At 42.7% G+C, this 144,179-nt stretch overlaps 1 protein-coding gene across 4 annotated transcripts; it reads right to left on the bottom strand.

Annotated features, from left to right (window-relative positions):
* Positions 1-54,422: 54,422 nt before the first annotated feature.
* Positions 54,423-138,211, bottom strand: KIT (KIT proto-oncogene, receptor tyrosine kinase; the record flags this gene model as incomplete). Of its 4 annotated transcripts, none has more annotated exons than XM_082837718.1 (21): positions 54,423-54,551; positions 55,669-55,774; positions 56,114-56,213; positions 56,328-56,439; positions 59,906-60,028; positions 61,104-61,231; positions 61,762-61,853; positions 63,693-63,843; positions 65,072-65,182; positions 65,694-65,798; positions 66,076-66,202; positions 66,297-66,403; positions 67,587-67,780; positions 69,427-69,541; positions 82,259-82,374; positions 84,877-85,066; positions 88,975-89,146; positions 95,701-95,837; positions 96,903-97,184; positions 100,857-101,126; positions 138,145-138,211. In XM_082837718.1, 21 exons carry the CDS (start codon positions 138,209-138,211, stop codon positions 54,423-54,425), a joined length of 2,934 nt encoding a protein of 977 aa, XP_082693844.1. The 4 variants fall into 4 exon arrangements, with proteins under 4 accessions (XP_082693844.1, XP_082693846.1, XP_082693845.1 ...); XM_082837720.1 differs by having other exon boundaries at positions 67,599-67,780; XM_082837719.1 differs by having other exon boundaries at positions 88,975-89,143.
* Positions 138,212-144,179: the final 5,968 nt, after the last annotated feature.

Below are 144,179 nucleotides of genomic sequence, written 5' to 3'. Positions count from 1 at the left end.
TGTTGCTGCGCACGGGCTTTCTCTAGTTGCTGTGAGCAGGGGCTACTCTTTGTTGCGGTGCATAGGCTTCTCATTGCAGTGGCTTCTCTTGTTGTGGAGCATGGGCTCTAGGTGCACGGGCTCAGTAGTTGTGGCTTGCGGGTTTAGTTGCTCCGTGGCATGTCGGATCTTCCTGGACCTGGGCTCGAACCTGTATCCCCTGCATTGGCAGGCGGATTCTTAACCACTTCACCACCAGGGAAGTCTCGGGTTCCCAAAATCTTATTATGTAAAATGACTCTAGGTAACATACAAATGGACATTTGATTAGTCAGCTTAGATGAAATTTGGATGTGGTAACCAATGACCTGTAAGAAAAACCTCAGTGGCTTAGAATAATAAACATTTATTTCTCACTCACATACATGTAAGTTGCCAGCTGGTTTCAGATATGCCTCATGTTTTCTTTATTTCAGGACCGGGTTAAAGCACAGATCCTGAGTCTTGAGGCAGGAAGAAAGAATCATGCAAGTCCAGAAAATGCCTCATAAATTGTCTGCTCGGGAGCACCATATATCACTAGGCAAAGCCAGTCACATGGCTAAGGCTGACCTCAATAGGGCTGGAAATACATAGAATCTTTCCCAGCAGAGTGGGGCTCTGGAGGGTGCAGTACTGAACATTTTGAACAAATAATTTTAATCGTAATATATATGTCATAAAAACATAATTAGATCTATGATTTCACAGATAATTTTTTAAAATATTTAAGTGAAAGCATGAATCAATTTAAAGGTGATTTTAAGTAAACAATTGTACATTTGCTCTAAAACTATGACAAAAATTATGACAGTGATATGCAAATGACTAGAGTCTGAAAAACAATACACTAAAATTTCAGGTGTTTTTTCTTTTCCTGATTTAGTAAAGAGCGTACGTTAAACACCACTGACTCATTTGTTGATTGAGAAACAAGCCATGACTCAGGATCCTTATTGTGCACCCTGGAGATTGTCTACCTATACTTTAGAGAGATACAAATGGAGGCCAAAGAGGATTTTATGGACTGAATTGTGTCCCTCCAAAATTTATATGTTGAAGCCCTAACCCCGCCCCCCTCCATGTAACTGTATTTGGAGAGAGGGCTATTAGGGACATAATTAAGGTTAAATGAGGTCATAAGGGTGGGGCCCTAATCCGATAGGGCTAGTGCCCATTTAAGGAGAGGAAGAGACCTCAGAGCTCTCTCTCCCTGAGCATAGAGAAGAGGACACAGCAAGAAAGTGGCTGTCTACAAGCCAGGAAGAGAGGCCTCACCAGAAACTCAATTTTCTGATACCTTGATCTTGGTTTTCTAGTCCCCAGAAATGTGAGAACACAGATTTCTGTTGTTGAAACCACCCAGTCTGTGGTATTTCACTGTGGCAAACCAAGCTGGCTAAAACAGAGTAATATTAAATAAGCATTTATACCAATTAAGTACCAATTAAGTCCAAAAGTATTATACTAAAGCCTATGGAGGATACAGAGGTAAATCATATGTGTGCCCTATCCTGAATGGAAATTAAAGCAGGTACATAAATCATGATGATGCAAGTAGAAAGACCAGTACAGGGAAAATTCAATTGGAGTTCTGAGTGAGAACAAGTGGGATTATGGAAAGCATCATGGCAGGGATGCCATTTTATGTTTGGATAGAGTATGGATACATGAAGTAAAGGAAAGGTCATTCCAAGTGGAGGGAGTAGAAGATACAGAGGCACAGAGGTGGAGAAGCTTGGGTCACGATGTGGAGTCATAGAGGAAAACATTAGAAGGCTAGTTGGGACCTCCTAATGAAGGGTATGAGAGACGTTAAATACCATAACAGAATGCATGATTTTTATTCTGTAGGTACTTTGAGAACACCCCTCCCCCCCCCCCCAGTTTAAGCTGGAGAGTGACTGTGATCAGATGTGGAGTTTATAAAAGGATTTTTAGGCTGTGACAAGAATGTATTGGATGAGGGAGAGATGTTTGGTACAGGAAAGAGACAAGAAAAGAGGGTGGGAAGGAGGGAGAAAAGGAGGAGTCTAGACAGGAAGCGTCACAGTTTCCAGGTGAAAGGTGAAGAGTGCCTGGCCTAGGGAAGTGAGTATGGAGAATAGATGGAGACAAGACATAAACCAGATTGATGTGAGGGGCAGTGAAAAAGAGAAACAAGAAATGATGCTGGAATACAGGAATGCCACAGCAAGACACACACCTTGGAACAGTGATTCTCAGGCTCTCTTGAATTAGGACCCATTTGGAAAACATCCCAACCCTCCCCAAAGGAAAAAACACACACACGGGCACACACACATGCACCATTTTACCTTCAGTTTCAAGTGGTTAATAGATCCTCTAAAGTCTATCTGTGGATTCCAGGTTAAGAAACCCTAGAAACTGGTTGACTGCTTGGTTTCCTGTTATCAGATTATTTTCCTATGATTCTCTTTCTCTCCTACAATTTGAATAGACCCCATAGTGTTCTGGAAATGGAAGAATCTGATTAATCAAGGTTTTGCTCCTTCTATCCTCTTATTTATATATTGATATTTCTCTATAGTTGTATCCAGTCAGTGCACAAAGTGGTCCATAGGACACAGCCAGTGATCTTTCAGGAAGATGACAAAAGAGGCCACAGGCATTGGCCAGCAATCCAGAAGATCACTGTTCATCACCGTGGGAGCGAGGGTCAACAGAGTAGAGGAAGAAGCAGCAGCTGGTAAGGAGAAGGCAGGTAAGGCCCTCAGGTGAGAACAGCTCGTGTATTTGGCAAGCGTTGGAAAACAAAAAGAGGACGAAGAGGAAGTGAAGTGACAACATAAGATAAGCCAGCATCTTCCAGCCAATTAGCCCCTAGAAGGCTGAGTACTGGTGCCCTCTCATCCCCACCACACGTTCCCACATCAACCAGAGAGGTGACCTGTCAGCTCCCACAGCCTCCAGTTGATACGGTGTCTTCAGGGGTCATTAATCCTGATGTAAGAACCTACAGTCATCCTTTGCTGCCAGTTGTCTTCAACTCTGGCTTAACATTAGAATCATACAAAGATCTCAGAAGAAAAAATAAGATGTTAAGCCTCCACCCCCAACTTATTGAAATAAAACTTCTGCAGGTGGGCTCCGGGCATCTGTGTTTTTTCCGCTCATCCCAGGTGAGTCTGATGCGCACAGTCAGGATGAGAAAACCGAGCTAAACTCGCTCTGTTGGTTGAAGACCCTGCCCTGTTTTCTACGGAAGCACCCACAAAACTTCTAGATTTCGGTGAACTTGGAGTGTTCTTTCTTTTCTATTTTTTTTAAGTTAAGGGAAATAAATATTTTTTTGCATAGATTACATATACACCTATGTATTTGGAAGAAAATACACCAAAATGTTAAGAATTTTCATTTCAGGGTAGCAAGATTATAATGCTGGGGTAGTAGAACTACAATGCTGTACACCTGAAACTTAGATAACAGAAAAAGATTTTTAAATTATAGGTAATTTTTACCTTTTTATTTGTATGTTACATTTTCTATAGGGATGTTTTACTGAATGTTACCTTTTTTTTTTATAGGGACCATGTATTTCTAAGCAAAAGTTAACTAAGGAAATATTTGACATGAAAGTGCAAGGAACCCCAGAATCTAATATGTTCTAAGGAGAGGCCCTGCTAGAAAGAAATTTTTGAGCCAAATCAGGTAGAGTTCAGGTGAAGTTGGGGAAAACAGAGAAGGAAATAAGAGGAGAGAGGGAGAAAATTTAAGAAAGGGCGTGATAACAGAAGACCCTAGCAGTCCAGAACAGGAGGCGAGGGTGGACGTGAAAGCAGGAAGACAGAGTTTCAAAGACCAACTCTTGAAAATAAGGGGTCTCTCAAGAGCAAAAATTCCTCCTAAATTGATGGGGTTTTTTTTTTACATCTTTATTGGAGTATAATTGCTTTACAATGGTGTGTTAGTTTCTGCTCCATAACAAAGCGAATCAGCCATACATATACACATGTTCCCATATCTCTTCCCTCTTGCATCTCCCTCCCTCCCACTCTCCCTATCCCACCCCTCCAGGTGGTCACAAAGCACCGAGCTGATCTCTCTGTGCTATGCGGCTGCTTCCCACTAGCTATCTACCTTACGTTTGGTAGTGTCTATATGTCCATGCCTCTCTCTCGCTTTGTCACAGCTTACCCTTCCCCCTCCCCATATCCTCAAGTCCATTCTCTAGTAGGTCTGTGTCTTTATTCCTGTCTTACCCCTAGGTTCTTCATGACCTTTTTTTCCCCTTAACTTCCATATATATGTGTTAGCATACGGTATTTGTCTTTCTCTTTCTGACTTACTTCACTCTGTATGAGAGACTCTAGGTCCATCCATCTCATTACAAATAGCTCAATTTCATTTCTTTTTATGGCTGAGTAATATTCCATTGTATATATGTGCCACATCTTCTTTATCCATTCATCCGATGTTGGACACTTAGGTTGTTTCCATGTCCTGGCTATTGTAAATAGAGCTGAAATGAACATTGTGGTACATGACTCTTTTTGAATTATGGTTTTCTCAGGGTGTATGCCCACTAGTGGGATTGCTGGGTCATAAGGTAGTTCTATTTGTAGTTTTTTATTTGAACCAGATGTCAGTGGATAGTTTGACAACCACAAGATATGTTTGGAATCCTAAGTTGAACACTGAACATGGAAAATGAATTAATCTAAATCCTCAAAGAGAATAGCCCATTCATCTCAATGCGTCCCTCAGTCAAAAGCAACCTGATAGTAAATAAAGTTCGGTACTGGTGAAAGAATTTGTTAAAGCAAAACTGGAGAGAATAGTTGAAGTGAGGAGAGGCGTACAGGGGGAAAATAGAAGATGAATGATGGGCAGGGAAGAGAGATTTGTTTTTTGAAGTCTGATGGCCATTATTTTACTCTTTAATTATCCCATAGGTGTCTGGCATATGTCTGCTTTGAGTAAAAATTTTCCAATCGAAAATACAGAAGCAACAAGAAAAGTGAACGCTGACAGCTTTATCCTTTGAAGTTTAAATCTAAGCCGTCAGCAAGCCACAATCATCGCCCTGACCAATGGCTGATTCCTTTTCCTAAGCCTTGTCCTTTTGACATGAGTGGCACAAACATGACTTTTAACCCAGTTAGAGCAGCTCTCTAGATGCCATTTTCTGTCCTTACACAGAGGGAACATTTGCTGAAAGCTGACACTTCACCTCCCGGAAGGCAGAACAACGTTTGTGGTCCTTGGGCACCCTGGTCCCTCGAGACTCTCTCCCTTGTCACAGAGTTGTCAGGAACTGTCCTCTGCTGACGTTTAGGCTGCCAACCTTTCCAGATCAGCAAAGACCAGAGTAAATTGGCACTAAGGAGCTCTCCTTGGCTCTCCTAGCTACCTGAGAGAAAAAAAAGTGCCTGGTGCCCAATTAAAAGTCCGTCCATAGAGGACCTTTCTCTTGCCCTGCCCTCCTAGAAACCCACCCTTTCGGTCAGTGCTGGAGGTTACCAACCCCCTCTCAATGTTCAATCCTGTCCTGAACACTCCCCACATGAATGGCAGGTGGAAATGGTACTTTTTTTAAGATGGTAATTTGTAGAAAGAGCTTTGGGGGAAAACCAGATTATTTCTAACATTATTTTCTTTTTATAACCTAGTCTAACACGGCGTCACCTCATTGCCACTTATCATTACAGAAATCAGATGTGATTACATTCTGTTTATGGTCTTCTGTGGACATGTTGGACATCCCAGGCTGCAGGACTGGAAAGGGCATTGACCTTACATAGGCTGCTTAAACCTTTTTCATTTTCTCAACCATCTGATGATCCTGTCTCTCTTTAAACATCTTCATTAACGGCAAGCTTATTATATTCCAAAACGCTCTGGTTCTGGACAGCTGTGGTGTTGGAAAATCTCTCCTTTCCCATGCCTCCAAATCTGGGTGCCCTTGTCTAGATTTCTTCCATCACCTCGGTGACTGCATCCTGACATTTACCTCTTTGCCTTGTAATTGTTCATTAGCTTCTGGGGTTCCACCCCTGTTTTCCCCGAGATGAGAAGACGAGCGCCATGTCCCTCTGCAACACTGAATCCTTAGCTTAGAGCACAGAACACTTCCTTACAAGGTAATTAGGAACTGTCTGTCAAATGACTAAATAAATAAATGGTGTGCATGGGTCAGCATCCTTGCGCTTACCAGATAAGACTGGAGGAGAGTATTAACGACAGCTGTTTAAATAATATGCAGCAAATGTGTGAGCAGCCGTTAAGTGCCTTCTGCCTCTGGTGTCTTCATTTTCCCGTCTATACAGGAGAGGATTAAACTTCACTGTTCCCCACCAGGGGCACTACTAATCCTCCCCAGGGGGTGTATGGAAATATGTGGGGGGCATTTTGGTTGTCACAAGGTTTTACACATGAATACTACTGGCCCGGGCCAGGGATTCAAAATGTCCTGTAATATCTGGGACAATCTAGCATAATAAAGAACTGCTCACTTCCACTCAACTTCAATAGCACCACATTGAGAACCGCTGTGGATGCAACACAGAATGTGAATCAGGGACTCAGATTCTAATCCTGCCTCTGCCACCAAACTAGGTATATGAGCTTGTGTGCACTGATTCACCTCACTGTGCGTCAGTTTCCTCATCTATCACGTGAGCGTGAAAGAAAAAAAAGCCTGATGTTTTTACCTCCCTGGGTAAAATCAAATAATGATGGTGAACACCCTGCAAAAATGTCAGAGTACCATACACATATGAGGCCTCACCGCTGCCACACGAGGAGTCTAGCAACTGAGCCAGTATTTCTAGAAGTAGGAGGGATTCTCCGTAGAGTGCTGCCCAGGAGTGACATCTGTTAGGCCCCTGACTGTGTACCCTGACCTCATGACCATCTCAACAGCACTGCTGTGATGGGAAGGAGGGGAGGAAGAGGCAGAAGAGGGGCCACACTGACCAGAGAAAGTATGCACGCGGAAGGGGGCATACCCCTCCTCTGGCTGAAGCTCCCTGCTTCTGGACTTCCGCTGGCTGACTCCTGGGCAATCATAAACGCCTGAAATCAGATCACACTCCTCTCCTGGTCTGAACCCTCCCATTGCACCGAGGATACCGTTTGCCATGGCTCATAGGCAAAGAGACCTTCCTATCTGACCTTATCTCAGACTATCCCCTCCCTCCCCACACTGGCTTTGGCGTGGTTTTTTTCAACTTTGTTTTGTTTATGATTAGACCAAGCTAGTTCTTACCTTAGAACCTTTACTCATTTCCTCTGCCTAGTGCTCTCAACTCTGGAGTTTTGCATGGCTTGTCTTCTCTCCTGGTACTCTGGTCTTGACTCAGTTTTTCCTCCTCTGGGGAAATTATCTTAAAGAGTCTCTTCCAGCTCCATGTCCTGATCAGAAGCATCACTGCCCATTTTCTTCTTAGCATTTGTCTTGCTACCTGAAGCTATTTATATTTATTATTCACTCATTTATTTTCTGTCTCCCTTCAGCAGAATGTAATTTCCATAAGAGCAGAGACCTTATCTGCTTGTTCACACTCTAACCACAATGCTTAGGGCAATGTCAGGCACAGAGTAAATACTTAACATATATTTGCTGAATAAAGGGATGGCTGTGTGGAAGGATGGACAGATGGATGGGTGGGTGGGTGGGTGGGTGGATGTATGGGTGGGTGGGTGGGTGGATGGATGCGTGGGTGGGTGGAAGGGTGTGTGGATGGATGGGTGGATGTGTGGATGGATGGGTGTGTGGGTGGAAGGGTGTGTGGATGGATGTGCGGATGGGTAGATGCGTGGATGCGTGGATGGATGGGTGGGTGGGTGGAAGGGTGTGTGGATGGATGGGTGGGTGGGTGGATGGGTGAGTGGATGGATGGGTGGGTGGGAGGAAGTGTGGGTGGGTAGATAGATACATGTGTTCTTCCAGATTTAGCTCAGGCATCACCTCCTCCAGAAAGTTGTTCCTAATTCCCCCAGGCCCATAATTCTCCATGTTCACACACCAGTCACAGAGTTGACTAGCTCACACAAAATTATCTGTTTATCCATCTGTCTCCCCACCAGGCTATGAGCCCCTCAAGGGCAGGGATCATGTCTCCTTCATGTTTGTATGTTCAGTGCCTTGGGCACTGCCTTGTCCATAATCATTGAACTGAATGGAACAGAACTAAACAATGGCCATGGGCAACACACATTCTCTTCTTGGCAATACGCAGTGAGGGAGTGGAACAGGTGGTCTGCTTACTTCGTAGTGAACACACCCCGCAGCCCAAAAGTCTTTGGCAGGAAGTAGCATACGTGGCCGGCTGACTCCAAGTTGTCCCAGTGACAGGGGAAAGTGAGAATAAGATTTCAGATATTCCTACTATCTGTTATAAACTTTCAGGATTTCCCTTTTTATTTTGCTTAATTGATACGTTCCTAGAGAAATACATATAAATTAAGATTTTGCCCTTTTAGGTGGAATTATTTAAAATTCAAATTCAGAATTAATGCTGAAAATTTTAATCTTTCAGATTAAAAGATTGAAAAAGATTTTCAATATTAATTTTGTGCCAGGTATATAGTAGGTATTGTGAAATCTGTTACCTCATAGCAGCCTAAGACATAAGTACTGAATATGCCCAGAGGATGAGACTGAGGTTCAGAGCGGTTAAGTAACTTGTGCCAGTCTCATAGCTGATAAGTAGCTGGATCTGGCTTCGGATCCATAACTCCTACATGTAAGTGCTCTGTATCTCCCATAGCACCACTGGAACGCAGTAGGAAATCACTCCTAATTTACTTGCTTTGTTGGTTAGAATTCTTGTATTTGGACTTTCTTAAAGAAATTAAGGAATCCCCCAGAATTCCCCACCTCACTGCAGCTGTCCATCTCCACAACTCAGCTCCTTTAACTGCTAGCAGGGGGTTAGCACCATGAACTATACTGACTACGTCTAACATATGAGTATTCCTACTTGAATGACAGATCGTTTGTGTAGCAGGTCCCTTTGTGATAAAAATGAGGTACTTGGGAAGATCGAAAGCAATTTGAGTTTAAGTCATGTTGGCTTTGTGAGCCAGGGGGAATCAGCAAATGGACGAACATGTGCCTTCCTTAAAAATTGTATCAAAAATGTCATCACTGGGCAAAAATCAAACCTCCACATAATGGGATATTTTGGTTTCAAATCCCTAGAACAACGATCACATCGTCTGCAACTTCTGGCCGTACATTATTAATAGATTTTCAGAGAAAGGGTCTTAGTAAATGCAGGTTTTATGGATTTGACTTCAAGCACAAATACTTTAGAGATGTCGCGTTTCTTCACTGGATGGGTTTTGGCAAGTGAGAGGTGCAGTGGTAGCTGGGACTCAGGAGATTAGCTCTGTTATATTTTAGAATTCAGAATTTTTTTGAACGCTTGTATAAATACAATAATGTGGACTTTAGATCTAAGTGTCATATTTTCTTTAAGCTGACTCTGCACCCTTCCTGTCATTTCTCCTCGGCAGCCCTGTTCAGAATTCCAGCGGCATTCAGGGTGGGAAGGCAGCGTGGTGATGTAGTGAGATGAGTGCTGGGGTCACATAGCTTGTCACCTGGGCACACCTCATTATATCAAAAGTGTTGAAGTGTTGTGTCCAAATCTTGCCTCCACCCTTTATTAGCTGTGTGACCTAAGGCAAGTTGCTCAACCTCTCCGAGCCTCAGTTTTCTTAACAGTAAAATGGAGATAATAGTGCCTACTTCAAAATAATATTGCAAGGATAAATGAGATGATACATGTGAAAATGGCTGGAATGGTCTGAGACCTGGGGGGCACCCCTTACTTTGCCAGTTATGGGATAGAAAGTACTGGTACATGGACAATGCAACCTTGTATTTGTCAAACCTTTTGACAAATTAGGTTCATGGGTTCCTGCTGGACTCGTCCAAGGCCAGTCTTCGGAATGTATGTGTATGTGTCCACATCTGCATGCTGTGTGGGAGAAAAAAAGATTAACTTGTGATACCTGGAGAAATGGTTAAGAGCATGAGTTCTGTAGACAGACTACATTGGTTCAACTCCTTGCTCTGCCTTGTACCTGCTGTGTAGCCTTGGGCAAGTTCCCTAACCTCTCTGTGCTACAGTTTCCTTATCTGTAGAAGGGGAGAAATAACTTAGGGTTGTTGTGAAGAGTCATTGAGTTAATTCGTATAAAGTACTTAGTAGCAGCTATTTTTATTTAACCTTATATTTGTGATTGAGCTGGAAAAAGAGCTCTCTTTGGCTCTTAATCACCCAAGTCAACAGCTATGTTCTCCATTTTTAGGATCAGCAAGACATGGCAGAGGAGAAAACTGGGGCAATGAAAGTGACAGATTCCAGGGAGGCTTGTGCTCAAGGAGGTCCCAGGGCAATGATATGTGATGGGCACAGGTGGTGGGATAGAAGCCAAGTGCCTGCAGAAGTACCACAAGAGTTGGGGAGGAAGCAATGGTATAGGGCAGCATCCAGGACCCGTGGGTTGGGGTCACTCTCTGCCTCCCGCTGATGACTCAGGATTTGAGACTTGGGGTTTGGGAATATGACAGGTTTCTAGGGTCACCCACATGGAGACATAGTTAGGCAGAGTGGAAGAAGCTTGTAGCTCCTCCTTGATGTCTGTAGAAGTGTTTAGGTCTCTTCCTAAAGCATTGTGTTCAGGATACTGGCTAGTGGGGAAGGGAGAGGGCTCCAGGGGGTACATTTCCCCAGGAGCTGGAGGAATGAAGCCACTGGGGCTCTTGGTGGTGACCTGGGTTAAAGGCCCCCAGGACAATTAGCAGGTGACAGCCAGGGTTAAGACAAAGGAGAAGGGTGATTACATAAAGCTACCCCCACAAAGCTCAAATCTGTGTTTATAGATTTACTGCAACTTAGACCATTAAACGTGTGGAGTTCTGGGAACTGGGGGCTTATTGTCAAGCTAAATTTATTAAAGATGATAACATGGAATGGAAACACGGAATGTGCCGTGTTTCATTGCCTGGACTCAGGAACCAGACTTCTGCTACTTCCTCACTGTGTAGTTTTGGGGAAAATTACTTCTCTTTTGACCCAGTTTCCTCATTGTTATGGGCTGAATTGTGTTCCCCCAAATTCATATGTTGAAGCTCAGGAACCAGACTTCTGTTACTTCCTCACTGTGTAGTTTTGGGGAAAATTACTTCTCTTCTGACCCAGTTTCCTCATTGTTATGGGCTGAATTGTGTTCCCCCAAATTCATATGTTGAAGCTCTAACCATAGTACCTCCAAATTTGACTATATTTGGAGGCAGGGCCTTTACATAGATGATTCAATTAAAATGAGGCCATTAGAATAAGCCCTAATCCAATCTGACTGGTGCCCTTATAATATCAGGAAATTAAGTCACAGACACCAGGGATGTGTAGGCACAGAGGGAAGACCATGTGAAAAGGCAGCAAGTGGGTAGCCACCTGTAAGCCAAACAGAGGCCTACGAGGAAACTAACTCTTTCAACACCTTGATCTTGGGCTTCTAGTCTCCAGAATTGTGAGAAAATTCATTTCTGTTGTTTAAGGTACCCAGTCTGTGTTGTTTTGTCATGGCAGTCCTAGGAAATTAATATACTTGTCTATAAAATGAAAGTTTAAAATAGTACCAACCTTGTGGGTTTGTTGTGAAGTTTAAATGAGATATTCCATGTAAGGCACTTGTTATCTTGCCAGGGACATCGTTAACACTCAATAAACGTTAGCATCACAGAAGGTGCATCTGCAAGTTCTGTTATATTGTGGGGGTTGGATGGGATGGGGAGAGTTTCTCCAAAAATGCATAGGTGATGACTTAAGTGACACCTATCATGTACTAAGTGGTTATTATGTTTAGGGTCCTGTTTAGGATGAAATTTGACTGCAAGCAACAGAAAAATAATACAATACTTAGATGAAACGTATTTCTCTCTCCCCTGCCAACTTCTGGAGGCAAAAATCCAAGGCAGTTATGGTGCTCTGTTATGTTAGGGACTTGAGCTCTTTCTATTTCGTTTAATTGTCATGTGTGGATTTCATTCACTAAGTCTCCTCATTGTTTAAGATGGCTTCAGGAGCTCCCACCATTGCATCCCAATTTTATACAAGACGAAGGATGAAAGAATAAAGTACAAACCTGTGACTTCCCTGGTGGCGCAGTGGTTAAGTTTCCACCTGCCAATGCAGGGGACATGGGTTTGAGCCCTGGTCCGGCAAGAGCCCACGTGCCGCAGAGCAACTAAGCCTTTGCACCACAACTACTGAGCCTGCGTGCCACAACTACTGAAGCCCGTGCACCGGAACCTGTGCTCTGCAACAAAAGAAGCCACTGCAATGAGAAGCCCACGCACTGCAATGAAGAGTAGCCCCTGCTCACCACAACTAGAGAAAGCCCGCACGCAGCAACAGACCCAACACAGCCAAAAATAAATTTAAAAAGAAGTGCAAACCCTCAAGTTAAAGGCACTTCAAGGAAATTACCCACACCTCTTCCACTTGCATTTCTTTGGCCAGGACTTAGTCCCATGGCCACACTTAGCTGCCATGGAGACTGGGAAATATAATCTTTATTCATTCCAGACTGCCAAGAAGCCAGCTGAAAATCCAAGATTCTATTATGGAGGATAAAAAGAAGAAGAGACATTCAGTAACAACAATTGATCTCTGTCACAATGGAATGTGTGTGTACTTATGAAACAGCCATCATTATTATGTTACCTTTTTCGGATGAGGAAACTGAGGCTTGGTTTCTTCTTCAAGGACCATAACAGCTAGGAAGTGGCCAGGGTTTGATCTGACCCCCAATATTTTTCTGCTACAATCTGTCCTCCTAACAAATAAGAGCGACTGCTTCTCACACAATCAAGGGTCCTCAAGGTGATGACAACAAGCTCCCAAAGCCCCACTGCCATCAGGTGGGAGATTATCAAGTTAGACGGCCGTCACTTGTCAGACATGAAGAAGAATTTTCCACGTCTTACCACAATGATGCGTGGAAATGGGTCTTGAAGAAAAGTCTAACATCATCTTGCCCTTCCTGGGAGATGCTCAGAGATGGGCAAGAGAAAACTGCCTGGGATCTGGGGGGCCCTCTCCCCTGAAAGTTAGACTGCTAGTGAATCTGTGATTAGAAAGAAAGGGGCATATATACATGAAGAAAATAATAATAATAATGATTGCTGGATCTGGTTAGCGTAAAGGTTTCCAGGGAAAAATAAGTCTGACAGAAAAGCTGAAGGGGTAAATGTTAAATTGGAATAGGAAAAGAAAAGCTTTCACCAAAATGTCAGGGGAAAAAGAAATGCTGGGAAGTGAAGTCATTAACAAATGAGCGCTGGGTAAAGTTGGCGACAGTTCTTCAAGGGGAGAGTTCCTGGGCTACTTTTCTTGAAATGCTCATTTCTCTTGCTTTTTCTTCAGTTCATTTATAGGTGTCCATTACAGAACATCTACTCTCTTACAGGCAAATAGACTAACTGGAAAACATGAAAGAAATCTCACTCTGATGAATTAGGACAAAGCTGCAGCTCCAGGCAGCCCAGGAGACTCTACGGGGTGTTGGGAGTGAGAGTCTCAGAAAAAGGAAATTCTTGCCAACTCCAAAGCCATCAATGAGGGCAAAAAACCAACAGTGACGCATTGGACTAAGGGAGGATGCGTGGGGTGGAGGGTGACTGAATCCAGACACTGTCAAGGTACATGGACAAGAAAGAACAACCAGAATCTTGCCGGAAAGCTAAGATCTTTGTTGGACTTTTGTTTTAAGGTTTATTTTATTTTATTTTATTGAGGTATAGTTGATTTACAATGTTGTGTTAATTTCTGCTGTACAGCAAAGTTACACATTTATGTATTCTTTTCATATCCTTTTCCATTATGGTATTGACTATAGTTCCCAGTGCTATACAGTAGGACTTTTTGTTTATCCATTCTACATATAATAGTTTGCATCTACTAATCCCAACCTCCCAATCCTTCCCTGCCCCATCCCCCTTTCCCCTTGGCAACCACAAGTCTGTTCTCTATGTTTGTTGAGTCTGTTTCTGTTTCATAGATACGTTCATTTGCATTGTATTTTAGATTCCACATATAAGTGATATCATATGGTATTTGTTTTCTCTAAGGGGTTCTTCAAAAAGGCCCTGACTAGCATATTCTTTCATTGGCTCAGAGGAGAGAAAACAATGCTAGGACTCATGGAACAATGTCCCTCACATGCCAGGAATCCTTCAAACGGTGGCTGGGTGGCCCCGATGTGGTCTGAGGGATAGAGGGCAGCCAGTACCCCACACGGATCTGTCTCTGGCCCTGCCCTAGTGTCTGATACCTTCTTGTGCTAACTCCCCTTTGGGGTAAAGTGTTGTTCATTCAAAGCGCCTGTTGAAAGGCAACGATTCCCCAGGAGGCTAAGCCATCAGCCCTGCAGGGCATTTAGCAGGCCACTGTTTCTAAGATTAGAGGGCTACAAAGGCCTGAAGTTGGGTGAGTTGACCTGATTGGAGCATTAGTGAGGAGTAGGGAAAAAGGAGGGGCAAGGGAAGGGTCCTTACAGGGAGACGCATTGGGCCCTTGAGATGGGAGGGACTGGAAGAGGGTGAGATCAGTTATAAATGGGAATATGTGGGGTTCCTGAAGGTTTCCTATTTCTCCCCACAAGTTCTACCAGGGTTAGACCTGTTCCCATCTAAGGGCTCTTATTCTTCCTCAAGCCCACTTATGAATTCACCTTGAGGGAGTCCCTGGAGAGGAGATGCCTCGCTTTCTTTTAATTATTAAAAGAATAAAATAACAGCACAATCATTAAGCATTCGTTCTTAATTTGGGAGGGAAGTGATCGATCATTCAACTCCTCTGGGAATCTAACGAAAGTTATGCTTTCACTTCTCAAAAAATGCATTTTATGTACAGCCACACAAAATATTACATATTTTCACTTGATTTATGGACACTGTGGGAGCCCATCTCTGGATCCCATAAGAAGTATAGTCCCCTGGTTAAAATGCTCTGATTTATTTTTTAATAACTCTAACAGAGATCTCATTTTTGCACATTTCTTCTAAGTCTTCCATATGCATGCATAATTGTTAGCATGCAATCATAATCTACATACAATTTATGTGTTCTACTTTATAAAATCTAACATTATCTTGTAAACAATTTTCTGTGTTGCTGTATAGCTTTCATAATTATAAATTGAGTGAATGCATAATATTATATTGAATTGTGCAGCATACTTTTCTTAACTGTTCCTCAATGATTAGGTGTTTAAATGGCTTCTAATTTTGTAGTAGAGATAACGCTGCTTTGAATATCTTTATACATTTATCTTGCTTCTGTTGAATGTTTCCGTAAGACCAAATCAAAGATTAAAAGCATTTATACAGCTCTTGAAATATGATGTCACATTGGTTTCCAAAGGGGTTATAATTTTTGCTACTGCAAACAACATAGACGTGTCCCAGTTTCACTATACCTTTTCCTATAATGGATATTGTTGGGAAAATTTTTATTCTAATTTAATGTTTGTCATACCATCAAGGGGACAGCCTGATGTTAGGTTACCGAGGGGTGAAGTGGAGAATGAGAAGAATGGGTTGAGAGACTGGGAAAAATCTGAGTCTATAATGGGAATGGGTAAAACTTCTCTATTTTTAAAAAGAGCTGGATCCAGGCAGGAGACGTGCCTTAAGGAGAACATCTACTCACTTAGGAAACAGTGTATCCCCGTCGCCTGCTTGTTCAATGCCTTCTCAAGCCTTCATTGTAAATTCCACCAGTCAGAATGGAAACTGGGAGCTGAGGTTCGGGCAGGACCAGCAGAATTACCCTGGATCACTTTATAAGGCTACTATGATATAGTCCATGTTAATGGTCTATCCTCAAGGGTATGCTGTTCTCAAAAAATTGCCTTGTGCTAGATAGCAATACTGTCCAATAGAAACATGCAAGCCACGGGTGGACTTTTCAATTTTCTAGTAGCCACATTAAAAAAAAGAAACAGGTGAAATTAACTTGACTAATATATTTTCTTTAACCCATCATATCCAAAATACTATCATTTCAACATGTAGTCGATGCAATGATTAAGTGGATATTTTACATTCTTTTTTTTCATACTAAATCTTCGAAATCTGATGTATATCGTTTTTTTTTTTTTTTTTTTTCTTCTGTACGCGGGCCTCTCACTGCTGTGGCCTCTCCCGTTGCGGAGCACAGGCTCCGGACACGCAGGCTCAGAGGCCATGGCTCACGGGCCCAGCCGCTCCACGGCACGTGGGATGTTCCCGGACCGGGGCACGAACCCATGTCCCCTGCATCGGCAGGCGGACTCTCAACCACCGCGCCACCAGGGAAGCCCTGATGCATACCTTATACTTACAGCACATCCCAGTTCCAACCAGCCACGTGTCCAGTCCTCACCACTGCACTTGATGCTGGCCTGAGTGCGGCTGTGAGTGTCAGCCCATCATGGGCATGTGAGTTGCACCTTTTAATGTTCTGAGCTACTGGGAAATCAGAACCACGCTCTTTATTAGGAAGGAACACCTCATTAACAGTATAAAATATCCTGGATCAGAAAGTGGAGTGGTTGTAGGGGAGACCCCAGGAAACACTGGCCATAGGCTGTGATACTGCAAAATATAGAGACTCAGGTCCCACTTCAGACACTGAAACAGGATCTTTGGGGGGAGTCTGGAAGTCTGTCCTTCTAAAGCAGATTTTTAACTGCAGATTTTAACACGATAATACATGGTGCCTGTTATTAATAGGAGGAAATAGAGTCCCAGAGAGAGTGAGTGACTCACACGTATTCTCACAGTTGAGGGTCAGCCAGCCCTTGAACCTCAGTGCAAACCACCAGGCTCCTTTCCACGCCAACAGCCCACCCCTGCCCCGCCCCCTCTTCTGCCAGCACAGATCCTGCCAACAAAATACCTGCTGGCGTGTGTGACAGGCATCAGTGGTTTTCAGAACAGTCAAAATAACTTTCTGGGAAGGTAAAATATGTTTACCCAATTCACCCAAATAAGAGGGGGAAGAATGAATTTCTTCCTCTAATCTGGCTTTGTCTCCGGTTGAAATTGCTCTCTTGTCAAACAGTAATAAGCAAATCACGTCATGAGATTAGTGGGCCAAAAATGACACTCATGGCCTGTCTCAAACAAAATCTGTAGCCCTAGCCCCTCTTCTTGTTTTCACTGTAGAAATACGCAGTTGTATGCTTAGATCATAAGGTTTGAAATAAATGCCTCAGAGAAGTTTCAGTAACGACCTAGCCAAATTGCCTCTTTGGCTAGGGCCATGTGGGAAAATGCTCTTCAGACCCAAGTGTGATAATGAAACAAGAATGGCCACAACAGCAGGTCTGTAAACATCCTGAGGACAATGGGGGACAAACAGCTGGGCTGAGACCAAATCAGTTCAGGCTAGTGTACTCATGCTTTTGATCCAAGTGCAAGACGAACGGATACAGGGGAGGCGGCAGCTGCAACACAGCTGGACTCGGGATACATGTGATGGCGTGACTCGTAAATCATGCTTGAAAAATTCATCCTACTGAGCTTGGACATGAACATGGCCACATGGGCCCCCAATCAGCTTACACACTGCAGCCAAGAGGGAGACAGAAATGCAACCAGGCTGATGAGAAGCATTGGCCCTCACTTTGGGTTGGACATGGCTGTCTTTCAGGGAAGGAACTGCCCAGGAAATGTACTATGTTTGGAAATGACCCTAAATTTAGAGTAATTTGAATGATGGACTGGTTTGGGTGGAGAGAGAGCTTGACTGAGAGATGCTTAAATGCATTCCCGAAGCATGTAAGGCATTTATGGGGGTCTCTATCCCAGGGTCTGAAGTGAAAGGTGATTCTGAGCTCATCTATTGGTCCAGCACTTGGGGTCTGCAAAGAGCCTCACATTAACTTTCACTTCACAAATGAGGAAATGAGGCTCAGGGAGATTAAGTAAATACTGGGTGTTGTGTTGAGGGGGGTGGTATGCACACTGTTATATATTCACCCCATGAATATACACACTGTATTATACACACAGTTGACCCTTGAACAACACAGGTTTGAACTATGCAAGTCCGCTTGTATGTGTTTTCTTTCAATAAATGTATTGGATATTTTTTTGGAGATTTGTGAGAATTAGAACAACCTCACAGATGAACTGCATAGCCCAGAAATATCAGAAAACTTTAAGAGGGCTTCCCTGGTGGCGCAGTGGTCGAGAGTCCGCTGCCGATGCAGGGGACGTGGGTTCATGCCCCGGTCCGGGAGGATCCCGCATGCCGCGGAGCGGCTGCGCCCGTGAGCCATGGCCGCTGAGCCTGCGCGTCCAGAGCCTGTGCTCCGCAATAGGAGAGGCCACAGCAGTGAGAGGCCCGCGTACCGCAAAAAAAAAAAAAAAAAACTTTAAGAAAAAATTATGTCATGAATGCATAAAATATATGTAGATATTAATCTATCCTTATGTAGGCATAAGGTGAGTGATATTTAATATAAAATGAATAACATTTTAGTTTCCTTACTGTTTTATAACTTTCCTTTCAAAGAATTACATTATCCTACATATACCTCTCTCTAGTAACTGAAGAAATTGCATATCAGCCTATCATCACAGGTAAGTAGTTTTTTAAAAAAAAATGTAACAATGTTTTCAATGCTATATTATGAATATGACTGTGATGCTGTATGCCATAAAAATTTTATAGTGATTCATTCATTAGTATATAGGCTAGGCTACCATGAAGCAACCACATCGATTACATTAGGCTACCATGAAGCAATCATATTGCTGCTTCTTCGTTATCAGTGCGTGAATGTTATACCTGTAAATATATATGAATTTCTTTCTCATGTTATCTTTTTATTTTGATGAGTAGTGTTAATAGTACATACGGCATCGACAGTGTTCTGTAGCATATATGACTGTATTGATGTAGGTACTGACAGACAGATGATTCATCTTGTAAACGGTTATCAAAAAGACAGTACAGCACTGAAAATGTATTTTCTCTTCCTTATGGTTCCCTTTATAACGTTTTGCTTTCTCTGGCTTACGTTAAGAGTAGGGTATACAATACGTATAACATACAAAATACGTGTTAACCGACTGTCTATGTTTTCGGGTAAGGCTTCCTGTCAACTGAAGGCTATTAGTAGTTAAGTTTGAGGGGGGTCAAGAGCTATACACAGACTTTTCAACTGCTTGGGGGGGGGGGTTGGCGCCCTAACCTCCGCATTGTTCAAGGGTCAACTCTATTTATGCCTCCTACAGTATAGGACTATGTGCATACATGCTTATGTATAGTAGTATAGCATTCATTCAACAAATATTTATCGAACAATTACTACATCCTAGGACCTGTGTAACTGCTGTCTCAACAAGGGTAAGAGATACAGGTATGGCCGCAGCTCTCATGGAACTTGCGATCTAGCCGGGAAGAAACCATGACATAAATAATCGCAACCTAAATATATAATTAGAGTCTGGAGTAAATGCTCCAAATCAAAAGCACAGGGGTCCTGAGACTGTATCAGTATAAGAAGAGGGGTCTGGCCCCGCCTGAGGGAGGGGCCTTTGAGCTGAGATGTCAGGATGAGCAGGTGTTAACTACAGTCTCTACGCTGTGTCTGCTGAGGATGTAGAGATAAAAACCACTGGCTCTGGGGTTTCACCATGGATGAGGCAGGAGATTCTCCGCAAAGTTCCAGTTTCGCAAAGCAAAATCGTAATTCTTAGCCCAACTCAAAAGGTAGGGCTTCGTGGAAAACGAGGTTAAAGCCCAATCAATTTACTAAACACTAAGAATGGGACGTACAATAAAAATGGAAATCTGCGTGCAGACGAGGCGTCCAGCGTGTTTGCTGCCCTTAGAGGTTGCAAAAAGATACCAGCAAGAAGCTCATTGCTTAGTTCTGGTGCCCAGAGCTCTCCTAGTTTTGATGTGGTCTGTTCTCTTCTCTCCTTCCCTTCGTTTCTCTGCTTGTCTCCTCTTCCCTCTACCTTCTTGTTCACTTTGATAGATTCACGTCAGCCAGTCTATTCATCTTGACTATAAATAGCCATTTTTTCCATATTAAATGCTTCTCAGGCGTTTCTAGGTTCCAAAATTTCAAAATGTGTATACAACATGGCAAAATTTTTATTTTATCACAAAAGCAAGTTTTATTTATATTTACACATGTGTGTGTGCGCGCGCGTGCACACACACAGTAGATTAAAAAGGTTGCCTAGGTAGAGGCTAGAATCAAATAGTTTCTTAGTGTTCAACGCTTCGGGCCACACAAATTCTAGTTAGCTCAGCCTGTTTCTAGATGGCTATCTAATTAACCTTGAGGGTCTTTTTAAACAACTAGTAAAATCAATATACTATCACAGCTATTTTCTCAAAAATAACAAGTTCGAATTCTTGTTGTAATCTTCCTAAATTAAGGAGAGACTTCCTGCCCCTGGTTGCTCAAATTCAGCAGTTTCCAGAAAACAAGGGATGTCAACAATCTGGCAGAAGCAGAAGGAAACAAACCAAACAAAACAGCCAGTGGAACCCAAGTGAAGTTTCAACACAGTGGTTGCCTTGGAACCCATTTAGAGGTTAACTTGCTCTTATTTCCCCAGCATTTCCTTGCTTAAGGACACTTGTACTCCAATTCCAGCAAAAACTCCAATAAAATCGAGATAAGATGCCCTGGAGGGTTGAAGGCAGGACTGTGGTGTGAGCAGGGTCACATCACATCATGGGAACTAATGAGATGGGATTTTACAGAGTTTGAGTGTTAGCTGTTTTTCACTTGCCAACAGTGGGATGTTTGTTCTAGTTGTTAAATAATTAAATAGGCAGTTTGTATTCATTTAACATACAGATTCTAGCCAATTCCTGCTGACAGCTACCAAAATAACCCCACATTCCCTAGCTCCGAATTGCTCAGAAAACTGTGTCCTGACCGCAGAGGCATCACCGCAGAGCGAAACTCGCCTCCGAGTCTCCAAACACCCTTTTTCATCACTTCAAACAATAAATCAATTCACAGCCTGTGATCCAAAAACAATAGCCCAGGTTTATTGGATGAGGATCCTTCTCTGAGGCTCTTCCCACTACCAGCGCTGAGCTGTCATGAAACTATGCTTGGCTGGGGACAGATGAAAAAGTCGCCAAGTTTTCCTCATTTGTGTGTGTCCAGTAAAGAAAGTGAATTTTGACCTAATGATTTAAAAAAGGAAAAAAAGGATGATAACTTGAAGCAGAAAGTAAGGAGTTTGGGAGAAGCAGACCGATTGGAGAGTCAGGAAAGGAAAATATTTAAATGCCACATTGGGTAGTCTGGGGAGCTTTGGAACAATCTATGGTAAAGTAAGGGCTGGTCCCCTGAGGGGGTAACGGGAGAGGGAAAAAAACTGAGCCGCCAAAGACAGCATCCTCTTCATTGGTGGAGGATGATGGTAAGAAACATACTGGGAATATTTATATATTATTAAGGCTTTACCCTATCACATGTGCAGAAACTGTTATCAAAGGAGATACAGACCAGAGCCCTCTTGAGGTTTCCTGGAGCTCATACATAGCGTTTGGGGTATTTAGGCAGTACGAATTAAAGAGAGGTCTTTAGTAGGGGAAGGATGCTATTTGCCTTGTCCTATTTGGCTACCCATCAGCCAGCAGCATGGCAATGTGTGGTACCACCGCACTGTACCATCTTCCTCCTGATGCCCTCACTAAAGTGGGCATCAAAGGACCACTCTGGGGGAAGAAGCAACCAAAGGTATGAAGCAGGAAGGAAGATTCTTTTCCTTCTCAGTCACCTCCTCCCTGACTCTTGAATGGTCTCTCTACTGTGCAATTTGCCTTTGAGTGATTCTCTCGACTGGCGGACACTATGAAGGCCTCTGTGTGGTCAATATTAAAACCAAGCATTGATGAGTCAACATGGCTCCACTCTGGAACTGTTCAATTTCAGCAGCGCCGCAGAGATTGGAACTCGGGTAAAGAAAACCGTTCACACAGGTAAGAAGGAAGCAGCCTGTTAGGGTGGCATCCACATTTCATCTGGACTGTCTGAAGCAGGAGGTCTCTCTCCCTATTATCTGTGCATTTTCAACCATCTGAACTCAGTTTCCTCATCTGTGAAGTGGGTCTGCCCCACTTGTCCTTGTCACTGCATTGTTCTGGGGGTAGAAATGGAAGAGCTCTGCCCTCTGTTATTCATCGTTAGTCCTGTCCCGTTAATCAAGCTTGAGGCAACACAGAGTTCATTCTACCTCTTCCAGAGATGCAGAACTATGGACACAAGCTCAGAAGTCGATTATTTTTTTTAAGTTGTCACTCTGCCCCTCATTTTCCATTTGTATTATAAAAGGAAGAAAGTTTTTAGTAAGATCTCCAAGGTTTCTTCCAACCTTAAAAAAGAAAAAATACCAGCAGTCCATCAAAACATATCAGTCATGGAGTCTTGACCTCCTTTGGAATGAGAGACAATGTCTAAGTAAACTTCAGCCTAATCTCTATAACTCAGCCACAGAAACAGGTATTCTGGGCTTGGATGTCTCAGGAGCTGGGGAAGAGATTTTGGCGTATTTCTGAAGCATAATCAAATGGGTGTAGATAACAGAGAAGAGTGTCATCCCTGCTCATTATTTGGGGCCATATTCCTAGGAGGCTAATTCAACTATTCAACAGCCAAGAGACATTTTTGATCACAGTCTCAAGTCTCCCATCAGACACCTGCTCCTGACATATCACCTAAGGTACTGTAATCCTTTCAATTCCCTGGATCATGAATCAAGTGACTGCTGTCGGAAGCAGTCAAGTTGCTGACGGTAGATTTTCTGGAAGGGTCCCTCACCTCTCTCTGCACCTGATTTCTCCTCTTCATCCCTTCTTGCCCCAGGCCCCGGGACCCTCTACAATCTTTATCATCCCTTTTCTCCCCTCCTCCTTTCCCTCTGCTCCATTGCTTTCCTTCCTCAGCAGCTCTGATGGCAGATACTATCTTCCATATTTCTAAGTTTCCACTGGGATCGACATAGTCAGCTTCGCTCACACTGCCCTCCACCCTTCCTTCCCTGTGCCGTTTCAATTCCTTCCCATGGAGGACAAGGGGACTGTATCCAAACTGGGACTGAATATAATCCACAAGGAACCTAATGACCCAAGTCCCACGTCCACAGTGCACTATAGTCCAGTGCAATACTCGGCAGATCACAGGACCAAAGATCAAGCCCTTATTAAGATGGAAGATTGTGGCTCCCTGTGGAGAATTAGCCTCTGTCAATTGAATCCCTGGACATCCATAATACAGAACGGGATAACGGGCAAAGAAAAAAAGAAGATGACAAGTTGGACGTTATGGGAAAGAAGGCAGAGAAAGAAACCAAGTTAATCTAGATACTGAGGGAGAGGGCTTCCCTGGTGGCGCAGTGGTTGAGAGTCCACCTGCCGATACAGGGGACGTGGGTTCGTGCCCCGGTCCGGGAGGATCCCACGTGCCGCGGAGCGGCTGGGCCCGTGAGCCATGGCCGCTGAGCCTGCGCGTCCGGAGCCTGTGCTCCTCTGCGGGAGAGGCCACAACAGTGAGAGGCCCGCGTACCGCAAAAAATAATAATAATAAATAAATACATAAATACTGAGGGAGAGACAAAAAGCTAAATGAGATGGAGAAGCATTTTGTGGGAAGAGGGGCTGTTAGTGACTGGGAATGCAAAGTAACATGTGGTGCAAGAGACTCAGGGGAGAAAAAACGGGAGATGAGTAGTGTCGCTCAGTTATAAGTTGGATCCTCATAACCTCTTTTTAAAGAGATACAATTTAGAGCCTGGTTTCCTTCTTGATTACCTTTGGCTGTTTGATCCATAAATCCTTGAATAAAAGTCTCTGTATAAACTGAGCCACGTGGGTCAAGGAGGCATACAGGTTACACACCGAAGTTCAGATAAGTATAGGGACTTCTGAGTTGTCTTTGGATTAAGGTCAGACCACTGAAGTTTAGAAACAAGGATACTTACAGGAATTTCCCTTACAGTACTCTCTCATCAGACAGATTTTTCAAAGGGCAGTCATTTCAGCAGAATTGGAAAGAGATAAATGACAGCCCCATGCATTTGATATTTGATACATTCTTCCTCCACTGAGAATCGAATGCTTTAGTTCCAGACTTACCTGAAGCCATCAGGAGACTCTCAAAGATGTAAAACTCCTGTGCTATGCTGAAAGGAAGTAGGTTTTAGAGTTAGAAGAATTGTCTCTTTCTGTAGTTCAAATGCCATTCAGAAATCCAATTAATGTTTGGTTTTTAAAGCAGAATCTGTAATTGTGTTCAATACTGCCAGCTGTTCAGTTTGATAATAAAATGGGCTATTCTAAAGATGGCTTATAGTCATTAGGGAAAGTCTCACTCTGTAGGATAAACTTTCTCTTTGGAATAATAATATTTTATGTTTTTATAATGTCTTTCATCCAAGAATTTCAAAGCATTTTAAAAGTTTGGGGTGATGGGAAATGTAATGCTTCATAAGTTAAGCTACATATGTCAATACTTTGCCTGGGGACAGAAATTAATTATTCCATGGAAGTAATGCTGGTACCTAATTTTATTCCATTTACACTTTAAAGGCATCATTATTATTAAGTATGATAGCTATTATTTATTGAAAGCAGAATGCTTATTCAGTTAGGCATTGTGTTGTTTTACATGTAGTATCTCATTTAATCTTCATATGGATCTAATTCTTAATCTAATGTCATTCTAATGTGATTCTTTGAGAAAAGTACTACGTTTATCCTTCTTTCACAGTTCATGTAAATTAGGTTCAGAGAGGTTAAGTAACTTGTTCATTGTCATAAAGCTAGTAAAAATGATAGTGTCCTTTACTGAGTGAGGATCAGTTAGTAAACGTTCTGGTAGTCAGTTTCCTTTCCAAATGTCATTTGCATGGCATTTTATGATCACGAAGAGATGGTTTTCTTAATCCTGGAACAGTGTGGTTGCAATCTTTGCCGATCCTTGAATGTGTCAATGGTTTTGTTGTCCCTCGACACCTAGTAAGTAGAGAAAACTCAAGGGTGATTTAAAAAATGTAGTAAATGACACCCCTTCTCAACTGTCAGCCAGGTCTCTAGAATTACAATAACAGCACACACCATAACCAAAAATTCCAGGATTTAAAGATACAGGGCCATCAACTTTCCCCTGGATTGTTGCAACGTCCTCCCCGTAATCGGTCTCCCTGCTTCTACACTTGTCCTCTACAATCTAATTTTGATTGAGCATTTAGAATGATCGCCTTAATGTGCAAAACCAAGTCAACTTCCCTGCTTCAAATCCCCCAATGGTTTCTCATCACATTCAGAATAAAACCCATGGCTAACTGCTCTCTGTGATCCAGCAAAACCTACCAATAATCTGATCTCATCTTAACATCTCTCTTTTCCGGGCTCGCTCCATTCCAAACCGACTCACTCAGCCTTCTTCAGATCTTCAAGCTCACCAAGTTTGTCCTGCCTAAGGGTCTTTACACATGCTGCCACCTCCTGCTGAAATCCCTTACCCCTCCTCTTCTTCCAATTCCTTCCCCCTGTTTCTCAGGGCTCAAATGTTATAGTTGGTCTTCAGTGATACACACATCCCTCCTCACCACCATACACACAGACACACACCACATCTAAATTACATCCTTGCTACACTTTCTCCTAATACCCTGTGTTTTCCCTTCACACCTCATTCATATGGATCATTTTCTATTTTTTTGAGTACTTCTTTGTCTCATGAGTGTCTCCTCAACTGGACTGTAATCTCCACAAGGGAAAATTCCTTATGTCTTTGATCACCATTGTATTCTTAGTGCCTGAGACCTTGTCTGAACACGTTAGGTACCGATGAAATATTTGATTAGTTGAGCGACTCTTAAGTCTGATTCCTTCTCAACCACCTCATTGTTATGTGACCTTTGGAAATATATTCAACCTCTTCTCTAAGTCTCAATCTTTTCATCCGTGAATGGACTTCATAATAACCATGTTACAGGATCTGTAGGGAGAAGATATATGATAATGTATACAAAATGCTTCATAGATCGTTAAACCGTATTATAAAATTTCAAACATTAGATCCAGCATCATCTCTTTGAAGCAAATGGCATTCCCTCCAGTCTACCAAGCTAAACTTGCAGAAGAAGCAAATGTGGACAACACGTGGGCAATTTTTACAAGGCTGTAACTGGGCTCCAGGGCACTCAGAGGTTCAGTAAGGAGAGAAATTGACCCAGCTCATGCCCCAAGGAATAAACTGGTCCCCTGACTGAGCCTACAGGCTCATGTTGCTGATTCAGTCTTCATAAACTCAACCACCTCCTGTCTGACCTTTTGTCCTCTTTCCTAACTGACTTCTCCTCCAAAGCACAAAGCCAAAGGGAAACCCGCAGGGGCATGTGTATCGACAGAGCAAATGCCCTTGGAGGATCAGAGTGGCTGGTGATTTCTTTAAGGGACTGCAAAATGGAAAAGTTCTGCAGGTACATGACACATATGGTTTTCATCCGTCCTTAAGGTAGACATCACTCTCTTAAATGCTTAGCGAAGGAAGGGCTGTGTCCGCTGTAACCTAAAACTTTTCTCAGGGGCTTTGATGAAAGTCTTCTTCCTTTTTGTTGATCTAGATTTGAAAAAGCAGTAGTATTTGTGACTATGTTAGGGAAAATGTCAGGATGGCTAGAGGTCATCTTCTGTGGGAAGGATCAGAGTAGGTAGACGTCACCTGTGGAGACCAAAGTATAGGATATATGTTTTCCTTTGACTTCCTTCTTCTCAGCAGAGAGCAGACTGGTGACCTGGGCATCAGCATCCTTGGAACCTTCGAGAAGTTCTCTAATACCTTCCAGTATTTTGAGACGAACAGAGTGCCTCAGAACAGGCTAGATCCAGAGTTCTCCATTCCCCATGGTTTGGCTTCTGAAACAGGTGAGAAAATAATCCACAGTACAAGTGGTGTTCCAAATAGCTATTTGGGGTTCTTTTCTGGTATTGAAGGGGGGAAAGCTCGTGAAGAGCCCCAGGGTCTGCTGGGCACTGGGAATCAACTCTTTCTTTTCTACCACCCCGAAACCTCATTCCAGGACCTCTCCTGACCCAGGCTCCCATCGTCTCTTGCCTGGGCCACTGCAATGGACTCCTAAGTGGGCTCCCTGCCTCTGGTCTGGCCTCTGCTCCACGCCACCCCCATCCCTTCTCAACACTTCACACAGAGCAATCTTTCTGAAACTTACCCAATCACACGGCTCTCCTGCTTCAAGCACCTCTACTGTTCCCCATTGCACTAGAGACAAAATCCACGCCATCACATGGCCTAAGAGGCCTGGCTACCTCGCCAGCATTGTCTCTTGTTAATTCTTCCCTCCAATCACCCCCCACCTCTGCCTGTCTCTATTCCAAGCCATGATTCCCTGCCCGCAGGTCCAAAACTGGCTCTCTTTCAAGAGTCTGGGGCTTCTCAGATGCTACCGTCAATGAATTATAAAGTCCATCTTCTCACTGCTGTTTATTCCATATGTTTTCCCTGAGCCCCTACGCTGCGCCTAACACCGTGCTTGCTAATGAATAAGGCAAAATTCCTGCCTTGAGGAGATTGCAGGCCAGCAGGGCAGACAGGTGGGTAAACAAAGAATAGTTCAAATGGGATAGAGGGAAATAGGTACAAAATGACAGGAACCCAGAGGGAGGGGCCACTGAGGGGTCAAGGAAGAGTCAAGGAAAACTTCACAAGGAAACTATAAGAAGAAGAATACAAATCATAATAACATGCATTTATTGAACATTTCTTTAGCTCTGTGCTAAGCGCTTTAGGAACATTATCAAATTTGTAAAACAATCCAATGAGAAGGGTGCTATTAGGAGGCAGGGGAGCATCACTGTTTAAGCACATGAGCCATACCTTGGCTCAAACGGTCTCTTTCGTGTATCAGGTTTATGGCCTTTGGCGAGTTATTTAATGCCCAAAGCATTCCATCGTCTTGAAGATGAAGATGATAATTTTAAAATAAATCAGTGTTGCTTGTGTGTATTAAGAGAGAAAAATACATGTAAATAGCATGGTGCCTGGCACTAAGCGAGGGTCCATTAAAAGTTGGCTACTACTAATATCCTTCTTCTTGGTTTACAGAGAGTTTAAGTAATTTCCCAAGGTCACACAGCTAGTAAACACCGGAGCCAGGGTACAAACCCAGTATCGTCAGACTCTAGAGCCCAGGCTCTAATCCAGGATGTTTCTCGTGAGCCTGAACAATGAGTAGAACTTTGGGCTGAGTATTTGAAAGTATTTCTCAAACTAGGAGCCGTAAAGAAAAAAGAAAAGGTGGTGTTGACACGGCACCAGCTTGGGAACAAATACTTGGAACTGAAATCTGCCAAACGGTGTGTCCTGCCTAGAGAAGCATGTGCTGAGGCTGATCCAGCTCAGGTGGGCCCACACCTGCTGGGCAAGCAGCCCGCAGTTTACACTGGGCCCAAGGCCAGCTGTGCGGGGCTTGGGCGGCCTCCAGGAACGCAGGACCAACTCTCTCTCTCCCTCCCTCCCTCCCTCCCTTTACCCAGGCTGCTGCTGCTAGGATCTACCTTAGTTCAAAACAGCTCCCTCCTTAAATACCAGGCTGTGCCCTTCCCTGCTACTCTGGCTGTAATAAGAGCTGGAGGGATGCACCAGTGAAACAGCAGAGCCAGGCATCCATTCCGCAGACTTTAATTGCTCCAAAGGAGCGGTGATGGTGTGTCTGTGTGAAAGACCCTAATTATCTGTGAACCCAATGAAACAAATTTCAGAGGGCCCACAAAGACCTATTACCCAAATGTGTAATCTGTGATTACAAATCATGCATTGGGCAATCAATAGACATTTTAAGCCATTTTTTGAAAGTTATGCCCTTCCGTGGGAGAGGGTTTTCCTGAGGACTTTTATATTTGTTTATAAACTGAAATATACACAAAAATTGATCACGGGTATAAGTTACCCATTTTTTTTTGAGCTGTATTTAGTTTATTTTTTATTTTTATTTTTTTTTACATCTTTATTGGAGTATAATTGCTTTACAATGGTATGTTAGTTTCTGCTTTATAGCAAAGTGAATCAGTTATACATATACATATGTTCCCATATCTCTTCCCTCTTGCATCTCCCTCCCTCCCACCCTCCCTATCCCACCCCTCCAGGAGGTCACAAAGCACCGAGCTGATCTCCCTGTGCTATGCGGCTGCTTCCCACTAGCTATCTACCTTACGTTTGGTAGTGTCTATATGTCCATGCCTCTCTCTCGCTTTGTCACAGCTTACCCTTCCCCCTCCCCATATCCTCAAGTCCATTCTCTAGTAGGTCTGTGTCTTTATTCCTGTCTTACCCCTAGGTTCTTCATGACATTTTTTCCCCTTAAATTCCATATATATGTGTTGGCAAGATGTGGCACATATATACAATGGAATATTACTCAGCCATAAAAAGAAACGAAATTGAGCTATTTGTAATGAGGTGGATAGACCTAGAGTCTGTCATACAGAGTGAAGTAAGTCAGAAAGAGAAAGACAAGTTACCCATTTTTATGGAACTCGCACATCAAGATGGAATATCTCAGCTCTGATGAGTTTATTGAAATAGATTATGATGTTGAGAACAGTCCCTGAATCATACTGAAAGCAATGGATTTGGGGCCTTGAAAGTTGAAATTGAGTCTGCACTAATAAAATGCTGTTCGTAATCCAAGAACTAGCTGCTTTCAGTGTGTCCCAGAACATGCAGTCCAGACAAAATGATCCTGGCTCTTGGGCTAGTAATACCCCTGTGAGGCGGTTTCATTCACATATTCATTCATTAGCCCAACAAATCGCTCCCACTGTATTGTGGATTGTGGCCCCACTCCATGCCAGACCCTACACCAGGTAAGGAGGATTAGATGGACGAGGTCCTGCTCCCATGGAGCTTATATTTGGGAGTCGGAAAGAAATAAGTAAATGGATAAGATAATTTCAGAGAATGGTGGTGGCTATTAAGAAACTAAAAAGGTGATGAGACAGTGACTACCCAGTAGGAGGCTGGAGAGGGCCTAATTTAGATGGAATAGAAGGCCTCTTTGAGAACGTGATTTTTTTAGCTGAAGACTAAGCGATGAGAAGGATCCGGTAACATAAAGATCAGCTGCGAGCTTGCCATGTGTGAGGAGCAGAGGCCAATGTGGCTGGGGCATAGTGAGCAAAGTGGCAGCAGACAGTAGTGGAGGGGCAGGCAGGGACAAGCTCATCTGGGATTTGTCATGGTAGGGAGTTTGTATTTCATTTTTAATGCAGTGGGAAACTGTAGGAGTGTTCAAGTAAAGGGATGACATGGAAATATACATTTAAAAAGAACATTCTGGGGCTTCCCTGGTGGCGCAGTGGTTGAGAGTCCGCCTGCCGGTGCAGGGGACACGGGTTCGTGCCCTGGTCCGGGAGGATCCCACATGCTGCGGAGCGGCTGGGCCCGTGAGCCATGGCCACTGAGCCTGCGCGTCCGGAGCCTGTGCTCCGCAACGGGAGAGGCCACGGCATCGGGAGGCCCGTGTACCGCAAAAAAAAAAAAAAGAACATTCTGGCTGCTGAGTGGATAATGGATTCTAGGAGAGCAAGAGTAGACAGGGAGACGGCTGAGAGACAATTGCAATCATCCAGATGAGAAGAAAAGCATAGGCTTGGATTACAGTGAGAACAGGGGAGATGGTGAGAAGTGGCTGGATTTGGAATTTGTTTTGGCATCAGAGCCAACAAGACTTATTTTATACGGAAAGTGAGGAAGGTGACAAATGGAGGCTAACTCTTGAGATTTTTTTTTTTTTTTTTTTTTTTGCAGTACGCGGGCCTCTCACTGTTGTGGCCTCTCCCGTTGCGGAGCACAGGCTCCGGACGCGCAGGCTCAGCAGCCATGTCTCACGGGCCCAGCCGCTCCGCGGCACGTGGGATCTTCCCGGACCGGGACACGAACCCGTGTCCCCTGCATCGGCAAGCGGCCTCTCAACCACTGCGCCACCAGGGAAGCCCACTCCTGAGATATTGATGTGAGCAATTGGGTGGGTGATGGACGGAGTCACTGAAATAGGGGAAGATAGAGGAGGAGGAAGTTTCGGGGATGCAGCTTCAGGAATCAACAGTTCTGTTTTGGAAATGCGTTGTAGTGCCAGTTGGACTTCTAAATGAACATGACAAGTTGCACTAAAGGACTTAGAGCCCAGACGAGAGGTCAAGGCTGGAGCTTTAGCATATTGAAAATTGTCCCCATTTTAAGAAAACTGAGACTTAGGAAGGTTAAGGGATTTACCTAAGGCCATGTGGCTCATACGTGTAACCTGTAAAGGCCCCTAGAATGTGGTCTCCTTCTGCCCCATCAGCCACATCCATGACTCCCTGGCCTGTGCTGTCTAACCTCTGGCCACACGGACTTTCACTCCATTTCTCAGAGGTATACAGCTCTTTCCTGCCTTGCAGCCTTATACACAATCTATCTTCTGCCTGGATGTTCTTCTGGTTTTCCATCTACATCTACCACAAGGTCACTTCTCAGGAAAGCTTTTTCTGACCCCCTGAGATAGATCATGTATTCCTAAAACATGCATGCATGGCTCCTTTTATGTGTTACATGTCATAATCAAATTTGAATATGTGTAATTATTTGATTAATTTCTGCTCATGTACTCCAATACAGGCTTCATGAATGGTCTCTTACTACTGTATATCCAGAAACCTGGGTAATCAAGAAATATAAGTTGAAATTGATCATTGATAAATAATGGTAATCAATAAATATGTGTGAAAGAATAAATAATTAAAAAAATTAATTGATGACTAGATAGATGGATGGTTTTATTATCTGGATAATGTTGGGGGAGTTATTTAGCTTATCTTCATCTTCTACCAGATGTATAAAATTAAAATGAAAAACAACAAGGAGCTACGGTATAGCACAGGGAACTATACTCAATACCTGGTAATAACCTATAATGGAAAAGAATCTGAAAAAGAATATATATATATATACATATACATATATATATAAAACTGAATTGCTTTGCTGTACACCTGAAACTAGAAAACATGGTTAAAAAAAAATTAAGACAAAAACATCTTCTTTAACCTTTTGGGGATATTAAAAGGCTAAAGATAAAGTGCTTTGCTAGTTTAAAAATAAGAGCTATATAAATACAGGGTATTTTTAAATCCAGAGGAAATACCAAGACATCAATTACTTAATAGCCACTCTACTTTACCAAACCTTTTCTTAGAGTTGCAAACAAATCCATTTCTACAGATTCCCATTTCCTTTGCCTCTACTCCTTTGTTCATTCACTTTTAGGAAGGAGAAATACTTTTAGAAAATGTACCAACTAAGAGCGGCCAGGAACGTCCCAAGTAATCCTCTAATAACTGCAGAATTAATCTCCAGCCAGAGGTTAGAAAAGCTGACTGCATTTTCCTCTCCTGTTACTTTTTTCACTGATGTCCAAATGACCTGGGACCCAATAAAGTTTTCATAGGGCATCTGTGGGCCATGAGAAATAAAGTGCCATTTATTTAATAAATGAAATGAATAGAAATAAAGAGCCAGTTGGAACCAGTCCAGCTACCCTGCCGGAAAGACCACGTGCAGCGGGAGAGGTCCTGAGAGTATGTGGAGAGTGAGAGAACGGCCCAGCCATCCCAGCATCTCATCAGAACCCAATCTTCCTGCCGTCCCTACCAAGTTACCAGAAATGTGAGAGAACAAAGTCTGGCGATTTCAGTCATCAACCCCCCCAGGACTACGGGCACAACTGACACTATATGTGAAGCAGAAAGACTGCCAAGTCAACCCCCAGAATCACGAGAAATTAAAAATTATTGTTGCTTTTACCCTCCAATTTATGTAGTGATTTGTTAAGCATCAATAAACAGCAGAAATAGAAATTGCTACCGGCAATGGGATGCTCCATAACAAAAGCCTAAAATATGTGGCTTTGAAACCAAACGGCAGGTAGGTACCAGAAGAGCCTTGAGAATCCTTTTAGAAAAGGCTGGATGGACACCAAGAACAATTTTTACTGGAGCCTAGAGAAAAGGTGACCTGTGTTAAGCAGTTGCAGAAAGTTTGGCAAAACTCTCACCCGCTGTCACAGGGAAGACAGAAGGGGTATGTAATTAGTTAGTAGTTGGTCAAGGAAATTTCCAGGCAGAATGTTAAAAAAGTGTCAACTTGTTTCATCAAGCTGCCAATGGTAACGTAAGAAGAGAGGGTTTAAAGAAGGAACTGTGCAGTTTTCAAGCAGAATTTAGAGGAAATACAGAGATCCCAAAATAGCTTTTCCAATCTGAAAAAGGTTCTGAGAAATTAAGAAATGTTCTCCAGGAAAGATCAAATCCAAGGCACTGACTCAGATCAAACGCGGGGTAAGACTTTTTTGTTAAGACTCTGAGGAAGATATAAGGTAGTCCCTCCTAGATCCTCCCAGCTGCCGAAAAAAGGACTTCTATTCTTCAAGCACTGGGAAACAAAGGCAGGTTTTTGAGTGTGTAAATGGTGAGAAGAAAGAGAGGCTTCATAGCAATTCCTCTGGCAGTGGAATGTGGGATGGAAAATCCTGAGACGTGAGGAGACCAAATAAGAAATAGCCACCTTCGTGCTGGAGATTCCTTCTCAAGAACAGTTGCATGCTGTTTATAACTCTAAAAGAATACAGAAGCTTCGGCACCTATTGTAGTGCCTAACACATAGTAGACATGCAAGAGATATTTATCAAATTGATGAATATATGAATTATTCAAAAATATTACACAATATTAACTGCGAAGGATAAATGGGGCTAGATTAGCGCTCACAAAGACCCAGCTTCAAATCAGCTCATTGGATTAAGGTGATCCAACCCTAATCTAACTGCCTGCAGGAGCAAAAACAAACCTTCAAAATTTATAAAGCAGAATCTGACACAACTAAAAGAGGAAATGGAAAGGTTCACAAAGACAGTGGGAGACTTTAACACATCTTCCCAGTTATTGATAAAATAAGCAGACAGAAATATTAATACAGATATAAAAGATTTGAACAACACTAATAAAATTGACCTAATTTATAAATATAACAGATATAAGTATATAAGTGGATAATGGATCTAAGTTGACCATTTGTATATATATATACATACTCATATAAGCATACACGTATGTACACTATACCCAATCGTAGAATACATGTATTTTTAAAATGCACATGGAATATTTATTTAATGTATCCAAATACTGAGCGACAAAGCAAAGTTCAAAAATTTCAAAGGACTGAAATCATATAGAGTATGCTCTCTGACCACTGAAGAATTAAGCTAGAGATCAATAACAAAAATACCCCCAAATGTTTGGAAATTAAGTGACTTGATTAGAAAAAAAGAGCAAATTAAAACTCAAGAGAGTAGAAGAAAGGTAATAATAAAGACAAGAGCAGAAATTAATGAAAGAAAAACAATATATAATACAAAAGATTAAAAGTTGAATCTTTGAAAAGACTAAAAACTTTATAAACTTCTTGATAACTGATTAAGAAAACAAGAGACGATGCTCAAACAACCAATATCAAGAATGAAAAAGTGATTGTCACTTATCTTACAGACACTGAAAATATAATAAAAGGATATTACGATCAATTTTTTGCCAATAAATTAAAAAATTTAGATAAATGACAACTAGAAAAACAAAACCTACCCAAACTGATTCTGGAATAAATAGAAAAATCTAAACAATTCTGTACCTGTTAAAGTCATTGACTCTGTAGTTAAAACCTTCCAGATGGCTTCACCAGTGAATACTTCCAAATATTTAAGATATTTAAGTAAGAAACAGCATCAATCTTATACAAAATCTTCCTGAGGATAGAAAAAAAGGGAGCATTTCCCAACTTGTTTTATTAGACCAACAAAACTTTGATAGTAAATCCTAATAAGCACATTGTAATGTAGGTCAGAGTGTTTCATAAACATAGATACAAAATCCCAAGATGATTATTAGCAAATTGAATATAAGAAAGAAAATACATCAGGACCAAGCTGGGTTCATTCCAAGAACTCAAAGTTGATTTAATATTTGAAGATCAATAGATGCAATTTACTACATTAATAGAACAAAGGAAGAAATAATATAAATTATCTGAATAGAAGCAGAAAAAGCATTTCACAAAATTGAACACTAATGCAAAATAAAAACCTCTTGCAAACTACAAATAGAAGTACACTTCCTTGATTCGGTGAAGGGTAGCTACAAAAATCCTACAGAAACTGTACCTTGAAATCAAGAGCAAGATAAGAATGCCCGCTTTATTACTTCAATTCAACATTATACTGAAGGTCCTAGCCAATATCATGTAATAAATGCAATAATGTAATAAAAAGGAATAAAACGTAAAAGAATTGAAAGACAAGAAATAGAACTGTCAGTTTTTACAGATGATGTGATTTGTATCCATACCCAAGAAATCTTCATATAAATTATAAATAAGTTAGTTTAGTAAGATTGCTAAATATAATTATTTATATTTTTATATACCAGTCATAGTTAGCAAATAAAATTTTTTTCAAATATCATTTACAAAAGCATCAAAACAATCAAATACCTAGGACTAAATATAATAAAATCTGTTCAAGATCTACATTCTGAAAATTATAAAATTTTCCTGAGAGAAATTTAAGAAATCCTAAATAAATTGAAGCATATGCCAATTTTCATGAACCAGAAGATCAATTTTATAAAGATGTAAATCTCCTCAAACTGATCTACAAGTTTAATGCAATGCCAATCTAAATTCCCATAGGTCATTTCCTTAAAAATTGATAAGCCAATTCTAAATTTTATATGAAAATACAAAAGGTCAAGAATAGCCCCTTGAAATATTGGGAAGAAGATCAAATTTAGAAAACTTAGATTATCAGACATCCAGACTTACTCTGGTAATAAAGACTATGTAACGTTTGCACAAGGATATACAAATAAACTGAAGGAACATAATTGAGAGCACAGAAGTAATCTATACATATATGGATAATTTATTGACAATAAAAGTGGCAAAATAGAGCAGAGGGGAAGGCATTCTCTTTTCAGTAAAAGGAGCCAAGACAATGAGATATCCATACAGAAGAAAATCCTGCTTGACTCTTACACCACACACAAAAATCAGTTCCAGGTGGATTCCAGTTTTAATGTAAAAGGTAAAGCTTCTAGAAGATAAAATATGAAAATATTGTCATGGTCTTGAAAGAAGAAACTATTTCTTAAACAGAACACCAAGAGTAATAACCATAAAGGAAAAAATTACTATATTAGACTACGTTGAATCTCTGATTCATCAAAAGATATCATTAAGGGAGTGAGTGAAGAGGCCAGCCACCGAATAGAAGAAATTTGCAATATAGAAAACCAACAAACGACTTAGTCGAGACTATGCATAGACCTCCTACCAATCAATAAGAAAATCTCAGAAAAAACAGTAGAACAATACACAAAAGACTTAGACAGGAAGCTTACAAAAGTCGATGACCAAATGGCCTAAGGAAAGGTCCTCAGTAGGGAAGATGCATATTGAATCCACAACGAGGTTGTGTTATTAATGCACCAGATTGGCCAAGTCTTTAAACTATAGTCAGTAAATTCTAAGTGTTGGGTGAGATGTGGAGCAATGGGAACTCTCACACACTGCTGGTGTGAGTGAAAATTAATATGACCCCTTTGCAAAAATGTTTGGCAATATCTACTAAAGCTGAACGTATTCAAAGACTATGAAGCAGAAATTGCACTCCTGGGAATGTGCCCAACAGAGGTACATGCTTAGTTTCAACAAACTATATATTCAAACCTGTTCATGGCAGTACTATTACTAATAGCCCCAAACTATCAACTCAATTTGTCAATCAATTGTAAAATGGATGTACTGTGTTGTATTTTAAAATGGAATATTATACAGCAACATGGATGGACTTAGAGAATATCATACTAAGTGGTCTGACAGAGAAAGACAAATATCATATGATATCCCTTATATGTGAAATCTAAAATAATGATACAAATTAACTTATTTACAAAGCAGAAATAGAGTCATAGATGTAGAAAACAAATTTATGGTTACCAGGGGGGGAAAGGGAGGGAAGAGGGATAAATTGGGAGATTGGGATTGTATATGTCAATGTATACTACTATATATAAAATAGGTAACTAATAAGGACCTACTGTATAGCACAGGGAACTCTTCTCTGTAATGTCCTATATGGGAAAAGAATCTAAAAAAGAATGGATATATGTATATGTATAATTGACTCACTTTGCTGTACAGGAGAAACTAACACAACATCATAAATCAATTCTACTCCAATAAAAATTAAACAAAAAGTAAAATGGAATATTATACAGCAGTGAAAATGAAAGAACTACAACTATATCAATGATGTGGATGAATCTTACAAACATAATGTTGAGCCAAACAAGACAAATGGGTCAAAACATATATACGACTCCCTTTGTAAACATACAAAAATAGGCAAAACTAATCTATGATATGTGAAGTCAGGTTAGCAATTACCTTTTGGGAAGGGGGAGAGAGGAAGGAGTGACTGAAAGGAGACCCAGGATGGGGTTTGGGGTGCTGCTAATGTTCTACTATGATCTAGGTGTTGACTATATGGGTGCAATCACTTTGTGATCTCCAACTGAGCAGTCCATCGATTATTTGTGCACTTTTGTGTATGTATATTATGCTTCAACAAAAATGTTTCTTCAAAAGTTGCTTTGCCAACACGGGACAGATGGCTCTCCTCTGCCTTCAGATGTGCATCTTGAGACAAGCATGACATCACTCAGTAGCAATCCAGCCTGGAATGCGACCATGAATCTAACCTTGGGGAAATGTCACTCAGACCCCAAATGAGGAACAATCTACTAAAAAGGGGGAGGAAGGATTATATTATTAAAAAATATCAGTGTCATGCAAGACAAAGAAGGCTGAGGAAATGTTCCAGATCAAAGGAAACCAAGGAGACACAATGGCTAAATGCAATCCCTGATCCTACACAAAAGGAGTCCAATTATGAAAGGTATGAGGTCAACTGAGAGAGAGAGAGAAAGGGAGGGAGGGAGGGAGAGAGAGAGAGAAGAGCCAATAGATGGCAAATGGGGCAAGTATTAACAACAGGTAAATCCAGGTCAAGTATATTAATTGTGTTTTATATACCATTCTTTTTTACTATATACTATTCTCTTTTTTGGGGGGGCTGTGCTGCCTGGCGTGTGGGATCTTAGTTCCCTGACCAGGGATCAAAACCGTGACCCCTACAGTGGAGGTGTCGAATGCTAACCACTGGACTGCCAGGGAATTCCCTATATGCTATTCTTATGCTTGCATATTTTCTCCAAATTCAAAGTCGTTTCCAAATAAAAACTTTTCAAAATGCATTGGCTTATTGGACAACTTCACTGCACTGATGCTAGTTGACATGGTTTCTGAGTTTACAAGTATTATGAATAAATCAACGACTGAACATCCTGCACAGCCCATTCTATTCCATTTATGTTACTGAGAAATACGCCAATCCCAGCCATACAGCTAAAGTTAATGAAAAAATTGTCCCCAGTAACCCTGTCAGACTCCTGCCAGGAGAATTAGCAACGATTCGCGAGTCATTTTTAATATCGCTTAAGTCTGAGAAAATGTAATGTCTGGGACACTTGAGTAGCTTTTCACACCATTTATTAATTCAATTATTGAGCAGCTGTATGTATGTGCCAAGCCCAGTTTTAGGCACGAAGTGTAGTGCTGAAAAGTAGAGAGAATATATGCTACCTGAAGTCCAAAAGGGAACCTAAGAATGTAACAATATAAGAACAATAAAATGCAACCAGTATTTAATTTACGAATGCTTATCAACTGAATTCCAGCACAATGCAAAACGTTCCAAGTGACAATTAAATACAAAGACAGTAGTGTTCTAAAAGTTTTGTTTCCCTAACTCTTACGGATCCAGAATTACTGTGCTAAGGAAGCATGTGTGTTGTCATTGTTGCTTTCCACCAGTATGTTCAGAACTACCCCATCACCATAGCTTCCCATGGAGTCCATACCAAAGAGAACGGAAAGAATAGGAGCAATCATTTATTGAGCAACTATTATGGACCAGGTGGTTAAAACAGTATCCCGTGTTGTGAGATAAATTGTGTTCCCACCAAAAGATATGTTGAATTACTAACCCCTGAACTGTGAATGTGATTTTATTTGGAAAATAGGATCTTTGCAAACATAATCAAGCCAAGGTAAAGTCATACTGGATTAGGGTGGCCCCAACCCAGTGACTGGTGTTTTTTTTTTTTTTTTCTTTCCTGGATCTATACCCAGGAGTGGAATTGCTGTGTTATATGGTAGTTCAATTTTTATTTATTTATTTTTCTATTTTATTATTATTATTTTTTATTAAACATCTTTATTGGAGTATAATTGCTTTACAATGGTGTGTTCGTTTCTGCTTTATAACTAAGTGAATCAGTTATACATATACATATGTTCCCACATCTCTTCCCTCTTGCGTCTCCCTCCCTCCCACCCTCCCTATCCCACCCCTCTAGGTGGTCACAAAGCACCGAGCTGATCTCCCTGTGCTATGCGTCTGCTTCCCACTAGCTATCTATTTTATGTTTGGTAGCGTATATATGTCCATGCCACTCTCTCACTTTGTCCCAGCTTACCCTTCCCCCTCCCCGTATCCTCAAGTCCATTCTCTGGTAGGTCTGTGTGACTGGCGTTTTTATAGGAGAAAGGAGAGGGAGATTGAACACAGAGACACAGAGACATACAGAAAGGGGAGAAGAGAATGCCATTTGATGTCAGAGGCAGAGATCAGAGTGACGCAGCTGCAGGCCAAAGAATGCCAGGGCTTGCTGGCAACCACTGAAGCTAGGAAGAGGCAAGGGAGAATTCTTCCTTGAGCCTTCAGAGGGAGCCTGGCCTTGCCTACACCTTAATTTTTAACTTCAAACCTCTAGAACTGTGAGAGAATAATTTCTGTTATTTTAAGCCACCCGTTTGGTGGTACTTTGCTAATGCAGCCCCAGGAAACGAATACAACCCTGCTTTATAATTGAGGACACTGGAGCTCAAAGATCTTATGCAAGTTGCTCAGGATCATACAACTAGTAATTAGCAGAAACAAAAGTCCAAGCAAAGCTGTCTGGCTCCCAAGCCCATCCTGCCAATTGCTATCTCCAACCTTGCCTACTCTCCTGAATCATACCTGTAATATAATCATACCTGTAATGTCTACTTTATATTGTCATTTGCATGAAGATAGGCATCTCTTCCATGCCATGCTCTGGGACAATGTCTTGGAGATTAGTCTTTTCCTGCCTTCAGACTTGCACTGAAACTTACGCCACAGGACCTTTCGGTTCTCCAGCCAGCTAAGTGTAGATCTTGGCATTTCTCAGCCTCCATAATCATGTGACTTAATTCTAGAATAGAATAGAATAGATAGACATCCTACAACCTATTGGTTCTGCTTCTCTGAAGCTTGCTTCAGTGACTGCAGGGACTCTCTCTGGAAGGCAGCCAAAGTGGCATTGGCTGCTGTCCAGTGGAAGTGTCCAGTGACAGGGATGGTAGCACAAGCACTAGAAATGTCAGTGTCCAGCTGCTGTCCCTTGCTCTTGTCACTTTTCCACATATGTCCTTGACAATCCTGTGGGCTACCTAAGTTCCTTTCAATAAATTCCTTTTCTGATAAAATCGTCCAATCCGTCTCTGCTACTTACTGTTACTTACAAAGGGACTTGTAAATGTGTCTGATAAAACCGGGTCGTTTCCTGCTTATTCAGTTTCATCACATATCACCTCTCCACTAGGTCCCTACACGTCATCCCTCCGGGTCTTTTTCTCCAAACTCTTCCCACCTTGAGTCTTTGGTGCTCGCCTTTCCCCGGGGTGTACGTGGAGGCTCCTTCACGTTATTAAAGATTCAGCTCAACGGATCCCTTTCAGGGAGAACTTTCTGATTGTACGATTTAAAGCGAACACTTCCCCACCAAGATGCGTTTACTAATTACTCTATTTTATTTTCTATATTGCACTTGTAACTACCTACAAGTTTATTAGTCATGCTTTTACTCGTTCATGGTCTACCTCACCCATTCGAATTTATCCCAGCAGAGCAGGGACCCCCTCTCCCTTCTGTCCTGTCAGTGCTGCCTCCTTAGAGCCGGGAATGGTGTTAGGCACATGACCAACGTGCAGGAATCGTTTGCAGAATAGAGAAAAGGGAGGCCCCTCAAGGGAGATGCCCAGGCCAGACTTCTCGGTGAGAAGGGAATCACTCTTCAAGCTTGAGCATTAATTTCTGAGTGCAGTAAACTCGTGAATTTTGTCTTTCTGTGGAGCCAGGCTTTGTCCCCCTCAGGGTGTCAGCAGGGGTGGTTCTATCCATGTCGACTGCTGCCATTTAAACCCTGAAAACTGCTAGAGTGTTTGACAGTAAAACGTTAGCAGGCCAAAAGCCGTGATCACCCCAAGCTACAAATGTCATCAAGAGAGCCCTGGCTGTGTTGGCAAGAAAGGGCACCCAGGGCTACTTTTCCCTGAGAAGCAACAATAACAACAACAAAAAAGATTTATTTCTTTGCTCTGGTCTGCCTTCATTCTATTCTGATGCCGCTTGCTAGAGGAAGAGGGACGGACGAAGAGCAGAGGAGGGTCTGGTTTTCCATGCTTTGGAGAATGTTTGTAGGGCCAGCTGGGCTGGGATGGGTAGGGGCAGGAAGACCAGGGATACAGGGAGAGGGGTGGTGGGGAGAAAGGGAGGATGAAAAGAGCAGATATCAGAGGGCTGAAGGGAGTTGAAGGGAAGGAGAGGAGGGAGCAGAGAGAAAAATCAGACAGAGGGAAAGAAAAGAGGATGGAGCAAGGGAAAAAGAGAAGGAAGGGAGGTGAAGGAGGAAAGAAAAGGAAAGGGAGAGCTGGGGAAGAGGATGAGGCTGGGAAAGGGAAGCAAATTCAGGGAACTGTAGATCCTGGGCCAGGTATTTTTGTATTTTTTGTTTGTTTTTTTGGTACGCGGGCCTCTCCCGTTGCGGAGCACAGGCTCCGGATGCGCAGGCCCAGCGGCCATGGCTCACGGGCCCAGCCGTTCCGCGGCATGTGGGATCTTCCCGGACCGGGGCACGAACCCGTGTCCCCTGCATCGGCAGGCGGACTCTCAACCACTGCACCACCAGGGATGCCCACGCTTTGTTTATCCCTGTATGCCTGGCACCCAGTCCTGAGCCTCCTACGGGGAAGGTCCTCGGAAAATGTTTGTTGGATAATTGGGAGTCAATGATTGATTAATTAATATCACCTGCTGTGACTTTGAAGCTCGTGCCTCCGGTTCTAGAATGGCAGGCTTCACTTGGCTAGTAGGGAAACGCCAAAGCAGCAGCTAAGGTAGCCAAGAGAGAAAGCTGACAGTTGCCTGTCTGAGACGGGATGCATCTACTTCAAACCTGCGCAGCCCAAGGTAAGATTGGGGATGAGGGTGAGGCAAGCAAGGGAGAGCGATCGGATCGCCAAAGCCAGGCTAGGAGGCACTTTGCCAAAACTTATGTTTCCCAGGAAGCCGTGCACATCCCAGAGGGTTCAGTCCTGACATTGTGTGTCTGGGTTCTGAAGCCATGGCTGGGGCTGCACCTGTTATTTGCTCACATCTCAGAGAGGGCCTGGGTGGGACAACACACAAAAGCAATGTCATTGCCCATTCTTAGCAGATTCTGCTGCATTCACAGAATCACAGACCCCAGAGATCAACCAAGCCAGTGGCTTTTACAACCTTTTTCTTGCTTTGGGTAGCAGACACCTTTCTTCTAACCAGATATACGGACCAGATAAATGTCAGGTAGTTCTGGTTAAACCAAGGGTGGGAACTCAAAGTCCCCCCCACTCCCATCCTCCTGTTTACTGAGTATTTTGGAAATCGCTGATACAGTGTGACCATCTCATTTCAAAGATGGTGAGTCCAACCCCACCCCCTGCCCCCCCCACACACACAGAGTTTAAACGACCCAGCAGAAGGCACCTGGGCACTGAGCAGCCTTTGGTGGGATTGGGATTCGACAGATCTGAAGAAGTTTCCTCCATTATGTCCTGCTTCTTTTGTAATCAATACAAGTCCACTAAAAACAATGATGGGGACGGTGCCTTGTACTATCGAGCATGTGGCTGGCAGGGCACACTCTGGAGCCCACAGCTGATGTGCTGCTACTGGTTGAGACCAGCCGACAGACGGGTTAGACAAATAGTGAAGCCCTGAGTTATATTCTGTGCACTCGCAAAACACTTGACAGGTCAAAAAACTCTATTTTCAGATGTGGCAGTATAATTCGTTAGAAGGTTAATTTGTGTGACAGGCAGAAGCTGCTGGAAGAAAACATCCTCTCCCTTTTGGAGCCTTCCTTTTTTAAAGCCTAGATTCATAGAAGGCATTATGCTAGGTTTTTCCTGAAAGGGTGGGGAGGCAAGCGGGGACCTGCCAGGGAGGCTGGGGACGTATGTGGGGAGACTGTCTGAGACCCACAGGGTGGAGGAAATGGAAAGCCAGGCCCTCCAGGTGCTCCAGGAAGACCATGAATTGAGTACTGTCCTGCCAACACTTAACCTGGATTATCTCATTTAATTCTACAAACAGCCAGTGAGCTAGGCGCTGTTCTTATTTCTATATAATAAATGAGGCAACCGAGGCTCAGAGAAATTACATGACTCACCTGAAGTCTTAGAGCTAATAAATGGCAGAGCTGGGATTAACATTCAGGTCTTCTCAACTCCAAACGCCAAACATTAATCACAATAATGTTCTTTTTACAATTTCCTTAATCTAAGGCGGAAGCTGATGGAATATCCCAAAGTGTAATTCGGCAATGGTACAATATAGTCTCGTCCATGCACATAACATTCTTATGTTCATGGATAGAACTTGCATTTCCTAGGGGAGGAGAGATGAACTGATTATTCTTTAGACAATTGTGCATAAGCACTGTTTCCATCAACTAGGATTTTGATGGATTCAGAATGTCAGGGAGTTGGAGGTTATACGGCCTGAAAGTACCTGGCATGCAGTTGTTTTCATCGTCGGTTAAAAGCGGGCTAAAGCTTTACTAATCAGCCCAGACAGGGGTAAGGATTGACATCCTTGGGGGTAGGGGACTTAGAATCATTGGAGAACGGTTCAAAGAGAAAGTGATAGCCCATTGTTGTCTGAGCAGTGAATATCTAATGTAACCCTGGTGTGGTCTGGCTTTATTTATTTTTTTGCGGTGCGCGGGCATCTCACTGTTGTGGCCTCTCCCGTTGCGGAGCACAGGCTCCGGACGCGCAGGCGCAGCGGCCATGGCTCACGGGCCCAGCCGCTCCGCGGCATGTGGGATCTTCCCGGACCGGGGCACGAACCTGTGTCCCCTGAATCGGCAGGCGGACTCACAACCACTGCGCCACCAGGGAAGCTCCAGTCTGGCTTTATTTTAATCATAGGCAAATGAACTGTAGATGCATATGTGTAATTGGAAAATAACTCCTTCTCTTCCAATTTCCTTTAGACATCTGAGAAAAGCTAATAATCTTCCTTTTAAAATTCACTGAATAAAAATCAATCCAGGCACACTAATATACCTTCTACTTTCTCAGCCCTTTTTTACTTACTGAAGGATATTATACTTTCAGATTTAATTAACCTTTAATGAGCACATGCACCTTACCTGGCACTGCTCTAGGCCTTCACATGTGGATTACCTTTATCTAATAAACGGACTAAAATCTATTATCACATACTTCCCCCTGACTCTGCTTTTAACCCAAACAAACAAATGCATTCCAACCTCTACATTTGTTAGAAGTGGACCCCAAATATAAGGTCTTAAACTTCCAGTAGCTAATGTGATGTTTCTTACCTGAAAATGCCAGGCTTTTGGTATGTCCATGCAATGCGAAATTATAAGTTTCATTTACATGTAGTGATCTGGAGTGATAATCATGATACAGTGGAAATTAAAAATGTAAGTTTCAGAATATATAATCCCATTCCTTTAAAGAACAAGAAATATATATACAGAGAGAGAGAGATGAGAGACAGATAGATGATAGAAGTAGAGATATATTTGTATGAAATAGAAAGTTATGAAGGAACCATATCAAAGTTAACATTGATTACCTAAGAGAGAGTAACAGTTAATTTGAAAACAACAGCCTTTGTGCTGCAGAAGACTGGAAAACTTGCAGACAAGGAAGGTGTACTTCCTCCAGTATCTTTCTGTTGAGTCAAAAGAGGAGTCTCTGTTTAATGTCTGGGAAATGCTCCCCAAGTGCCCTTGGACAGGAAATCTTCCAGCAGGAGGAGACATCGTCGGCCAGTCCAGAGTTGGGACGGGATTTTTAAGCTGCTAGACTGCAGGGAACTTTCAGGGGTTTCCCAAATGTGGTCTGTGATGGACTAGAGAGTCTGGGGGCTTGCTGTGGGAAAGGGAGGGTAAGAGCCTGCCAGGCGGGCCCCTGGGACCCCATTGCCACTGAATGTTTTGCTTACTGGGATTTCCATTTAACTGGGGATTCAGCAGTGACCCCAGCAAAAGAAATTGTAAATTTCTGAGTCCATTGAGAAGGACTTTGGAGTCAAATAAAATTTGTTTACACTCCCTGAGTCTTAGTTTCCTCACTTGTGTAATGCAGATGAAGTCCTACCTCCTAGGGCTGTTGCGAGGATAAGATGAAATAATGCAAGTTAAGTGCCTAGTGCTTGATAAACGGTTATGTGAAAGGAAAAAGGCTCACCTGAGTGGTAAATAGAGGCATGGGTAGGGCAAGTGATGGGCTTGGAATACCTTCCATGGTACAATTATCTTCAACTTTTCCTGTCACCTTTAGACATTATTCATTTCAGAGACCTGGGTTTACCTGGACCTGTGGTTGTCACCCACACATGCTGTGTGCACCTGGGGACTTCCGCCTTCACTGTCTGTTTAAAAAAGCCATCTCGTTTTGCAAGGTCAGATATCTAAGTCCTGGTCATCCTGGGAGGAAGGAAGGGCCATAGAGACCCACAAAGTCCAGTAAGTAAGTATCATGGTGGAGAAGACCCCTTCTTGTATGTGATGCCAGGAAAAAATGTGAAGGTTTTACTGAGTGAGGCTAACCCAGGTAGTCTGACTTGATTATAATAGGACAATAGAGGCAGTGTGACACAGTGGTTCAGAACCTAAACTCTGATGCTAGACTCCCTGGATTCAAATCCTGCTTTGGCAATTTACTAGCTAATGAGCTTGGTCAAGCTACTTGATCTCTCTATGCCTTTGTTTCCCCATCTATAAAATATTACACATGGTCGTTGTGAGGATCAGATTAGTTAATGTATGTAAAGCGCTTAGAACATAATTAGAGCTATATAAGGATGCTGTATGGGTTAGCACATATACTGCACTCCCCATACCAATGGCTAGGCAGACATAACTAATCAACAGCAGCATTCTTTTTCACTCAACCTGTTTGAGGTCCCTGTATCCTTCCCAACAGTCGCTCCAAGTAGTTGTTGATTGATTAGCTCACCCAATGAAAACTGTTTTCACATCCAACGGGAATATTTGGATATAAGCAGTGGAGAAAGTCAGTTTACCCATACCAGTTTTCTAGACCACACACTCCCCAAGGATAAAGCGTACCCTGATTAGCGGCAAATGATGCCATTTAAGGGCGGTTTGGCCTTTAGGCCCAGGAGCCTGTTGTGTCAACACAAGTGTTTTCAGCTGCCCTAGAATACATTCTGAGACAAGCAACCACGACAAGAGTGCTTGCCTGTCCTCATTCTTCATTACCTATAGAACAAGAGCAGCTGCTAAGCCACAGACCACAAAGAAAAAGTCAGTCTCACAAAATACACCAGGGTTCTGCTGATGTGCCTGAAAAAGCATGCACAGTTCAAAGCCAACCACGGACGGAGACATCTAGACGAGCCACTTGAGAACATTTATTTCAATTAGGAGCCTTTACCCTGAGGACCCAGCCCTTGTGAGGTTAAACCCCTCCGTCGAACCCACATCATAAAAGCTGCATTTAACCAACAAAAGTGGAATCAACAGTGAAGGAGACATATGGGCGACAGCTTAATTTATAAGCAACAATAACAACTGTTGAAGCAAAGGCAAGGTGGTATGTTCACCTACACTCTCACTGATCTGCAATTCTTGATTTGCCCTTTCTCCAACGCCTCTCTGCACTTCAGACCCCAGCCCCTTCTGCAAACCCAACATTTTGTTTTTCTCACAAGGCTCGAATGAACAAGACTGTTCTTTGAAATATAAAGGCAAAAATGTTCTTGAAGGATATGAGGAAGGTCCCATGGTACATAGGGAGGGGGCAGATCATGAACCTGGGAAATCAACAGATGATCCTGGAGCCTCACGTTAACTTCGACTTCAACCACCATTCTCACCATTTAGAGGAGCTGGTAATAGGGAGCAAAATGGTTGATTTGCTTTCTCTACATTTTCTTGTATTTTTGAAGGTGAACTGAAATGGCTAAAACATCATCCAGAACCCAGAGAAAGACCATAAGGAGCTTGCCTATACACCAACTAGTTTATAGTGATTCGGATTCAGAGATCAAACAAACTAGAGCTTGCCTCTCAACTCCGCTGCTCATGCTGTGAGGTTTAGGGCGAGGCAGTTTTCTCACCTTGAGACGGAGATAAATCACACCTACCTCCTAGTGTTATTCTGAAGCTTAAATAAGGTAAAATGTGTAAAACATCTGTTGGAGGACAGGGAGAACAAAAAATGCCCATCGAAATGAGAAATTATCTTGAGACCGAAAATGAGGCAGGCAGATCGATTTCATCAACGTATCAGTTTATCATAGGGTAGCTTACTCACAGGGTGGACTGGGCAGACAATGATCTAGAATATCTGCAGCTGCACTCCACACTGCCGAGGGGCCACTGGGATACTTTTATAGATAACCTAGGGTATGGGGGTACGTGCTTGGAAACAGGGAGTGCATTCCTAAGACAAGATTTATGAATGGGTAACTAGTCTCACGGGCGCCGGGAATACATCAACAAAGGATTTCATCATGGTTTGGAGACTACCAGAGCATAGAGGCCACCTGGTTGTAATGATTAGTAAACGATATCTATTAACTACAAAGCCCTTAACAAAAAAGAAGTGATTTACCGCACAGCATAATCCTGGGTAGGGACAGTGGAAGAACAGGAGGAACTGTGTGGGCCCAAGATGGCATCAGTGATGCTAACAGTCATACCACATCCGATATAGGTCCAGGTAAAGAGTAGGCGTTCAACAGCTGGTAGCCATCATCATTATCTTCATCACCATTGTCATCATCATCACTGATAATATCCAAACAAGGCAACCTATCAATTGTCACTGTTATTTATATGACCGAAACATCTAATCTAGAAAGATCCCAGAGACATAAATGACTGCGTGCGTGTGCTGTGAGCGCCAAAAATGTGCTGTCATCTTACAAGGCAAGAATTATTGAAAATTAATTCATTTAAATTATTTGAATACTCATTAACTGCAAACAAGCATGAGATAAAATTTTGGGATAATGTTCTAAAACTGTATCATGGGGATGGTTGCACAGCTCTATAAATTTAATAAAATCACTGAATCGTACACTTACAATGAGTGGATTTCAATGTTAATTATACCTCAATAAAGGTGCTAAAAAAAAAGTCTCCCTAGGCAGGCGCTGAAGGGGGATTCAGATGACAGGAAGAACAGAAATTACCTTGCATGCAGCATAGAAAGACAAAAAGAAGGAAAATATGAAAGATTAAGAGACATGGAGGGCAGAGTGAGGGGCTCTAAGATGCAATGAATTGGAATCCTAGATGGAGAACTGAAACAGGATGGGCAGAGGCAATTTTAAAAGGGCTAACGATTTGCCAGCATCAGTGAAAAACACCAATCCATAGATTCAGAGTCCAAAGAATCTTGAATAAGATAAATAGAAAGAAATTCGAGCTTAGATATATAATAGTGAAACCAAAGACGGAATGTGAGAAGCAGTAAAGAAAAAAAGATAACTATCTTCAAAAGAACAATAGACTGACCTGGCTTCTCAACAACAACTATGGAAACCAGAAGAAAGCATGGAAATAAGCATGCTGAAGTTGCCAACCTTGAGTTTTATATCCAGTGAATATATCTTTCAAGAATGACGGTGAAGTAACTTAGACAGCAAAAACAAGATTTCCCACCTACAGACCTTCACTAAAATAAAGTTCCTCCTCTGTGTTTTCCAATCACTTTAACTCTTCATTTCTTCCACATGCTGGACCTTGAATATTCCCAAAATCTAGACAAGGGTTATTAGATTTAGCAAACAAAATACAGGACACCCAGTTAAATTTGAGTTTCAGATAAACAACAAATACATCTTTAGCATCTATGTGTCGCCAATATTGTATGGGACATTTAACTGGGTGTCCTCTGTTTTATCTGGCAACACTAGTATATACAAGGGGAGAAATGTTAGAGACAGAATTGGAATCGTCTGTTTGTAAGTGATGGCCACATCCCAGGGATGAGATGAAACAGACTAGGGCTTGATGGGAGATGTCAGATGAAAAGACATGAAGGGCCAGACTCTGTGCAACTCTGACCTTTGAAGGGGTGATGGAGGAACACAGAGAGGAAGAGAACCAGTGAGGGCAGGCCAGGGGGCAAGTTCCAAGGAGAAGCATAAAACTTCATTCATTCAACAAGTACTGAGTGTCCGCTACAGACCAGGTACTGTTCTAGGCACTGTTCTAAATAATCAAATAATTGAAAAGAGTGCTCTGAAATCGGCACAATGAAACGTAGTGATCATTTAAGGGTTACGGGTAAGTCTCTCCTTAGGCTAACTCCAATTGCGGAGTACAGGCTTCCTGGAGAAAGCTGAGACTTCTAAGGCATCTCCATGGGAAAGAGTGCTGTGTTACATGAGTGATGTCTGCACGGACATGGATAGGGAGATGCCAGCATGGGAAGACCAGGTACTTGCCACCACAGAGGTGCAGAGACTTCACATACCACTAAGCAAACTTGGGCAAGTCTTTACCTCCTGCAAACTCGTGAGCAATTTAACCTCTGGAGTGTCTAATTTTAACAGGTGAATGATAACCAGAGAAACTAGTGACCCACCACATATAGGTATTTTATGTTAATTAATTTTAACACTGACTATAGTATCGGTGGGGAGCAGATAACACAAAAAAATCAAAATAATTACAGTACCAGGCAGAATAGATTGATAAGAGCAATACAAATGATGGGTACCAAATGTCATGGGGATTCAAAGGCAACTTCCAATTGAGTTTATTTCCCTGGTCTTGAAGGGTGGGGGGGCTTGTTGGGAGAGAAGAGACAACATAAAGTCAGAATGGATGGAAGCAGAAGAGTGGGGCATATTTATGAGTTGAGGGTCACATGAGAGAAGCATGGAGAGAAGGCTGGAGCAAGAATAGAGAGCCTTGAATTCCTGGCTAAAAAGTTGGGATTTTAATAAAACACAGAAATCTCTATAGCAAAGTCAGTTTTCACCAGCAAACTAGTATGGTACTGTTTGCATTTTAGAGAAAGACAACAGGTAGAAGCACATTTTTGACCGTAGAGTTCTATGCGGGGTAACCGGGAGCATCTTCTTCCTTCCTAATGAGCCTCATCAGCCATGACAAAGGTCACCATTTTTAATTTTAATTTTTATTTTTTTTGCGGTACGCGGGCCTCTCACTGTTGTGGCCTCTCCCGCTGCAGAGCACAGACTCCGGACGCGCAGGCTCAGCGGCCATGGCTCACGGGCCCAGCCGCTCCGCGGCATGTGGGATCCTCCCGGACCGGGGCACGAACCCGTGTCCCCTACGTCGGCAGGCGGACTCTCAACCACTGCGCCACCAGGGAAGCCCAAAAGTCACCATTTTTGAATGCTATTTATGTAATAGGCATATGAACAAGGTGGTCTGACAGCTTCATTTTAGTACATTGAGGCAGTTACCACGGTCTTGGAAAATGAGATTTCAGGAGTTCATCTGCCCAATGTCACAGAGCAATAAGGGGTCGAGACAAGGCTGGCACCTTTGAACCCAGTGAGAGACTGGACACCAAGCATCTACTTTGTGATTAAAAGCTGGGCCAGTGAAGGTAACAGCTACGTGAATAATATAAGGGCCAGGGATTGCTTCTAACTCTTGATTACACACACATGAGAAAGTCTAAATGACAATGAAACCATTTCTTTGTTTTGTGGTCAATTAGCATCCATTCCTGTCAGTAATAATATAATGGAAAAACGCTTGACTGAGTTGTGGGTCTGTTTTTCATTGATTATTGATGTTTCTGGCCACACCATTCCCTCCTGATTTTAAAAGGATTCTTCTTCATTGCAGTTCACCGTTCACCCCTTTTCCCTCTCCTTCCAGGAGTTACTTCTGCAGATGTAGATGCCATGTCAAAAAAGAAAATAAAACTGATGGTGTTTTGTGTGCTTAACTCATTTTTAATAGGATTTTGTGGTTCGGGGTGATTCTTTGTTTTACGCTGGAGTAACACTCAGGCTCTATGCAGGTTCCAATGGTCTGGACAGTCCCCGCTGATCACAAAGGTTGCTCCAGCCAAAGGACAGTACCGAATTAAAAGGCACGAGTCACCTCCCTCCAAGCAAGTGATAGAACTTCACTTTGTTCCAGAAGCAAGTGAGAATGAAGATGAAAGGGTGGAACATGAACAAGTCAGAAGGGATGTGAAAAATCCAAGCCAACAAGAATACAAACCACATTCTTGGGATTCCTCATGTCAACCTTGTGAATTACTTTACTGTTCATATTAATTTTTAGACAATCTCTTTTAGGAAGAAACATGCCAGTTATATTAGATTGAACCACATAAAATTGCTGCTAACCAGGATGGTCATTTCACATGAGTCAACCTAATAATCATCACAGCACTGTGCAGTCATCTCAATATGTTCTACATTTATTTCTCAATTTAAATGGAGACCTTGGGCTGTAGAGATAAAATGAGAAAATACAGCACATACAAATTCTTAACAGATGTCTGTTGAATCTTTAAGTATATAAATCCTAGCAATCTGGTAGTCTCGCATGTATCTTACGCACACTAGGTACAAACCATTCTAATGTCAGGGTGAATGCACTTTAACACTTTCCAGTTTAATTTCCCTGAGTCTGAAATAATTAAAAATTCCACTTGATTTATATATTTACACTTTTATTAGAATTCTTCAGAACTGTGAACAATTGGACAACATATCAGAGAAAAAACATATAGAACATCAACATCCTTTAAACTTGCACCGCTTACATATTTACACATAAAGTTACTTACTGTATATATAAAAAATATTTTCAAGGACTCATGGGCTTGGGAATATTCAAAAGACATTATTGCTACATTTCAATATTTACCAAAAAAAGCCACAAAATAATTTCAAACATTAAGCCACTGCCAAAGAAACATGGGATGTAAAAAAAAAAGAAAAAAATTATAAAAATATAAACTTTCAAGAATATCCAAGACAAAACTCTCAGTGAAGTGCCCCTGAAGTACCTAGACATCTACAATTAATAACCATTTTTCTTACTATAATCAAAGTCAATAGACACACAAAGGAAATTTTCAAAGTATGGCAAACAGCGACAACTTCTTATGTGACAACAAAACGCCCCAACCTGTTACCTTTGGAAAGGTGCGAGAGCATAGAACTCCAGTGCAAATGGTTACTTCCAGATAAATGGCCACAGTTCTCTAAATGAAAGCTAAGAGACCTAGGAGGAGAAAACCGTGAGGGCAGCATACCTGAATCTCACGAGACAACACACAAACCTTGCCATGTACCCATGGATCTCTTCCAGTTGGGTAGGAAAAAAAAAGGTAAACTCTAACAGTAATATCCAGGCTACAGCCTAAAGTGTAAAATTTAAATGTTTCAGTGGGAAAGTAGCATTAATAAGGTCTAAGGAACAGGTAGAGTATGTTGAGTATAAATAACAGAGTGCCTTAAGTGCAGGTGGATTGCAAATCAACAGGTCCTTAAGCACTGCACTTCCTATATGCCTCTATGTAAGCTTTGGTAAGCTTCTCTACACAGCTAGGTGGAGTGAAACAAGAGCTGTGCTGAAGAAAGCCAAGCGACTTCTTGGGTACTGAAGGACCCTCTTGGGCTCAAGGCAAGACTACTCCCAAAATATCTGCCTACAAGCATACACACGCGCGCACGCACACATACACACTTATATAGATACTGGCCCAGTGTCTAGGACATGTCTGTGATGGAGGTTGAATCTAAAGTTTATTTCCGGCTACAGAAGAATCCAACTGAGACAGTACTGTTTTGTCACTTCTGCCGGAGTCATGCAGTAAATCGGTCACTTTTTCAAACGGCATCAAATCCACTGAACACAATGCCATTCTGAAGCTGGTCAGCTTGTTCTGGACAATCTCTAGAGCAAGTTCATCGGCTACAAAGGAGATCTCTGTTAAGACTGTGCTTGGCAATTATGTATTTTCTTTAAAAAAGAAAAAAAAAAAAGCACTAACCGGTTTCCTTCAAACTTGTCTGGCTCTTCAGCTATCCCTACACACAGCAGACTCAAGCCAGAATCGTATCCAGAAACTACATCGTGTGGGTTTCCCCCCTCCAATATGTGAATCTGTACAATTTACAGATGAGTATATACAAAATGCAGGCTGGGGAGGCCTTCTCTCCAATTCAGCTCCCTAATTGTGAACTCTATTTAGAAAACAGGTCAGGACCACAAAGGCTCACACCCAGCAGTCTTTATTCGTGCCTGGAAAGCATTTTTCCACGGCCTACGTCTCACTCCCAGCATGAAATACGAGATTTCTTGAGCCCAGATACTCACAGGCTTCTGCCCGTTGAATAACATTCTATTTTCCACATCAAGGGATGAGCTTTCGGTTTCTAATCCTGCTGCATCATCGTATCATTACGGATGGTTATGAGGAATGAAGGTGACTACTGCCATGTATTCAAATAAACTATCAACTATCAACAGAAATTGGAGAAGCCCTGGGAAGGACTCAGGGTGTCTATAGCCCATCCCACCCACCCTTTCTCCAAGTCTGAAGTTATTCCGTTAACGGGGGCTAGCTTGCTATGGGGAACATATGCAGCTCAATGGTAGCTGATGACAGAAATCATCGGCCACTAAAGTATGCTCATAAAGACAGGAGTACAGTGGGGTGTCCATTACCCTGGAGTAGGATTCGAGTCAAAGGAAAACAAAATAACCATTATGAAAACCAAAAGAATGGAGGCCGTTCTTGTCGGGGAGCCCCCCCGCCGACCCCCAGATGCGCATTCTGCTTCAGACGTCTTCGTGGACAAGCAGAGGCTGCGTGGAGGATGTGCTGCTGCCCACCGAGTTGATCCGCACGGAACGGTCCACCGAGGGGGTCTCCCGATGGGGGCTGCAGTTCGCCAAGTTGGAATAAATCTGAGGAAAACAAGTCCGCAGTTAATACACCAGTCCCCATAACGAGCGCAGCAACAAAGGGGCACGTCTGCAGCCTCAGAATCACAACTTATGAAGACTCCTAAAGCCAGAAGGTTTACAAGACCTTACAGCCAAGAACCAAATCACATTGACCAAAGACAAGCTTTGTTCTATCCCTCATTTTCCCCAAGGTCTGACTACCTAAGAAGTGATGGTGCAAAATGTGCTTTTCTGCTGGGACACATCTGGGAAACAGAATGATCTAACTTTTATAAAAGGTGTATAAATCTCTACAGCCAACTCCAATCCAAAGGCTGATGTCAGTCACTAAGAAATCGGTGGTCCTTCCGGGGGTCTTCCATTGAGAACCGGGCTCTTGGGTGTGAAATGCTGTTTAATTCAAAATGTGCTTTGACACCCGGAAAAGCAAGCTTCAACCCAAAAGTATCAGTGGTATATGCTGAAGAAAAGACAGTTTTAAACACACAAACCAGAAAAAAAGCAGGTTAAAAAAAATCTGAGTCAAAGTAAGGATCACTCATTCTTCCTTAAAAGCCAAACAAATGATGGATTTGAGTTTTGATTTCCCCCCTCCTCAAATCACTGGGAGGGATCTCCCAACTTCAAACAACGTCTTCATTCTCTATGGCTTGTGGCCATGACAGCTATCTGCCACATTCTGGCTATGCTTTCTTGAGCAGAAGGTTTATTTTACTGCAGCAACAAGCTGTCTTTTCTCTGATTTTATTCTAGTGCAAATCACCCCAACCCTCCAAAGGCTGAATAGCCTGACACGTGAGGCAGAGCGCATGCCGACCCCATGACCAGCACTTGGGGTGGAAGAGGAAATGTGGCAAATCCTCATGGAAACATCTATGTCCACACTTCTGAGTGCCAAGCCCTCTACTCTTTCACCTCCTTATTTCATAGCCCTTGGCCCAGAATGGAGGGGTTGGGTAAAAAGAAACTGTTTCCATTGCTTTACTTTCCTACCCAAAGCCCAATTTACAGCCCAAGCCAAAGAGAGAAGGGGTGGGTAGCTTAGTCCTTACCCCCAGAGCCTGAGAAGGACACGCTTGGAACCAAGAGAGCAGAGGTCCTTTGAGTGTGTACTCACAGGATTGGTGCTCTCTGAAATCTGCTTTTCAATCAGCTGCACAATCTGCTTAAATGTTGGCCTTTTCAGGGGATCAGCATCCCAGCAAGTCTTCATGATGTCATACCTGCAAAATGAGGGCCATTTATCACTCCTCAATGCCCTTAACTGGTCCTCAGGTGTATGCCATGCAGCAATTTCAAAAATAATTCCAGGGCTACGCAACTGGACATAACTGAATGACATGGGCATATGTCTATGAGATGCTGCCAAAACTTTCTGTATATTTGGTGACAAGAATTATGAAAATCAGCTACAGAAATGACCTTTGACCAAGATGTCATAAAAAAGGAACCAAGCGACATTTTAAACTGTGCTAGTGAAAACCCTCAACATCTGAGCTTGTCTTTAAAAAGGAAAATAAAAGGGGAAACATTATCTGAAGGAAGAATGTCCGGGCCCTTACATTTCCGCAGGTGCGTGCTCAGGGCTGAGCATTCGGAAACCTTCCTTGATCATCTTGTAGAATTTAGAATCGACTGGCATTCCAGGGTAGGGACTGCTTCCTGAGGCACAAACAGTTTGCAATCAGTGTAACAATACGTAAGCAGGACGCTGACAACACCTTAAAGAAGATGCTCTAAGTCTGATCAAGGAGGCTTTGGCAAGGCTCGTTTTACCTAAAGAGAACAGCTCCCACAGAAAAATCCCATAGGACCAGACATCACTTTCAAACGTGTACACACAGTTGAAAATGCTCTCTGGTGCCATCCACTTCACAGGTAGCCGAGCCTGCAATGGAAGCATAACAGTCAACAATGTTAATTATGAAGCTCAAAAAAAAAAAAAAAAAAAAAGGAACAGAATATATTCCTATAAATGTTGCTTCTGCTGAGAGGTGGAGGTGAGAACTTGACGGGCATCTCACGAAGGCCTTCCACCCACATAACCTCAGATGACCCCGACTGCCTCTGAAATAGGTGGATCACAAGTACAGCTGACCCTTGAACAACAAGGGTTTGAACTGCATGGGGCCACTTACACATGAATATGTTTCAATAATAAATTCTACAGGTCTGCGGTGAGTCGAATCCAAGAATGCAGAGGAACCGTGGATACGGAGGGCTGGCTCTAATTTATACTGAGATTCGTCCCTGCATTGTTCAACTGTATACTATCCCCATTTTCAAGATGGGGACACTGAGTCTGTACAGTGTGGTGGATAGGAGCACAGACAGTCAGACACAGATACATGGGTTCTAACCCTGGCTCCACCACTGGCCTTGTGTAACACAGAGGTTAGTTACCACTGAACGTTATTTACCCTTTTCCCTTGATAGAAACATGGCCTCCCACGGTAAGGACTGCATGGCCCAGCTCCCTCCCAGCTGCGTGCAGCCATGTGGCTCAGTTTTGGCCACTGAGGTATATAAGTGTTGTGTGACAGCTTCAGGAGAACTTCCTTAAAATGAAGCTGGCATGTGCCCTGTGGCCTTTTCCTTCTTGTCTCTTTTGGATGTGTTGGCTGGCTCTCTCATGGCCATATCATGGACCATGAAGATAAGGGCTACACCAAGGATGGTAAAAAAAAAAAAAAAAAAAAGAAACAAAGGTGGAGGAATTCGCTCCCCCTAGTACATCATGGAACCTCCATACCAGGCCCGGCCTGCTACTCCTATATTTGTTTTACTTTTTTGGGGGTGTTCTGTCATATGCAACCAAAACTATCCCTTACTAATACAGTGGGAAAGTCACTTATGCATCTATAATTAAGCCTCAGGATATTCTTCTGTAAAGCAAAAATAATACTTCAAATTCCATGAGTTGTCTTGGGGGTTAAATGAGATAATATGGGTACCAGTGCTTAGCTGGGTACTGCTGACTCACTAGTGTCTGAAAACTTGCCCTGTACAAGCAAGCACGTGATAGAGAGTAGTGGATATGCTGACTATGACTATTCCAAGGTGGTGAGTGGCAGATTTGGGGTTGAAATTCAATGGCTGAACTTCATATCCTGAACTCCTCCTGCTAACCTCGAGCCAAACTTTCCGTGACTAGTCCTCTTAGAGACACTTCTGAATTCCTGGATCTTAATTTACCATAAAAAGCTAAATCAATCCTTCGCTTAATCCATTTAGGATTGAAAACTGGGAAGACAATTTTTTCTGGTCTTAAAGTTATTTTAGTCAGTAGGAAAAAAAAAATGCTTTCCAGTATCCCCTCCCAGATTTTATGCTAAAACTCTTATAGAGGCCCTTAACCTGAGATTTACAATGTGTCTTGAATTCAGGAGCTTGTGAACTTGGAAGGGAAAAAATTACATTCTTGTGTTGACTAACTAAAGTTGAGCATTTCTTTAAATTATAAATGCAGGCAATAAAGCACCAGGTCTTAGCAGTGCCTGTGACTTTGTCACCAACAGTAACATAGATACCTTCACATTACAGTTTTATATTCATCACTTAGACATTACAGTAGTTGTTAGACCCACAGTTAGAACATGTTATTCTGTGTAACAAAGAAGCACGTGTAATGAATATCACAGAGGTACTTTTTAATATTTTAATAACTTCATTTCCATTTAATGGCTTTTCTCAGTATCCTATGTATTTTATGCATTTAAAACAGTGTTCTGACAAGGGATCCACAGGTGTCACCAGACTATGATAGGGGCCACAGCACAAAAACGACCAAGAACGTGTGTGAAGAACTTTCAGAGAAACTGACACAACGAGGAGGTCTCAAATGACTATGATGTAAATTTGGGGCCAATAACATGTTGTGTGAGTTTCCCTGCTTTTAATTTTGTCCCATTAGGTCTCCTTACCCAGTAGCCTGGTGAAGGGTGATATCTGTGACTGGTTAGTAGAACTGGCTTAGCTGGAGTCCACAATCTGAAGCCTGGTGGGACCTAACCACCTGACCCATCCTTGTTAATTCCAACTAAGGTCACGAGCCAAGAATGGGCTATTAAGAAGCTGCAGCATAACCACTGTCATGATTACTTAGATTCTAAGTAAGACATCTAGCCATAATAATAAGTGCCTCATATAAGTATCAGCCACAGTGTGCCTGGCACTATTCTAAACACCCTACTATGTATATTAACTCATTTAATCCTCACAACAACTTCATGAGGCAGGTGACAGTATTATTACCAAAAGGAGAAAAACCAAGGTTCAGAGGTGCTGGGGTAATCCTTGCCAAATATCACACAGCCACTAAATGATAGAACCAGGTTCGAACTCAGCAAGACTGGGTCCAGAACCCAGTAGCCTTCTGTCAATACTCAAAGGCCTGGATAGAGAACCACCTTTCATTCTTCCTTCCAATAGTGTACCAGGACGGAGAGGACTTGGTGTTATTAACACTCCTAGCCTTAGCGAGTTACTAGAAACGCATGCTATCATCAGGAAGTAAATCCAGGAACACTGCTGCAAAGAAACAAGTCTAGTACAGCCCACCCACAGAGATGCCATAGTGATGGAGAAGGAAATATTACATCATCATAAGGCACACAAGAGCTACCTCCAGGAATAGCTCTGGACCATAGGTATGGGCCTGGGAAACTAGATACAGAAGAATATATGTTCAAGACTATTGGCTTCCCATACTAATGGGATATTCCTCTAGAAATCATAGGCTCTGGTTTCAGCCTCTACTGACCCGTGTCATCTCAGACAAATATCACTAAAATACACTGTTTTTAGTTTCTCCAACTTTTAAGATGTGAAGACTTGCATTCTAATGCCAAGGGTTTGTCCTGACGATACAATGAAAATTGGCAATGAAAGCACTTTGAAATAAAATCACCATGTTCCGTAAGCCAATTATTCCTTATGAATGTCTTTAATAAGCCCTTGATTATAAGATTCAACATTCTATATACCTAACTCTGAACATTATCTTAGACTTAACATTATCTTTTTCACATAGCATGTCAATCTCAAAATAAAATTCTCCTGCTGTGACCTTCAGGTCCACATTTGTTTCACTTGAACAAAATCAAGTTCATTGCTATTCTCAGGCTATAATGAAAATTAAGGCTATTTCTGTTTCCTTCACATGCTCCATAATTACACAATTAGAATTAGGAATTCTATTATCGGAATTTTGCTAAAGTACACTTAATTTGACTGCTAAAATGCATGGTACCGCAAAGGTAGGATTTGCATTATGAAAATCCTAAAAAGCAATACTTAAGAAAACTTGAAACAAAAATCCTTCACTGGACTGTCAAGAGAGAGTGGGTACTCACATTTCCTTTGACCACATAATTAGAATCATTCTTGATGTCTCTGGCTAGACCAAAATCACAAATCTTTGTGATTCGACCATGAGTAAGGAGGATATTTCTGGCTGCCAGGTCTCTATGAATACACTATTAGGAGAGTGGGAGACAAAAGAAAACCATTTACATTTATTTTAAACTTTTAAAGAGTGAAAGCTATGTTTAATACTAGAATGCTGCTCATGTCATACAGTGCCAATACTTTTGCTTTACGTTTAAACTATTCAGTGCACCAAAAATAAATATCTAGATTACACTTTGAATGATGTTCAAATTTGTGTTTCACATTGTTAGGGACCTTAATTACTATAATCACTTTCAAAACCAACTTGAATAAATGCTTCTTTTTTTCCTTAGGACTACTTTCATTCATAGGAAAATACATTATAAATAGTCCCATCATTTTTTTAAACGGAAAACTCATTTTGCATGCTTCTCTTTGAATGCCCTTTTAAAGAGTTTCTAAAATGTCTACAACTTCAATCTGATACCTCCTAAGGACAAAGGGAAGAGGCTCTTTATTTCAGCCATCCTATATCCTCTTTGAGTTTGGTAATTGTTTGGAAATGTCACCAATGATAACTTAAGGGTAGGTTCTGTAACCTCATTCTATTCTGCTTGTCCCATTTCCTAAGGAATTCCTCTCACCCTTCCGGAGACCATGTTCCTTGTTTTGGTTCCATCATTCTCTTCCCACCCCCAACCTTCTGATCAAATGTTTATCACTCTCTCTTGATTCCTTACTCCCCTGCACTTTGTAAACCATACATGCAATATTTGAGGTCTAACTTCAAAAAGACCCAAGTATATGCTTCACCGAGCACTGCAACTACATGAGGTACCCCCTCCTTTGGCTGATCAAATAATTCTCTCTTTATTTTCTAAGAGCAGCTCCTATATCCTAAAAGCCAAGTTTTAAATGAATTCATTGCATATAAAAAATATATTCATAGAAAGCTTATTTAGACAAGCTTGCACTTTAAAGCTTACAAATGAGAACATGAATTCCGAAGAGACAGCAGTTAGAACATGAAGAAACTGTATTTCCTCTGCTTTTGGTTACCACATTTCAAATGACACTCTGCCTTCTAACTATGGCTCTAAAATGCCCCTTGGGGGCCATGGGGGCAAGGAGAGGACTCTTCTGAGAATCACCCTCACTTACATTCTTCGAGGCGAGGAATGCCATGCCCTTTGCCACCTGGTAAGAAAAGCTCAGCAAGTCCTCCAGGTCTAGGGCCAACTCATCATCTTCCATGATGGCAGGAGTCACGTCTCTTTCTATGTATGAACCTGGTAGGAGGAGAAGGGATTTTCCTAGCAATTAAAACCTTCAAGTAAGGACAGTAAAAGACAGTGACAACAATACCTCCAAGGGCTGGTGATCAAGGAACTGATGTGAACTTGCAGGCAAATCACCTCCCCAATGTTAAGGACAGGTAGGTACCGAATCACAAAGCTAATATTCCCAATCCTGGGCTAAGTTACAAAATCTTCAGGGAACAAGAACAGTGGATGAATACAAAAGTCTCATATTTTTTATATGCAAAACATGTATTTGATATATTTTGATATGCATGTTATCATATATGCAGTAAAATGCTCAGATACAATAACACACGCTCTGACCCCAAATATCCACTTGCAACCCTTAACTGCCACTGACCACTGGCATTGCCACTGGATCCTGTGGCAATGGATCCTAGGCCATTGGATCCTATCCTAAAGGAGAACCGGTCACTACAGGAATGGTGTTCGATTCCACAGTGGTATGAGAAACCCTCTGTCAATGAAGTTGTTTTTATTGCTTGATAGGTACCCACCTATTCTCGAAGATCTCCTTTTGTCTGCCTTGGTTGGTACAACGTAAGAAACTCCGGGTTTCATGTCCATGTACTCATTGGTACTATCACCACTGGGAGAGATGAAACATGCATCAAATCATGATTAAATAAAATGGGAAATGGGGGAGCACACCATCCCTTTTTGAACATAAGAGGCTGCTTTTATTTAAAGAAAGCATTGCCAAGTTTCAATAAGGAAAATCTTGTTCAGTAAGATACGAGTTTTTATTATTCAACATTCGGGTCCAATCCCCGGGAATTAGATGGCCGTTTTTGTGTTCAATTGTAGATGGAACTCAGGTCAGAAATTTCCCATCTCTTGACGCCAGGGATTTAATGAGAAGCAGAGAACCAAAACCATTATCCCACATTACTTCAAACTCTCTAAATTAGCCTCAAGAGAGACAAGATGAAAGAGACAAAGAACCAGAGCTTCTGAGATGTGTTATTAGTGGGGGAAGACAGAGATCACTAACATATAGCAACTGATGGAAGAAGGGTTAAAAAAACCAAGTTTGGTTCAGATAAACACCAATAATTTGGATGATTTTCTGAACCATCTGGACCTCTTGAATCTGCAACATTTGGCTGGAGAGTCTTCAAGATTTCTAGTACTTCCTGCTTCTGATTAGCATAGAAACACCATGACAACAATCTCCTTCAGAGTGTGCTGGTGGTTCCAATCCCATATGGGATCCCGAAGCACAGAAAACACTACACAGGACTGAACAATTTAGGCCATTACTTCAGAAAGTTAAAAAATATACAAGGGGCCAAGGTTTTAGAAAGAAAAGATGCACATCTTTATAAAGAAGATGTGCACTAGAGAAACTAACAAAAGATGGTTTGGTTTATACTGTATTTTACTTCCGCTTGTCACTACTCAAAGTTTACAGGATTGAAAAAAAAAATTCAAAAGCTTCACCTAGGATTTAAAACTTTAGCCAGAGGTATAGAAAAACACTTTAGGAGGTAACCGCCTATCAACAATATTTACCAAGGTCTCCTTGAGGGCCTGGGGTTAAGTTTAGGAGACAAGTCTTGCCTTCTCAAAATGTAGGGGATATAGTAAATAAAAAGGAAAGAGGAAACCCACCACACAAGTGCAGAAATATAAAGTATAAGGGATTAGGCACAATTACTAGGATTTCTGTTGGGCAGGGTGATCTAGGAAATCTTAAATGGCAGATCTTAACAACACTTGGAAAGAAAAGGCAAGACGTGGCACAGAATTCTATTCTGGTTGTAAACTACACCGATTCTCCTTAAAGGAACTTGAAGCCCTTGACACATCATTCAAGTTCAGAACGGTATCAAGGATGAAAGAGATGAAAGTAAGGCACAAGTTTTTAAAATGTGCTGGAGCAGTTGTGCCTTTGAGAGCATGAGTTAAGAAAAGAAAGGGTAAGGTATACAGAAATAATTCAGAGGTGGATGGAGAGAAACCTATGTGCAGAGAGCTGTCTGGAGCTCTTTGCCATTCTGTTAAAGGTTTTAAAGGAATTTACGGTGACAATTTGGCAGCCTTTCCCACTTTCCCTATAAACAGTGTCTCACTGTAAAGACGCATACAGTACCCGGCTCAACAGTATAAAGAGAATGACACCAAGAACAGAACGATGAGAAGAGAAATAGGTACAGAATTCATTCAATTGAATAGAACTAAAGCTTAGAAAAACACTAAAGAGGCATTTTTAAGAATCAACAGAAATTTAAGTTCAACACTATTTCAATCCTTAAAAACACTATTTGAACTTTCTAAACCGTTCATCACATTTAAATCATTTAATAATTCTGATTTTGTACCTCAAAGTACCTCGGGTTCACTTTTTTAAAGAATCAACCTTGATTGTAAACCCTCAGACTCCATGAACTGCCTGTCAACAGCTATTTATGTAAATCAGTCTTACCAGGAAGACTCCTTTGAATGGAGAAGGTTTTTATAAAGCGCCGCTTCTGCGTGATCTTCCTGCTTTGAGCAAATAAATGAATCACGCTTTCTTCTCAAAAAATTCAGAAGATCACCGTAGCAACAATATTCTGTAATGACCAGGGTAGGCCCTACGAGCATTTAAGAAAAGGTTAGAAAAAGGTGAGATATACAGACCATCCAGCCTCCCATAAAAATACCCAAGGGTGATCACGGCCATTCACACTCAGGTTCAAGGCTAAGCCTACTTCGTACAAGTACGATCCTATCTATTAACATTGCTTAGCAAAAAGCAGCAGAGTAACCTTTTTACCTGAATTTCTAAGTGATCAGGGGCCAGGCATGACTGCTGGTTTTAGACAAGAGTTATAGCTTTCACTGTTATATTATTATCAAGCCTGCTATTTGATTCACTTCTGTTTACAGTGGGGGCTCCATGCCTCTTGGTAACGTTATTATGGAAATGATGATGAGCACATACACACACAAAAAACTGTGGCATAATAGGAAAACCAACCACCAGAACCACCAGCTGAGACTAGGAGGTGGGGGAAACCCTGAAATGACAGGGCATCGCCTGTGTTCCAGGGCATATCTGTCGAACTTTTTTTTTTTTTTTTTTTGGTGTTGTGCACGCCTAAAGAACTGTAGCTCTGAAGTTAACAGGCAACTAATTAACTCGGGCAGAAATCTCTCAGGAACAATTGGTGATGTGGTGAAGCCACATTTATGGGGGCTGTTTTAAGTAATTATATAACACTGTCAACTTGACAGTGGGTCTCTCCAGACCTTGAGGAATCGCTCATTTTACACATCTTTGTTCCTTCTGACCAAAATGCCTTCTGGCAACATCACAGAAAGCCTTGATGAGAGGACTAATGACTGCTTCCGAATTGGAAATTTCTTTTTTATAGAAGTGAAATGTTTGCTCATTTGGTGTATATTTGAGGGCTGGAAGGCTTAGAGGACTATTTTTAATGACGGTATGTACATGAACATTAACCCTTTAGTGGCTGAATGTCATCCAGCAAAATATAAAAGCTCACAAGGTAAAAGAAAAGCTTTCTGGAGGAGATGAGACATTCTCGAGATATTCGAGAGGTCAATGTCGGTGAGACATACACGACTGTAACTAGGGTATGTCCTGGGCTGTCCTGCCCCATGATGATAAAACCTGAAATATACATTCTTAAAGTGCAATAGCTTGGTGGTGGGGTGTAGGAATCCAGCAAGAGGTTAGCCGCCTGGGTCAAAATCTTGCAAGGAGCTTATAATCAAGCATTGTCAAAAACCATATCAAAATCTCCCATCTTTTGATAATTTGACCCATAACAAGAGTCAGGTTGGCCATGGCCTTACCTCCAATGGTGCATGCTCCAAGAAGATTCACAATATTCACATGATTACCGAGGTAGCTTAAGACTTTGAGTTCAGACATTAGGGCTTCGCGTTCCGTTAAATGGGCACTTGCTAAAATTAGAAACATCTTATTTTAGCAAAAAACAAATCTGGAGGGGGGGGCTTGGGATGAACTGGGAGATTGGGATTAACACATATACACTAATATGTATAAAATAGATAACTAGGGCTTCCCTGGTGGCGCAGTGGTTGAGAGTCCGCCTGCTGATGCAGGGGACACGGGTTCGTGCCCCGGTCCGGGAAGATCCCACATGCCGCGGAGCGGCTGGGCCCGTGAGCCATGGCCGCTGAGCCTGCGTGTCCGGAGCCTGTGCTCCACAACGGGAGAGGCTACAACAGTGAGAGGCCCGCGTACCGCAAAAAAAAAAAAAAAAAAAAAAGATAACTAATGAGAACCTGCTTACAGCACAGGGAACTCTACTTCTCTTTGCTATATGGTAGAAACTAATGCAACGTTGTAAAACAACTATATCCCCCCAAAAAAACCCAAAAAACAAAGCCCAAAAAAAGACAAATCTGGGACACTGGTGGTGAGCACGCACAGTAGCCTGCAGGAACTTACGTTTGAGCATCTTCACAGCAACAGTCATGGCCGCATCTGACTTAATTAGGCCATATGCAGTGGCCTCAACAACTTTCCCGAAGGCGCCGGCACCCAAGGTTTTCCCTATAGAAAAGAAGACAAGGAAGTAAGTGGCAATGGTGTGGTGGGACTGAAGGACTATTTGTGTCATTTCAAAACCAATAAAGGATTTGGGACAAATTTGTCCAGATACACTTCCTTAAAGTGTGCTTGATGCCAAATCTATCAAAGGTGGTGAAATCTCACAAAAAACACTTATTGTTTCAGGTGGAATAAAATAAAGGAAGCTACTGGGGTTCCCTAAAGTCACTGTTATGTGTACACAGAAAGGTTATGTGGAAAGCCCCTGTTGCATACTGACCAAAACTCAGCCTGTTTCTGGGAAACTCCCATTTGTGATCATAAGGAAGTTGCGTTGGGTCTATGTAAACATAATTGTTTCCATTTATCTCCTCAACAACCTTCCACTGTACTTCATACATGGGTTTCTGGTGGAGGGAGAAAGGGAAAGAGGCATCATCTTTTCATGGTTAATGGTTCAGCCATTACAGCGTTCAAGGCAGAGAACAAATAAATGGTTACCTGCAAATATTTGTATGTAAGAATCATCACGATGATACACATCATACCAGCTGCGATCACAAAACCAATCAGCAAAGGCGTGAACAGGGTATGGGCATGGATTTGCTCTAAAATGAAGGAGGAACGTGGAATCACAACCTGTTAGTGGGGTCAGATCTTCACCACGACCACCTTGCCCCCAACTCGCCCACCTCCCACCTTACTGCCCATCACGGCAGAAGTCAAACCAGTTGCATCTGAGCTCCTGGCCTTGATTATTATCTTATTCTTGTTATTCAAAGGAATCTTTTAAAATAACAGCTTTAAACCAGACGACTGTGGAAAAGAAGTTGCGATTTCCATAGCACAAGAATAACGTTACGCTGTTTGTCAGTGAAAAGCGACATCTCAGTGAACTTTGCACTTCAAATTCCTGCCTTGAACTTTAAAGTGTTTCCTTTACGGATATTTTATAGTTTCTTCTTTACGTTTTCCTGACTTTCCAAATTTTCTACACTGAACATTGAGCTTCTTTCACAACCGAGAAAAACACTTTTAAAGTGTTCTTTTCACTGCACTACCTGAAAAAAAACCTATGATGAAGAACAATGTAAGACTCTTCCCCTCGTTACTCAAAAACTGAACAAACACCACTTTCTGGCACTCATCTTTGCCAACTCAAGAAACAAAAACCGAGGCCTAAGAATGTAGGTGTCTAGTTCCTTTGTCTTCTGACTTCGTACCAATTCATCAATTCGTCCACATGTATCGTTCAACTTATGTTAGGAGAGCTGGTCACTCATGAATCAAATTTTCAAGATGGTAAAGAAATAGCTCACTAACATGATTCCATAAAAGGTAATGTGAACTTTGTGATACGGTGTCTGGCAATCTGTTAAAATAACTGATTTTAAGTCACAAACTTAAATAATTTTTCATTGAATTTAAATCTTTAAATTGTCCCAATTCTGTGTCTGTTTGGATATAAAGTAAGTCTAGTTCTCCTATTTTCTGTCTCTACCCCTTCCTAATGGAAACCGTTGGAAATACACAATTAATTTTATACAGATACATATGCACACACATACATACGTGCACGCACGCATAAAATACATATAGTACATGGTTACTGCACACATTTTATTAACAAACTAGCACAGGATGAAACTGAGTGAGTTTGATGACAATCAAACGTGCGATGTGACTATTACCAGAAATGACATGGCCAGGGATGGAATGGACTTAAAATCATGATGGACATGGCAGGCCGAGCCTAAACATCCCCTTAAATTGGATTAAAAAGAAATATACCTTTGCTGTTACCTTTAAATGCAAAGTTAAAATAGGCAGAACTCTTGCCCACATCGTTGTAAGCCCTGCACTCCACCGTGCCATTGTGCTTAAAGGCGCTGTCATCAATGGAGCTGTAAACCACTAGTTTTCCAAACGGTGACACAGATGAGTTTTGGATCTGCACATCCACTGGCCCAACAGGGACAGAACATCTAGCGGGAAAAAAACAGCAGTGCAGACTTACTCTAGGAAAAAGAATCAATCGATCAAACACATTGGATGTGGCATACTTTTAAAACTAAGTCAGAGGTTTGTAATCAGACATTTCCTTTTACAACTGAAGAGTGTGATGACGGATGAGCACGTCTGTGGCACCGTGAACAAGAAAAGCGCTTGGAAAAGAAGAGGTTTCAGAGTGAGATGTGGGTTCGAAATCTGGACTCAAACACCTATTCCGCTGACTTCCGACTAGTACTTAAACCCTCCAAGACTCAGTTCCTACAGCTGCAAACTTGGGGTGGTAATACCCATCTTGGAGGGTTATCGAAAGGATCAGAGATGAATTCAATAAGACGGTTGGTTCATATCCTGGCACACAGTAGCCTTTTATAAATAAATGGTGAAAGAACGTATGAAGGATTGAAAAGGAAGAGCGTGGAGGAGGAAAGCAGTAACGTCTATGAGGATGAAGACAGGGCCAGCCGCCAAACACCAGACGTGAGGACCCTACGGCTCGAGGTACGATCATGCCGCAGGGCTGGACTCCAGGTGGCAAAGCCTCAGATGACCCTATTTTAAATTATCCCCCCCATGTGCCTGGCAATTTTCTATTCCCTTACCTTGCTCTTTACTTTCCCCCTTAGCACTTAACATCTGCATATGGTAGTTATTTATTTCATCTTCTGCCCATCTCTGCCCATTAGAATATAAACTCACAAATGGGACTCAGGTGTTTTGTTCACCAGACCCATGTCTGGCCTAGAGGTGGAACTCCATAAATATTTGCTCAACAGATGCCTAAAACTACTGTGGTTGCTTTCCCTGTGGGCACTTTCCAGGGGTCTTGAACCCCCTATTACTCCCCAAAGAAAACACTCCACTAAAACTCAGCTGAGAACAACAATCCTATGTAACCTCTCCCAACTTGGTGTTGATAAAAAAGGTCTATTCCGTGAAAAATGAAATTTCTATTATTATCCTGACTATTTAAATGATCGTGACGTTACACTGGCCTGAGTGTAAAATAGCATTTGATGGATAAAAACAGCAATGCTGACCCCATTTTCATCTCCAGGTAATGTGAAAGGACAGTTTAAGGTTTAAGTGTGGATTGTGAGGTAGAGGAAGTACAATGCCAGATGTGCTCTGCTCAGGGCCTGGGCACCTCAATCAAGGAGAAAACCTTTTTAAAACACATAGCTCCCAAATGCCGCATGTATGTGGTAATTGTGCGATCATTACTTCTTGGTAACTTGGCAATTAACTTCCGAGGTAATTTTGTTCATGATAACTACAGCCACATTTCCCACACATATTACCTCCTGTGTATAGATTGGAAATCTAATTACTCTGTCCTGGAAAATTGCTTTATCTACCTGCAGGGTGGAAATTGCATGATAAATCCAAGAAGATAACCACCAAAATAGAGAAGTCATTCAGTAATCATGTTTCAGCAAACAAAATTCATGTCTACCAAGAAAAATATAGCAATTATGTCCTTTAAAAAGCCACATGGATAGAAAAAAAATTAATCAAAACAAAGTTTGGCTTTTTAAAATCTGAAAACATATTTGAAATTCAAGTGAATTGCAGTCCTTTCCTTATGCATGTTAAGTAGTACCCAAAATAATCATCTCACCTCTGCTCGGTTCCTGGACAAAAATACCAATCAATGGTGGGCTCTGGGAATCCTGCTGCTACACACTGCAGCATGCCATTCATGAGCCTGTCACGAGTCAGGATTTCTGGCTTTGCTGCAGGGAGAGAGAAGTGGCCTTATGTCAGACTGCTGGAAAACCTCACCAAGGCTCACTCCACTATTTCTGAATCCTCAAAAACTTTCTCGAGGCCGAAGGGGACCCCGAGGAGCATGTTGTTCAAAGGGGAGAATCTGAACCAGTGAGTGGAAGGCACAGGGAAGGCAGATGTGAGGGTCTGACCAAGAAAGGCTTTCCCGGTTAGAGCTGCCCAGTCCCCGTGTGGACTGTCCATCCCATGGATGCCGAGGTCTCCGAGATCTCCCTGGCCCGGGGATGGCTGAGGTCGCAGGACCACCGGGCAGGGTTTCTGTTTCCAGTGAGGGGGAACCTGAAAGACGGCATCTAATCAGGATTCTAGGATTCCCAACTATCTTAAAGGTGGAAATCCGGTTTAAAGGTTTCCTGCCATCAGGATTTCAAATTATTGAAACTTTCATAGGAATTTCAAGTTATTGCAGGAACTAGAATACTTCCCCGTTTTTTTGGGCGTGGGTGTGGTGCAGATAAGGAGCTGAATCACCCTTTTACAGAGAAGTCAAAACATAAGAGTAAAACCCAATATGGGCTTTTAACTTCAAACTTTTATTTCAAATACAAAACAGGAACAGAAAATGAGAAGAGGAAACCATACATACCATACATACATACAAACCATACATACGTCTAAACCTGAGTATAATCACTGAAAAAGGAAACTGTATCATCAGCAGGAATGCTCTAATTTGACATTTCTGTGTAACTATAATAATCATCTGATGTTCAATCAAGGGTGCCCTAAAGCCCTGCAAGTTCTTGAGATTATTTCTAAAGTGAACGGAAGATGAATTGACATACAGTTGTTCTACTGGTAATATATCTGAAGGATTCTAACCCTTTGAGAATGAGTAAGCTCCACTGTAAGCACCTGATGGCAGGGATGGTGACGTGCTCATCCTGCATCCCCGGTACAGCATCGCATGTGCCAACGCCAAGCAGGAGCACAGAGCTACAGGCGGCCGCGTGCGGCAGACAGACCTGCACCCCAGCTCTGACACTTAGAGGTTCTCTGCCTTCCACCAAGTCTCCTCAGGTGTCCAGTGGGGAATAACAAGAGTACCCATTTCATAGGGATGCTGTGATGACTAAATGAGATGGCGCACACAAAGAACCAAGAATGATTCACAGAGGCGAAACAATAAATGTATTAATTACTAATTTATTAGTTATTCATTTATTCAGTTACTCTTTTCTATTCAGAGTACCCACCCTCCTCGGTTAATCAAGTTTGCTACCAGTTAGGTTAACTGTATTTGCCACTCTAAATATTCTCTTCAATATCTAAAAACTGCTTCAAGATATAAGCATGATAACATGTGTGTTTTAACCCGATGCATTGGGAATTTGACATTGATTATGTTGCGTTGCAAGTGACAGGAAAAATATACATGGTCAGAGGAAAAGACTGACAGATCAGAAGCTTATTTCCTTGAAGGGAGGAAATAAGCTGATAAATGACATCTTTGTAGAACGACCTCTCAGCACCTCACCTCCTTGCAGGCAAATGGCTTGGCAGGGATCAGAGTGTCTGCATGCATGGCACACCCACCTGTCATTCAACCTGGCCCTGCTGATGCGCAGGCCATTTGGCTAATATACACAAAAGAGCAACAATCCACAAGCAGTCTCAAGGTAGGGGCATCCTTGAGAGTTTGGATCCAATGCCAGCTTTCACAAATAGAGCAAGAAGACAAGCCATCGTCTTGCGAAAGCATCCATCTGGCAAGTTTCATTTAATTATCATGGGCAACTGTGTGACCGGGCTGAAAAGTAGGACGTTAACACAGAAAGCAGCGGAACTTTAGGAGAATGCTATTTGCTGAAGACTGCAGGCACCATACGGCAGGTCTCTCTGGACTCAATTCAAGTGTCATCTTCTTTTCCAAGCCGTCCTCAACTCTCCAAAGCCAAGTTGGTCAGTCTCGCCTCCCTACTCCTGAAGCCCTTTAGAGCACCTGACGCGCTTATACAATATCCTGGTGTGTCTCCTCCTCCGTCGGACTGTATGTTCTCAAGGGCAAGGACCACGTCTCACTGACTGTACCTCTGACTCCTAGCAGAGTCTGACCTATGGCAGACATACAGGAAGAGCTGTTGAATGATTCAGTCCCCCCAGAGGCACAAGTCCCTCATACTCCAAAGGAATTCAATTAGAGTCACAAAAAGGGCCCTGGAAGAGCAGCCTAATGGTGATTTTCCTGTGTAGGGGCAGGATTTACACTATGTTTTCAACAGTGGGCCATGACATAAGAAATCCACACATATACCTGGCTGTGTGATTTTTTTTTTTGCATACTGAGATTAATGATGAGAGGGGAAGGTCTACACACAGACAGTAAAGATAACTGGATAGGACTCAAATGGGAATCAAGTTCATAAGACAGATCTCCTCATACCAACCTTCCTTTTGTCACTCATTCTTCCTAACGCTACATGATGGATTTTTAGTGGAATTAAATATTACTCAGTATGCGGGAAAGGGCTGAAAGGATGCCTGATGACGTTCACAGTGGTTATCTCTGAGTAGCAGGGTTATGGGTAGTTTCTATTTCATTCTTTTGACTTAGTTTCTAAATTTTTTTTCTTTTTTTACAGTGAACACATAGCTAATAACAAACCTATAAGATATTTTTTAATTAAAAAAAATTGGAACAGCTGAAAATTACATAATCAATTGCACTTAGCTTTGGTTACAAGAGCCAAGCCTTCTAGCATGACACCTGGTAGCAGTTATACAACGGCCAGGGCTGGCAAAAGGTACAGTCAGGCTGACCTACTTGTTCCTGTGTGCTGGTTAATTAGGCAGATGTTTAAGCTACTATCCCAACCTAATCTAAGGCTAACAGAGCAGCCTTTGTCCCGTTGGACCTTAGGCTGGCAAACCAAACTTCAGTGTGCATTTGAAGCATGAGGAGATGAGGTTAAAATGCACATTCCGGGGCCCCATCTCCAGAGATTTAATAAGTTGAGCATCTGACCCAGCAAAGGGCTTTTTTAGACAATCTTCAAGCGACCCTATCAGGGCTGGGACTAGAGTGAGGCAAGAAGAGCACCTAAGGCGAGGAATTTAAGAAGCTTCTCACCCTCTAGGTCTTGCAAATACAGGTTGGCACCCTGAGTGAGCACCTCCTTAAATTTGGCAACCTAGGCATCTCTCCTGCCTCATCCTAATTCCAGCCCTGTCCCTAATGTTGGTGACAAGAGACCTCATTGTGAAAAGGCTAAATTACATGAGTCCAGTTTGGGCTGTACATGGCAAGTTGCACTACAAAAAAATGTTTAATGCATAAAGAATGAGCTAGGTATAATTCTGATTCCTAAAAATGAAAATCTGGGCTCATCTGCATTTTGTAAGTACCTCAACGCACCGTCTAAGGCATTAAATATACATTTTGCTTTTAAAGACACATAACTCCCTGCAATTCTCCAGGTTAAATCTGTGCTGTGTTTCCTTAGATATTCTGCAATCAGCAGTATACCAAATGACACATTCCTTAATTCCTCCCAAGTTGGAGGTTTAGATAAGCCTAAGAGGTGTATAAGCTATGTATTTCCCGTGGAGATAAAAATTAGCCTTGTCTCCTTTCAAAGCATCGTGGACCTCAGTCATCTGGCATCTCCGACAACACTGATCAGCTCGTAGGCAGATTTCAGAGTGCTTATGACTCTTCTGAGAATTTATTGCTCATGCAATTAAAAATCCCAACCATTTCCTGACTTACCCCACAGATATGTGATCTTACAAAATATTCCTTTTCACCAACATCGTGTCCATACGGAAGGCAAGAACAAATCGAATTTTAAAGAACACAGCACAGACAACAAGAGCTGGGGGGTGGGTGGGAGGAGGTGCACAGGTAACTGGTGGGGAAGCACTGAGTATAGTTCTTGGCTCAACTTAACTACCTCCACCAACTCCTGCTACAAATGCGTATATGCCCACACTCTCTAATCAGCAAAGAACACAGACTTAAGTGTCCATACAACAAAAGACAAAATGAAGAGGGATCTTACGGATGAGTATGTTTTTACAGTTGTAGGTCCCATGATATTTAATGGCAATACAGCGATGATTTGTAGCAATTTGTCACTATCATGGTTTGGGTCTGAGTCAAATCAACGTTCCTGCCATAATATCGTTATAATAAAGGAATTTAAATCAACTAAAATAGAAGTATTAAAAAACTCAGGTTAACTTTTACTTATGAAAGGAGTATCATACTTTTTTAATACTTTAAAAAAACATCCCCAGAACAGATATTTTGAAAATACATTTTGGATACGAACAATCATATATAAAATGGATAAACAACAAGGTCCTATAAGGGAACTATATTCAATATCCTATAATAAACCATAATGGAAAAGAATATGAAAAAGAATATATGTACTATATATGTATGTACAACTCAATCACTTTGCTGTACACCAGAAACACAACATTGTAAATCAACTATACTTCAATAAAAAAAAATTAAAATACATTTTGTTTTATACATTCTTAAAGATATCCAGCAACTGGTGTATGGGTACTTTAATAGAAATTTGTTTAACAAACGAAACAAAACTTCAACTATAGTGTCCTACATCCAGTTCTGTTTAGCAGAGTGTCTATCATTAAAAAAAAAAAAATCATTCTCCTACTGAACTGATGTCCTAAATGAAAGGTATGCAAATTTTTAATGTGAAAGGTGAAACAGTAATATTTTACATTTTAGAGGCCATAGGTCTCTCACAAATACTGATTCTGACACAAACATAGCCACAGACATGTAAGCAAATGTGCAAGGCTGTGTTCCAATAAGATTTTATTCATGCACACTGAAATTTGACTTTTATTTTCACATCTCACAAATCTTGGTTTGTTTTTTTTTTTTTCTAACCATTCCTACCACCCACCCGCCACCCCAAAGAAAGAAAGGAAGAAATTCTCAGCTTATGGGCCATTCAAAAACAGGATACTTGTCAAATCTGGCCAGAGGGCTATAGTTTGCCAATCCTTATTCTAAACAGCCATCAAAAAAGATCTCCCTATCCTGAAAGTTAGCTTTAAAAAAAAATGATGAAACTACTTGGAGAAAGCCTTCCTCAGCCAGAATCGCTGCGCCCAATTTACAGGAGCACCATCGCTGGGTGACCTAGACGGGAGGGGGGATGTGTACACATATCACAATGCAACCCTCCTTGCTGCCAAGGAGTGCAGGCATGTGATAAAGTGCTATTTTTCTACTCTGTATGACTAGTGAATTCAATGTGCCACATAATTCAGAAGTGGAAGAGAAGGGTTACTGACACAATGCCCATGGAAAGATTATGTACCTATTCTTGGGTTAATTTAAATCTCCACTACATTACAGATGACGCTGTATACATTTGTAACTGAAGGGGGCTAATCTGATGTAAGAACACATGTGGCTCAATTGGGAAGGAAATTTCCACAGAGCAGAAGTTCCACTAATATGAAAGGGACTACTCGTGTTATTTTTACAAAAGTGTATCCCAAGTCCAGGGTCAATTCTAGCTGAAGCTTACATGGTTCCAAACCTAAACCTCTTCTGCTTTTCCACCATAAACATGAAATAATGGCTAGATAACACCAACAAAGGGCCTAACGATCTAGATGGGTTACCCTGTCCTCCAATTGGTTCAGCGTTTTAACAGATCTCCAAATTACCAACAGACCCCACCAGACCAACTTTCTAATGAGACATGAAAGAAAAATGATACCAACACGTTTCCTAAATTTTTTCAAAATATAGGAGAATCAAACTCTAAAGTAGGTTGCCATGATATTCCTTTTTTATTCCAATTTAAATGTCTATAGCAATTCTTGCATCCACAGAGATCCTCTTCATAAGAAGGAGATATTAAAGTGCCACATCAAAAACAACACTCATAACTCCCAAGCAATTTAAGAACAAAAACTCATTTCAAGTTCAGGAAAAGAAAATAAAAACAGACTTTAGATACTGTCAAGTATCTCAAATCACCTATAAAAAAATTAATGTAGAAAGATAAGAAACTATTTTTACATAGATTAACTACCCATACTAAGAAGATCTGAAAATTATTCCTTAATTTGGAACTGTCCTGCAAGCCAGCACAGTGTATCTTCCGTGACATATGTTCGAGACATAAGAGCATGAAAGATGACAGATGATAACCTTATCAACTTCCAGGCACTTAGCTGAGGTCGCTCATTTGAGATTAAACAAGATAATTATAAACTTTAAATAATCATTTGGTTGGTTTCTTTCAAAACTCAGTCACATCATTTCAGAGTCCCACCCTCACACACCACAATGTCTCAAAATGGTATCAGATACGGGTTAAAGAAATTATGAAATAGCCATGCAGTGAGATTACCAAAGCAATACTGTAGAAGAAATATTATGGTATGGAAGATTGCTTACAATGCATTCACTGCTCAGCACCAAAGCACACAAGGTTAGCAAAAGAACCTCATTCTTGTTCCACCCCCGCAAAAAAAAAAAAACTAAGTTTTAAAAATGGTCTGTAAAGATATATATGAGATATATTAGCACTGGTAATCCATAACATGTAAATAAACTTCAAAAGGTACAATTAGGGGGCTTCCCTGGTGGCGCAGTGGTTGAGAGTCCGCCTGCCGATGCAGGGGACACGAGTTCGTGCCCTGGTCCGGGAGGATCCCACATGCCGCGGAGCGGCTGGGCCTGTGAGCCATGGCCGCTGAGCCTGCGCGTCCGGAGCCTGTGCTCCGCAACGGGAGAGGCCACAACAGTGAGAGGCCCGCGTACCGCAAAAAAAAAAAAAAAAAAAAAGGTACAATTAAAACTTGTTTGATTCTTATTTTTGCCTATTTGTATTTTCAAGTTATCCCATCCTTCACATACATTTTTATAATAAGAAAAAATTGTTTAAATCTAAAAACACATGTATACAAATGTTTGCACAAACCAGGCTACATTCTGGTTACTGTGGTAGCCTTACAGCAAACTCTCAAAAGCAAGTAAATAAATCAGAGAAAGGAGGTCTATTTAGCACTAGCTTTATTTAATGTTGAAGAATTCCAGTAATTTAGTATAGGAGTAGGTCTAATAGAATCCACCTAGTAGGAAAAAAGAAACGAAAAAACAGAAAAACACTAAACAGCAAAGCTTCTCAAGTAAAACTTGATACGTGTGTTAGCGGTAATTTAGCCTCTACCGCAAGTATGGTTTGGACACCCAAAGGTTTGGAAGGCCCTATCATCTTTAAAAAATGGAAATAGAAAGGCTAACAGCTTAAGAGGTAGGAAGACATTTCCACCTTCCCAAAAAGCAAAGTCCTAGTAACTTTGTTCTCTTGACGCATGAGGATCTGGAAAGGTGCCCCAAACCCCCAAACTGGCACGGCCACCCCGGGTATTATTTCCAGCCAGGTGGATGACCCAGATGGCTGGCTGGCTGGCTGGCAGACTGTCCAAAGCCATCTAGCTACACGGCTGTCCTGTTAGGTCTACCCTCACCTACGGCAAATGGTGGGCTGCGCGTGTGCTGTATTTGCACAGTGTTGCACTTAGGGTGGCTTCTCCCTGGAAGAAGGATAGTTTAGCTATCCATAACTGGATTTAACTATGACCCAAAATAAAAAATACATAAAAAGCAGCTCAGATTCTGTAGATGTGGTCAAAGGGAAACATTCCCATGAAGAAGCCTCGTTCTGGATGATTGATTACTTTGACCGATTTGGGTATATTGTATGATCTATAAATAATCGCTTACAGCAGACAGGATGTTAATTATATGATGCTGTGGTTTAGAAATAATACAGTATTTAGCATTTCCTTAAATTGTTTCAATCCCCTGTTAACACTCTGCCATAAATGGAGGGAAATCGGTGATTTAGAGAATTAATTTGGTGTAGAGTTCAGCAGTTGTTTGGATATCCAATCGAGCTTAACATTCCCTGTGTTCCATGTAATCCCAAAGATGAAAGGCAAGCGCTTTCATTCTCTAGACCTTACTTGTCCTGATGGCCTTGCTGTACCACCACCTGAGTACCACCATACTCTCACTCAACTGATAGGTCTGTCATTAAAGGATAGACCTTTGAGATTGGAGAGGGATCTATTTATGGCTCCCAGATAACATTTGCTACAAATTTTAAATTCATAATACTGATCTGGAAATGCTACCAGATAACATTTTATAATGCTACTAGTGTCATTTTAAGTTACTGGCCAATCAAAACCATAATGAGCTATCTCCTCACACCTGTCGGCATGGCTATTATCGAAAAGACAAGAAAACAAGTGTTGGCGACAACGTGGAGAAAGAGAACTCTTGTATCCTGCTGGTGGGAACGTAAATTGGTATGACCATTATGGAAAACAGTATGGACGTTTCTCGAGAAATTAAAAATAGAACTACCATGTGATCCATCAATCCTACTTCTGGGTATAAATTCAAAGGAAACAAAACTATTATCTCGAAGGATTATCAGTACTCCCACGTTCACTGCAGTAATATTCACAACAGCCAAGGTATGGAAACAACCTAAATTTCTTTCAGTGGATGAATGAATAAAGAAAATGTGGTGTGTGTGTGTGTGTGTGTGTGTGTGTGTGTGTGTGTGTGTGTGTGTGTGTGTGTGTGTGTGTGTGTGTGTGTGTGTGTGTATGAGAGAGAGAGAGAGAGAGAGAGACAGGGGGGCCAAGTGGATAATCAGGGTTAAAATACGTGTTTGGCCTCTTTGTCCTGGATCTGATAAAAACCTTTACTGTACGACATTGATTGTAACCAAAGAGACCATAGGTTTCTAATCCATTATCACAGGCTACCTACAGAACCTTGGTGATGTTACTTTTTCTAAACATTTGCAGGAATTTTGGAAAGAGTAGTGCCTATTAAGAAAGCACTTTTGGGTAGTTTTATAGTTCTTAGAACTCTATTTTCCTCCCGATTTTGATCTGAAAGGGAAACAAATGGCCATTTTCACCGAAGATATCAAACTTCTTTTTAGAACTAAGAATCTGATTTCTGTATACATCTTCAATAAGCAATTCAAGACTAATTATAGTAATGCAAGTTCAATGCAAAGAATCACTGATTTTTCGGTTTCATTTTTTGGCCATTATAAACCACCTTTAATGTCAGTGAGCCTACTTACCAGACCCATGTAAATCATGGCTTGTTAGAGAAGTTAAAAACAGTATTAAAACATTTTCAAGGAGCTTCCCTGGTGGCGCAGTGGTTGAGAGCCTGCCTGCCGATGCAGGGGACACGGGATCGTGCCCCGGTCCGGGAAGATCCCACATGCCGCGGAGCGGCTGGGCCCGTGAGCCATGGCCGCTGAGCCTGCGCGTCCGGAGCCTGTGCTCCGCGATGGGAGAGGCCACAACAGTGAGAGGCCCGCGTACCACAAAAAAAAAAATTTTTCAAGTTTAACATGTACATATTTCTCTCTTAAAGGCTACACGTAAGTGATTAGAACACACACACACACACACACACACGCACGCACGCACAATATCCTCAAATCTACATGTGGAATTTTCAAAACAAATGGGTTCTTCAACCACCAAACATTTAACTCTTCAAAATCAAGGATCTTCCTGAGCATTTCTCATAGCTGAATCTATTAAGCAATTATGCATCCCTGTCACTGAGTGAAAGTAGCCTGAATTCCTACACTAATAGCATGCATTTATTATTCTGATTTTTATTCATTCTAGTTTTCGCAGAGCACAATTCCTTTCACCCTTGGGGCTAAGCTTATTTACAGAATAAAACATGCAGCAGATCTACACATGTAATTTGGCTCAGCTAAAATGGTATGTCAAAATAGACACAACTGGTCCAAGTTTAAATTTTAAAACTATTTTTAGCTTTTGATTTTAAATGTAACATCTTGCCCCATGATACATCAACTAGAATTATTTTTTCAATCCAAAAAATAAAGTTAACAAAGAAATTAGCTAACTATATCTGTGAAGAGCAATCGGGACATACTTCATAAGAAACAGATAAAAGATTCACACAAAAATGCTACCTCTGTCAAAGCATTTGGAGGTCAAGAAATCCAACATGTTAGGTAAGTGAAATAAATGCCTTTATAGTCAGCTTAGTGTTTGTAATAAACTGACATCAATGAAGAGACTCCCTGAAGAGCTTAACCTACGAGGGCAGACACTACACACCCTCATCCGTGTGCCCAGTGCCATGAAGCAGGAGCTCAGTACGTGCTGGGAGGTATCTGCGACCCAGGCCCCAGAATATACAATAGAAAAGGCCTCCTGTGCTAACAGGGAATCCAAGAAGGGATCATTTGGGACAGTTCAGGCCATTTCCTCTCTAGTTTCAAACAGGCGTGACTTCACCAGCAGAGGTCATTAACACCGATCCTATCGGATGGCAAATTAGGCTGGTAAGTAAAAAGGTAGCAATTTTGTCACCCTGAGAAAAGTAAGGGTGACTTCAGAGATGTCTTTCTAAGGTCAGTGACTCATGACTGACTGGCAGACCACACACACTGGCAAATGGAAGCAGGAAAAAGGGGGAAAGAGACAGATCTTAATGCACCCTGGCCCTTGAAGCCAGGGAAAGAGAAATGCAAACGACACAACTATATAAAATTCCCAACTACTAAGCTTCTCAAAGTGAGGCCTGTCGAGTAGGCCATGTCCATGATCTACTGGTACTGGGGACCTAAGCGTAGAAACCGAGACTAAGCAATTTGACTTAATTGTATCTGTTGAATCTAATAATAAAAAAAATCCATTCTTGGATTTTATATATCTTTGCTCTTTTCCATCTCACTTTTCTAGTGGCTGGTTCTTTCTGTATTTTATAAGAAGTATTGATCCAGAAGGAATTGGAAATTAAAAATACAAAAGGTCCTTTACCACAGACAGTTTGAGAAGTACTGCACTACAACACCCTAAATAAAGTTTCGTATGGACAGTATGGATGTGACGCTTGCAAGGATACTGATTTACCTGCAATCATCTCTTCAATTACCTGAACAGTAAGCAGGTAGTTTTGCCCACGCGTAATACACTAAACTCTTCTGATTAACATCTGAATTAATCTAGAGATATTTGAATTGCAGGCCAATGAGATACCACATAATCCAAACTGTTCCCGGGAACTCAGATGTTAATTAACGTGTTTCCCTTGGAAAAGGAGAGTTCTGTGGTCATACAAATGTGAGAGATATGCTCATTTCCATGCCTCCTCCTGGGCAGGCAAAGTACACGTTAGCGTATGAAGGATGCCGAGAAGGTCTGCAGTTAAGAAAAATGTTTATGCAGATGTGATGCTCTTTGTCTAAATACATGTTAACACCTTGTTCAGGAAACACGATTTTGGAAATGCTGGAATTGACAAAGGACTCCAGATTAGCAATCAGAAACCTGTCTTGAGTGTCACTTGCTAGCTGCTTCCTGTCTTCATTTGTAAAGGGATCACGCTCACCACCCCACCACGCCAGTGAGCGGCTGCATCAGTGAAGGAACGATGGAAAATCACTCTATGCAGCAAGTAATAAGCTCCTGGAGGACATGGAATTGGCTCCCATCCTGCAGCCCAACACACACAAACTGTTACTAAGCTGCTCTCTAGGGAATGTTCCAGGTTGTCTCCTCACGCCCCCCCCGCCCCTCCCTACCATGCCCCGGATGGCTAATTCCGATGGTCATTTTGTGGGCTGGTCCCTTGAGACCTCCTGCCTCTGGTCCCCTGGCTGGTGTGGTGTGGCAGGCACCTGCCACCCTTCCTGGGAAATGCAGGGGGCCCCAGAGCAGAGCCAAGAGAGGGCCCTACACTTGGCAAAAGTCCCAGCTGGTGAGCACAGCCCCAGGCATCAGCCTCTGTGCAGAGAAGCTGCCCCAAGACATTGTGGGATGTGGGCCACACAGGACTCAGGTGTTCAGGTTCCCACGTCCACTGCCATCCTCCCACCCTAAACCACCTGCTCCCTTCTCCCACAGCCTCCACGTGACACGCAGTAGGGACCCACTGAGCTGAGCGATACTGCATTCATCTCACACAAAGAATACCCCAACGTGGGCTTCCCTGGTGGCGCAGTGGTTGAGAGTCCGCCTGCCGATGCAGGGGATGCGGGTTCGTGCCCCGGTCCGGGAAGATCCCACATCCCACATGCCACGGAGTGGCTGGGCCCGTGAGCCATGGCCGCTGAGCCTGTGCTCCGCAACGGGAGAGGCCACAACAGTGAGAGGCCCGCATACCGGAAAAAAAAAAAAAAAAAAAAGAATACCCCAACCCGAAAGAGAAAGCGTTGTAACAAGAAATTGTTTGTCAGGGCTTGATAGCACTTCTTTCCCACCTAATACCGTAATCTAGCTCCTATTCAACCTCCGGCTCCCCATTTCAACAATCAGTAAGAATACATTCTCCCTCAAACTGTTTGCTATTTTTAACTTCTATGGCTCCTCTGTTGACTTCAAAGGCAACACCCAGCATCTGAGCACCAGCTACAAGGTCATGTGGTTAGTGAAATGTAGGACAAGGAATTGGTTTTTGTACACAGTCTTCCAACCACCAAACCACGAGGTCTTTGTTAAGGTCAAATTATCATGAAACGTTATTGACCCAGTACACAATGAACTCAGTGCAGCAGCTGTTACAAACACTAGCCACAACTTAAAAGAATAAAAAAATAAAAAGATAAGCAGCCATTCGTTCTACTCACTGTTCACGTAAACATTAAATGTCACGGAAGAATTCGCATCAGAATTGGACACGAGAAACGTGTAAGTGCCTCCTTCCGTCCCTTTTAATCTGGTTAGATGAAGTTCACTTACATATCTACAAAGAAAGGACAACCCATCAGTCACCTGTGGACGGCCTGCCTCGGGGCGTGTGGCTTTATCAGTTTCTACCTGAAAATACATGCTTATTTTGGAAAAATATGCCCCACTTAATTCAGTATTAACAAGATCCACATTAACAAACAGGAACACACACATATATTTCATTGGGGACAGATGCCTGGCGTGTGAGAATACAGAGTGGGGAAAGGCTCTCTCGGCATAAAGGCAACCTCACAGAGATGGCAGCCTCTTCCGCTTCCTGAGCTGTCCCCACGGCCGCATCCTTCTCTGCCCTGGTCCTCTGTTCAACCTCCCTCTCATCAGTGTCCTGAACTCGCCCGCCCTGCTTTAACAGCACCTGCCTGGCAAAACGCCAGGCTGGCAGGCATCTCCATGTAGGTGTCTCCATGCAGATGCTTCAGGGTCACACGGCAAGGTCGATACCGCTGCCCTCACCTTCCTTCTTGTGACACCACCGTCTCCCGGCTTTCCTCCTTCCCCCCCGCCGCTGCTTCTTCCCAGTGTCCTCTGCAGCATGTGCTATTCGACCTTCTGTTTCACAGCAAGGACATCGTAGATGGCTGTGATAACTGAGCACGCAGTACCACCATCGGGGGCGTTACTGACACGGGCTCCAGCATGGACGGAGCACCCTGGGCGCCCCTTGACCCCCACAACTGATTCGACACGCGGTGGGTGGTTCAGTCTCTCCTCTCACACTGCATGTGCTCCCTGGGCAATCCACGCTCCCCTGAACTACTTACTGTCTGCTCACAAATCCTGACCTCTAGTCCAGACCTCCCTGTCCTATGCCTTCCTTCCTCTACAGACCTATGCTCACGTCCCACCCCCCCAGTCCAGAGTGTCCCTGTGACTGGACTGTGGCTCACCCACACCCTTTCTTCTCTCCTCTCCCCTCTCTACCCTGTTCCCCCCAACTCCCCGCCAGGTCTCTCTCTCCTTTAATGAAGACCTTGCCTGTGAATTCCTCCCGCAGGCGCTGCATCCGACCTACGATACATTCTACCTGAACATCCCCGCTCAAGATCCCACAGTCAACCTCAAATTCAACAAACCCCAAGCTGAGCTCATTGCCTTTGCCCCCTCCCTCTCCCCTCCCCCTCGAATAGTATTGCCTCTTACCATCCAACCTGGCTGCCACAACCAGACTCCTGAGAGCATCTTCAGCTCCTGCCTCTTTCCTAGCCCTTCGATCACCTTTAAGGAGGAATCCTGGACATCTCCCAATCCATGCTCTTCCCTCCAACCCTTAGACCGAGGCCCAGGACAGCATCCTTTCTTATCCACACTCTTACAACAGCCAAGAGCTCCTGACTAGGAAAAAATACTAACTCTATCTAGGCACCTACCTCTTATCAGCCTTGGGCTCTTGTTCAGATTAACACACCTAGGTCTCAGATTCCTCTTCTATAGAAAGAAGGGAAGTAAGAGTGCCTCCTCATTGGATTTGTGAGGACAAAAATTATTGTGAGGACCAAAATTATTGATGTATTAATGTACATGTACACATGTACACAATAAAATGTACACAATAAAATTATTGTGAGGACCAAAATTATTGATGTATTAATGTACATGAGGGACTTTGAACAGCACATGGCAGGAAAAAAGCACACACAGCTTACATGAAATGTCACTATTGCTACTGTTTTTATTATAAGTGTTTTGAGGATCAAATGAGAGGTCTGGGGCTTCCCTTGTGGCGCAGTGGTTAAGAATCCGCCTGCCGATGCAGGGGACACGGGTTCGAGCCCCGGTCCAGGAAGATCCCACATGCCACAGAGCAACTAAGCCCGTGCACCACAACTACTGAGCCTGCGCTCTACAGCCCGCGAGACACAACTACGGAGCCCATGTGACACAACTACTGAAGCCCATGCGCCTAGAGCCCGTGCTCCTCAACAAGAGAAGCCACGACAATGAGAAGCCCATGCACCGCAACAAAAAGTAGCCCCTGCTCACCGCAACTAGAGAAAGCCCGCGCGCAGCAACGAAGACCCAACACAGCCATAAATAAATAAGTAAGTAAGTAAGTAAAAATTAAAAAAAAAAAAAGAGAGAGAGAGGTCTGATGTAAAAGAAACTTGGGCTCACTGCCTGGCCCAAAGATGCTTAATGATTCTTAGTTTTCTTACAGTCTTAAAAAAAATGATTAAAGGCACTAACATTTCTCTTTCTCTGAAGAGAATTATTTAATGTGTCCCTAGTATATGCTAGTCACTGCTTTGAACTATCCTCAGAACTCTAGGAGAGAACTATCCTCCAATTTACAAACAAGAAAACTGACGCATGGACTTTTCTGTGTGCTCTAAACACACAGCAAAATGAAATGATGATGACTCAGGAAGCAGCCCCAAACTTCCTTCCGTATCAGCTGTCCTCTCTTACACTGACGGGTCACAGAAACGGGATCCGGTAAGCCAAGGGGACAGGGTGGGGGGAACGTGTAATTCCCCAAACAAGGCCCTTTTCTTACCTGATGTTACTTTCACTGTCAGACTTGGGGTAATCTTCCCACTTGTCAGTGGAAGTTCTGTTCATATATATCCACTGTCGGTGTTCAGGTTTGGGATATGCCTCATACTCAACAACCAAATCCACATTCTCGCCGTCGTTTACAAATACTGTTGTATTCATCATAGGGAACATATTAATGAATCCTTTATCTAATCACAGCAGAATGAGACAGAAAGAAACTGTTATCCCCCAAATCTTGACAAATAACAAAACGTCACCTTTGGATTATAAAGATATTGACTGATTTCCAGTATTAATTGGCAATGACAAGTAAGAATTTTGACTAACCATTTTACATTTTATTTTGCTCTTGGAGAATCACGGTCATAAAGTGAGAAAGGACACACGTTGGAAATGTTTATTCTCTTATCTCTGCCTCTTAAGCAAGTCTGTTAAAGATCTATCACCATCTTAGATGTCTTCTAGAACCACCAGTCCTGATGTTTATTAGGCTAACAAGTATTTGGACTAAATAGTTAGCCCATACCCAGATCCAATATAATTGTATATGTGATAAGAAGATGTCATAAATCAAGAAGGGGAGGAGAGCCCCAATATTTAATAAAAATGTTGCAAGAATGTCATTTAGTATTTAGAGAAAAATAAACTTAGATCTTCTTATCATATCATATATCACAAATGAATCAAGGACAGCATTTTAATAATTAAACCATATTTTTAACTAAACAACGGAATTTACTTCTATCAAAACTTTGTGGAGGGGAGGGCGAGGGGAGTTTTCTAGGCTTTTTAGAAGCAACCAAAGAAATAAAAATCATAAAAGACAAATCTAAATACATAAACATTTTCAGAACGTATCTATATATAGGAAAATTAATTAAGGTAATAGGAAAAAGAGGACATAAAAATATAGAAGGAAAAATAAACTACTAATTTAAATAAGGCATTCCTTTTCACATATTGAAAGTAGCAAAACTTCAATAAAGCTGTTAAAAAATAATGTATATCCACTCTATGGAAAAATAGCAAAACTAATCTGAAATAAACTCAATAATTTTGCAAGTGTACTTAAAGTAGCACACTGAATTACACTCTGTAAATGGGTACAACTCTTGTGGAAAGCATTTAGCGATATAGATTTTTAAAAATTATCTACTTTTCAATTTAACCCAGAGAACTCTTCTTAGTGAGGTAGATGGCCACGTGCAAAAAGAAGTGCTATTTACACTAGTCATAATAATTTAAAAAATGAGAAAATAGAGAACTGGCTAAGTAAATAAATCAGCCCTTAGAAATTATTATATAATAATAATAATATCAATACAAGGAAGAGCTTGGAAAAGACCATCATAAAATAATTGCCAATATCATATTTATAGCCTCCATTTATGGAAGGCTTACCATGTGCCAAGAACTGCCTTAAGTTCTTTAGCATACACTTTGTTTAATAATTATGACATTTAACTTATAACGATACTGAAAGAGAACGCTTGTAACCCCTAATCACAGATGAAAAAGAAATCAAGTCCTGGAAAGCCATATAGCTGGCGACCCAAAGCAGAGCCTACATGTGAATACAGGTCTGTAAGAAGCCAAGGCTGGTCTCTTTACTGTTGCACAGCCTAGAGTCTCCACATACTTTAAATGAGAAAGAAAGAGAACGTAAAATTGTATGTGTAATTAAAATCCTGTTGCATATAAAAATATAACCATATACCAAATCCTAAAAAAGCTTATATCAAGTTAGTGGAATTATGGAAGAGTTTTAATCTTCTATTTATTTTTCAAAATTTGAAAATTAATTATAACATTTTATATTGTCATTTAACCAAACAGTGCCATTGTCTTTGGCACTGTTTGGTTAAATATATTGATAGCCCCCATGATGTTGACATGAGAGTATTTGACTCTCCTTTAGTTTCCTACAGATTCAGAATAAAAAAATGGAGTCAAACTGCCCTTTGTATCAATGGAAAAAATATTTTTCAGGTGAAAATCAAAAATCATCCAAATGAAATTAAAACACCACTTTGTTCTAATACCTGAATCATAAATGGTACACCCCTGCCATTCTTTAAGCTAATTTAGATTAATTTTGAGGAAATAAATGTTTTGTCTGAATGTTACGTTAAATTTTCAGGTACTCGAGATCATAAATTCAAAGATATCACACAATGCAAAATATTCAAACACCACAGACAACGGTATTTCCACTGATTTCTCTCCCTATCATCATGTACAAAATACTAAAGTTCTCCTGAGTTTTCTATAGTCCAGTTTGCTCAATATAGTTTTATGTCCTGTAATAGGACACAGCTTCAAATTCATGAAGTGTAAGAATTATTCGACTCAAGGAACCCCACCTGGGTTTGTTACAGAGGATGATTTAAGAAATTGACGAGACATTAACATTTAATCAAGGGCAAACACTGTGCCAGGCACATCTGCAAAATATATGGCCTTTCTCCCTCCACAGCCTTGGGAGTTAGAGGCTATGTTTCTTGGAAGAGAAAACGCAGGCAGAGTTAAAGTGGGGTGTATTTGAAAGTTAAGTGGCAGAGCTCCAACTCAAAACCAGGTTGCGGCCACCCGGAAGCCTTTTTTGCGCCACTCCACACTGTGTCCAAATCCTACTCCCAGCCCCTAAAGAAATTACTTTTCTCTTTGTCTCTTACTGTTCCTCCCATCCCAACCCACTCCTGAAATAGTACAAAGCCAGATTCAGGTTTCACGGCCTCCAGTCTTTCCAGTTATACAGTTATATTCTTGGAAATTGATGAATGGATTTTAAAAATCTGATTACATACAACAATAAGCTCCAAACATCCTTACTAATTGCTTTCTGGAGCTGAAGCTGATATATCAACATGCTCCCTAATCAACTTAGCAAATTAGCACTTATGGAGTTTAATATTTTAAAAGCATAGCCTTTTATTCAAATTAATAAATGGTTCACAATCACATTTAGGGACAGAGTAGTGCCCTTTCTCTGGGCTGGCTCTGTAATTGCAAGTAAAGTGTCTTTTTCACGTTCAGTCTGGTGAGATACTTTCCATTACAACATGGGCAGAAACGCCAAAATCATATGAGATTATTGTGGGATAAATCGCAGACCTCTAACATTGGTACATAAATTATTGAAGAAATATGGGGGAAAGGAGAGAAATGAAAACAAATATCACATCATTTTATTATTGCTCATGATGAATTTCACCACCCTACAAGTACTTAAAGTCAAGCGCTGAGAATATGGTTGCATTAAAAAGACAAGAAAATAGATTAAATGCAAACAGTACTAAAAAGACAAGAAAAGTATAAACAAAGTAATTTTAAAATTATTATTATTTTCAGTAATTCAAAATACCACACTCTGATCTCATTAAGTAGATGCTTGGGAAATAAATATTCAGTAAGATCTAAAGCATGGAAGACTAAACCAGTTGTGTATGCCAGATATGATGGGGTTAGGGCACAGGTTACTATGTTTCAGTTTATGCTCTGTAGAATCAATGACCCATGCCTGGTGGGCTGCCTTCCTGAAGGTTTATGCTACAGCCTATAAGGCTGGAGGACAGGGTGAGGTCAGGGGTGTACTGAGGAGGAGAAGCCAATTCAGTCCTTCCTGCTACAAAGGGTGACTAGAGCCCATGAATCATAAAACGATAAACCAAAAGGCTGAGGAACCTCACCAGAAGATTCAGAGAAATACATTAAGCTCTAAGCATATGCCTTCCTCCACAGAGAAAAGTCTCCATCCATTTCCAAAGTCAAGTCATTCAGCAAGGACTAGAGTTTCTGGATAGGCTCAACCTACATTGTATTTGTTGAGGTAGGGGAGGTAAGCAGAGAATGACATGTTCAAACAGCTTCACGGTTACAACTTTCCACTTGCCTCTATTAAATTGGTAGAATTTGCTTTTGTGCTCTAGTTGGAAGAGGCTACGAAGATCATTTTCTTTCATATATTCATCCATTCATTCAGTAATAATAAAAACCCTAAGAATCTGTTCAACATTCCATTAATGTAAAAAGGAAACTATCTAGTCATTCCTTCATTCACTATGCCAGTAATTTATCCATTCCCAGAGATATTTACCTACTACTTCTAAGGTTGTTGTGACATTTGCTGATCCAAAAGTATTATTGGCATAACACATGAACACGCCAGAATCATTAACTCTTGCTGAGCTGATAGTCAATCTCTCCTGACGAAGAAAATTGAAGTCACCCTGATGCCAGCTATTCCTCTTCACCTGTTCTTTAGTCTGCTGGTTTCAGAAGGAGAGGGGAAAAAAAATCAAAGATTACCATAAAATTTATATTCAGGATCTTTCCTAGATAAATTAAAAATAGCAGCAATTAACTTCTCCGTATTAGCATTCATTATACACTACTTAAGTAAGTATAATAAAACATCATGACAAGTCTGTCATTGGAACACTTCATATTACAGGATTATATTGAAAGATAGTTATTACTGATGATTGTAAAAAATGAAAATTCATTTCTTAATAACCACAGCATACGTAATTCCAAATTCTCTGCAGTGCTAAATATTTTTTAACAGTGCCAAACTTTAGAAGTTCTTATATAAGAAATAATACAGGACACTGATATTTTAAAAGTCAGCATATTTATATCCTATCAATACTTCCTGTTATATATATATTTTTTCTATTCTACATCCCACTGGTTGAAAGAAAACACATCACTAGTAACAATCGTTCTATTTTATTAACATTTATATTCTTTTCATGAATAAAAATAGACTTACAGTGTCTAAGACTAACTCGAAAATTCATCCTATAGTTCTTACCCAGCAGAATTTTGGCAAGTATTAAAGGGAGTTCTAAAGTATATAAGACATATAAGACAAAATCCCAAATTATTTACACATGAGCTGAAGAGAAAAGGTTGTGCATGTACTCTTGTGATATCACCATGCCACTGTTAATATTTATCTGCAGATAAGACATGGAGAGATTTCTCGTATGGAAAACGTCATGGGGAAACAACCATAATATAAACTATAACCACTCTCTGAAAAGATTAAAAGGAATAGCATAGAGCTTTCTGCATCTTCCAAATTTTCTGTAACATGAACACATTCCTATTATGATGGGGGGAGGGAAGCAACTAAAAAAGAAACTAAACAGGAGCTGATATTGACATGGAACAAGATCAAGGGTGATTCCCTGGCCAGGCTATGGTGAACCTATTAGCATTAGACCATTCTGACAATACTGTAAATCCGAACAGTCCTTCTGGAAAGCAACTTGGAAGCATGTTCAGACCACTGAGCAACTCCAGCAAATTTATCTCAAGGAAACAACTCAATAGAAAACAAAAGGTCCAAGATATTTACTGCGGTGAAAAATTGCAGATGACCTAAATGTATACCAGGTATCAAAATTATGAATATGTAAAAATAAGAAAAATGCTTCTTTTATGTAAAAAGCATAAAATGAGTGTACCTTAAGACAGCAACCATGTGTTAATACATATGCATGAGGGGAGAGAGAAAATAAACATGAAAAAAAATGTGGGCAATATAGCATTTGTAAGGACTAACCACTTGAGACTACTGAGCACTTGAAATGTAGTAGGTCCAAATTGAGTTGTGTTGCAAATATAAAATATGTCCCAGATTTTAAAGACTTAATATGAAAAAAGTAGTGTAAAATATCCCATCAAAAATTTTTATGTTATGAATTTGGTAAAGTAGCAGGATACAAAATTAATGCACAGAAATCTCTAGCATTCCTATACATTAATGATGAAAAATCTGAAAGTGAAATTAAGAAAACACTCCCATTTACCATTGCAACAAAAAGAATAAAATATCTAGGAATAAATCTACCTAAGGAGACAAAAGACCTGTATGCAGAAAATTATAAGACACTGATGAAAGAAATTAAAGATGATACAGATAGATGGAGAGATATACCATGTTCTTGGATTGGAAGAATCAACATTGTGAAAATGACTCTACTACCCAACGCAATCTACAGATTCAATGCAATCCCTATCAAACTACCACTGGCATTTCTCACAGAACTAGAACAAAAAATTTCACAATTTGTATGGAAACACAAAAGACCCCGAATAGCCAAAGCAATCTTGAGAAAGAAAAACGGAGCTGGAGGAATCAGGCTCCCTGACTTCAGACTGTATACTACAAAGCTACAGTAATCAAGACAGTATGGTACTGGCACAAAAACAGAAATATAGATCAATGGAACAGGACAGAAAGCCCAGAGATCAACCCACACACATATGGTCACCTTATCTTTGATAAAAGAGGCAAGAATATACCGTGGAGAAAAGACAGCCTCTTCAATAAGTGGTGCTGGGAAAACTGGACAGCCGCATGTAAAAGAATGAAATTAGAACACTCCCTAACACCATACACAAAAATAAACTCAAAATGGACTAAAGACCTAAATGTAAGGCCAGACACTATCAAACTCTTAGAGGAAAACATAGGCAGAACACTCTATGACATAAATCACAGCAAGATCCTTTTTGACCCGCGTCCTAGAGAAATGGAAATAAGAACAAAAATAAACAAATGGGACCTAATGAAACTTAAAAGCTTTTGCACAGCAAAGGAAACTATAAACAAGACCAAAAGACAACCCTCAGAATGGGAGAAAATATTTGCAAATGAAGCCACTGACAAAGGATTAATCTCTAAAAGTTACAAACAGCTCATGCAGCTCAATATCAAAAAAACAAACAACCCAATCCAAAAATGGGCAGAAGACCTAAAAAGACATTTCTCCAAAGAAGATATACAGATTGCCAACAAACACATGAAAGAATGCTCAACATCATACTTCATTAGAGAAATGCAAATCAAAACTACAATGAGATATCATCTCACACCAGTCAGAATGGCCATCATCAAAAAATCTACAAACAATACATGCTGGAGAGGGTGTGGAGGAAAGAGAACCCTCTTGCAGTGTTGGTGGGAATGTAAATTGATGCAGCCACTATGGAGAACAGTATGGAGGTTCCTTAAAAAACTAAAAATAGAACTACCATATGACCCAGCAATCTCACTACTGGGCATATACCCTGAGAAAACCATAATTCAAAAAGAGTCATGTACCACAATGTTCATTGCAGCTCTATTTACAATAGCCAGGACATGGAAGCAACCTAAATGTCCACTGACAGATGAATGCATAAAGATGTGACACATATATACAATGGAACATTAACCATAAAAAGAAACGAAATTGAGTTATTTGCAGTGAGGTGGACGGACCTAGAGTCTGTCATACAGAGTGAAGTAAGTCAGAAAGAGAAGAACAAATACTGTATGCTAACACATATATATGGAATCTAAAAAAAAAAAAAGGTCATGAAGAACCTAGGGGTAAGACGGGAATAAAGATGCAGACCTACTAGAGAATGGACTTTAGGATACAGGGAGGGGGAAGGGTAAGCTGGGACGAAGTGAGAGAGTGGCATGGACATATAGACACTACCAAACGTAAAATAGATAGCTAGTGGGAAGCAGCCGCATAGCACAGGGAGATCAGCTCCGTGCTTTGTGACCACGTAGAGGGGTGGGATAGGGAGGGAGGGAGGGAGACACAAGAGGGAAGAGATATGGGAACATATGTATATGTATAACTGATTCACTCTTGTTATAAAGCAGAAACTAACACACCATTGTAAAGCAATTATACTCCAATAAAGATGTTAAAAAAATTTTTAAAATGTTAATTATATCATAAAATATTTTGGATATATTGGGTTAAATAAAATACATTAAAATCAATTTTACTTTTTTTTTTTTTTACTCTGTCATGTGCCTACTAGAAAATTTTAAATTACATAGGAGGCTCACATTCTATTTCTACTGCACAGCGCTGCTAATGTACAGTGGTAGAATTATAGCTATTTCTCTTTTTTTCTCATGTTATTATATTTTTGGAAATTTTTTTCACTAAAATAAGCATACATAAAAGCTGACTGCCAAAGTTGAATGTTTTGGAATCAAAAAGAAGAGAAACCTGCTTGGTTAACTAACTGTGAGATCTTGGCCAAGTCAAGGATGCCACTATGGTCTCAGCTTTTGTTTCTAAAAGGCAATGAGAGAATAAAGGTCTTTAAAGGCCTTTCCGGTTTGGAGCACTATGTCGACTTGAAGATAATCCCTTCTAAGAGATTCTTCTAATAATTGGCAGAAAGCTGACATTTTCCTGCCTAAGAGTAATTGTTAAGAAGAGACAAAGGGGGAGTGACATTTTTCTCTGGCCTCTTCCAGTCCATCATACAGACTTCTCCTCGGCAAAGGCAGAGTGACAATGGACAGGTCACAGACTATATTCTAGATTCCCGGTATCTTCCTTCTAGTTCCTGCAAGAGCCCAGGAGTCCCTGTTTAGGGAGCTAAACAGGACAATGAATACATTGGTGCTAGAAGGAATAGTTTGTTAATAATTGATACATCATCAGCACCCAAACCCGAAGGCCATAATTTAGGATACTGTCAAAGATCATAATAAAAGCAAGCAAAAATACGAGGGTTTAGAAGCCTTAGAAAAGCTAACCAAGATTCACAGTGTTGAATAAACTCCAAGACTCTCTTACGTTTTAAAACAAACAGTTGCAAAAATACAAGAGTCGTTTTACCCTAAATTTCATTGTGAATTAAACTTATTCTAAATGATCCAGATCAAATACTATGGATTTTTGAAAGAATCTGATAGTGCTATAACAGTGCTAGGTATTCCAAATTAAGCCAAAGGATATCAATAAAAGATTCATGGATGAACCCTGGCATACAGCCATGAGCCCCATCTGCAAGTCACACATTACATATTGTTTGCATGTGATTTGCTCTTCCTTAACCCTTGGAGGTGCTCACTGGGATTTCCCCAAAGAGTTCCCAACACTGCAGGCTTATCTACCAGCACCAGCGGATTAATTGGGAATGGCATGCAGGACTCCTGGGAAAAAGTGGTTCAGAATAAAACTGCCTGGGGCAATTTAATTCTCATCTCAAAAAGGCTAATTTTCAGGTTATAGAGAGGTTCAGTTACGCACCCCGTAAATTGTTCTCTCATCTGAGATCAAGGATCATAGAAAGGCAATTAATATGGGACTGTGTTCTATAAGGTTAGGCAAAAATTCATGTGTAAGCTATTGGTTTTATGATAGGACTTGTTTCTCTGACCCACTGGTTCCATTCTCCTGTTAATGGCAGGCTTCACTTAGCAAGGTATCCATCACAGGTCTACATGAACGCCATCATAACGGTCTGCATTATGCTAATCACCAGTTACTTGTTTAGCAAAGGATTCTCTAAACAGGCATGAAACTGCCAATGTTGAATACAGAGCATGAGGCGGAAGAAGAGGAAGAGGAGGATGAAAAGACAGTATTTCCTTTCTTTCAACGTAATACGCATGTGTATACTCAAGAAAAACTACCATGAGAGCAAATTAACTAGTTGGCCAAGATCATTCAAACAAAAATTATTAAAAACTCAGTCACGGGCTTCCCTGGTGGCGCAGTGGTTGAGAATCCGCCTGCCAATGCAGGGGACACAGGTTCGAGCCCTGGTCTGGGAAGATCCCACGTGCCGCGGAGCAACTAGGCCTGTGAGCCACAACTACCGAGCCTGCGCGTCTGGAGCCTGTGCTCTGCAACAAGAGAGGCCACGATAGAAGCCCGCGCACCGCGATGAAGAGTGGTCCCCGCTTGCCACAACTGGAGAAAGCCCTCGCGCAGAAACGAAGACCCAATGCAGCCAAAAATAAATAAATAAATAAATAAATTAATTAATTATTTTTAAAAAGTAACAAATGTTCAAGTACAGTTGGCATTTTTTAAAAAAACTCAGTCAATGGGAATCTTAAGGCAAAATATTAGGGAAACCGGACATTTTAAAGACCTTGTTATTAATATGAGTATTAGAGAGGGAGAAAAACCTTCAAATATAACTGGCTAAAATTTATTTAATTTTAAGATATGCCTAACACGGTATCTGACATACAGTAGACATTCAATATGCATTTGTTAAACGAATGCTAACCTAAACGTGTCCAAATGTTTCAGATTGATGACAACCATTTTATTAATAGCGACTAAAACAAATAGAAAACCATTAGCAACCTGATCTCGGGTAAGTAGGCTCAAAGGAGGAAATCAGGTCCATACAAAAAGAAATCTCTCAGATGGACAGGCCTCTCTGTGGCAGAGGGAAGGGCTTCTTGGCTGACATCTGAGACCATTGATTTATGTTTTTAATATGGAAGGAAAAAAACTGGCAACTTTCCCCAATATTTTAAATAATCTGGCCTGAATAGTTGCCACAGTAGCTTTAAAAATCAAGGTACTCACTGAACCATTAATTTTTTTCCCCCCACAGAAGTCATTCAAAGAAACAGCATGGAGTAATAACAAGTCTGAAGTTTTCTCTATGACTTCCTCAAAATAAATTTACAAAATGACATTTCTTTGTTACTCATAATGAATGTACACATCTACCTATGGTGCAATGAAAGGGGTAAATACACATCATCTGTACACACTCCAGAGAGTTCCACCTCTGACAGACACACCAGCTGAGCCATCCCCAGGACAATTAACAGACTTTTCTAGAATATGTAAAAGAATGTATATGTATGTATAACTGAATCACTTTGCTGTACAGCAGAAATTAACACAACATTGTAAATCAACTCTACTTCAAGAAAATAATTTTTTTTTAAAAATGGACTCTTTTAAAGAAAAACCTTCAACTCTCCCACACAGAGAGAATGATACATTGAGGCAAATGGAGAAAACAATCCACTCACCTGGCTGTTTTCCCTTATCCACATTGATTCCACAGAGCTAGACACGTCTTTTATCAAGCACATCACTGCAAATTCTTCCCCTTCCCTGAGAAGATAGCTGGCTTTGGACACGGACACAACAGGCACAGCTCTGATGGCTAGAATAAAACGAAACGTGGACCTCAAATAACTGGCTGTAGTATAGCATAACGTTTTAACTTACCATTTTTCCTCAGCTCACTTTGTGGTCTTTTAAGTAAGATATAAAGTATGGTACTAACCGATCTGTATTACTTGTATATTTGAAGACATCAGCAATTAAATTGTACATCCCTCAAGTAACTTCATTAACACCGAGTGAAAAAGATAGACTGTCTACTTTGAGATTATAATAATCCTGAGCGATGCTATTTTGAAATAGGTGGCATAGTGAAGCTGCATTCATCTTTATTTGACTTGCTGGTTTCATGAGAATGTGACCAACAACTAATTATATTCTTTTAACCAAACAGGCATCTTTCCCACGCGCTATAAAAATAATGTCTTATTTCTTAAAATCACAGGTTTTAAATAATCAAACTTGCCTTAATTCCAAAGAGCATCCTTTTTCAAAAGCCTTAATAAAAACTACTCAATAGCTAAATGCCAACTGGTGTTGAGTTAGATGATCTCTGAAATACAAAAATCTGGGTATCTTCCAGCTATCAAAATATTCTACGTAATGCCACATTAAGAACAAGGTCCAAAGTCAGCTGGTACTTTCCTCCTCAGATTGTGAATAGTTTGAGAAGGTATTAAAATTAAATAGCTGAGGAGGAATCAATTCATAGATCAATAGTAAATCAAGGAGTGAATCATCTGTATGCTAATCTTTTCAGTGTAACTAAGGCTTCCCAATGAGTTTCTCTTGGAAGGAACAGTTTGTGCAATTATGAAACCTTGGGATGCCCTGATGTCAGTAGGTTTAAAGACCGTCCCCAAGACCATCTGAATGCCCATCCCTGGTAGACACACCCAGCTGGAGGTGGTCATGGACCCAACACATGGGATGGAGGCTGTGAAATAAAGTATTCACAAGCAGCCAGCATTATTTTGAGGCTGGGCGAAACGATCCAAGAAGCTACCTGAGTGACATACTGAGTTGGACCAGTGAGAAGAGAGAAGTCTTCTTTTAGATCAAAGGATGCTCCGACTCCCAGAAGAAAGCAAACAAGGGCCCGTACCTGCCCTCACTTTCAGGGTGAATTTCTTCGACAGCACGGACTTGCCCTTCTGGTTCGCCGAGCAGTGTAGACAGAGCCGATGATACTCGCGCTTCACGTTTCTGATCGTGATGCCGGCCTTGGGGTCAGCGACAAACGTCAAGTCCTTGGGAAGAGGTTTCCCCTCACACCCCGTGAGGGAGTAATTGGTCACCTCTGGGTCTGTCAGAGGACAGCGGACCAGCGTGTCGTTGCCTTCCTTCCCGTACAAGGGAAGCTCAACCAGGAAAAGCTTCTCAGGATCTACAGCATATCAACAATCAGTAGTTTGAATGAACATTTTATAAAAATCTAAAATATTGCCGCTCATAACAACAATCCCTAGTGGCCCAAATGGCTGCTGACTTTATTCTTTGCAAACAAGAGTAGAATTTATCCGAGTCATACTAATAAGGAAGAGTTAACACTTAGTAAACACTTTCCATGTGTCAGGCACTAAGCCTGGACCATTACACACTTCTCACTCTCATTTAATCCTCAATACACCCCTATACGACAGGCGCTATCATTATCACCATTTTATCGATAAACTGAAGTCTCAAAAACAGTAACTCTCCTTAAGTGACACAGCCCAGAAATGGCAAGACAGAACTCAAAGCCAGGTCTGACTGATACCACAATTTGAACTCTTAAAGCTCTGGGAATATTTTATTGTAATAGTTACTTTTTTTCTACAGCAGGTAACACTCCAAAGAAACTGGGCCAAGAATAAGCCAGCCTGATGGTATCTAATAGGGTGGGAAAAAGTGGAATTATACCTTGTTCAGGACTTTCCCACCCACTGTCCAACCTGTAATTTGTTTTGATCTTATCTAATTGACACAACTTCTACTTTTGTGTGAGCCTTTATCACTTTTTTGAAAAGTGTCCAAATATACTTCCATGTTGTACCAGTTTCCGAATTAATCATATGTTTTTGGTTTTTTTTTTTTAATCTATTTAACAAGCAAGAAGACCTATTTAGTTCAGAAAGGTGAAATAATTTCCCTCTGGTGATACAATAACTTGCCTCATTTGTCCCCAAGTGTGCTTGACTTCAAAGTCAAAATACGTACTCTAACGCCTCCAAGACTAAGGGAGAAGCATGGGAAAGGGTCTATGAATTCCAAGAAGAATACAGGGCTTCCCTGGTGGCACAGTGGTTGAGGGTCCGCCTGCCGATGCAGGGGACGCGGGTTCGTGCCCCGGTCCGGGAGGATCCCACGTGCCGTGGAGCGGCTGGGTCCGTGAGCCATGGCCGCTGAGCCTGCGCGTCCGGAGCCTGTGCTCCGCAGCGGGAGAGGCGGCAGCAGTGAGAGGCCCGCGTACCGCAAAAAAAAAAAAAAAAAGAAAAAAAAAAGAAGAACATAGAGGTTTAGAGGGAGGCAAAATGACCACGATCTAGGAGTCATGTGAGGGTATTCAATGAGACGAAAGGGAAAAAAATAAGAAATGTTTAAAAAGGGGACTAACTCATGTTATCAGTACTCAAGATGTGCTAAGAAGAAAGGAATATGGGAACCCCATGGGTCAGCCTGAAGCCTGGATGATAATCAGTAGTAACAGTGCAGAGTACCTCAATGTGGAGAATGAGCTGGAGGGGTCCAGATGTTTTTCCTTATATAGTGAGAGAATTACCAGCATCTCCATTGTTTGTAACAACACGGGTTTCAGAAAGTTCTTAAGAACCACCCGGTGAACACCCTGAGCACAGGGACTTTCCACACAATTCTTTCTTCATTAAGATAAATTTCAATCAGCTTATAAGTAACAATAGAGTACAATTAAGACTGAAAATGAACAAAACTGAATCATCATAAAATTGTCGTTCAGTGTTTTCATTCCTACAAAACCCTAACCCCTCTGCGTGGGCCTCTTTCCAGAGTTCCCAGTCTCCAGGATCCTCCAGCTTCTGAATAGAATCTAGAAAACCATCAGGAGGCCACACAGTATAAATAACACGTGGGCCCCACTCTATTCATATTCCTTGAAAGGTATGTATAAATAGAACTTCTAGAAATCAAATAAATCGATATGCAAACGGGGAGCTTATGAGTTTCAGAAATGCTACGGCAAATACTTGATCGTCCAAACCAGGGTACTTGTGACTGAAAGGGGTACTCTTAATAATTATGCCAGGACACCAGGCATGGACTGGGAAAGCCTCCGGTCGACTGGGATCTCATATAAGCAAATACAAACCTCATTCTGTATACGCAATATGCTGCCGCCTCTACTGTGTAAACATAATACAGATACAGGGTTGGGCCCACAGATTACACTTAAAATATTTTTTAATTGTCCTTTCCATCTGTAAACCGGGTGTTCCACAAAAATCAATGACATAATTGAAATATACTTATCATAGAATTTTGACCAATTTTCAAAGAGTTTTCCAAAACAAATTATGCACCTCCCAGCCTTACTAAGTTATTCTGCAAACAAATTATCTCATAATGGCTGAAATATGGTTCGAGGTTATATAGCTGGTTAATTTTCCATCTATTCTTTCTCAGTCACTTGAGTCATAGTTCCTACAGCAATGCCCCAATTTCCTTCACTGCTGTCTAAGCCAAATTACTTAAGCATCCAAACATCTTAAATTGGTAATAATTAAGTATAGTCCTAAGTTATTGGGGATGACTTCCCCCATCAAGAAAATCTGTGAGCCCTGTGAGACTGATTTGGCTAATGCAGCAGTTTCCCTATTTATTCAGCTGTCTACCCAACCTATTAATAAGCAGAATGATACTTCATTACCACCTGGAAATTACAGAGTACCTTCCTGAATGTCAAAGAACAGAACACGGTTGGCTCCACAATTACGGAACCATACCCGGAGGCTAGCTGTGGCTTTTCAATGCGCCGCTGCAGCGACCCACCCAGGAAAGAGTAAAAGATAAACTAAGGAGAGGCAGCGTCAGTTTCACGGCAACCTTCTGTACAGAGAACATGAGAGTCAATTTTACTAACCCTTGACAGAACTAGAATTTGCACAATTTTGTCTCCCTGATAACAATTACATCCGAAAGACAGCGCAGGCCATCTTATCCAAGCATGGCCATGAGGAACTGTGACTCTAGGGGTGGCTCAGATCCACAATCTAGGATAAGTTTATTCGGTCCTCTTCCACAATACCATGCATGAGGTTGCAAGGACAACCCCAGGCCAGGTACAAACCCAGGACTAGAACGGAAACTATTTATCCTCCTGTAATGTGGGTATGTCTCTTAAGCTTTAAGCGCTTCAGTTTTTACATCAGCAAAAAGAGACTCCTCCCTTATCCCTGCCCCTAGCCCCCTAGGAAATTTCCTCCGGACAAGGATATTAAAAGCACAAACACAGATGAATCACTGCATTCATCACACGAGATGAGGTTCAGAAATCCAACCGTCACATTTTCCTTTTGTTTCCAAGAGGTCACAATTTTTTAAATGAATGAACTGACTTCTATTAAGAACCTAGGAAGGACAGGAGGTGCTTAGCCAACTGAGTTATTTTTCTGGAATTTACTCCCTAAAAGTGGGTCAATTCATTTGAAGCTTTGGTCTGTTTAGGCCTTTAGAGGCCTTTAGTTCCCTGAAATGTTTTTACTAAGTGGGAGTATCTGGAATCTCAAGGCATTAAAATGCCGCCTTCCCAAAGGGCCTAATTTATTCTCAGGGTTTACTCACATCACCAGGACAAATGGGCTAAACCACATTGTAATCTCATTAGGAAGAGTTACACAGCCTTGCAGACCTCCAGCTGGAGTTATACCCAAAGCCACTATGTATCAAAAGATGGGGGAAACTAACAATAAAAATTTTTGTCTTATGCTTCCTAGACCCAGCCAGTAATATTTTATCCATGACTCAGCCATCTGTATGTCATCCCTAATTAAGGACAGGATATAAAGTTTTCTAAGTATAGCATCAAAGAAAGCTGAGCATTTACCTCTAACAAACACATAAATGGAACTGCTCAAGCCGCCTTCATTGGTGCACGTGTAATTGCCTGTATTTGTGGCCTCTGCTTTCTTGGTGATCCATTCTGGGTATGTTTTCTCTCTCAATTGACCCAGAGTCTCAAAAGTCCACTTGACAAATCCTGGGTCGGTGCATAACAGCCTAATCTCATCGCCGACACTGACAATTAACTCTGATTTTGCCGGATGGATGGATGGTGGAGACGGTTCCCCTGGACTCACAGATGGTTGAGAAGAGCCTGCCAAGAAAAATGAAAATCGTGTTGAATGTGATCTTTTTCTTAGGCGAAATAAGGATTTCTTCCAATATTGATTTCCATCTTCTGTGTACTCGACAATAAAAATAGGACAAAGCTGCCCAGCTATTTATGGGCAGAGAGTTCTTTTTAAAGTTTCTCAAGTTCATCTAGAAAATTAAGTTATTTTCTGCAACCCTCAATTAATCCTGAGGGTCACCCTTGGTATGCAAGCCAAGACTTGCTGGATGCCATGGCCTTCGCTGGGTTAAACACACAGCGGGGTCAAGTTTCCACTCTGAACATGGGCCATTGCAATGATACTGACATGCTGACACCCAGTCCAGAAACAACAAAAACAAAATCTTACACTATTAAAAAAGAAACTACTGGGCTGTCACTCTTTAAGCAAAATGTACATGATCATGATTAACTTGGCTTTTTCTTAAAACTTTGTGAATTCAGTTATTTCTACACAATTCTCCTTATACGGTGATGGTCATCAAAAAAGGACTATCTCGAAGTTTCAAATAATAAGTCATAAAATGAAAATCTTATTTTAATGATCAGATCGTGAGATTTCCTGGCCTATGTTGGTTTGCAGCCTGATCTACCTACCTAATGCCTAGAGAGGTTTCCTACACAGGAAACTAGTTTAAAGATATAAACTATAGACTCTGAATATGAAACTTGAACCTTAGAAAATTCACAGCAGCCAATTCATTCATTCATTTGTGCACGCCTGCATCTGTAGCATGAAGGCAAGTATCTGTTCATTACTTGTGATCTACAAAAGCATTGTTAGGTGCTGGGAGAAAATCCCCATAAACGGACACACAGTCCTTACACTCCAGAGCTTAAAGTACACAGTGTTCAATGTCAGAATAATGAAACAAAGATACAAGGTTTAGCTTTAGGCTAAAGAAAAAGAAGTGGGCTGGATTTTCACAATATCAGAAGAGGAGAAAGAAAAGACAGACAGGTACCAGAGATATATACCACGGAGACACTCATGCACAGTGAGATACCAGAGGTCAACTAGATTCACGGAAACCAGTGAAAAGCTCTGGTCCTCAGGTAGGCAGGAGCCACAGAACCCAACAGCAAGGATTTGAGATGAAAAGAGGAAGATCTGAGACTGCCAGAGGAAGAGCACATTAGTGGCTAGAGTGCCACGAAAAATACAAAAGGTTGACTCACATATGACCTGCGTGAGATGGGCTGGGGCACCAGGATACCAGAGCCCCCTGGGGGGCCTTCAGCTACTTCTGCAGGATCATGGGGGTAACGGTTCATGTGCCTGGGATTCGTGCCCCCCGCACACATACAAGGTCAGCTGGAGAGGGTGTGGAGAAAAAGGAACCCTCTTGCACTGTTGGTGGGAATGTAAATGGATACAGCCACTATGGAGAACAGTGTGGACGTTCCTTAAAAAACTACAAATAGAACTATCATACGACCCAGCAATCCCACTATTAGGAATATACACTGAGAAAACCATAATTCAAAAAGAGTCATGTACCACAAGGTTCATTGCAGCTCTATTTACAATAGCCAGGGCACGGAAGCAACCTAAGTGTTCATCATCAGATGAATGGATAAAGAAGATGTGGCGCATATATACAATGGAATATTACTCAGCCATGAAAAGAAACGAAATTGAGTTATTTGTAGTGAGGTGGACGGACCTAGAGTCTGTCATACAGAGTGAAGTTAAGTCAGAAAGAGAAAAACAAATACTGTATGCTAATGCATATATAAGGACTCTAAAAAAAAAAAAAAGGTTCTGAAGAACCTAGGGGCAAGGACAGGAATAAAGACGCAGACGTAGAGAATGGACTTGAGGACACGGGGAGGGGGAAGGGTAAGCTGGGATGAAGTGAGAGAGTGGCATGGACTTATATATACTACCCAATGTAAAACAGATAGCTAGTGGGAAGCAGCCACATAGCACAGGGAGATCAGCTCGGTGCTCTGTGACCACCTACAGGGGTGGGACTGGGAGGGTGGGAGGGAGACACAAGAGGGAGGAGATATGGGGATATATGTACACGTTTAGCTGATTCACTTTGTTATACAGCAGAAACCAACACAACGTTCTAAAGCAATTATACTCCAATGAAGATGTTAAAAAAAAAAAATGTTACTGAGCACCAACAGTATGAGAAGTGCTATGGACGAGACTCTGTGCCCTCTAGACTGAGCATCTAAATGGAGGAGCCAGAATGTGGGAATGAAGTGGTTAGGATTATTTTTAAAGTCATACAGTGCATTAAATAATGAAAATGGGCACAGCGGTAAATAGAGATGCTATTATTTCAATTATTTATCCCCTTTAAAAAAGGAATACTTCCGGGAATTCCCTGGCAGTCCAGTGGTTAAGACTTGGTGCTTTCCCTGCTGTGGGCCTGGGTTCAATCGCTGGTCGGGGGACTAAGATCCCACAAGCCACGTGGCACGGACAAAAAAAAAAAGGAGTACTTCCTAGTCCATATGAGCGACGCTGACAGTAAACTGAATCGAAAAATTCTCAAGAATTTATATTGCAATATATTTCAATCAATTCAATCTTCTCATGAGTGGGTCTTAAGGGCATATGCAGATACTACAACCTGGTTGAATAAATACTGTTGACTTCTGGAGACCTGCCACCCCAATGTAGGCAAGGCTTAGCTGTGTGACCTAAGGCAGGCCACTAGAGCTTTCTGTGCCCAAGTTTCCACATCTGGAAAATGATGATAGAAATACCCTAATTTCACAGAGTCCTAATGCAAATCAAATGCGATAAATACACGCAAGGAGCTTAACACAGCACTGCGGTTTGTAATAAATGCTAGTTATTACAGTGAAGCAATCAAGCATCCTAGGTAAGAGCTTGACTCAATTTTTGAGGTTTCTAAATTGTTTTTGAATTTATTTTATTGAAGTATAGTTGATTTACAATGTTGTGTTAATTTCTGCTATAAGCAAAGTGATTCAGGTATCCACATATATATTCTTTCTCATATCCTTTTCCATTATGGTTTATCACAGGGTGTTGAAATTATAGTTTCCTGTGCTATATGGTAAGACCTTGTTGTTTATCCATCCTATATATAATAGGTTGCATCTGCTAATCCCAAACTCCCACTCCATCCCTTCCCCTTGGCAATCACAAGTCTGTTCTCTATGTCTGTGAGTCTGTTTCTGTTTCGTAGATGAGTTCATTTGTGTCATTCTTTAGATTCCACATATAAGTGATATCATATGGTATTTATCTTTCTCGTTCTGACTTACATCAGTTAGTATGATAATCTCTAGAGATAAGACTGTACAGATTTGCATCCTGGCTCTCTCTGCCACTTACTAAGTGTGTGATCCTTAGGCAAGTTACCAATCATCTCTGCCTCGGTTTCCTCATCTTGAAAGTAGGGATAGTAACAGCACCTGTTCATAAAACTGTTATGTAAAGCACTCAGAATTGTGCTCAGGCACATAGAAAACACATAATAAATACGAGACAATTATTCTAAAAACAGAATCTCTTATCTTCCCTCCAATCAGTCCTGACTTACTTCCTATGGATGTGAATGGGTCCATCATTTCCCAAACAGATTTCTGCCTACTTCGCCCTCCTTGGCAGTAAAATCATAGCAATCTTTCCCCAGAGCCTCTGCCACACATCCTTGTATGCCTTTCCACTCCTGCTGTCCCACCCCAGACTAGCCACTTACAATGTCATGGAGAGAACACCCTCTCCTGAAAGATCTCCATGCCTCCAGCCTCCACTCACCCCACCCCCAAATCATCCAACCTCATAACCCTGAGACCCATCAGCCTAAAACACCACTTTTTCAACAACCCCACTCCCAGCCTCAAAACCCCTAACAGAGGCAGCAGCAGCTAACACTGACATCATGTGCAGTTTACAAAGCATTTTCACGGGATTAATTTCTAGCTGTTTCCTCTGGACCCAACCTGCCTCTCCAGTCAGACAGACCCTTAGGCTACGGATGCTGCAAACACTCTTCAGTCCTTGCTATGCCCATCTCTCTGCCCACGTCCCCAGGACACAGCTACGCCACCAATTCACCTCTTTGTCATATGGAAAGCCCAGTCTTCATGGCTGTTGTTCCCTAACCACTCCAGGTCGTGATCACCTGTCCCCACTAAATCCCTCTAACATGTTCAGCCCCATCCCCCATTTGGCTTCTACTGCTGTACCACAGTGGTCTACATCTATATCTTACCTTCTCTACCTACTGCAAGGTCTTAGGGCCCTCAGGATAAGGATCCGAAATTGTACTTTTTTCCCTAGCATAGTCATAAAAAAGATTCCCTTCAATCCCTGAACATATAAAAGATTGGAGGAAGGACAGGTTCCAAAACACCCAGCTCCTGTAACAGATGTTAACAGTCTTCCGACCTATCCCCAAAAGAGCACAACTGTCTATTCTGCTGCTCCACTAAGAAAAGGGAGTGGCTTAATTCATCCATTAAAACTACTATGGAGGGACTTCCCTGGTGGCGCAGTGGTCGAGAGTCCACCTGCCGATGCAGGGGACGCAGGTTCGTGCCCCGGTCCGGGAGGATCCCACGTGTCGCGGAGCAGCTGGGCCCGTGAGCCATGGCCACTGAACCTGCGCGTCCGGAGTCTGTGCTCCGCAACGGGAGAGGCCACGGCAGTGAGAGGCCCACGTACCGCAAGAAAACAAAACAACAACAACAACAACAAAAAAAACTACTATGGATACCTCCAAATTTGATATCATTAGTTTGCACTTTACTTCTATAGTTTTAAAAAATAAATTTTTTAAATAATCCCCACCAGAAACATTCAGGGTTTTATTTTCAAAATAAATGATAAGTTCAACCCTCAAACTCATACTATAAAATGAAAATAGAGCTTATATCAGAATGGGACTGTGGATATCATTCTCTTGTCTCCAAATAATGCTCTCACAAGAAAAAAGAAACCTAGAGATTCCTGTTAAAAGATACATATGTGTGTATATGTATATAAACAAACACACAGACATATATACACACATACTTTTATTATATTTAAAAATCAGGGCTTCCCTGGTGGCGCAGTGGTTGAGAGTCCGCCTGCCGATGCAGGGGACACGGGTTCGTGCCCCAGTCCGGAAGGATCCCACATGCCGCAGAGCGGCTGGGCCCGTTGAGCCACGGCCGCTGAGCCTGCGCGTCCGGAGCCTGTGCCCCGCGACGGGAGAGGCCACAGTAGTGAGAGGCCCGCGTACCACAGGAAAAAAAAAAAAAAAAATCAATACCAATAATTTATTCCAACTGGCCTCTGAAATTGCTCTGGAATCACACATTTTGAAATATATCTGGTACATAGCAAGTTCTCAACAAACGTTTGTTGAATTGGGTTTTATCTGTATCAGGACCCTTTGCATTTGAACATATACTTCCCTAATTATGTTTGGCTAATAAAAATATCAAGAGTTGCTTTCTGTTTCCTGAACACATGTTAATTAACGAGCCCCCCAAAAATGATAGATGGCAAAACCCACCATTCTGGGGACCAAGTACTATAATGAATGATGGCTCTGGGCTAGGAACTCCAGGACCTATTCAGCAAATACTTATCCCAGGTACCTTGCTAAGTGCTGGACCTAGGAAACAGTCCTTGTTCTCAAGAAGCACAAATGAGGGAGGAAAAGGGCATTTAGGAACAGTCAACAATGCAAGATTTTAACAATAGTTCAAGATAAATACCAACATACCCTCTGTGACCTCCTTCTAGTATAAAATTCAACCATACCCCAAAGAATTGAAATCAGGATGCAAACAGATACTTGCACACCAACGTTCATAGCTGCATTATTCACAATAACCAGAAGGTGGAAAAACCCAGTTGTCCATCAACAGATGAGTGGGTAAACAAAATGTGGTATATACATAAAACATTATTCAGCCATAAAAAGGAATGAAATTCTGACATTTGCTACAACATGGATGAACTTTGAAAACAGTATGCTAAGCGAAATAAGCCAGGCACAAAAGGATAAATATTGTATGATTCCACTTATATGAGGTATCAAGAATAGGCAAATTCATAGAGACAGAAAGTAGGATAGAGGCTACCAAGGGCTAGGGAGGAACGGAGGGTTATTGTTTAATGGGTTTCTGTTTGGGATGATTAAAAAAAAAAAAGTCCTGGAAATGGATATGGTGATGGTTGTGAATGTACTTTAACGGCACTGAATTAGACCCTTTTAAGTGGTACGCTTTATATTATGTATGTTTTACCACAATTCTTTTAAAAACTAAAGTTTTTTAAAAATCAGTAATTCTTCAAGGCCCGGGGGAAGCCTCAAATTTTCTCAGCTACCTGGGCTCTCTTATCTGACCACTCTGACCTCTAGTAGTAGCCTCTGTGGGCCCCCCAAGTTTATCTTAAATCACAGCGTTAAAAAATTAATCACTGTTATTATTTTTATTTGTTCCACACAGCTGTGTTGGAGGGCTTGAACACCAGCCCTCTTTCTTCCCAGTTCTCTACTACCTTATACAGAGTAGCCATTCACAGCAGAAGCCTCTTTCAGTGCTCTGGGCTGAATAAGCTAGAAATTTTAAACCACACTGACTGCTGCCCAAGAGACTTGAACGCTCAGGGCTACTAGAGTTCTTCTCCTGTACATCTTTGCTTTTCTCCTCACACCATCTGAGTCCTTTGGTTTTATTTTCAAACCTGTTTATGGAAGTTGGACTTGATTTTATATTATATATAAGTACATGTTATGAAAATCGATGAAATGAGTGTGTGTGAGTGTGTGTGTATGTGTGTGTGTGTTTGGGGAAGGCTGTTGATTCTCTGATAACTAAGCAACACTCAACTGAAAAAACCCTACAGGTACTTCAAGTTAAACTTGGGTGAAACATGAGAAGATTGGGGGAGGGTCTCCACTTCACAAACACCGGGGGTGGGGGTGGGGGGGTGGATTCTGCATTCTGACTCTCTCACAGGCACTACGTTTAAAGAAACTGAAATTAGAAACTGCAGGCCTTATATTGTGGGTGTGGTGTACGGGGAAGACAGCAGCTCAGACCGCCTGAGAACTCCCATCAGTCAACCCAAACTCAAAGTCAACCAAAACTCAAAGAAAAAGTTCTGTTTCCCCACCAAAAAGAACAAAGCCATGATCTTTCTTTTCTTAAGTGAAATAAACCATTCAAGGTAGACCTGTATTTTTTGTGATCTGTGGCTTAAAAGACTCGAGTCCAGAGTGGGCTGCTACAGTACAAGCTTCTTAATGACCTGTGTAAGTCGGGGCGACTGGCTTGAGCACAGGGTGCTCCCCAATCACCTTCAGTAGTGGTTGGACCATGTCAACTGTTAATCATTCTGGAGTCTCAACTCTCCTCCTAAGGTCTTTATACCCTTCACAAATGTCTAAAGCTGCAAAGACTGAATTTATAGCTTGGGGTTAAAAGTAAGGAAGTCATTTCAAAACCTTCTCCTCTTTGGACACAAATGTAAGGAGCCAGGCAAAATAATGGCAGGGAAGAAACTCCACATAGACAGGCCTATTCTAGTTTTGGGGAAGTAGAGCTGTGAATAAGGCAAAGCTCAAAGCTCCATTGTAGTTCAGCTCCTCTCTGGTTCACATACTGTTCAACCACAGTTCATAATAAAAGGGCTAATGATTTTGTATATCCTACTGTTTCTGACACACTTTTATATTCCCATAGGAATAAACAGGATAAAAATCAAGATGGAAGGATCGTAGTAATTGCCCACAACACCCATGGGGCTTTAAAAACAAGTAGATGATACTGGAAATAGAATAAAGCTGGGGTGGGAGGTATGAGCTCAGTGAAAACCACACAAGTCCTTAAAAATGCTCTTGCCCAGGGACAGGGAGAGTGTGAATCCACTCTGGATCCCCACGCAAATTGGAGGAGGCCACGCCATGGAGGATCCAGCATGGCCCCCATTCCACTGTGGTGAGGCCACGCCCCCAGAACCATTAAGAAATCTTTCATGTCAACGTGCATCTATTGCATAATTATTACCATGGTAGTGAACGAGATGCTGATGGGGAACTCAGCCTTGTGTAGGAGACGAATCTAATACAAACGAAACAAAAATACTGAGAGGTCACAAACAGGTCCCAAGACTCAAAGGAAGCAGCTATCATTCTGCCCAAAAGGACCATGAAAAGCTCCAGGGGGAGGGGCCATGGGAGCTGAGCCAGGAAGTCTTTGTCTGTGTGTTTGCATGTGCCCGTGTTTGTATGTGTATTCGAGGAAAAGCTCATCCTATGAGGACCCCATCCCACCCACCCCAACCCCCCAAACTGTGAGCTCTCAGAATCCAAAGCAAGGTCTGTAGCCATCACTAGCCTCAAAGCCTCAGAGGGCATCAGGAATACAGCACGTGCTCACTAAGTGCACAGCGAAGGAATGACTACATATAGGAAGTGCAGAGGTGCAGGATTTAAGAAGATAATCTGAGACATCATCTTACAGAGCAGTGCTTTCCTCATCTAGGGTGTTTGCTAACAGTCTTCTTTTTTTTTTTTTTGCGGTACGCGGGCCTCTCACTGTTGTGGCCTCTCCCGTTGTGGAGCCCAGGCTCCGGACGCGCAGGCTCAGCGGCCATGGCTCACAGGCCCAGCCGCTCCGCGGCATGTGGGATCTTCCCGGACCGGGGCACGAACCTGTGTCTTCTGCATCGGCAGGCGGACTCTCAACCACTGCGCCACCAGGGAAGCCCACTAACAGTCTTCTTGAAGGTCAATTTCACTCAGTGACAAATAACAGTAAACATCCTTTTATATTATAATATGTAGCATAAAATAGAAAGAAAAAAATCAAACACATTTTTTTCAGGGGGAAAACATGAGCTTTCAAAGAAATTGAACTGCTTCACGACTTCATACTCACAAACACACCACCCAAATCCCGACCATCTCCAACCTTTAAATGCACCTCCACGGACAAGTTTGAGAACAGTCCTAAATGGATCACTTGAATTCCAATTCACAATTGAACACTGTCCAAAGGATTTTCTGGGTAACAGAAAAGTTCAGATATATCTTTAATCTTATAACATAGAGATTTAAAGTACTCAACTGAGAAGAACTCACAGCTAAAATCTACTCAGGTTTAGACATGAGATAAACAGTAGGTAATTGACACAGTCTCCTCACCATCCTTTAAGTCTCTCACTGTAATACCCCTAAGTTCGGGGCCTGAAAAAACCAATTCCTTGGTACAATACAAATTTGTATTTATCTTTTAAAAATAAAATTTCTCTCTGCATGCCAGGCCTTGGTACTACATTAGGTCCAGGATATTTAGTGATTATACAAAATCTGTTTCCATATTCGAGACAGCTTAGGGTTTCAAGCAATGGCAATAGACCATTATAAAATGATCAGCCATTTGAAAGTCAGTTTAAAATCACAAAATATCAATAACAAAGACATCCCGCAGCACAGTCTTTTTTTAAAAAAGCCGCTCCTTGAGCATATTTCAATGTTGGTGTAAAGATTATGAACTAATTGACAGAAGGGAACCGAAGGACAGAGAAAGAAAAACTGGAGCATTAGTCATTAGTGGCAAAGAGAGAGGGCTCAGTAACAAAGCCAGCACTTCAGAAACGTTTCTTCATGGATGCAATGGTAATTGAGCTCCTACCGTTTGGCCTGGGTGGGGCCTGGGTCCTGGGAGGACCAGGAATACAGAGCAGGGCATGACAGCCCAGTGGGGAAGCTGAACTCACACACACAGTGACCATACAATGAAGCAAGTGCAGACATAAAGGGCAACGGGGGGCTTCCCTGGTGGCGCAGTGGTTGAGAGTCCGCCTGCTGACGCAGGGGACGCAGGTTCGTGCCCCGGTCTGAGAAGATCCCACGTGCCGCGGAGCGGCTGGGCCCGTGAGCCATGGCCGCTGAGCCTGCGCATCCGGAGCCTGTGCTCCGCAACGGGAGAGGCCACAGTGGTGAGAGGCCCGCGTACCACAAAGAAAGAAAGAAACAAACAAACAAACAAAAAAAGGGCAACGAAGCGTGTGGGCAAGAAGAGGGGTCAAGGAACTTCCCTGGTGGTGCAGTGGTTAAGAATCCCCCCGCCAATGCAGGGGACATGGGTTGGAGCCCTGATCCGAGAAGATCCCACATGCCACGGAGCAACTAAGCCCGTGCGCCAGAAGTACTGAGCTTGCGCTCTAGAGCCCACGAGCCACAACTACTTAGCCCTTGTGCCACAACTACTGAAGCCCACGTGCCTAGAGCCCGTGCTGCAACAAGAGAAACCACCGCAATGAGCAGCCCGCGCACCGCAACAAAGAGTAGTCCCCGCTCACCTCAATTAGAGAAAGCCTATGTGCAGCAACGAAGACCCAATGCAGCCAAAAATAAATAAATTTAAAAAAAAAGAGGGGTCAGAAAGGATTCCTAGAGCTCAGATTAAAAAATGTGTGCGACCTGGCCAGACTGCAAGCGCAGATGGTCTATCGAGTGGGGGAACCACAGGAGCCAATGTCACAGAACTAGCAAGACGCATGCTTAGAAGTCAGGTGTCACTCAAAATCCCTGCGGCATCAAGGTGTGAGGCCAGAGACCCATAGGGTCTTTGTCATGGTAAGGAGGTGAGCCTGCCCAGATGGGGAGCTATTGGTGTGTGTCTTGGGGGGACCCCTCTGGGAGCAGTGAAGGATAGTACTGACAGAACAGGACTAGAGACACGGACAGCTAGGAGACTAGGTCCAGACAGGAGCTGATGAGAACGTAAGCCAGAGGTATGGGACGGACAGGAGAGGTGGGTGTTTACTGGGTGAGTACGGGGCCTCGGCATGGGCGGATCTAGGCAGTAACGAAGCAAGAGGAAGGAAAGAAGACACCCCTGTTTTTGGCTTACACCTATGAGAAGATGGGGTGCCCACAGACTGGAGGGGGAAAAAACTGATTTAGACGCATCTGGATCAGCAGGTGGCAGCTGGGAGGTTCTGCAAATTGATGGGTGCGGGCGCAGCAGGGGAGGTCAGGGCCACAGACACATTCACCAGCACACAGGGGGTGGTATCCCGGGGTGCCCATAAAATCATCCAGGGAGGGAGTGGAGAGTGCAAAGAACAGAGGGGTCGAGAGGGAAATGACAAGGCCCAAGGCGGCTACAGTAGGGTAGAGATGGTGATGACTCGACTGGTAAGAGAGAACCAGGAAATTCCAGGCTAGAGGGTGAGGAGGGACTTCTAGAAGGATGCTAGAATCTTGGAGGACATGGCAGCAGGCGGGGGAACAGAAATGTACAGAGAACCAGCCCTAAAGTCTTCAGCACAAAGGATTGGTCACTGGCAGTAGGAAGGAGGGATGAAGAGTCATGGAAGTTATATCACTCATTTGCAACCCTGGCTGCACACCAGAACCCAATCCTGCCAGAATCTGACAGTACTGCAGGCCTGGGGTGTGGGAGAAGAGGAGCCTTGACTGCACGTCAAGGAGAGGAGAGGGAGGAAGGGAGGGAGGAGGAGGAAGGAGGACTCCTTAAGTCAGTGAGCAGGAAGGCAATGGCTGATGGGGAAATGGAAGACATGCAAGCTGCCAGAGGTCTCGCATGAAAAGCTGGGTGGGGATGAGTATCCAAGGGGGCAGGCAGCCCGGGAGAACAGCAAAGGAAGGAAGGAAGGAATGGGATTTAGGGACACAGAGGACTGACTAGCAGAGAAGACCACGACACAGACTGGCTGGAGAGGCCTAGGCGGCTACTGCCTGACCTCAAGGGCTGATGAATGTGGCCATGGGGTGACTGAGGCGGGGTAAAAACACTATTTTTAAGCCCCTCTTTCTTTTTTTTTTTTTTTTTGCGGTACGTGGGCCTCTCACTGCTGTGGCCTCTCCCGTTGCGGAGCATAGGCTCTCAGCGGCCATGGCTCACGGGCCCAGCCGCTCCACGGCATGTGGGATCTTCCCGGACCGGGGCACGAACCCGTGTCCCCTGCATCGGCAGGCGGACTCTCAACCACTGCGCCACCAGGGAAGCCCGCCCCTCTTTCTTTGAACACGCTCTTTTCAGAAAAACATCTGTGGCACAAAGGAGCCGGGCTACCACATGTGGGTCCCACATTCTCATGGACGTCCGAGCAAGTGTGATTCACCAGGCTCCCTGGTGCTAGAAAGGGATGCCCCAGTGCAAACAGGGGTGCCCTTCTCTGGAGAGGCAGGGTTGGGCCACATCACCCCAACTCCCACCCCACACTGGCTCACCTTTCTGCAGGCTTTCAGCTGGGGTGGGTTCACCTGTGGTTTGGGCCCTTCCGGCCTCTGCTCCTGAGAGCGGTTTCCTCCTGGGGGCCGAGTCAGCTCCTCTATTTTCTGCCTTAACCACATGGACAAACCCAGCACTAATAAATCACCTGTGTTGATCACACCTTTCCTGTAACATGTGTATTTTCTGCTTTTCTGGCTGTTACTGTGATCCCTGGGCCAATCACGCAGGCCTCGTTCTCTGCTATCAAAGCACATCCCCACGCAGATCCCTCAACGATGCCCAACTGGGAGCTTCTTGTACTTGAACCCTCAACTCCTTCTTTTCCATCAATTCTCCATTCACAAGCATGCCATCTGGGGGCAAGAGAAGCTGCCCTCAGGCTGCTTTTGCTGTTTGAAAAGCACACCCAAGATCAAGGAGATGTTAGATGCTCTGCATTCTTCTGAGGAAACTTACTAAGAGGACTCAGCAGCAAGGATTCAGGCTTCCAATAAATGCCTTCTAAAGGTACTTGACATCTGTCAAAGCTTTTCTCAGGTCGGAGGCACGAGCAAAATTACTGTTTGGTGTCTGCTAAGATATTTAATATTTGTACGTTTTACATAAAATGTGTAACTCTGTATTTTTGCTCTGAAGCAGTTAGTGAAGGAAAAATGTAATGGTGGGGACATAGAGAAATTCTGGATTCTAAATTGGGGGCAAGTCCCTTAGGTTCGAGGCGTCTGCTTCCTCTGCTGAAAAACTAAAAAGAGGCCATCAAAAGCCCTAAGATTCTAGGATCTGTAATCAAATAGTTAGGCCATAATAGGGTCAAAATAAAGAAACCCTTTATTTAAAAAAAAAACAAAACTGGCTGGACAGAAAAAGTACTCAACTATTTATGGCAATAATGAATAGCAGTGATTCTCTTATGATATAAATAATATAACTAATCACCTGCTTTGTTTTTAAACCACTGTTTGAACAGAATTTAATAAGGGCCTAAACATGGAACTTGATTCCCGGCTCTTATATCTTATGGTGAACAGTAAGTGTGGAGATGCATGTATCACCCGTTCGACAACGAAAGGAGGATCCTTCTCAGCTTATGATATTGCAAAGCTTCTTCTAGACATGCATACATCCCCAGCAGCAAAGGCTTACATAGGGCTACTTAATATATTTCCTACTCAGTCACCCTAAGAAAAATACAACCCGATGTTTGAGGGAGCAGGACGTCCCCTTTTTTTTTTGTGGTACGCAGGCCTCTCACTGTTGTGGCCTCTCCCGTCGCGGAGCACAGGCTCCGGACGCGCAGGCTCAGCGGCCATGGCTCACGGGCCCAGCCGCTCCGCGGCATGTGCGATCTTCCCGGACCGGGGCACGAACCCGCGTCCCCTGCATCGGCAGGCGGACTCTCAACCACTGCGCCACCAGGGAAGCCCCAGGACTTCCCCTTTTGATCTCAAAGATACGCATGGCCATTATGAAGTGGGTCTTTGGGGAGTCAGATGAGGTCTGGATTTGACAAACATAAGGTACGAGGATCCATCCCTGCAGCAGAAAAGAGGAACGTCCTAATTTCCAGTGGGTTTTTCCTGATAGCAGTGCAGCTTCTGTTGTAAATACGGAGGTTTCCACGTTTTGAATTCTGTAAAGCACTTAATGAAATAAACAGCAGATAAGAAGCAGAAGGACTGAAATCCAATAAACAACAGAACAAGACCCTTACCATCTGTGAAGCTGGGGTGGGGAAGCTCCTGACTGCTTTCAACATTAACTTCCTTGACTTGAAGAACAATAAACAGCCAAGTGAAAAGGAACACGGCAAGAAGAGCGTGGACGGTCGGTCTCGCTAGTCAAAGGCCAGCTTCACCCCAGACCTACCAAGTACCAAGGAAAACAGACGCGTGCGCGTCTCACCTCCAAGCAGACCTCCTGGCTGCACGCTCTACAGAGGGCAACAGCTAGACCCTTGAAAGGACCTGCAGAAGGACCTGTCAGGCGTAAACTGCCTTCATGTTAGCGCTGTCCTGGACATGTGTGGCGGAGTGTGGGCCTGTAATCACTATGCCATTTCCTCCAACCAAGAAATTGACAATTCCTCAACATGCCAATTCCCAGGCTCAGGAGGGGAAATGAGTTTGTGTCAGCAGCAAATGAAAACTTTAAGAAATAAAAATATGCGACACCCACAAGCTCTGGTTCTAATTCTATAGCATTTCATTCTAATGACATCAAATGTAACACCAATAAGCAAGAGATTGTCTGGTCAATATTTTTACACTCGCGAACATAAATATATGCCAACTGGGGCATTTAAAAAACATTTTTTGGTGGTAAAATATACATAACATAAAATCATGTTAAACATTTTTAATTATACAAATTTTGAGTGGCAATAAATACATTCACAATGTAGTGCAACCATCACTATTATCCATCCCCAGAGCTTTTTCATCATCCCAAAGTGAAACTCTGTACCTATTCAAGAATAACTCCCCATTCCACCATCACCTCCTCACCTCAGCCCCTGGTGACCACCATTCTACTTTCTGTCTCAATAATCTGACCACTCTAGGGACCACATGTAAGTGGGACCAAACAATACTTACCGTTTTGTGTCTCGCTTATTAAACTCAGCCTAACGTCCCCAAAGTTCATCTGTGTTGTTAGCATGGGTCAGAATTTCCTTTTTTAAGGCGGAATAGTATTCCACTGTATGTAAATATCATATTTTAGTTTATCCATTTATCCTGATATTTGAGGTGTTTTCCTGAGGCAGTTTTTAAACTCTGTCTTCAAATGTGACCTACATTTTTGAAAGGCCTCTCTGCTTTTCTAGTTCTGAAAGATGCCTGGAATAATGCTTGGCGTAAATAGATATTTAAGCTAATCTTCACCATAATGGGTAAATCAATACATTTTACTAGCGATTATATACTAAATTCTGCTTTTAATACAACTGTCAGTTAAGGGAAATTGTACTTTCCCCTCCATCCCATACATGGAGCAGAGAGAATGCTTTTTCCTTCTGTTCCACTTTCAAAATGTTGTTTTATAGCCACTGGGCTGGTTTAAAACAAAGGAAGTAAAAACAAAAGTATTAATTAAAAACAAACAAACAAACAAAAAAAGCAATTTTATCTGAAGCAGCTGACAGAGAAAAGGTTACCAGAATTGGTAACTGTCTTGAAAAGAGAGGTGAATTAGCAGGGGCCAAACAGTTTAGCTGCAGCCCTGGATAACCAGCTGGGGCGAGTCCCTGGTCTCCCCACTTTTTCACGAAACAGGGAGCCCCCTGTTGTTTGCCTGTGTTACCCTGCCATAGAAGAGGTTCTGTTTGTTAGGTGCTGGAGAGAGCCAATTTCCAGAAAGGGAGTTGGATGGGTTTTAGCCTCTGAATTAAATTTAAAGGACTGGGACTAGGGCTGAGGGCAAAAGTGAGCTGAGTGTCCCTCTTTGGAGCCAGGCCCCAGCCTAGAGGCCAGGGGGAAGACCACACAGGTGGGGGGCAGAAGAAGGAACTCAGCCTGGGGGGCCTCAGTGTTCTCATCAAACCTAAGGCTGAGGCTCAGATGGGTTTTCAGGGGAGCATGTTAGCAACTTACTCTTAATTGGGTCAGAAAAGCCAATATGTATATACATGGACAAGGTAAATGTGGGGAAATGTTAATTGCAGAGTCTAAGTGAAGGGTATCCTGAAGTTCTTTGTAGTCATCTTGCAACTTCTGTAACTTTATTCAGCAATATTTTAAAGTCTAGAAGCAAGCTCAGAGACTGGAGATTGATGGTGCTTTTCTGAGCTTGGATGAGCACAGGAGGCAACAGGAATATAACGGAAAAGGTGTATGTTTTGCAGATTCCAAGCTGAGTGCTGTGAAACTTTGGGGAAGTTACCTGACCTCTCCAAGCCTCAGAGTTTTGTTTTGGTTTTTTTGTTTTTTGTTTTTTTGGGTTTTTTTGCGGTACGCGGGCCTCTCACTGTTGTGGCCCCTCCCTTTGTGGAGCACAGGCTCCGGACGCGCAGGCTCAGCGGCCATGGCTCACGGGGCCAAGCCGCTCCGCGGTATATGCGATCTTCCCGGACCGGGGCACGAGCCCGCGTCCCCTGCATCGGCAGGCAGACTCTCAACCACTGCACCACCAGGGAAGTCCAAGCCTCAGGGTTTTGACATCTATAAATTGGGGGTGAGATACATCAGGATTCATACATTATCTCCAAATCCTATACCTACCTTATGTCCAATAAATGGTTGTAAGTGAGAAATAGTGTTTATGATGTTTGTTCCAAAACTTACTGTGTTTATTATGTTTCACTAAATCTAACAGAGTTTACACTGGGTATAAGAGAGTATGCTGAGGAGCTTCCCTGGTGGCACAGTGGTTAAGAATCCTTCTGCCGATGCAGGGGACATGGGTTCCAGCCCCGCTCCGGGAAGATCCCACATGCCACGGAGCAACTAAGCCCATGCACCACAACTACTGAGCCTGTGCTCTGGAGCCCACGAGCCACACTACTGAGCCCATGAGCCACAACTACTGAAGCCCGCGCGCCTAGAGCCCGTGCTCCACAACAAGAGAAGCCACCGCAATGAGAAACCAGCGCACCGCAATGAAGAGCAGCCTCCGCTCGCCACAACTAGAGAAAGCCAGCGTGCAGCAACGAAGACCCAACGCGGCCAAATACATTGAAAAAAAAAAAAAAAAAAAAAAAAAAGGAAGAGAGTATGCTGAGCCCCAAATGTAAAACAAAAACAATTAATTGGCAAATAGCATTTTATCAGTTCCTCTATCAAAAGCAAGGTTCCCGCAAGCCACTCTAGATCTTAAATCTCCATCTTTAAAAAGAATTTGAGCCCTTGCTCTCAGTACATGTATTTTTATAAATTACACCCATGTGTGCCATTGCCAGCCCTTCCGTGAATTATCAATGTAAGGCTTACGTAGTTTCTGACTGGAGGTAAAATGCCCCCCACCTTGAAGCTGTCGCCTCTGGGAGTAACTCCCATGCTGTCACCTTCTAGAACAGGAATGAAAACCCCTGGCTTTACCCAGGTCAGGACAAATTGACCAAAATGAGGCAAAGGAGCGCATCTCTGTTCTTCCACCAACTAGACCTGAAAGTGGGTGGGGAGAAAGAAGCTGCCCCAAAATCATCTTCTAGGAGCAGAGCGGGCAGCTCTTCCAGGAAGCCCTGAGGGGACTGGGGACAACAGTCATTTCCCTGGAAACTTCGCAGGTGCCACCTTTACCACTCGGGCTGCTGGCTTCCGGCCTGGGTATTATGAACATCTCCAAGGTCAGAGGATTTCCCTCCTTTCCCATATCCCTGGAAGCATAATACTCAAGAACTTCTCCTGGGGGGTCCATAGGCCAGATCCCAAATTAGAACCAAATCATAAGATTCTGCTGCCACTGTGCAAGGGACTCACTTTTCTAGCAGGAGGATTAGATGATGGTGACAAATACGCTCTCGTTAGGTGACGCCCCCATCCAAATGCATACATTCACCAGCCCGCATGTCCTAGGGATAAAAATGGGACTGCCCCTCCCTCCCCCCCCCCCCCCCCCCGCATTCATGCATTCAACTAAAAATGTTTCTTGAATGCTTGCCATGGGCTGGGCCCTTGGGCAGCAGGGAAACAAGGCAGGGTCTCTCGTGGAACGTATATGAATTTATATTTAGCTCCACGGGTGAGCTGTAAACCAATAATTATACAATTATATAATTACAATGTGCAGAGTGTGGAGAAGGGCACTGTACACAAGGGGCGCTGACCTGACCTACCCTGGGGGGGGGGGGTTAGAAAGGACTGCAAAGGAAACATGCGAGCTGGGGTCTGAGGTGCACTAAGAGACCAGGGAGAAACACAGTGCCCCTGGCAGTGGGCAGAGGGGCAGGGTGCTTCCTGCAGCTCCAAGGAACAAGGACATCTTTAAGGAGTGAAGAAAGCACGGACAGCGAAGGATGAGGCAGGTAATCTGCAAAATGGAGATCAAGAGGAGGCACTGGAGGCGTGGGATGGGATCTACAAGGACAGACTTTATTCCAGGAACACTGGGAAGTCTCTGAAAGGTTTTAGTCAGAGAGGGACACGATCACATCTATTCCTTTAAAATATCACCAAGAGGGGCCTGCCCATCACCCCTCCCCCTGGTACACGCGTGTTTTCTGAAGGCCCCTTGCAGCCTCTGCGAGGCACTGTCCCACAGTACTGCAATTGTCTGCTTTCCTGCCTGGACCAACTGAAACTCCTATCTATCTTTTTAGTGCCACAGAAAGAGAACTGAGAATTGCACCCTCGCCTGACATTCAAGAGGTCACACGAACTTTAATATTTTTAACGATCACTGCCCAACGCTGTGACACAACCCAATCATTTTTGCATTGAAGACTGGAGGTTCTCAAACTTTAGTCTGTACCAGGATCACCTGGACAGCTTGGTAAAAGGGACCGCTGGGCCCGCCCCCTGGTCTGGAGGGGAAGGGAGAGTTTGCATTCGGGTCCAGGACCCCACGTAGAGGACCAGTTATCCCCTCCCCCACAAGGCAGGCAGCTATCAGGAGAAACCCGCGGCATTAATGCAGCAAAAAAAAATTTTTTTTTTTTACCAGAATCTGTATCTTGGAATTCAAAGCAAACCTGCAAAACAGATTTTCTTGAGTGAGCAAATCTGCCTGGCTTTTACACCTAGAAATCGGCCTCACACTGGGTCCCCCTGACAAGCTTTGGCAGCCACTCGGGCACAGATTTCTCGAATCCCCAAGCTTCAGAAGTGGGAAATGTTGCAGAATTCACCAGTCACAGCTACAGGACTCTGGAATAGTGACACTGGGTGGCAAATACAACTTCTGTAGCACATCAGACCTCAATCTGGTGCATGACATCCGAGGGCCCTGAGCCCATGTCCACAGCCCACGCTAACCCAGTGACGGCCTCTGGGCTCTCATCTGCAGTGGGTGAGAACCAGAGAAAAGAGCACAGGCCTCGCCTTGGACTGTATGTGGTCCTGCACCAGCCGTATCAAATGCCAGGCATTTCTTGGTGAGTAGTCAGATACTATTCACCAATTTTCTAAATTGCTGATCAGATAATTGCTGCAATCGTAAATTCTGCAGCCATTCTACATTTGAATACACAAAATAAAAAATAATTAGACCAAAACAATCACATTGGTCTAAAAGCACACTAATGGACAAAATTCGTTTATTCAAATTTGTTGCGACATTCATCAAAACACTTGGCTGGTCAATTTGCTTAATGAGTGTTGACTTTTCCCTTAATTTTTCTTGGGTGACATTCACTTCAAGCAATACATTGAGCCTGCTACCCGTTTACAAAGAATCCTTAATGACCAGCCCCATTTTGAAATGATTTCTTCTCGATCTCTGTAGAAAACCAGAGGGAATGTCTGAAAATGATTTACTCTATTTTGCAGAATAAAAAAAAAGTTTCCAATATACCCATTGAGAAAGTTTTACTTCTTCCTTCTATGGCTTTAGAATAATGGCTATCCCTAAATACAGGAGGAAAAAAGGGCCAATTCTAAAATTGTCACCTTTTAGTATGTAACTTAAATCAATGGCCAACTGGAGGAAACTCAAGTTGGAGGAAGGAAATTTAGTATTTTTGGAAATCTGAATTAATATTATGTCAAGTCCTGGCAGCACTTTTTTTTCAAATGACTATAATTAGAGATATGCAAATGCTTCACTGGGGGAAAAAAAGGCTGAAAGAGAAAAATGCACCTAATTAAGTAATGATTTTATCTTTACTCGATGGTTATTAAAAGTGTATATGTGGTTGAACCCTTTTAAAACTATAAAATAGCATTATCTCCTTCAGAACTCAAGGAATATCAAACCAAACAAATAATGGCAAAAGTGTGTCACTCTTTACACCTTTTCCTCAGATATGGGCTTCCTGGTACTCAGATGATTTCAACTATTACATTTTGTCATAAACAATAAGCTTAGAGTGGGATGAATTGGGAGATTGGGATTGACATATATATGATAATATGTATAAAATAGGTAACTAATAAGAACCTGCTGTATAAAAAAATTAATAAAATTCAAAAACAAAACGAAACAGTAACCTTAGAATATGGCTTAGGTAGCCCATAGAGTGGCCAGTTTTCAGATAGTTAAAACCATTAAGTTTTCTCTCTACTTTCTTATATTTTGGAAGAAAATTATTTTTAAAGGCAGGTACTACTGATTTAATGTTTCAAGACTTTGCTACTTTCATCCCGACTTGGTAGACCCAAAGGTCTACAAATTTTATGTTAAAATGTCCATACAGATTCTGGCAAGATGGTGGTGGAAGCATAATTATTGAATATCCCCAACTCACCCTAACCATAAAAACAAATAGAGCAGAACCAAAAACCCTATGGATAGCATCTACAAGAAAACCAGGTGATAAGGTATCCCCTACCCACAAAACCAGGTGATAAGGTATATCCCCCTCCTATGTATGAAGGAGGTGGGGACAAACTATCAACAGCTTCAAGAACTGCCGTTAGGTACGCACTACAATGCTCAGAGGGCCATTCTGGGCACACCCACAGAAGCTGGCAGAGGACTCTGCAGGTTCCAACTTCCCTAGGAAGTACAGAGGGGATTGTGACCCATGTATTTCTAATGGGCTGGAATGTTCTGGGGTGGGAGAGGTCTGATCCCTATAAACTAACAAACTAGGTCAAAGCCCCACACTGAGGAGAAACTGCTAAGGATGAATCTAAGATGAGTTAAACAGGCAAAGGAAAGGAAAGGTTCAGATAAATAGGGGCTGAGAACGGAGACTAAAAAAAAGTAAAATCTTAGGTGTAGAAAAGTAAAGACCATTTTTGTCACCACTTTGTGAAAACAATGTTAAGTGGGTACTCTAGAACTGTGAAGCTAGAAAAGCTATAATGGCTCTAATAAGAGTATACGAAAACTCATAGCGAACAACAGAAAAGAAGAGCAGTTGAATTCCAAATACGTTCTTTAAAGAAAAAATAAGGAATAGAATGACATCCCTAGTATAGAAAATAAAATCATGCCAGAAAGACACAAAAAAATGAAAACTATAACCTAATATTTCAAAAATGAGCTAAAAGAAATTAAATAAAAAGAAGGTATAAAGAACAGCCTAAATCAGAATTTTTAAAACTCAGAAATGAGCTGATTGAATATATATGTAATTGAATCACTTTGCTGTACACCAGAAACTAACACAACCTTGTAAATCAACTATACTTCAATTTAAAAAAAAAAAAAGGAAAAAAAGAAATGAACTGGAGAAAACGAAGATTTGAAAATGGAGATAAAGAAATAAGAATTAGAAATGAAAGGAAAAAATCATTTCAGAAATAAAGGGTAAATAAAAAGAACACAAGAGCAGATAAAATGAATAATGTCTCAAAAGAAGGAGAAGATGGAAAGGAGAAAAATTTTTTAATTCAAACGAATTATGAAGACATTAAAAGGATTTGAGAGAAAAAGATCAATATAAAAAGACAGGCAAAGAAGATCTAACATACATACAATGGGAGTTCCAAAAGCCAAGAAGAAGAATAGAACAAACAGCAAAGGCTACACTACAAGAAAGTTTGAAATTACAGTCAGCTCTCTGTGTCTGCAGGTTCCACAACCACAATACAGAGAGCCGGCTATACTGTGCCATTTTATATAAGGAACTTGAGCATCCAGGATTTTGGTAGCCGTGGAGGTCCTGGAACCAACCCCTTGCAGATATGGGAGGATACTGTACTTACTAAAGTAGCACAGTATGTCCCTGAAAAAAATCAACCCAGAGCATCTAACACTACAGAATTACTGGACTTCAAAGAATAAAGGCAAAAAACAGGCCTTTGGGTATCTAGGCAAACATACCAAGTTAAATATGCGGGAAAGAAAATCAGATTGCCAGCAGACTTTGACAACACTTTATGGCAAAAGACAATATAGTAAAATATTAAAGATCCTTGAGCAAAGAAAAGATGAGCCAAGGATTTATATCAGACAACCTGACTTTTAAGTATAAAAGCAAAGGCTACAGACAAGCTGTTGTGAACATAATTCAGGAAGCACTTCCCATGAATGCTTCCTAAGGTATCTGTTAGAGGATGAGCTTCAGAAAACCAAAATGTCAGGAAAGACAGAACATAAGAACTAGTGGCAAGCATTAAACATGTATTTACTTGTAGAACTAAGATTAAATGGTGGGGGCTTCCCTGCTGGTGCAGTGGTTGAGAGTCCGCCTGCCGATGCAGGGGACGCGGGTTCGCGTCCCGGTCCGGGAGGATCCCACGTGCCGCGGAGCGGCTGGGCCCGTGAGCCATGGCCGCTGAGCCTGCGCATCCGGAGCCTGTGCTCCACAACGGGAGAGGCCACGACAGTGAGAGGCCCGCGTACAGCAAAAAAAAAAAAAAAAGATTAAATGGTGATAACAAAGGAGACAGCAGAGTATGTGATTGCTGTATATTCTGATAAAGTAGTTTTGGTGCAGTTATCAGAAAAATTAGGGGAGGGAGAGCATCTGCAAAGCAGAATATGCTTGCTGACGGCCTTATAGTAAAAGGCTATTACTTCAAATCCCAAGTAGGGGAGAAAAGGGAGAGGAAAGAACAGGCTACTAGCTAATTTAAATTGTTACTCACAGAAGGAAACCAAAAGAAAATAGAGCCCCAGAAAGAGGGAACCAAGGGTATCATATAAAGGTATAAGTATAAAGGCAACCATTAGAACAGAAAGCACAAATCTTTTTAAGTACCCAACGGTATATCCAAAAAAGGGAAAGAAAATAGAATAATAGAGGAACACACCATCTATTAAGTCGTCTTACTAAAAAAGAAATCAAACCTGAGTATGATCATACCTCTAAATGACCAATTTACAGGAAATTCAGGGAACAGAGAACATGTTCAACAGCACCACAGGAATGCAGCCAGCAGCATTCGGACTGTGGATAACTGCACAGGACTAATCCTCAGTTTTCTTCAACAAACACTGGAGAATAGAACCTATAAATAAGAAATGACTTAAAAGGCCATATCAACGAACTGCCATATATGGCTCTTGCTTAGAGTCTATCAAATATTTATATATTCGTATATGTCTTTATATTTATTTTCAATAAGGGAAATGTGAATCCTGGCTACTCAATGACACTGTGGAATTTTATTGCTTTGGAAGGCTGTGACATTGGCATTATCATTATGTTTAGGGAAGGGAACCTTTCTATTTTAGAGCTACATACTGAAAATGTTCACAGATGCAATTCTATGATGCTTATGTTTCAAAATAATGGGAGGGTGGAGGGAATTCCCTGGCGGTCCAGTGGTGAGGACATGGGCCTTCACTGCTGTGGACCCGGGTTCGTTCCCTGGTCGGGGAACTAAGATCCCACAAGCCGCGTGGGGCGGCCAAAAAAAAATGGGAGGATGAAGTGGGTAGAGGTGAAGCAGAAAGACTGGTGTTCATCCAACTGCTGAAGCTGGATGACAGGTATATGAGGGTTCGTTCACTATTCTCCGTGTGTGAGGTGGTCCCATGATAAATATATATATAATTACATTTCTATGTATTTTAAAGTTACATATTTTTTAAAGTTAACGTGAGATTCAATTCCTCCATCTTGAAATAAAATGGCTGCTAATAGGTTTTCAAATAACCCAGCCTAGAAGTCAAAGGACACCCCCCTTTTTCTTTAAATCCTTTCCTAGTCAACTGATAGCAAACTTAAACAGGGTCTATTTAAATTTAGGCCCTGAAATTCTCACCCAAAACATTAGGTGCTAGCAATGATGATGACACCAGATAAAAAGAATTCTCTGGCTTAGAAACACTATAGTCTTTCGTCAAATCTAAACCAAGCGCTTTAAGGCAACTGATTTCATAATTAAGCATCCACACTTGTATACCTAAAGCTGTTGGTTTCATCGAAATTGTTAACTGACATGGTACCAGGCACCTGAGTATCTACCTTAATGCCTTCAATCCCAGCTGTGGTCAGTGGATGCCTTCCTGCCCATAACTCAAGAGGGTACCACTTTCTGTCCCTGGACAGTCTTTATCTTGGATTCCTTCCTGAGGATCAATACTAAAGGCAGCACGAGTCCTACTCCAGGCCTAAGACTTGACAGAGAAGGAACTTTCCAGTTCTGGGCACAAACAGTGGCAATTCTCATCTGGGGGAGTCCCCGATTTGAAGCTGGAGGGCTTATCACTTCATGGAACTCTGAAAGGCCACCCTAAGGCTAAAATGCAAAGTCAGATGAAGTCACCCTGTCCCCTCACCCAGGCTGGCTGCAGCAACACGGGAGTTGACACACCATGCCCAGTATAACAGACGGTGGCTAAATGGCGCTCTGTCAGACTCAAAAGTGCCATTAGTTAAATACAGGTATTATTAAAAACTGAAGGTGGTCAGATTTCAACAAGAAACAGATGAAAGAATTTAAAAAGGAGGTGCAGTGGCTTCCCTGGTGGCGCAGTGGTTGAGAGTCCGCCTGCCGATGCAGGGGACGTGGGTTCGTGCCCCGGTCCGGGAAGATCCCACATGCCGCGGAGCGGCTGGGCCCGTGAGCCATGGCCGCTGAGCCTGCGCGTCCGGAGCCTGTGCTCCGCAACGGGAGAGGCCACAACGGTGAGAGGCCCGCGTACCGCAAAAAAAAAAAAAAAAAAAAAGGAGGTGCAGAGCCTCCAGTGCTTGGAGACATACTGGAGAGCACTCAGCCTGGACCCCTGAAGCATCCTCTCTCAGCTGTGAAAAAGCATTCTGGTCCATTCTGGGGAAAATGGTTCTAAAGCCACAGATGGACGATGCACTTTGGTACATTCAAGGCTCCACGAAGTCCTGAAAGTGAAGACACCTATCTGTGTTCCCCCGGCGTTGCAGGCATTTCTGCCACCCCCTTCGGTACATCCTTCATCAGTACATCCTCATACCTGCTGGAGAGGCTGAAGTTACAAAGACTGGAGCCGTGACAAGCTGGAAGACTGGCGTGTGATGCTCAGCCCTTCCAAGGGCACTGGCGGGGCGGACAGGACTCAACTGACCAACATCTCACAGAGCTCCTCCTGAGTCGGCCCCGACCCAGGCCCTTCCCCAACCCACCCCTACCTAACTTCATTTTTGCGTCCTCTGGTCCCTCCTTCCCTGTGAACCCCGTCCCCCAACCCTCTGAGAAACCTTGCTTTTCTCTGCATCCTTCCTTAATTGACCATAATAAGAAACTGAAATAAATCTAAATGAAGGCGCTTTCTCTGAGAGACTCTAGACTTTTTCTTCCTTCTGGGCTCTTTGCGGACCTGGACTCATGAAAGAAAAAGAATTCACTAGAACATAAGCCTCAAGAGGACAAGGATTTTTGCCAGGTGTGTTTACAACTATACCACTCGCCCCCCTACTGCGTCGATAATTGTTTGTGAACAAATCTATAAATTCCTGGTACGTGTAGGGTCCGTTTAAAAGATACTGAAGGGACTAGCAGAATGAAACTGTAAATCTTAAGCACTACAGCTTTATGCCCAGAGTTGCTGTTCCAAGTTTTCCAAATGGAGAGAGAAGCCATCTGCACCTGCCTCGGATTTGTCCTCACCTGATGGCATGCCACTCACTACCTGAGCTCTTTCGGCATCCTGGCCAGCTCCTTCTTAGAAGGCAGTCATTCTGAAACGAAGGTGATCGTTTAAAATATTATCCCTTGAAAAGACTGGAATGGAAATGAGGCTACACATTCAGATCTCCTAAAAAATTCATAAACCCTTCTACATATGCTAGTTTATTTTAAAAAGCTGGAAAGGGGGGTTCTTTTGCATGAAAGTGATACATTTTGCTTGAGCTAGAAACTTGTCTACTATTTCCCTGTAGTAAATATACTGACTATACTAAAATAAGGAGAAAAACCTTTAAACATCCCAATTAACTGTTTTCAAGTGGTGATTCTAATGACATATTTTTGGAGTAAGAATCCTAGTTTGACTTAACAATGACAAAAAGCCGAAAGACCAGTCCATGCAGTTTTACCAGACCATTCCTTGAAATGCAAATCTTCCATCAGCCGTTAAAAAAGAAATCTACATTGTGAAAATTAGGATGGAAATGCATTTTAACATTTATAAACTTGAAAACTTATCACTTTATAACGTACCCATAGTCTTTCCAAGTAGTGTAATTTTCAATTTTTTAAACAATAGTTTTTTTTGTTTGTTTCTGTGTTTTAGAGGTAAGCGGGCCTCTCACTGTTGTGGCCTCTCCCGTTGCGGAGCCAACAGGCTCCGGACGCGCAGGCTCAGCGGCCATGGCTCATGCGCAGCCGCTCCGCGGCCTGTGGGATCTTCCCGGGCCGGGGCACGAACCCGTGTCCCCTGCATCGGCAGGCGGACTCTCAACCACTGCGCCACCAGGGAAGCCCGTAGTTTTGTTTTTTTTTAAGCATGCACTAGCCAAGTAGAATAACAGCCAAATGCCACACAAAGTCGCTAGTAAATGTTTTCCTCAGAAGTCACATCTACATTAGATCCCTTTCTAAAAATACTTCCTTCCAATAAAAACAGACACCAAATAATTTCCAAAGTTCTTTGTGACAACGCCACCTTTGTTCTAACCCTGCAAAGCAATTCCTCTGCTAACGAGTCTGCATAGGCCATCATATTTAAATTACTGGCAGCCCTGATTGCTTTCAAGAATTTTATAACACCCTTTGAAATAACGTGAGTCACCTGGGATAAACCCAAATGAAGTGGGATGTTTTGCCTCACTGAAGAACTTAAGAGACACAAGGGAAAAAGTAAGGATTTCTCCTTCTTTCATTTTCCCTATTATTGTTTAATCCATTAGGTCAAGAACAAGGCATTCCCTGGAAAGTACCATCACTCACACTCTTTCCTTAAGTGATAGATTTCTGCCCGCCACAAACATCCACCTCCTCCCCAAGGCTCACTGCTTTGGGAAGGGCAGTGACCAGCACCCCTCATTACCTTTTAATGACCTTCTAAACGCAGGGCTAGGGAACCTACAGCAGAATCCCAAGATGGCCTAAGCCAGTCAGGACTCTAATCAGGCTTGGGGGTTTCATTTGTTGCCAGGTTGGTTGGTTGGTTGGTTGAACAAGTGAATTTATGCAGACTGTTACATTCCCGACTTATCATTTTAATAAATATTTAAAATTTGTTAAGAAGCAGAGACTCAAAGATCATCTCTTGCTACTATCAGATGTGAGCCTACAAAATCTGTGACCTTGGCTGGGGCAGGGGGCGAGTAGGAGGTAGGGGAGGGTAATTAGCCCTGGACTTAAAAGCAACTCAAAGTACACATCCGTGGACCTACTCTGGATTTGCATTGTGCATACCATATATGTAATATCATGCAAAAGTGAGACCTATTAAAAAAAGAAGTGAGACCTATACTCTTCCGTTTTTTAAAGTTATTTCTCTGAGTAAGCACCTACTTGACCAGATGACACATACAAAAATCTCATCACATATGGTACCGCAGGAGACACCGCAGTTACTGAAGAAAAATCCAGGTGCCCTAAAAATTATCCTATCTCATCTTCTGCTAGTCTCCACAGAGATTTTTTTCTATGGGAGTCTTTCAGCTGACTGTAAACCTCTCCTTCTGCTGTTCACACCTTGACCAATTCCTGCCCCATTCCTCAAGATTTAACTCGGGTCCCAGATCTTCCTTGGAATCAGCCACTCTACTCAAGAAATGATGCTCATCCCTCCAACCCAATGCAAATGAATATATGTCCTGGCTTCAGGACCAGCACAAGTATTTAAATCTTATTACAAATCTTAACTATGTGAACATCTACACCAAGCACTTACGTTTCCACAGATCCCAGGCTCCTTGAAGGCAGGGATCACATCTCAGAAATCATCATGCATGTTGACAGGACAAGTGAAATGATGTAATCAACCAGAGACTGCCCAATTGCAATTTCATTTCTACCACCTTCCCCTGCTGGACCACTGGCTGATCTAACGTGCCACTGAGCCATGACCACGAAATGACCAAAGGGAAGGGACAGGTGGGAAGGGAAGCGAGGGTGCTGGGTAAACCCCAGACTGAACAGTCCATCCCTGAGTAATCAAGGGAAAAGGACTTCCTTCACCCTTACAGATCCGTCAGCCTACATGCAGCATGGCTGGCTGTGTCTCAGAATCAACAGTCAGTCGGGTGATCACAGAGCACAGTCATTCTTAGGTTAGGGCTAATTATGGTCGATTATAGATTTCTCCAGACCTCGAACTTCCTTGTTTTGGGCACTTATTTTGGCACTGAGCTTAAGCTATCGTGCACTGCACAATTCATTCTGTGGTTAGATCCACTGTCCCCAACTCCAATAGATCGATCAATAACCCCTTTTTAGGTGTGAGTTCTTTATTGGCTATTTTCAACATAACCAAAAACTGTAAGGATCGTGTTAGAGTCTACCCAGAATTTATAAGAAACAGTCCAGCCCACAGCCGAGGCAGTGAAGAGAGAAAAAGAGCTGGTTATTTTATCTAGAAAGATTTCAGCTGGGCCCTTGAAGGGTCATCAAGCCAACTGAGGTGGGCAGGACCTAACCATTTCAGAATGACAATTACTTTTGGCTTTTCTCATACTTATAGCCAAGGCCCTATAACTCTGGTAACACAATAAAGTCTTTTCCAACCCTTCCAATCAAAGAATTTTCCCTAAAAAACAAAACAAAACAAAACAAACCTCCATTTCTTTCTGGGGCAATTTCAACTATTCTCATTTTGTCCCATTCTTCACTCACATACTACAAATATTTGAAGACTGTCATTCACTAAACCTTCCTTTACCTTATCTTCTCCAGGCTTCATAAATCCAATTCTTTAAGTTGCCCTCAAAGGGCCTATTACCCAAAGCTTTAATCAACTCTACGTCCTCTTCTGTGCCTAAAACATCCATTTTGTTCTCTGAGAAAACCAATAAACATACTTTTAAAATAGTCTCATGCAGAGACTAAATGAAGAATTATCTTCCTGCCATCGACTTCTTTTCATGAAAATTTACTTTTCATTACACGACGGGTACACAACACACAATTCTTTAGGATCCCCAAATCCTACTGTAATATTATAGAGCCATGGTCTGTGACCTTTGAGGTTTAGTTTTTAACATGGACATGACCCTAAGAAGATTTTCATTTATATCTATCATCGTGTCTGTGAAATTAAGTGTCAAGTAAATGCAGCCTGTAAATAATCAATAAACAAACATAGCGGAGTCCAGCATCTTATGGCCTCTTTCAAACGGGCTCCTCTTCTTGGCTTTATTTCTGTGAACTCCACAGCACCCCCACATCTCCGTTACCACACCCACAATAGTTCCTGTTCCCCTTCCCCACAATCTCGTAGTGCCTGGCACATCCAAGATGCCTGTAAATTTGCCAAGCAAACTAAGTCTGCCACCTTTATCTTCCTCATGTCTCTTAAGTGTTCCCCCTTCTTTCCAGAGCATGCACCCCAACACGCAAGCACTCACTCCTTCATCCAGAGACCACCTAACCATCTAAAGAGTATGATCGGGCTTCCCTGGTGGCGCAGTGGTTGAGAGTCCACCTGCTGATGCAGGGGACGCGGGTTCGTGCCCCGGTCCAGGAAGATCCCACATGCCGCGGAGCGGCTGGGTCCGTGAGCCATGGCCGCTGAGCCTGCACGTCCGGAGCCTGTGCTCCGCAACAGGAGAGGCCACAACAGTGAGAGGCCCGCATACCGCAAAAAAAAAAAAAAAAAAAGAAAAAGAGTATGACCGATGGTCCCTCTGCCCAGCTCCCCACCAACACATAGCTCTCAGCCGTGGGCCTAACCATCCTAACAGAGGCAAACTCTCCGTTAGATATTTGTACACCCATGTTCATAACAGCATTCGTCACAATAGCCAAAAGGGGCACGCAACACAAGTGTTCATCGATGGATGAATGGAGAAAAAAATGTGGTCGGTACATACATATACATACACTGCCTTCCTTAAAAAGGAAGGAAATTCTGACATGCGCTGTAACACATATAAACCTTGAGGACAGTATGCTAAATGAAATAAGGCAGTCACGAAGACAAATACGGAATGAGGTCCCTAGAGGGTCAAACTCATACAGACAGAAAGTAGAATAATGGTTGTCAGGGGCTCAGCGTTTCACGGGTAGAGAGGGTTTTGGTTTTGCAAGATATAAGTGTTCTCGATGTGGGTTACACAACAATGTGAATGTAATTAACACCACTGAACTGTACACCAAAAAAATGGTTAAGATGGTAAATTTAATGTTATGTGCATTTTACTAAAATTTAAACACACACACACACACACACACACACACACTCACACACACACACCCCTCCCTTAGTTTTGGCTGCCCACAGCAAGGGGACGTCCAAGTTTTTGAAGCAGGTTGGGGAGTGCGCTTAACAGGACGGAATAGTAGAGCGAACAGCCCTGGACCAGCAAGCAAAGCTGGGAGGGCCACTACTGGGTCAAGTCTACCGTACCCTTGACTTCAAAGTTCTTTTCAGAATCTGGACCAAACTCAACACTAAATATACCCTCCCCCTCCAATGCTCCTTGAGGCTAATCAGAGTCCACCTTTCCAGCCTCTTCGCCTCCAATTCTCTACCCCCAGTCCTAACACCGACTGAAAGATCTGAAAATCTTCAAATAAGATCTTAATCTCTTGCTCCCTGTTTCAGGAGCTTTTTCCAACACAAGCCTCAACTACAGACACTCTACCCTCTTTTAAAGTTTAGAAATTAATGTCAAATATTATCTCCCACGTGGACTGATCCCTGATCTCTATCACATGCCCACCAAGACGTAAACTCCTCTCCTGTGAAATATGGCCTGGGCACTTTGCACTTCTTACGACACCAATTCTCTCTTTGAATTGTTGGCTCTGCTCTTACTCTGTTCCTACCCCACCCCCTGAGCCCACACATATAGTCCCTACAAGGACCAAGGCATAAGGATTGATCATCCTTTGTTAAACTGAATCTGAAATGTTGGCTCAGCATTCACTAGTTCAAAGCTCTGTACAAGTGCTGGAGAACAGGAGAGAAGTTAAACCAGTACTGCCTGAGCACTGCTGTGTGTCCAGCCCAGGGCAACGGACAAGTTCAGCTTGGTCCCTCACAGCTAGGGAAGGGCCTCATATAGTCACGGAAAAGCTCCTCCCTTCTCAAGGTGCTTTCAATGCCACTTTACAAGGCAATAGGGTTCATGGACCCTCTGTGAGTTACACTTACTTATTCATTGAGAAAATGGGCCATTGACAGAACTTTTGCCTCCTAAACTTTTATCCAGAAAGCTCTATTCCCTTTGGTGGAAAGCAGCCTGTGAATAAGGTTAAACAAAGAACCAGGGAGAGAAGTATGCACTAACTGTGAACCTTTTAAAAAACTAGACATTGAATGGATAAGCTTCATCTTAATACTAAAAGAAACCCCTCTATATAATCTGGTTTAAAACCATTTCCAAATTTCTTTCCTAAGAGACAAACGCTGAAAAAGAAACATAAAATCAGCCTGATGGTGGAGTCCCCATGCCTTCCCTGTAAGGGACGGTATGCAAAGTGGGTTTCGTGCATGATCTAATTTACTCCTTTCAGTAGGCCTATGCCATCATCCCCATCTTACAGATGAGGAATTGAAGCTTAAGCAGAGGTGAAGGGTCTCGTCCCAGGTCACAGAGCTGGCAAGAGGCCAAGCTGGACAAACTTGTCAACTTCAGAGCCCAAACTCTTTAACTCTGATGCCTCATGCCCTGAATAACAATTTAGCTTAAACTTTAACGTTTGCAAAAGCCTTAAAAACCTAACTGTCAGAAAGGTATGCAGCGGAAAACACCTAACCAACACATTTCATAACCAAAATGTAAGCATCAAGGCTAAAGCATAAGATGAATGGAAAAATTAGAAGGTATGAATGTTTTCACTAGAGAAATCTTCTGGGAGATATATGTATCCATATAGCTGGTTCACTTTGTTATACAGCAGAAACTAACACAACATTGTAAAGCAATTATACTCCAATAAAGATGTTGAAAAAAAAAAATCTTCTGGGTTTTTCTCCCCCCCACCGTGGAAAAAATAGTCAAAGATCTGTTCACTCTTTAACACTAGTGATTCCCAACTGTTTTGTCAAAAGCTATGTAAAACTCAAGACAAAAATTAAAGTTTATTTCTTTTTAAAAGCTGTCAAGTTAGTACCTGTTGGTATCTGCGTGCAAGGATTATAAAGAGAAATAGTCAGATTCTACATACTCATGGAATTTCTTCATTTGTTAAGTGCCTATGCCATCCCAGACCCTGTGCCAAGTATCTTTACAAGAATCTGTTTCTAATCTTTAGAGTACGCATATTAGAGAAGGCATTATTCCCATTTTAGGGACAGCAATAATTCCTAATTTACAGATAATAAATATGTACAGAGCTTGACATGTGTTGAGCTTATACCATGAGCGTGCCAGGCAGTACCATTCTAAAAACTTTATATGTAGCCACACATTTACTGGCACAGAGAGGTTAAGTAATTTCCCCAAAGTCACACAGCTAAAACTAGGATGAAAAGAGTGCAGCTCAGCAAGGGTAAGCAATTTGTTCCGAGGTCACAAAGCTGTCGGTCATGGAGCCAGCAGACTAATACAAGGCTGTTTTCATTCCTTAGGCCTGTGCTCCTTCCACTAGGTACCTGCGTGGTCCCACCTGTGCTCACCAGGCCCCAAGGCTAAATGCCTAAAAGCCCGACTGGCAGTATAGAGTGGTACTGTCTAGAGCAATGGAAAGAGTAGAGGTCCCATCTAAAGATGGGGAGTTTTCGATTCTTCGAGAGAATAAAGAAACCTAGATCTTGATATAAATTCTCCATATTTTAAATACTGCCCCAATGTTTTCTAAAAAAGCATCACGTGGGCCAAACGAAACACATCCAAGCAAGGGCTATGAGTTTGCAATTAAGAGTCTGAAGTCAAAAGATGGGCTGTCTCGGGTCCAAAATGTCAAGAGACTAAGAGCTGCCAGGCTAGGCTTCCTCACAAGTCCTCTCTGCTTTCAACAAAGATTTACACTGGATTCGGCCTAGATTCAAACTTTTTCCTCTGGTGACTCCCTTGCAGGCCCTCTTCACTCTGGATTTGCAGCCACGAAAATATCTGTTCAAGTTACAGAGACTGCAGGTGAAATTTTGCATGCTTAGGATTTCTTCAAACGTCCTTCAGTCCCCTTTTTAAAAAAGTTCCCATATGTGAATGAAGCAACATTAAGCACTTCCTTGCCTATCAGCTGTTTAAACTAAATTCATTCTGGAGAAAATGCCGCTGCAGCCTTGACCGCTGCCTTTGAAGGGGTCCCTGCACTGCAGTCCAGCTTCAAGAATTCCCGCTCAGGACACCGCAGCTCATTTCCTGGTGTCCTTCTTTAATCAGCTGGGGGAGACTTGAGGAAATGAGTCAAAATCCTCAGGGCAACTTCTAAGGGCCGTCAACAACAGCAGCAAAATCCATCACAACAACATCTGTACATAAACGTGCTCCAAGGGAAGCCCACAAAATAACTTGGCACATTTCTGATGAGCATTTGTTTTGGAAAACGAAAGGCTTGGAGTGTTGAGCTGCCATTATATCTCACTGTGCTCGTCCAGGGTAAACAGCCAATGATGTCACCCATCACTGGGGCTTTTCTCTCTCACAAGTACCCCACAAGCATATAATGCTAAGACCACTTTTAGTTTTTTGCAGTGGGGATGGAAAAAAATTTCAGCTAACCTGCACCATCATGTTAGAGACAGTGCATCTTCATTTTGGAGGGACTCTACCTGGAATAGGACAGCTAACATCTAAAGCCCTCATACCCAGCGTCAAATGCCTACAAACGCCTCAGGGAAGCTATCACTGAATGACTCCCCCTTCAATGAATACTTCCCTCAAATTGAGAACACTAACTCAGACATCGTATGACAGGAAACCTAGGTCTTTTTCACCAACAATGGGAAAGTAATGATCTTGGCCATCCTATATTCCCAGAAGCTCCAACAATGCCTGGCATATGATATAGAATAGTTTCAAATAAATCTCAATTTATAACTGATTCTTAGAAATCATGTGACTGGAAATACAGCTGGGCATATGGGGCCAACCTCAGGCTTCACCCCTGATTATTCTGGGAACTCGCTTATCCTCAGCCAGTTTCTCCAGCTTTAATGGTAGGGATGGTAACAAGACTACCTCCAGGGCTTGCTGAGAGGACTGGAAATTGCAGGCAAAGTCCCCAGCATTGGGTCTGGCACTAACGTGAAATTGGAGGCACCCTAGAAAACGTGTTGCAATAGCACAGCATGAATGGTTTATAAAGTCTGAAGAAAAAATGTGTGGGTGGGTGGGAAACACCAGAAAGTGGATAAGTGAATTATCTGGGTTCCCTTTTATAAGACCATCACGTTATTTCCAGCAGGACAGTAATTCAGAATGTTATGTGTCCAGCTGCTGGGGATGACTCTAGCCTCACACCTGCAGGAACGAGGGGAGGGTATGATTCACTATTCACTGCAGGTTCATCCTGCTGGGCACAGGAGTTGTAAACACTGGGGCGGGGCGGGCCTGGTGATGATGGAGGGTCCTGCAGAGCTGGCACCTCCTAGGCCTCAAAGGGAAACTGTAGGGGAGCATGTTTGGACTGGAGAAACACACATCTCCCTGCTTTAACCAGAGGCAGACCAGCAGGACACCACCAAGCGGTCGCTGTGACCAGGAGGCAGTGGAATTCCAAGGAGGCAGGAAGGATTCAGGGAAAGAGTTCAGAAGAAGTGTAGAGTCTACGCTCGTAACACTGGAAGAGGAGAATTTGGGACCCAAAGGATCCTTCATGGTGCAGACCCCTTGCTGCCCTGTTGAGGACCCCGGGCTCCCACAAATTTAAGGGACTGGCACAACGGCACACAGCCAATAGAAGCTGAGAAAAGGAGAACCAGAAAGGCAGCACAAGCCTTTGTCACTACACCACACTGCCCCCCAGGAGCCAGACCTTAAAATCCCCTTTGCCAAAAAATCTGTTCGATGGAGCCGGCTAATTATGAGGAATAAGGGAGCAATGGATTCATTTAATTTAAAAAATGGGAAATAGTATGTGTAGTCTACCTTTCTTGTGTGCCCGATGGGTCCACTGCACACCCCTTCACTGAAATTAAAATGTCAAGGCACAAAGATGGAAAGGACCAAACGTCTAATTTGAAGCTTAGGCAGTCAAATCCGCCACGGGAATCCGGACACTCATTCATGATCCCTCCTACCTCTCTTCCCCCACAGGAAAGCCCTCACAATGCCTTATAAGACCGGGAAGGGGAAGGCTGCATCTTAAGACTTTATGGGAAAACTGATCAGCAGTAGATAGAGTCCCACAATAGTCACAGCGATGCTTCCTTTGGAGCCCTTGAATTCCAGTTCAGACTCACTTTCTATCCTTACATCATCAAGTTAGCCTTAAAGGTTAAAAAAAAAAAAAATGACCTGGGAAAAAGCAGGGCTTCAGGGGTTAGTCGGGTGACCTGCACTCGCTTGCGCACCAGCGACGCCCAGAAAAACAGAGAAGGGGCAGGAATCTGAGGGCTTCCAGGAGCCTGCAAATCCTCCTCCACCTGAAGACCCAAGTTCCCGCGCAGATATAACCGATTTTCATAACAGCTTTAAGATATAAGTAAGATTTGCAAAAAGTTCCACTCCATCTCCCACCCCTCACCTCAGGCAGCCCTTCAGTAGAGATATCATATGGGAGGGGGTGTTGCGAATCTCAAAATTCCCAAAGAAAACAGGGACCTGCGATTACAGGTCGCAGACACCGTGTAGAGGGGCTTGCAGAGCCCTGCCAGCCTGGCCGGGTACTCCGGCCGTGCGTGGGTGGCGGCTGGGGTCAGGAACCGCAGGGTCCCGGCGCACCGTCCCCGCCTCCCCCGGGAGCAGGCAGCAAACGCAGCCCTCAGCCGCTCCGAGACGCGTTGCAGGAAAGAAACGGCACCCGGCAGAAAGGGGCGAGCCTCGGGCACAGAATCTACAAAAGCAAAAAGTCTGCAACCTAGCGGCTGCTTTCCACACGCCCTACCCAAGTTGTCTCCGGAGCCGCACCTCCAGGTTCGCGGCCACAGAGCCGCACGCGGCACGCTCCCCGTGCAAAAGGCATAACCGGAGGACCCGAGGACAACGCAGTCTTCGACTCGGGTCCAGGATGGCGCCTGGAGCAGAAGAGGCAGCGGGTCCGTCCCCTGCTCTGGGGCACAAAGAGCGCCGCGGTTTGGAAAGCTGCCGCCGCAGAGCAAAGAAAAGGCTCTGCTCCAACTTCGCCCTCCGCGCGGCTGAGAACCTGCGGGCCGGTCCTCCGGTGCGCCGGTCACACACGCACAACTTTTAACAAAAGGAAGCAGCGGTCGCGCCTCGCCCGGCGGAGATTAACGCGCTGCATGCGAACCACCTCGCCGCCCGCCTCTGCGCCCGCTCACCCTCCGCACAAAAGCATCCCCAAACTCGCACGCAACCCGCTGCCCTCAGCCTCACTTCGCTCAGCCTAAGCCCCCCTCGCCGCCCCCATTCCCGGAAGACCCCCCGCTCAGCGCGCCCACCACCAGCGACAGGGGGCTCCCTGCTCAGGTGAGCAGGGCAGGGCGCAGGAGAGTCCCAGGGCCGCCCCGAATCTTCCCGGAGGCTGAAATGCCCCGGCACCAGAGGGCCGGCAACCACCTCTCCCGACACACCCCAACGTGTTCGGGCCCTAGGGGGGCACAGGGTGAGCCGGGGGACGCGGTCCGGGTGCCCGCAGCGCCCTCCCACCTGTCTGGACGCGGAGCAGGAGCACCAGGACGAAGAGGAAATCCCAGGCGCCGCGAGCGCCTCTCATCGCGGTCGCTGCGCTGGGAGCGGAGCTCCGTTCCACGTTCCTGCTCTCGCCCAAGTGCACTGCGCGCGGCAAAGCCGGGCCCCCAGAGCTGCGAGCGCCGAGCAGCGGCCCCTCCTCCCAGCGCCCTCCCACTGCGTGCCGGCCACGCCCCTTCTCCGCGCCCCTCCTCGCCTCCCCTCCCTCCCTCCCCCACTCCAGGGTCTTGCTCCCTGGCTGCGGCGTCTGACCCCTGCTCCTTAGACGAGCTGATCCCGGGGGACCGAGCCCGCGGGTAGGGAGCGGGCACACCGGCCCTCACCGCCCGCTCCTGACCCCAGAGCCCCTTCATCTCTCCACCTTTTCTCTCCTGTGATATAGTAGGGCTGCCAGAGGCGGTTCCCGGACGAGAGTGGCGCTGCCCACGCGCTTTGTGAAGCTGGGCACCACGCGCACATCAGGGGACCGGCCCGCCACCTGGCAGGTGCTCCCCAGACAATAAAGGTCCGCCTCCGCCCCTCGAGCACGCTCCCGAGGGAGGAGGCTGGACGCCGCTAGTGGTGGAAGGTGGTGCGGGGGACAGGAACGGGGGGAGGGGGGGCGATGGGATTGGGCCCCGACATTCTTCTCTATTCCTGTTATTCGAGGGGGATCAAGCGTGGCGCCAGGCGCCGCGGTAAAAAGCTGAGCCCAGGCGTGGGTAATTATTAATGCTCTGTTTCTCCACCTGCTCCTCAACCTGTAAGATCACAGTTGGTTTCTATTGGTCGGCGTGGCCTCTGCCCAACAAGCCCCTGCTGAGACCTTTCTGGAGACTGGGGCTTTGGGATGGGAAGGGGCCTTGAGAAGTTTACTCTGGGAACCCGAGTTTTTAAATCCATTTGCGCCAAAGTCGTTGTTCTGGAAGCCCTCTGGGCGCCTTTTTTTTTTTTTTTTTCCTGTAGGGTTTCTCTGCCTCTCTATCAGACGACAGTTACAGGGGTGGGGATTCTTGTGTTCTTCTTAGCTGCCCTAGCCTGTACCAAGGCAAAACAATAGTAAAATGATCTTCTTAAGCCAAGTTTCACGGCCTCGGAAGTGCTTTACCCAAGGAAACAACAGTATCTGTATGGGGTTTTACAGTTCCTCCTTAGGCTGAATGCTATTTCATGCTCACAGTAACAGCTCTGTGAGGTCGCGGAACACATATGTATATTATTTCAATTCTAAAAGTAGCCCAAGATCACACAGCTAAAAGAGGGGAGACCCAGTCATTATAAGACTGACCCCAGGTACGATGAGCTTTCCCAGTGCATTCTAATAAATCAGTAAACACCTCTCCAGAAATCTTCAGAATGGAAAAGAAATGGGAAGTGCCCATAAGAAAAAGCTATGGAATCATTTAGATACACCTAGACTCTTCTCTAAAGTAGCAGCCAAAATTTATAATTAACCAATTCTCTGCCACCCTCTTTATTTAATATTGAAAGCTCACCTATTCGATGTTGATAGGACCTAAATTGGTTTAAGAAAAGTGACTTTTAAAGCTAATACTTGGACTTCCCTGGTGTGGCACAGTGGTTAAGAATCCGCCTGCCAATTCAGGGGAGGTAGGAGTTCGAGCCCTGGCCCGGGAAAATCCCACATGCTGCGGAGCAACTAAGCCCATGCGCCACAACTACTGAGCCTGCACTCTAGAGCCCACTAACCACAACTACTGAAGCACGCGCGCCTAGAGCCCCTGCTCTGCAATAAGAGAAGCCACCGCAATGAGAAGCCTGCGCACCACAAGAAGAGTAGCCCCTGCTTGCTGCAACTAGAAAGCCCGCGCACAGCCACGAAAACCCAACGCAGCCAAATATAAATAAATAAAATAAATAAATTTTTTAAAAAAGCTAATCACTTAAAAATTATCACTACTTCATCAATATATATGATCGCCTCTCTTTAAATGTTTTTATTTATTCATTCAATAAGCATCTAAGTGTCTACTGTGAACGAGGACGGGCTAGGCACTGGGAGGACCACTGTTCATAGACAGGTGTGGGTCCTGCCACAGTTCTTACAGTCAAGTGTGGGAACCCACACCCCAATGTCCTAGCAAATGGTTCAAGGCACACAGCTGTGGGAGAACTGAAATTTAAAGGGCTCTGTGCTCAGGACCATCAGACGACATCTTCTTCTTAAAATGACAGAGGTAAAACCTACCCTGCAAAGCAATCATAAGTTTCTAGGATCTTGATTTATTTCTAAAATCATTCGTAGTGGGGGAAAAAATCACTATGTGTTAAAAATATCAACATTTTGCCTGAAAGAAAATTTACAATTTTCTTCTTCAATCAACTGATATTGGAGAGGATAACAAGTCTTCAGAAGAGTGGCTGAAAAGAGACCATATTGCAATTTAATTCTAGGCAGGAAACGTCTATCAGAAAAAAAATAAAAAACAATAGGGAATTATACAATGCTGGACTATCATTCATGTTCACCATTCAAAAACACCTATGAGCACCGAGGTAGGCATACGATACAAAAATCAGTGAGACAGTCTCTACCTAGAGGGATTCTTGTTCCAGGAGGAAAAACAGATACCCAAATAAGAAACTATAATATCTGTTAACAGGGCTCGTGTTCAGCTTGTGCATACCCAGGCTGGCCATATCGGTTGGTAGAATATTGAAATCTTTCTGTACTGATTGGAAAAAAACCTACCTCCCTAAACACCTTAGTACCCTCTCACTCCAGCTCCTCCCTTGAGATACCCCAAATCTCCCCAGATCCAGCAATTAAAGGTTTAATGACAGGCACAACAGAGAGCTTCTAGTCCTTGTGGCTTTAGGGTTATTAGCTATTTTTAATAGTACCCCCTGCCAGCTATGTACTAAAAGGAGGCATATAGAAGGTGCTACGAGTGAACTTCCAGGGGAATGAACTATACTTTAGATCATGTCCAGTAGAAACATTTACAATAATGGAAATGTTTTATATCTCAGGTACGATTTGTGGGACCAGTTCTGTGCTCTGTTTTGTGATTGGCCCTGGACCCTTTCATGGATTATACTTTATGTATTTTTATTGTTTTTGGAATTGTATTAATGAGAACTCTTGATTGCAATTGTAGAAGTTGTAAACTAGTTTATGCAAACAAAGAAACCTAAAATGTATTAGCCCAGATAACTGGAAAGTCAAGGGGTAATAATGTCCCAGACTTGCCTAGATCTAAGAGCTCAAAGTCATCAGACTCGAAGGTGGGGTGTGTGTGTGTTTGTGTGTGTGTGTGAACACACATGCATTCTTTTTCATCTCCATCCTTCAGCAATGCTTTCCTGTATTGCTTCCCTGACCTCATATGCAGCTCTAGACTTATAGCTCATTAGTACCAATGCAAGCAGGGCTTTTCTGCCCTCAGGAACATCTCCTGCAGAAGTACTGATCTGGCTTGTCACATGCCCATCTAGAACTAGTCACTGAAGCCAAACAGATGGAACATGAGGATGGGCCAGGCCTGGGTCACATGCCCATCCCTGGAGCTAGGGTTGGGGGCCCACTTCATCCACATCACGAGGGAATGGGGAGGACTGTGTTCTCAAAGAAAAACCGAGGTCCTCTCAACAGAAGAAGGAGGAATGATGCTGCAAAAAGAGAACCAAAAATGTTCAGTATAGTCTCACACAGCCCAAATCTGTAATTTGAAGATTTTTTATATTTCTGATTCTAAAAGTAAAGATGCTTATTGTAGAAAATTTAGAAAATACCAAAAATTATAATGAACAAAACAAAACAAAAATCACCCAAGGTATAATTACTGAAGAGTTCATTTTGGTATGTTACTTTTTTTTTTTTTTTTACAGAGCCAAGCAAAGCAATTCTTTCTTTCCTTCTTTCTTTCCTTCTTTCCTTCCTTCCTTCTTTCTTTCTTTCTTTCTTTCTTTCTTTCTTTCTTTCTTTCTTTCTTTCTTTCTTTCTTTCTTTCTTTCTTTCTTTCTTTCTTTCTTTCTTTCTTTCTTTCTTTCTTTCTTTCTTTCTTTCTTTCTCTATGTTGGGTCTTCATTGCTGCTCACAGGCCCTTTCTAATTGCGGTGAGCGAGGGCCACTCTTCATTGCGGTACGCAGAAGCACGGGCTCTAGGCACTCGGGCCTCAGCAGCTGTGCCACGTGGTCTCAGTAGCTGTGGCTCAAGGGCTCCAGAATGCAGTTCCAGTAGCTGTGGCGCACGGGCGCATCATGTGGGAGCCTCCCGGACCAGGGCTCAAACCCCCGTCCCTGCATTGGCAGGCAGACTCCCAACCACTGCGCCACCAGGGAAGTCCCTGGTGTGTTTCTTTCAAATCTTTTTTCTCTGCCTATTCTAAGGGTTTTTTTTTTTTCATTATATGATTTGATTTTACAATATTTGCTAATTTTCTTTCTAGCTTTTTCACTAATCATAACACAAGCATTGTCCCAAATCATTAAAAATTCTTTGGAAACATACCATATAATGCTAATATAATGTTGTCAGTCCTATTTATATACCATAATTCTGGATGTTTAATCATTTCTCTATTTTTTTCCAGTTTTCTTCTATCATAAATTACTTAGTGATGAAGATCTTGGTGAATAAAACTTCCCTGCCTCCTATTAATTATTTAGGATAGATTCCTAGAGGTGGAATTGCTACATCGAGGGAATAATCCTTTTCACGTTTGCTCCTTAATAGACCTTGTTTTTCCAGTAACGATTTGAAAGTCTTTTGTCCATCAAATGGGAGAAATGAGTATATGATCCTTACTAGTAGACTCTGTACTATGATAACCCTCACAGTTTGTGAGGATGAAAAAAGGTAATGTATGTTCTTAGTTCAAGGTTTCACTCAGCATCGATTGAACGCCTTCTATGTGCCAGATGTGCTCTATTTGGCGCTGGGAATGCAGAGTTAGACAAGACAGAGATGCTGTCTTCATGGGATTTACAGAGAAAGAAGAGAGACACATAAGGGGGTCAAATTGGTTACAGGTGCTCTAACAGAGCTCTGCACAGGGTGATGTTTGAACACAGAAGAGCACCTCGATCATGTCGTACAGTGGCCTCATGAAGCTCCCCCAAAGAGATGGCAGATTCTGAGGCATCCAGAGGAGAGGAAGGCAAGACAGGGAGAGGTAGGAAACACGCATGCGAAGGGCTAGAGGCAAGAACCAGCGTGAGGCATGTGAACCACGAGTGGTGCAGCACAGCTAGGAAGCGGGGCCTCACAGGGAGGGAAGAGTTGAGACAGAGATAAACAAGAGCTATTCATGCCAGGAATCATGAACTTCATCCTCTGATGAAGGGTGAAGCTATGAAGAGTCACTAAAGGACTTTACTCTGGGGCCAGATGTGATAAGGTTAACATTTTGAAAAGATAGTGGGAAGACTCAGTGAAGGATATATGGAAAGGGGCCCAGACTTGAGAAAATAGGAGGCTAATGTGGTGATCCACAGGAGGAGTGGTAAACTGGATTAAGTTTGTGGGGGTGAGAATGGTGAGAGGGGGTGAAAAGGAGAGATGCTGAGCAGACCTGTAGACCTCGATCCCCAACAGTACTGTGGAAGATGAGTGGAAAGAGAGACCCATTTCTGATGTCAGCGCCAACGTGCTTCCTTCCAGCAAGACACAGAAGCAGGTTTTTAATGGAAAGTGAAGGATGTGGAGTGGAGCCTGGTGGCTTTGAGGTGCTCGTGGATGTCATGCAAGCTAGACACCCAGGCCTGGAGCTCAGCACAGGCCAGGCCATAGGGAGGTGGCTGCCGCCGAGGGTTTGGATGAGGTCACCCCAGATGGAGTGTCCCCCCTTGAGGAAAACAGAGGGCTGATGTCAGCACCTAGGGAAACACCCACATTTAAGGGACAAACAGAAAAAGAGGACCCCACAGAGGATCCTGATAAGCAAGGGTCGGAAAGGCAAACACAGAGAGGGCTGTGGCACAAGAAGATTTCAGGAGAGTGGGAGTGTTCAGGTGTTGCCTATCTCTCAGGGAAGTCAAATAAGATAAA

This window comes from Leucopleurus acutus (genome assembly GCF_964270905.1).
Source record: "Leucopleurus acutus genome assembly, chromosome: 4".
Classification (NCBI taxonomy): domain Eukaryota; kingdom Metazoa; phylum Chordata; class Mammalia; order Artiodactyla; family Delphinidae; genus Leucopleurus; species Leucopleurus acutus.
Note: the sequence above shows the minus strand (reverse complement) of the source record. Positions and strands in the feature narration are given on the sequence as shown.